Source organism: Lissotriton helveticus, chromosome 5_1 (assembly GCF_964261635.1).
Source record: "Lissotriton helveticus chromosome 5_1, aLisHel1.1, whole genome shotgun sequence".
Lineage (NCBI taxonomy): Eukaryota > Metazoa > Chordata > Amphibia > Caudata > Salamandridae > Lissotriton > Lissotriton helveticus.
The window spans coordinates 1,267,342,685-1,267,486,863 of record NC_136065.1 but is presented as its reverse complement, the minus strand read 5'-3'; the positions used below and the strand labels follow the sequence as shown (position 1 = coordinate 1,267,486,863).

At 45.6% G+C, this 144,179-nt stretch overlaps 1 protein-coding gene across 1 annotated transcript; it reads right to left on the bottom strand.

Moving 5' to 3' along the window:
• Positions 1-57,230: 57,230 nt before the first annotated feature.
• Positions 57,231-123,710, bottom strand: LOC144755283 (uncharacterized). Its single transcript, XM_078644060.1, has 3 exons — positions 123,549-123,710; positions 109,588-109,702; positions 57,231-58,687 (listed from the first exon to the last, which is right to left on the bottom strand). The coding sequence occupies exons 1-3, from the start codon at positions 123,570-123,572 to the stop codon at positions 58,092-58,094; spliced, it is 735 nt and encodes a 244-aa protein (XP_078500186.1). The 5' UTR covers positions 123,573-123,710; the 3' UTR covers positions 57,231-58,091.
• Positions 123,711-144,179: the final 20,469 nt, after the last annotated feature.

The window sequence follows — 144,179 nt, the reverse complement described above, 5'->3', positions numbered from 1 at the left end:
AGTGGGGCTTGGGGCCACTGCATAAGTGTTTGACTGTGTGTGTGAGTGGGTCTGTAAGTGGGCATGTAGGTGTGCGAGTGTCTCCATGTGTGTTAGAGACTCTGAGTGGGTTTGTGAGTGCCTCTCTGAATGTGTGAGACCGTCATTTAGTGAGTGAATGTGTGTCTGAGTGGGTCTGTAAGTGGGTGTGTGAGCCTGTGAGTGGGTTTGTGAGTAGGTGTGAGTGTCCTTGAGTGGGTCTGTGAGTGAATACATGAGTCTCTGAGTGGGTTTGTGAGTGCCTCTCTGAATGTGTGACACCGTCATTTAGTGAGTGCATGTGTGTCTGAGTGGGTCAGTAAGTGGGTGTGTGAGCCTGTGAGTGGGTTTGTGAGTGGGTGCATGAATCTCTTAGTGGGTCTGTGAGTGGGTGTATGAATGTCTCAGTGGGTCTGTGAGTGGGTGCATGCATCTCTGAGAAACGGAGTGCCCTCTGTTTAGCCCTTTCTGCTGTTTGCATCTCCTACTTATTTTTCTGCCCTCTGTTTTGCCTGTTCTGCTTGTTTTTCTGGCCTGTGTTTCCATCTTCTGTAATGGGGAGCGACCCCATTTCCTAGGGCTAGGCTAATACCTATTGGGGGAGAGGGATTGTGCGCCCCAAGGACCCCTTCCCCTGGAGCCTAGGCAATATTTAATGGGGGGCCCTTGATGCTCCTTCCCTGCGCCCAGTGTGTAATAATGGGAACCGCGGTGGAGCCTCAAGGTCTCCCCGGTCCCAACCGGGTCCCTGCCTTGTGCAGGAGGCGGTATTGCTTCTGCACACAAATAGCTCCTAGAAATGCAGCTCTGTGTATGCGGCAGCAATTGTTTCATCTGTCTCCTTGCCCTCATAACAGTGCACCAAGGGAGCTCTATTTCCCTTGTGCCTTCTTGCTCTTACGGGAGTCAGATTCCCGCTGGAGTAAGTGCTCTGATTGGCTGCCAGTAACATGAGAAAATTTTGCTGGCTGCCACTACAGGTCTCAGGAACTTAGTCCCCTGTCTTGAAACTAATAAAATAATATTGTAACGAGGCAGGGTATGGATACCCTGAGCCCCAAGGCTCCATGGGGGCCAAAAAAAAACCAAATTAGCAAACAATGCCATGACCATGTGGGACTCCAACAGGAGCGAAAATAAAGCGGCGGCTGGACCCGATTTATGTAGTTTATGCTCCAGGGGAGCCCACCCCCAGAGTTGTATTCATAAAGAAGAGGGGTGCTGCATAGTCTCCTCCTCAAGCCTCAGGACACCCCAGGGAGCCCACTCCCAGTGCTGAAATGTGTTTATATATGGAGGGGAGGTCGCACAGTCCCCCCCAGGCAGAGGCTTCAAGGCCCTCTGGAGACCAACCTTGGGCCCAAATTTGGAAAAAATGAGGAGGGGCCATGTGGACCCCCTCCTTGAGCCCCCAAAGAACCCGGTGAGCCCACCCCTATGGACGAAATGTGTTCATGTGGAGAGGGGGCAGATGGCCCACCTCCCCAAGCCTGCCAAGGCCCCAGTGAGCCCACCCCCCAGGGGCTGAAATTTGACAAAATGGTGAAGGGGGCCAAACAGAGCCTCCAAAGGACCCATGGATCCCACCCCTGAGGCTGAAATTTACCAATTGGGGAGGGGGGACAGCACGCCCCCCCATCAGTGCAATTAAGGGTCCTGGGATGCCCACTCCTGGGGCCAATTACTTTAAGGCAGTGCCGTCCCTCCTTCCTGAGCCAATAATGGCGCTAGGCCTGCTCAGTAGCTATGCCCTGAAGAGCCCGCACTGGTCCAGGAAGGGAAACCTGTGTTGGCTCTCGCTTGGCGGGATCATTTCGGAAGTTGCCACCAGCGGGAGCAACACCATGTCCACTCCCAGCAGGCAGGAGCTTTGAAAGTGCTGCAAACTGACATTTGATCTCTTTCCCTACCCGCACTGATGCACGCAGGGAGCAGCAGTTGTAGCTGCTCCCTGCGGATGGAAGCATTGCCGGTTCCCACTGCATGCAGGATAGGTTTGGTGGGTGCCTGGGATGGGCACCAAATGATTAAGCTTCAATGTGAGCCCTGGAGATGGGGTCCCCAGGGCCAGTAACGGCTCAGGGTGGCATCGGTGCAGCCCTACTTGCCTTTTACCATATGCACCAGGAGAGGGGGTCCCTATGACCTAACTAGACTTGGGGAGGGAGCCACACAACACCTCTCCCTTTAAATGAAAATAAACAGCCCTGAGGGATAGGGTCTCCAGGGCCTAATGAGGCTCAGGGAGGGGGGGGGGCACACGGCCTACCTCCTCCTAAATTTAAAAAAGCCCTGGGGGATGGGGTCCTCAGGCCCTAAGAAGTCTCAGGGAAGGGGTCTACATGGCCCCCCTTTAAAATAAATAAGGCCCTCTGGGATGGTGTGCCCAGGGCAAAATGAGGCTCGGGAGGGGGGCCAGGCGGCTTCCCTCCCCATTAAAAAACAAAAAAAGGCTAAGGGATGTGGTCCAAGGGCCAGGCCCTTCTACCAATCCCTCCCGAGGCTCAGTGGAAAGCTTCGCGCAGCATGGAGTTGTCTGCATGCTGACAGGCCCTTCAGCTAATCCCCCACCACAAACATATCCAGCAAGGGTAGGAGTAATGTATCATAATTAAATATCACTTTACATTAACAAAAACCTAGAAATTCACAGAAAAAAGAACAAAGGTTAAAGTAACGTTATAGTTAGGTGTGATAAAAAGATCTGTTTATTTGGGGGGAAAATGTAGAAATTCACTGAAAAAAAGCAAAGGTTGTAAATGTAAATATAAATGTATTTGTATTTATATAGAGCCTTCTACACAGACGTCTCGTAGCGCTGTATTCATACCGCTGTAGAACCCTTCCTGGCTTTCCTATGAGATGTCCACTCCTGGGCACCCCCAAGGTGGAGCCAGGCATCCAAGCGCTGCTGGGGCCGTTGTGGAGATTAAGCAAGCTATTGCCCAGAGTCACAGAGTGGGACCCCTGATCAGACTAGGCACAGAGGCGGGAATTGTCAGGTCCGGGGAGATTGAGTCCAAGAGCCGCCGAGGCGGGAATTGAACCCTGGTCCCGGGCCAGACCTCAGCATCAGGGTCTGCCGCTCTAACCATTGAGCCACAAATTAATGTTATAGTCAGGTGAATTTGTCAGTGACACAATTAATGTTTTGAACTAAAAAAACACAGAAATTCACAAGTTAGCATTGATAACTATAACTTGCGCCCCCACCATGCACTGCTTATGACCTCACATGTGGCATCACTCATGACATGTTCTATGCCATCATTTATGACATCACTGATGACATAATCCAAGCTTGTTTTGTACACATTGCTCTTTATACGGGTACACCATAAGAGCGGTGAAAGTAAGTGTAAGATAGCTCAGAACATTTGAGGAGTCTTTACTGCTATCACACATAGAACCCCAATAGGTAAAGCAAGAGTGTGTTATTTTTATTTGCAACATTAATCCTATACCATACACTTCATGGGCAGTCGAGTTCATGTTAACTGTGACCCACTAATGTAAGTCTAACCTATCCTGCAGAAGGTGTTCAATCTGCACACAACTGTTTATAGAAAACCAAGTTCCTCCAGATACTCAAGCCCCGTTACATAAATAATGTCCTACTACGCACACTCTTTACCTGTATCAAAGCCCTGACAGTCACTGAACCTACATTGAGAAATGAAGTGGATATGAGTATAAAAGTGGGTTCTGTTAACAGTGTTTATTCTATGGAGAGAGTTTACTCTGTACCACACTATTTGACGAAAGTCATACTCTCTTGAGACATACACCACTGGGCATGAAAAGTATCTACTAAACACAGAGCACACTCTAAGCAGAATATGCCCAACAAGTGACTAGTCACTTAAAATAACATATTTATGAAGGTGTTAAAGATCATACTATTTGCAGCATTAACACTGTAGTCAAATCTGTACAGCCCATCATCTGAAGCAAAACAAGCACATGTACATAGGTTAAAACCTGGTGCACATGGTCTTCTATGTTAAGTAGAGATTTTTGTGCTGACACGATTCTGCCTAATAACTGAATCTGCTTACAATACTCAGTATCAGTAAACAATAGGGTGACCCTGTCACTCATAACCTGGGTATTATATATAAGCAAAAACAATGGTTATGTTGGGTGCAAGCAACTCTTTCTTATCCTGTTAATTTAATTATTCAAATTATTCAATACAATTCTCAAATTTCGATATTAGGACAATTCAAGTGATAACAAACACATAAATAACACAAGTACAATGCTGCGTGATAAATTGATAAGAATACTGTCAACACACTGTGACATTTAAAGTGCTGCATGATTAGGTGACATATTGTGCTCAGTGAAAAAATAGGGTGAGTATTATATACAAAATGATAGCAATATGTACATGGGAGGCCAGAGTGTCTAACGGAGAAAACAATGGCTCTGCTACTATATCCAAATTAATCTTTTGCATGCAGAGTCTTGATCTGGACCAAGCCGTCCAGTACATAGAATCTGTGCCCTATAGGAAACTTTTCCAGTAGTATCAAATAACGTGTATGGAACGTAATGAAAATAAGCCAACTGTCACCTGCACATAGAGTTACTTTTCAACATAAAAATTTATAATCTATGGTTCATTAGGAGCACATGTGTTTTGAAAACACTTATACCAATTAGCTGGACACAGGCTGTACAAAATTAGGTAGAAATGTAATATGGTAGTTAACCTCCACTGTGCAAACTATAAAACAAACTAACACACTCATTGGAAGATGCCATCAGTGATGTCATAGAACATGTCATCAGTGAAGTTTAAAAAAAAAATAAAACAGATTTTTATCATACTTAACTATAACATTACTTTGACCCTTTCAGTGACAAGGACGTAATGGATAAGTCCTCGGCAGCGGTTCTGCTGTGCCGAGGATGTAACCATTATGTCTTGGCATTGCCCCACGAAGAAAGCGGTGGCGCTCCCCCAGTGGGGCACCCACCCGCATGACTCCACTGGGGATGGCAGTGGAAGGGCTTCTGCTGCCACCCCTGACCACCCGATCAGCAATCTGATGACATTGGAACGCTCATGGGGTGTTGAAACCCACTAGAAGACAGGAAGTTTGTGCATTATGTTTAAGGGGAGCGACTCCTTGGGCAAGGGTTGCTCCACCTTTTGGGGCATTGCAAATTTTGCCTTTTTTGCCCCCCTTGGAGGTAGATCAGCAATATAATTTTTAGGCCCATTTGTCCCAAAGCCCCGTGACCACCAGGGAGTATGATAATGTGACTGCTTCTGCCTCCTTGGGGGCAGATCGGCCTTCTATGTTTAGGCCTATCTGCCCCCAAGGAGGGCAAAGCCACTAGACCACCAGGGATTTTATTGTATATGGCACATAATGTATTGAGGAGCGGCTCCTTGGCCAAGGGTCACTCCCCTTTTTGGGGTGAATATTTTGACCATTTCTGCCACTGGGGCAGATTAGCCATGTATTTCAAGCCCCATCTGCCCTGAAGCCACTAGACCACGAGGGAAAGTTTGTGTGTGAACTGTAGTTTGACTGATGAGTGTTTTGGCGTTTGGCTAGCTGTGTGTGGACTGGCACTTGGTTGGTGATGTTTGAGGCTGGCATTTGAATGGTGATGGGCAGACTCAATAGTGTTTGATAATGTTAACTGTTACTTTTTGTCATCATTGTTGATTGTAATTTTTTTTTCCTTTTTATTCTAGTGCGAGGCTTTTATTTTCCTCGTGGTTGCAGTTTCGCCACTGGTAGATCTGCAGTTTGTGTGGTTGCGTTTTGTAAGAAAACTTTTTTTTTTCTTACTGTTTACTATAAATTAGTATCAGTGACCTGCATGAATGTGTTTTTTGGAAATGGTGTAATAATAGCAGCCTATTTAGCTTCTGATGGAATGTGTGTGAAATGTTGCTTCTATTTGTGCACAAAGTGTATTGTGTTTCCTTGTATGTAACTTCCTCTTGTTTTTCTTTTCTAGTTGGTTTTCTTGGTGCTCGCCGTGTGTGGGCAGAGTTGATGATGATGAGTCTAGCTGTCTTTAGCAAGTGAGTGGTATTGTTTTATAGTATACAGGTCTTTGCGTGCTTTGTCTTGATTGACTTTACCTTGCAATTGCTATATGCCAGTAGTTTTACTTTTTGCTTTATAAATCTACACTTCGTTTATCACTTATTTTACACAGTTTTGGGTATTGTTGACTTATTTGTCAAGTTACTTCTCTTGGTAAGGATTATGGCTAGCCGCAGGATGACCACTCAGCAGGTTGTTAGTATGCTTTTCGAGTCTTCTTCTGACCATGATTATGAGACCGACTCTTCATCTGAGGCAGAGGAGGAAGGCCAGGATTCTGGCAGTGAATTTTTATGTCAGAGAGGAATACTCTGATGATGAAGCTACTCTCAGTGTAGATGAAGCTACTCCCAGTGCAGACAAACTGCCTGTTTTAGAGGAGGACACTGATGTGCCAATAGTTAGTAGGAGGCATCTGGATTGCAGCCCGGGGCTGCAAGGATTCCCACTGAAAGTGCTAGCCTCTGGGTTGACCCAAACATGGTGCAGCCAGTGTTGCCTGTCTTTAGTGGTGTTGCAGTGAATTGAGTTTTGCCTATAGATTTCTTGCAGTTGTTTATGGGTGATGTATTTTTGGCTGAGATTGTTGAGCAGACTAATTTGTATGCTGCACAGTATTTGAGGGACAACAGTGCCAGACTTAAGCCCTACTCTAGAGCTACCCAGTGGAGTCCCACAAATCTGGATGAGCCGAAGAAGTTCTTGGGTTTAACTTTATGATGGGCCTGAGGAGGAAGCCATCACTGTCATCATATTGATCTACTAATCCCTTGATGACAACAGCTATATTTCCTGCTACCATGAGTAGTAATTGGTATTTTCCTCTTCTTTGATGTTGCATTTTGTTGATAATGCTTTAGCGTTGCCCCAAGATTTTCTCATTGTGACCATCTTTTTAAGGTTTGGCCTGTCCTTGATCACTTTGTAGATCGATTTTCAGAGATCTATGTACCAGGGGAAGAAATAGCTGTGGATGAGTCTTTGGTCCTGTTCAAGGGCCGATTGTTTTAGGCAGCACATTCCTAGCAAGAGGGCATGTTATGGAATAAAGATGCATATGCTGTCGGAGAGTAGTACTGGAGATGTATATCATTTCAGGGTCTACACTGTTAGGGATTCCAGTATTGACCCCCCTGGGTGTCCGTCGTAGATGACTTTTTAACAAAGGTCATCATGTATATGTAAATAACGTTTACACTGGTGTGCCATTGTTCAGGGAATTTTTCACAGTGGACACTTGCTTGTGGCACAATCTGCTCTAACCATAAAGGTTATCCAAAAGAGCTGGTTTGTAAAAAGCTTGTGATGGGACAGTGCTGTGCCGTGTGTAGTGATGAGCTTCTAGCTCAAAATATTTTTAAGACAGGAGAGATATCTATATGCTGATTCCCATCCATAATGGAAGTATTTCACCTGTGGCTGTTTGGAGTCAGTTTTCTGAAGTATGCTCACCTGTGTACATTTAAGACTGCAATAAGCGCATGGTGGTGTAGATAGAGTAGATCAGAGGTTGGAACGTTACACTGCTGTTCGTAAGGAGTACATTTGGTATAAGAAGTTGGCTATCCATTTATTTGTTTTAGCAAGCTACAATGCCTTTGTTGTATTTAGGGATTGCTCTCCAGAGTCAAAGATGACATTTGCTCATTTTCAGCAGTTTCTAATAGGTGGTTTTGTTTAAATGGAACAGGCACAAATTCCTAGAGAAGCAGTGGTGGAGGATGTGGCTAGATTGAAAGGTTGCCACTTTCCTGATTACCTTCCTCCCACAGCCAAAAAAGACTTTCCTGCTAGGAAACGTAGAGACTGTGCCCAAATAGGTGTAAGGATGGAGGGTAGTATGTACTGCCCTTATTGTCCTTCTAATCCTGGGCTGTGTGCGCCTACATGTTTTAAATTGTACCACACGCAATTGAGTATTTGGTTCCAACCATGAGCGTAAAATTAAACTGACTGGTCTGTATCATTTTATATTTTTTGTTCAGATTTCATGGTTGGCATAAGTGTGATGTATTTAGTTAGAGCTTTTGTGCTTGCAGTTATAGTTTTGTATCTATTGCCAATTGGTTTGTGTTTTTTTTGCATAATAATGAGATGGTGTGTATGGACTGGTGTTTGGCTGGTGGTGTGTTTGGACTGGCGCATGACTGGTGGTGTGTGTGGACTGGCACATGGCTGGCGGTGTGTGTGGACTAGCACTTGGCTGGTGGTGTGCGTGGACTGGCGGTGTGTGTGGACTGGTGTTTGGCTGGTGGTGTGTGTGGACTGGCACTTGGCTGGCAGTGTGTGTGGACTGTCACTTGGCTGGCAGTGTGTGTGGATTGGCACTTGGTTAGTGGTGTGCATGGACTGGCGCTTGGCTGGTGGTGTGCATTTCCTTTTTGCGAAACTCTTGTTACAAAAATGTTATACTCTCAACCTTCAATCACCCTTGTGCCAAATCCAACCAGTATGTGTGTGTACTTCATCAAGTTTTCTCATGCAAAATGCCCTGCAAACCTCTAAATGTGACTACAGTCACAAATTGTCCATGTATTACTGTCATATTCTTCCAGAATCAGAAAGAATTCACAAATTTCCTACTGCGCAGCGTTGCCCCAGGTCTCCCTATAAAAATGGTATCTCACTTGTGTGGGTGGGTCAAGTGTGCGCCACAGAAAAGAGCCCAAAGCGTATTGTGGAAGCATTAAAACTTATCAATCACAAAACGGCCTGGTTTTGCAAGGGGTCACCTGCGTTTTTTGTCCCGGGCTCGGCTGTCATATAGGGAAACCTACCTACCAAATCCAGATATTTCCGAAAACTAGGCACACAGGGGAGGCCAAGGATGTGTGGCATGCATGGATTCCCCAATGTTTTCTTACCCAGAATCCCCTGTAAACCTCAAATTTGTCCCAAAAAATCACTTTTTGGGCCTTTTCCTGTTGCGGGCACTAGGCCTACCCACACAAGTGAGGTAACATTTTTATCGGGAGACTTGGAGGAATGCTGGGTTGATGGAAGTTTGTGGCTCCCTACAGATTCCAGCCCTTTCCATCAAAGAATTGTGTTTTGTTTTTTACAAAGTCTGAAGTTTGCACCCATGTACAGACCCACTCAGAGACTCATGCACCTACTTTGAGACCCACTCATAAACTCATGTACACAGTCTCATACCCACTTAGAGATTTGTATACCCACTCACAGACTCACATGGGCACTCCTGCACCTACTCAAAGACCACTCAGATACTCATGCACCCACTTACAGACTAACTCAGAGAGACACACCCATGTACAGACCCACTCAGGGACTCACGTACCAACTTACAGACCCACTCATGTATGTAGGTGTCCAGCCTGACTCCAGTCAGAACTGGTCGCTCCTCTCGCAGCTCGCCCCAGCCATTTGGTACCAGCGACCTGCATCCCGCCCTGCCTTCCTGCCCTGCCATCTTGCACCCTGCCACTGTGCCTGGTACCGTTGCCTGCATTGTGCCTGCAACCGCATTTTGTGCCAGAGAATTGCGCCTGCGACCGCATTGAATTTAATTTAATTGTGATTGTGCGCCAGTGAATTTAATTTTAATTTTATTGTAATTGTGTGCCAGCTAATTTGTGCCTGCTACCGCATTGTGTGCCCCTGACGGTGCCAGCGATCGTGCCCACGACCTCCCAGCATTGTTGTTGTGCCTTGAGCCCGTCCACGCCGCCACTGCTCCCCCGTGGCCCCACCCCCGCTCCCTCCAGCTCCTACTGGCCATCCTACCCCGCCCCCCGCCTCCCAGCTGACCCTCCCTCGCCCCGCCCCCCACCTTTATCCATTTATGACAGATGGACCTACGCGCAGCGTCCACGCGCAGCGATCGCGCCCTAAGCGCGCCGAAGGTGTGCCAAAGGTAAGCCCGTCTATGCCCGTCCACGCCTGGACCGCGCCCAGTGCCAGACCCCCTGGTCCCCGTATCACCCACCCCTCCCGCATTACATACGAATCATCCACCCTCCTAGCACTTAACCCCGGCCGACTCCCTAACTGTGCCCAAGCCGCACCGGCACACACCCATGGACCCTTCACCTGCCACTCCTGCAAGTACAACTCCATCAAGACCCACACCAAATCCACAAACACCAAACAGAGATCCGACACCAACCACCTTAAATGCATCCTTCTCAACACCCGCTCGGTTCACAAACACGCCATCGACCTTTGGAACCTACTCGACCCCATTTCCCCGGACATCGCCTTCTTAACAGAAACCTGGATGAATGCCTCATCAGCTCCAGACATCACCATAGCCATCCCGGACGGCTACAAGATCATCCGTAAGGACCGCATCAAGCAAACAGGAGGAGGCATCGCCATCATCCATAAGAACACCATCCGCATCTCAACCAGCTCAGAGGACTACCTCGCTATCGCCGAACACCTCCACTTCCAGATCCACACCGACCCCAAGACCACACTCAGAGGCACCCTCCTCTACAGACCCCCAGGACCCCGTACACAATTCAGCGAAGACATCACTGACCTTATCATCCACACGCCCTCCCCTCAGAAGAATACATTCTACTGGGAGACCTCAATTTCCATCTGGAAAAGAACAACGACAGGAACACTACCACCCTCCTGGACAATCTCGCCAACCTCGGACTCAAACAACTTGTTAACACCCCCACCCACTACGCAGGACACACACTCGACCCTATCTTCACCTCCAGCAAGCATATCTCCTTCACTCACACCACAGCCCTCCACTGGACGGACCACAATTGCATCCACTTCATTTACAATAAGACCACGATCCACAACCACCCTCAACCAACTCTGCGAAGAAATTGGAACAAAATCACAATCGACCAGATCTCCACATCACTTCTTCAAAAACCCCCTGCCTATTCGACGAACCCTAACCAAGCCGCCATCAACCTCACACAATGGTTAACCCATACCGCCGACAAACTAGCACCCTTGAAAAAAAATCAAATCAAGCAAGGAAGCAAGAACGCCCCCTGGTTCAATGATGACCTTAAGAAATCCAAGAAACTCTGTCGCTCCCTTGAAAAAACTTGGAAAAAAGACCCAAACACTATCACCAAGCCACCTTCAAAAACGCCACCCGCAAACACCACTAACTAATCCGGACAGCCAAGAAATCAGCACTCAAAGACCGACTAGACAACAACGCCCACAACAGCAAGGAACTTTTCAACTTCATCAAAGAATTCACCAACCCCACCGCCAGCTCCAACGACATCACCCCCTCTCAAGTCCTCTGCGACTCCCTCGCCTCATTCTTCCATGACAAAATCACCGACATTCATAACAGCTTTGACAACCAACCCGAAAACCAGTCAACCCCTCTCACCTCCGAACCTGTACCTCCTCCGAATAACCTTCTCAACTGGAACCCAATCACCACAGAAGACACCATTCGCCTAATGAACTCCATCCACTCAGGATCCCCTACAGACCCATGCCCCCATCACATCTTCAACAAAGCAGACTCCATTATCGCACCCCATCTCCGAGACGTCATCAACTGCTCCCTCAACTCCGGCACATTCCCAGAAAAATGGAAACACGCTGAACTCAGTGCCCTTCTGAAGAAACCCACAGCTGACCCCACCGAACTCAAAAACTACCGCCCCATTTCGCTCCTCCCATTCCCTGCCAAAGTCATTGAGAAAGCCGTCAACAATCAGCTCGCCGCCTTCCTCGAAACCAACAAATCACTCGACTCCTCACAGTCTGGCTTCCGAGCAAAACACAGCACCGAGACCGCCCTCATCGCAGCAACAGACGACATTCGAACTCTACTGGACAACGGAGACACAGTCGCCCTCATCCTCCTCGACCTCTCCGCAGCCTTCGACACAGTCTGTCATAGCACCCTAATACAACGCCTCAGCAACATCGGAATTCAAGGAAAAGCATTGGACTGGATCATCTCGTTCCTCGCTGGAAGAACTCAGAGAGTCCGCCTCCCCCCTTTTAAGTCAGAGGCCACCGAAGTCATCTGCGGCGTTCCACAAGGATCTTCTCTCAGCCCTACCCTCTTCAATGTCTACATGAGCCCCCTCGCAACCATCGCACGTCAACACAACCTCAACATTATCTCCTACGCTGATGACACTCAGCTGATCCTCTCACTCACCAAAGACCCAATCACTGCCAAAACCAACCTACATGAAGGGATGAAAGAAGTAGCCGAGTGGATGAAGCACAGCCGTCTGAAACTGAACTCGGACAAAACGGAAGTCCTCATCTTAGGTGCATCCCCTTCCGCCTGGGATGACTCTTGGTGGCCAACGGCCCTAGGAAAAGCTCCCATACCGACGGACCACGCACGGAACCTGGGCATCATCCTGGACTCCTCTCTCTCGATGACCAGACAAGTCAACGCCGTCTCATCATCATGCTTCAACATCTTACGCATGCTCAAAAAAACTTTTCGCTGGATCCCCACCAAAACAAGAAAAACGGTCACCCACGCACTGGTTACAAGCCGTTTGGACTACGGAAACACCCTTTACGCCGGCACCACCGCAAAACTGCTGAAAAAACTCCAACGCATTCAAAACGCCTCAGCCAGACTCATACTAGACATCCCTCGCACAGACCACATTTCTGGTCACCTGAAAGACCTCCACTGGCTCCCCGTCAACAAAAGGATAACGTTCCGTCTCCTCACGCACGCACACAAAGCCCTCTACGAACTTGGACCTGACTGCCTCAACACGCGCCTTTCCTTCTACACTCCCACCCGCCAACTGCGTTCGTCCAACCAAGCCCTCGCCGCTGTTCCCCGCATCCACAAAGCCACCATGGGGGGAAGATCCTTCTCCTACTTAGCGGCCAAAACCTCGAATTCCCTTCCCATCCACCTCCGCCTTACCCAAAACCACCTAGCCTTCAGAAAACAGCTTAAAACCTGGATATTCGATAAGTAAACCCCCCCCCCCCCACCTCCCCAAGCGCCTTGAGACCCTCTGGGTATGTAGTGCGCTATATAAATTTTTAACTTGAACTTGTACTCACAGACCCACCGAGACACTCATAAAACGACTTACAGATCCACTCAGATACTCATAAACCCACTCACACCCCCAGTCACAGACCCTCTCAAAGACTTGTGGACTCAGTCAGTCACTCATATACTCATAAACTAACACACCCACTCACAAACTCATTCAGAAACACACGCATCCACTCAAGGCTCATGCATCCACTCACAGACCCACCCAGACACTCGCTCTCTCAGTCACAGACTCACTCAGACACTAATGCTTACACCCATCCACTCACCCACTCAGAGACTTAAGCTCTCACTCACAGACCAATTGAGACAATCATTCACCTACTCTCAGATCTACTCAGACACTTATACATCCACTCCAGGACACACTCAGACACTCACACACCCCTAAAGTCACTCACACTAACTAGGAGACTTATGCATCCAGTAAGTTATACCCTTAGCCACTAATGTACCCCCTCACAGTCACACTCAGAGACCCACACACTCATTGACAGAATCACACAGACATTGACGCTGACAGCGATTGACCAACTAAGAGTCTTACTAACTCACTCACAGACCTACTTAGACACCCGCTTAGACACTAGTGTATTCACTCATAGATCCAGTCAGATAGGTATATACTTACTTACAAATGCAGAAAGGAACTCATGCACCTACTCACAGATTAAGACATGCAACCAATCACAGAACCATGGCGACACTTATGCACTCACTCATAGATGCACGGAGGCAATCACGCAGTTCGTTACAGAAGCATTGATAGGCTGATGCACTGTCTTACAGATTCACTGAAATACTTATACAGTGAATGAGAGACTTACTGATACAGTGACGCATGCAGTTATAGATTACACCTTAAAAATTTTCACTGTGTTATAGAGATATTAAGGGCGTTGGACATGCTAATATACAGTCATTTAGATACTAATGTGTTTAGTTTGTTGTTTATAATCCATTTTGCAGTTATGTTTTGAATGTTATGGTGGCTATTGAATGTCTGCATTTTCTTTGCCATTTTACGGCGTACTCGCGGCGGTTGCGGCTACCAATATCATTGCAACGCCCAGTGTCACCGCAAAGAGAAGAAAACAATTAAAATGATTGGCTTTATACAAACTCCCTTCCAAAATATGACTTTAAACAGTGCAGTAATAAATCCCTAGTGTCTAAAATTGTGTAAAATGTGTGCATATATGTGTTTTAACCCCTTCGCTGCTAGGCCTTTTCCCCTCCTGTGCTAAGGCTTTTTTAGGCGTTTTGGAGTAGTGCGCGCTTAGGCCCTTGTAACTTTTTGACCACATAAGGTATCCACACCAAATTTGCGTCCTTTTCTTCCAACATCATGTGGATTCTAAAGGCGCCCAGGGTTTGTGGATTCCTTTGGAGGGGTCCCAGAAATTAACCAAAATATAGTGATTTTTTTGTTTTTTTCAGAAAAACGGGCTGCAAATGAAAGCCTCTGGGGTTTTCCCTGAAAATGTTATCAAAAAAGGGTTTGTGGGGCTGAAATCTCCATTTTCTCAGCTTTTAGGGAATGACAGTCTTTTGTCAGAGAACCGAAATTTTTCACTCAGTTTTGGCATTTTTCTTGGACATAGCCTATTTTTGCTATTTTTAGAGCTTTCCACCTCCTTCCAGTTAATGGTAGAAATGAGTTTGAAAGCAATAATGGATTCTGGACAGCTTTACATTTTCAAAAAGTAGACATAATTCTGAATTCAGAAAGGGGTCATGTGTCTAAATCCATGAAGGTTTCGTTATAGAAACTAACAGTTAGATATTGGAATACTTGAAAATTTGTTGAAAAAAACAGCCTTTTGTCTCAACGTTTTCACCTATAACTTTTTCTAATTTTGACAGCTCTTGGAAAGCAATATACCGTTACATCCGTTAGACCTTCCTGGTTGTGGGGATATATAGGACTTGTAGTTTCACCAAGAACCCGACGAACCCAGATCCAAAAACTGAGCAGCAACTTGCAATGGTATTTTTTCATTTACTGGGTATAGAGCACTTTGTCTTGGAAAATGTATACATGGAATAATCTGTATGAAAGCCACCTATGTATTTCTGAATTGGGTACAAATTATAGAGTTCAGAAACAGTATATAATTGCACATTTTCAAAATTGGGAATACTCATACTAGCATGAGAATTATTGGTCATTTTTCAAAAAGATTTTTTTTTTACACAATGTCTTTCATTGAAAGGGAGAAATGCATGAAAGCTCAATTGGTAATATCAATTGATTTACAAATCTGAATTACCCCAAGTGTCCCGATAAAAACGGTACTTCACTTGTGTGGGTCGGCCTTGTGCCTGCGACAGGAAACGGCGCAAAATGCAACGTGGTCACACCTACATTTTGCAGTTACAAATTGACCCTTTTTTGGCAAAGTGCCTACCTGTAGTTTTTGCACCCTAGCTCTGCCGGCACCTAGGGAAACCTAGCAAACCTATACATTTTTGAAAAGTAAACACCCAGGGGAATTCAGGATGGGGTGACTCGACTGCCTACCACCAGGTTTTGTTACCCAGAATCCCTTGCAAAACTAAGATTTTGTCAACAAAAACACATTTTCCTCACATTTCTGTTGTGGAAAGTTCTGGAATCTGTGTGGATCAACAAATTTCCACCCACCCAGCGTTCCCCCAGGTCTCCCGATAAAAACGGTACCTCACTTGTGTGGGTCGGCCTTGTGCCTACGACAGGAAACGGTGCAAAATGCAACGTGGTCGCACCTCAATTTCCCAGTGAAATCTTGCGCTCTTTGGACAAAGAGACTACCTTTTGTTTTTGAGCCCTAGCTCTGCCGGCACCTATGGAAACCTAGCAAACCTATATATTTCTGAAAAGTAGACACCCAGGGGAATTCAGGATTGGGTGACTCGACTGCCTATCACCAGGTTTTGTTACCCAGAATCCCTTGCAAAGCTAAGAATTTGACAAAAAAAACACATTTTCCTCACATTTCTGTGGTGGAAAGTTCTGGAATCTGCGTGGATCAACAAATTTCCACCCACCCATCGTTCCCCCAGGTCTCCCGATAAAAACGGTACCTCACTTGCGTAGGTAGGCATAGTGGCTCCGACACGAAACAGCGCAAAACGCAACATGGTCGCACCTCAATTTCCCAGTGAAATCTAGCACGTTTTGGACAAAAAGACTACCTTTTGTTTTTGCGCCATAGCTCTGCCAGCACCTAGGGAAACCTAGCACACCTATACATTTTTGAAAACTAGACACCCAGGGGAGTTCTGGATGGGGTGACTCATCTGCCACCCCCAGGTTTTGTTACCCAGAATCCCTTGCAAACCTAAAATGTGACAAAAAAAACACATTTTCCTCACATTTCTGTGGTGGAAAGTTCTGGAATCTGTGTGGATCAACAAATTTCCACCCACCCAGCGTGCCCCAAGGTCTCCCGAAACAAATGGTACCTCACTTGCGTGGGTAGGCATAGTGGCTGCGACATGAAACAGCGCAAAACGCAGCATGGTCGCACCTCAATTTCCCAGTGAAATCTAGCACGTTTTGGACAAAAAGACTACCTTTTGTTTTTGCGCCGTAGCTCTGCCAGCACCTAGGGAAACCTAGCAAACCTATACATTTTTGAAAACTAGACACCCAGGGGAATTTAGGATGGGGTGACTCGTCTGCCTATCCCCAGGTTTTGTTACCCAGAATCCCTTGCAAACCTAAACATTTGACAAAAAAAACACATTTTCCTCACATTTCTGTGGTGGAAAGTTCTGGAATCTGCGTGGTTCAACAAATTTCCACGCACCCAGCGTTCCCCCAGGTCTCCTGAAAAAAATGGTACCTCACTTGCGTGGGTAGGAATAGTGGCTGCGACATGAAACAGCGCAAAACGCAACATGGTCGCACCTCAATTTCCCAGTGAAATCTAGCACGTTTTGGACAAAAAGACTACCTTTTGTTTTTGCACCGTAGCTCTGCCAGCACCTAGGGAAACCTAGCAAACCTATACATTTTTTAAAACTAGATACCCAGGGGAATTTAGGATGGGGTGACTCGTCTGCCTACGCCCAGGTTTTGTTACCCAGAATCCCTTGCAAACCTAAAAAGTTGACAAAAAAAACAAATTTTCTTCACATTTCTGTGGTGGAAAGTTCTGGAATCTGCGTGGATCAACACATTTTCACCCACCCAGTGTTCCCCCAGGTCTCCCGAACAAAATGGTACCTCACTTGTGTGGGTAGGCATAGTGGCTGCGACATGAAACAGCGCAATACGCAACATGGCTGCACCTCAATTTCCCAGTGAAATCTAGCACATTTTGGCCAAAAAGACTACCTTTTGTTTTTGCGCCGTAGCTCTGCCAGCACCTAGGGAAACCTAGCAAACCTATACATTTTTGAAAATTAGACACCCAGGGAAATTCAGGATGGGGTGACTCGTCTGCCTACCCCCAGGTTTTGTTTCCCAGAATCCCTTGCAAACCTAAAAATTTGACCAAAAAAACACATTTTCCTCACATTTCTGTGGTGGAAAGTTCTGGAATCTGCGTGGATCAACAAATTTCCACCCACCCAGCGTTCCCCCAGGTCTCCCGAAAAAAATAGTACCTCACTTGTGTGGGTAGGCATAGTGGCTGCGACATGAAACAGCGCAAAACGCAACATGGTCGCACCTCAATTTCCCAGTGAAATCTAGCACGTTTTGGACAAAAAGACTACCTTTTGTTTTTGCGCCGTAGCTATGCCAGCACCTAGGAAAACCTAGCAAACCTATAAACTAAACACCCAGGGGAATTCAGGATGGGGTGACTCGTCTGCCTACCCCCAGGTTTTGTTACCCAGAATCCCTTGCAAACCTAAAAATTTGACAAACAAAACACATTTTCCTCACATTTCTGTGGTGGAAAGTTCTGGAATCTGCGTGGTTCAACAAATTTCTACGCACCCAGCGTTCCCCCAGGTCTCCCGAAAAAAATGGTACCTCACTTGCGTGGGTAGGCATAGTGGCTGCGACATGAAACAGCGCAAAACGCAACATGGTCGCACCTCAATTTCCCAGTGAAATCTAGCACGTTTTGGACAAAAAGACTACCTTTTGTTTTTGCACCGTAGCTCTGCCAGCACCTAGGGAAACCTAGCAAACCTATACATTTTTGAAAACTAGACACCCAGGGGAATTCAGGATGGGGTGACTCGTCTGCCTACCCCCAGGTTTTGTTACCCAGAATTCCTTGCAAACCTAAAAATTTGACAAAAAAAAAACACATTTTCCTCACATTTCTGTGGTGGAAAGTTCTGGAATCTGCGTGGATCAACAAATTTACACACACCCAGCGTTTCCTCAGGTCTCCCGAAAAAAATGGTACCTCACTTGCGTGGGTAGGCATAGTGGCTGCGACATGAAACAGCGCAATACGCAACATGGCTGCACCTCAATTTCCCAGTGAAATCTAGCACGTTTTGGACAAAAAGACTACCTTTTGTTTTTGCGCCGTAGCTCTGCCAGCACCTAGGGAAACCTAGCAAACCTATACATTTTTACAAACTGACACCCAGGGGAATTCAGGATGGGGTGACTCGTCTGCCTACCCCCAGGTTTTGTTTCCCAGAATCCCTTGCAAACCTAAAAATTTGACCAAAAAAACACATTTTACTCACATTTCTGTGGTGGAAAGTTCTGGAATCTGCCTGGATCAACAAATTTCTACCCACCCAGCATTCCCCCAGGTCTCCCGAAAACAATGGTACCTCACTTGCGTGGGTAGGCATAGTGGCTGCGACATGAAACAGCGCAAAACGCAACATGGTCGCACCTCAATTTCCCAGTGAAATCTAGCACGTTTTGGACAAAAAGACTACCTTTTGTTTTTGCGCCGTAGCTCTGCCAGCACCTAGGGAAACCTAGCAAACCTATACATTTTTGAAAACTAGACACCCAGGGGAATTCAGGATGGGGTGACTCAACTGCCTACCCCCAGGATTTGTTACCCAGAGTCCCTTGCAAACCTAAACATTTGACCAAAAAAAACACATTTTACTCACATTTCTGTGGTGGAAAGTTCTGGAATCTGCGTGGATCAACAAATTTCCACCCACCCAGCGTTCCCCTAGGTCTCCTGAAAAAAATGGTACCTCACTTGCGTGGATAGACATAGTGGCTGCAACAGGAAACGGTTCAAATCGTACGGTGGTGAATTTACAATACCCTATTGCAAAACTACCTTGATTTTGGGGGGGGGGCATCTGAGTTTGTGGCCCGGGGCTCGATGGTATTCTTTGCAAAGTAGCAACCCCAAACAGTTCTGAAATCTAGACACCCGGGAGAGTCCAGGGAGGTATGGCATGCTTGGTCCCCCAATGTTTTCCTACCCAGAACTCCTTGCAAACCTTAAAATTAGGTAAAAATAGCACTTTTCCAAACTTTTTGGCGTGGGATCGCCGTGACGGTAAAAATGTCCTACCACCCAGCGTTCCCCTTGTTCTCCCGAGTAAAGGGATACCTCACTTGTGTGGGTGCCCCAAAGCAGAACATGCCAAAAATGAATTTTGAAAAAAGTAGTATTTAGTAGTATTTAAGTTTTACAAATTAAGCCCCCCAGCCTGAGTCACATGCCTTGGGCCCACCCACACAAGTGAGGTATCATTTTACTCGGGAGAACAAGGGAAACGCTGGGTGGTAGGACATTTGTGCCGGCAGCGAGATCCCACCCAAAAAAGTACGGAAAAGTGGTTTTTTTTACCAAAATTTAAGGTTTGCAGGGGTTTCTGGGTAGGAAAACATTGGGGGACCCACGCATGACATATCTCCCTGGACTCCCCCGGGTGTCTAGTTCTGAGAACTGTTTGGGTTTGGCAGTTTCCAAAGATGCCCGCCAAGCCCCGGGCCAAAAGCTCAGGTGACCCCCTCAAAAATTAAGATTGTTTGGCTAAAGGTAATTTTTTGGTCTCCACAGTAAGAATTGGGCCTTTTCCTAAAGCAGCCACTATGCCTACCCACGGAAGTGAGGTACCATTTTTTATCGGGAGACCTTGGGGAACGCTGGGTGGGAGGTAATTTGTGTGAGCCCAGTGATGCCACGCTTTCCCACACTAAAACGTGTGAAAAAACTAATTTTTTCCAGCTAAAAATGAGGTTTGCAAGGGATTCTGGGTAAAGGAACGTTGGCGGATCCACGCAAGCCATACCTCCTTGGAAGCCCCCGGGTGTCTACTTTTCAGAAATATGTGGGTTTAGTAGGTTTCCCTAGATGGCTGTCTTGCACGGGGCCAAAAACCCAGGTAACCCCTCTTGCAAAAGCTGGTGGACTTGACATTGTCACCATTGTCAAATTCACCAGAAACAAAAACAAATTGCAAATTGATACAAATCTACTAACTCGACAACTAAATCTAAAAAGACTACACAAATACAAACTTTGAAACTGAACAATAAGTTTTACAGAATAAAGACCAACCAGTTCACTTTACCACTCATTGATACTCCCAAAAATTCTTTTGCGTGTGGTACAATGTAAAACAAGCAGGTACACACAGTCCGGGGTTTGAAGGGCAGTCGGGGCAGTACATGCGAACCTCCTTCCGCAAACCTCTTCGCCAACAGACTCTACATCTCCGACTGGGAAAGTCTTTTGAGGTTGTAGGAGAAATTGTATCAGGAAAGTGGCGATCTTTCAATCTGGCAACATCCTCCACCACTCCAACTCTAGGAACACTTGCCTGTTCCACTAAAACAAGGCTGCCTATATTACAGACTCCTAAAACTTTACAAAAGTCATCTTTGACTGGGGACAAGATTTCTGGAACACAACAAAAGCATTAAAGGTTGCCAAGTGGAAAAGATGGATAGCCAACTTCTTGTACCAAATGTAAGCCTTACGAAGAGCAGCATACGGTTCCAACCTCTGATCTACTCTGTCAACACCACCCATGTACTTATTGTAGTGCAGTATGCACACAGGTTTGCGAGCTTCTGCAACCTGACCCCAAACAGTCACCGGTTCAGTGCTTTCATCATGTATTGTAGTCAACATGTAGACATCTCTCCTGTCTGAAAACTTCACAGCTAGAAGCTCCTCACAACGCAATGCACTGCACTGTCCCCGAGCAAGCTTTCGACAAACAAGTTCTTTTGGGAAACCTTTACGGTTTGAGCGGATTGTGCCACAAGCAACAGTGTCCACTTTGGCCAATTCCCTGAACAACCGCACACCAGTGTAGAAGTTATCGACATACAAATGATGGCCTTTGTTAAACAATCCACGACCAAGTTCCCACACAATTTTCTCAGTCACTCCAAAAGTCGACGGACAACCAGGGGGGTTAATCCTGGATTCCTTACCAGTGTACACCCTGAAATTAGAGACATATCCAGTCTCACTGTCACACAGCATATACAGTTTGATTCCATAGCGTGCCCTCTTACTAGGAATGTATTGCCGAAATACCAAGCGGCCCTTGAACAACAGCAAAGACTCATCCACTGCAATTTCTTTCCCAGGATAAAAGATCTCAGAAAATCGATCAACCAAATGATCAATGACAGGCCGAATCTTGAAAAGACGGTCACAATCAGGGTGATCTCGTGGCAAAGCAAGACTATTGTCAACAAAATGCATCATCCGCAGCAGAAGCAAATACCTATCACGACTCATGACTGCCGGAAATATAGCTGTTGCCATCAAGGGACTAGTAGACCAATATGAAGCCATTGATGGTTTCCTAAGCAAGCCCATCAAAAAAGTTAAACCCAAAAACTTTTTCATCTCCTCCAAATTTGTGGGAGTCCACCGGGTAGCTCTAGCATGGGGCTTAAGGCTGGCACTGTTCACCCTCAAAAAATTTTCAGCATACAAATTAGTCTGCTCTACAATCTCTGCCAAAAACACATCATCCATAAACAACTTGAAAAAATCAATAGGCAAAAAGTTTTCAGTGTTCACCCCACACCCTGGAACACCAGTAAATTCAGGCAATGCCGGCTGCACCATGCCTGGTGCAACCCAGAGGTCAGAACTTTCATCATCAAGTCTTGCAGCCGCAGGCTGCCGCCCAGCTGCCTCTTGTCTCACTACACCAACTGGAAGTCTAGCAGCCCCAGGCTGCAGCCCAGATGTCTCTTGCCGCTATTGGCACAGCAATGTCCTCCGCAACCACAGGCACAGCAATGTCCTCCCCAACCACAAGCACAGCAATGTCCTCCCCAACCACAGGCACATCATCCACACCAAAAGTAGCTTCATCAACACTCAAAGTGTCTTCATCATCAGATGAAGCCATGTGTAGAGAAAACTCACTACCTGGATCTTCACCTCCCACCTCAGGCTCAGAATCAGAGTCAGACTCTGGACCATGGTCAGAGGAAGAATCAAAAAGCATTCCAACAACTTGCTGAGCAGTAATCCGGCGGCTAGCCATTATCCTTACAAATAAAGGAGTCTGCACAAACAACTCAACAACCCCAACACTGCGCAAAGTAAGATAAAAAAGTTAAGACTTTTTCACAAAAAACTATATTTAGAAAAAATATACAATTCACTTACAAGACACAACTACACTCACCAGCACCTACTCTGCAAAGACACAGCAAATAGGCAACGATATCCCACTAGAAAGAAGAAAAAAAACTTACATCTACAGAAGGACACATCAAAAACAAATGCAAAACATGTTTTACAATCACAACAAACAGAAACCAAACATACTCGTATTACTACACACTTTGCAAAATAAACAATTACATTACAATTGAACAAAAAAAAGGTCTCTTACCAAACACATGCAACTACAGAAACAGCAGAACAACAGAACCACCAGTAACGGAACCGCACACTGCAACAATCTAAAGAGAAAAAAAAAACAATACACATTAGAAGAAACAAAAACAACACACATTACAACAGGCTATGTCACAGGGTATGTCACAAATGGGGTGTCTGTCCCCAAGGTGGGAAGATTATAAATCATTATAAACGTGGGCCCCCTGGAAGCAACCCTACGGAGGGCAGAGAGGCCAAATAAAGACACGGCAGAACATACTGAAAACAAATGGGCCCAAGGAAGCAACCCTTGGCCAAGGGGTCGCTCCCTATAAAAAACAAAAACCTGGAGTATAGTGGGCTTTTCTATCCCCCCCTGGGACCAGAAACTGTAAAAAAAAACAGCCACTCCGCCCCCGGGGGGGGGGCAGAATAGTCTACAATATTTATAATGCCCCCTGGAAGCGACCCTTGCCCAAGGGGTCGCTTCCTTTATAAATATACTAAAATCCCTGGTGTCTAGTGGGCTTTTCTACCCCCCTGGGTCCAGATGTGGCTCAAACAATGGCTGATCTGCCCCCAGGGGGGGCAGACAAGTCTAAAAAAAATTATGGGCCACTAGGAAGCGACCCTTCCCCATGGGGTCGCTTCCTTTACAATTATAAACAAATCCCTGGTGTCTAGTGGGCTTTTCTGCCCCCCCTGGGTCCAGATCACGCGCTAACATGGGCGATCTGCCCCCAGGGGGGGCAGAAAAGTCTACACTACATTTTTATGGCCCTGGAAGCGACCCTTGCCCAAGGGGTTGCTTCCTTTACTAATAAAAACACAATCCCTGGTGTCTAGTGGGCTTTCCTGCCCCCCCTGGGTCCAGATTCCCGAATAAAATGGTCGATCTGCCCCCAGGGGGGGCAGAAAAGTCTAAACAAATAATAAATGTTCCAGGAAGCGACCCTTTCCCAAGGGGTCGCTTCCTTTTATCAAAAAAAATAATCCCTGGTGTCTAGTGGGCTTTTCTGCCCCCCCTGGGTCGAGATCGCTCGCTAAAACGAGCGATCTCGACCCAGGGTGGGCAGAAAAGTCTGACCTGCAATATTATGGTCCTAGGAAGCGACCCTTGCCCAAGGGTTCGCTTCCTTTTCAACAAAAAAACATCCCTGGTGTCTAGTGGGGAATTACTGGTGCAGGATCGCGACGCTGTGCGCGATCCTGAACCAGGAATGCCCTGCATTGGGACATCAGGGGAGAGGAAACAGTGTTTCCTCCCCCCTGATGCCTCAAGGCACCGAGTAATGGCCCCCCCACCCCACCGGAGAGCAGGAAACAGACCTACCTGCTCGACGCGCTGGAAGCAAATGGCTTCCAGCGCGTCTGGCCCTTCCTGATGACGTCGGCGTGCGCGACAGCGCGCTGACGTCACCAGGAAGTGCGGGGGGGGAGCAGCGCGAAGTCTTCCGCTTCCACCCCCACTACTGCCACCACGATCGGAGCCCCAGGGGGGGAGCGACAGCGCTCCCCCCGAGGGCTGTACTGATGACGGAGCGGTTCCGTCATCAGCACAGCCCAACCGATGCTGATGACGGAACCGCTCCGTCATCAGCATCGAAGGGGTTAACCTCTTAAAAAGGCGCAATCGTCGCGGTTACCTAAGTCATCATCAATGGTGTCATTGCGAAAACAGGAAGTAGGGTTCAAACACAGTTTTTTAAAGTTACTACAAATACATGTGTACAAACATGTTCTTTAAATTAGTAATATGTGTATAGTAATAGAATACTTTTTTAAAGTTATAATTTTGGAATGTGGTGGTGATAATTGAATGTTTGTATTTGTTTTGCGTTTTCGCATTTCAATCATTGCGACATCGGCACGGATTTCGAACAATTCCCCTCAAAATCATTTAACAGGAAAATGAACAAGATTTTTTTCACACTAGTGGGCAAGATGGCCGCTGAATAGGCTCACCGTAAGCAGCGCTGACCTCTCTCTCCTGTTCTGAGGCCCGAGAACACTGGATTCATGCAGGATTGACTCTCTCCTCCACCGCAGCTGATGTGAGTGTCCGACTCTGCTAAAATCGGGTCGGGGACTGGATGGATGTTGGACTTGCTACTCGCTCACTACATGCCAGGTTTTCGCTTGAACATCTTTGACCTCTGCCTCTGCCGGTGATGGCTTCTCTCGGGGGGTGCTCGGGCTGCCAGCGTGTATTGTTAACAGGATCGGCACACCTCAGGTCATACACTTGAGAGATTTTTGGTATCATCGCCTCACTGCCCCTGGCATCTTTTCGGCTGCTGTCTGCAAAGCGCTGCAGAGTTGGTGCATTTTCGGCCATTCACCGAGTTGCAGGGGAAAAAAACAACCAATTGAAATACCCACTGCCAGTTTTCAGTGAATTTAATGGATTACCGGATGAAAAGTAACTTTTTGTCGAAGTCGTTAGGCTTGGCAGCGGAGTCCTCCTTCCCGGTTTTTCAGATATGATCGTGGCAGAAGCTAAGAGGGGTAAGAAAATCGAAACTTGATGTTTTCATTTTTAAAGCTATAGGTACGCAGCCTTCACCAATTCGGCAAGCCAAGCTGAACTTTGCTCTAATTTGTCGGCGGTCGGAAACGTGTTGGACTCACCTTATGCTGGGGTTTGCTCGGACACTGCTGGCCTCTGTTGGTGTTGGCAACCCCTGGGGGGCACAGATAGCTGGTGTGTACTATTGACTGGCCAGCAGCACCTACGGAATTGGTGCACCTCCGGCCATTCACCCGAGGAGAACTTTGGCAGTTGGCACCACCGACTCCGGCTTCTGTTGGCTTTTCGCGGGATAACAGTGTCGGCAAAGCGCTGGTGGCTGTCTGCTATGGCGCCTAAAACAAGTAAGGCGCTGAAGGAACAGACTACTGGGAACGTCGTTTTGGATGGCAGAGATAAGGGAGACAAGGGAGACGCTAAGGAAGTAACTAAGGAGGCAGCCCAAGAGACCAGAGAAATACAGGAGAAACGAGAGAAAAAGGAGAAAAAAGACCTTCTGGGGGGCTCTGACTCCGGTGGGAACTTTGGACAGATACGGCACGGGGCCCTAAAAAAGAAAGGTGAGGAGATTAGGGGGTCTGAAGCTGGAGTGGCCGGTGGGACAAGAGAGCGTACGGCCGCTGCCGGGGAGTGTCTAATGCGCCAGATGTCAGTTGTAGAAGCATTTGGGGGCTTTAATGTTTCCGGTACCGTTATAACATCTATTCCAGCTAGTGGCTCTAGGAGTGCTCCTGAAACAGTTCCCCCCCGGACTTATCTGTTAGTTTAACTGCAACCACCGGGGCGCAAGAGCCCTCACACATAGAAAGTCCTGTAAGCACTGCTCAGGGGCCTGGTCCCTTCACAACAGAACTGCTGCATCTTGGGGCAGGTAGTCCAAGGCGTATGATGCTCTCCCAGGGAATTGAAAATTCTGAGGAGGGACCTGAATTGAGCGGAGGAAAAGACTGTCTGGAGGAAGAAGGGAAATGACCCTAATGATAAAAGAGTCGCCACAAAGAATGTTGGGGGGGACTCTATACCCGGAAAGGAGATGACACAGACTACCCCTCTACAGGTCATGGAAGGAAGAAGTATGGCTGATCATGATCGGGATTTGCCTGTTAACGATGATACGACAACAATAAATGCAGGAGAGGGACAGATAAACTTAACTGTTATGGTTTGCTCAAACACGGGGCTTGCAGGGCCCCAAATCGAGAATACAGGTACCATTTCCTCTGGGCAGGAGGACAGTGGGATAATTTCGACATGGCCAAGCGTTCCCCTGCTCTCTCCAGATACTGATAAATTATTTTCTGTAAATGAAGAAGGGGATACAACGCAATCTAGCGAAATTGAAAATGAACAAGATTTTGGGCTCTTGGGTGACTCTGACAAGGGCCTTTGTGTTGAGAGTATGTATAAGACAGCTACATATAAGGCTGCATGCAAAATTTCAGGTTGCCTAGAAACACCCTGTTCCCTTTGTCTGTAAAGTGAACTCCATCACCTCTATATATTCCATGCATGTCAAACACACAGATTGTTGTTGTAGATAGAGCCCATGTTATGGCCTAAGAGGAAAGCATAAACAGTTGTATTAATGTGTTTCCTGGCTTTGTCACTCTGTGGACAGATTTGAGTTGACCCCTTCCATTTTGGTCTTTGGCATTAATTAGAGTACACCAAGATAGTGTGAGGGAAAGGACACATCAGTTCAGCAAAGGTATCTTTCATTAGAATTCCCAGCCCTACCCCAGTCAGTGTGCGTAGGCTATTGCCACCAGTTTGCAATCATAAGGGGAGGAGCTTGGCAATCCTCATTGATTTTAACCAAAGGAAGCAACTGATTAAACTTTAGCCCTCTCTGGCCAAATCCAGTAATCTTCACATTTGGCAAACTCAAGTCACTGTCAATACCTCTCTTTTTTTGCAGCCTCCTTAGCCAAATAGACATGACTGCGGCGAACAATGCACATTCTAAGCATTTTGAAGTGAAGGAGCAATAGCAGTCAGGATAAGGCTGGTGCTGAATGAGGCAGTTTTCAAAATTAAAAGCAGTTCAAATGGAGGTGTTTTGAAAAGAAAAGTATATTACATTAAATGCTGTCAGTAAGTAAGTGAATAAAATTAGGTAGTACGTTGGATGCATTAGTCCTATTATTGGCTGTTGTTTAAAAAAATGGCAGACGGGCTCTTCTAGCCCATCGGGAGCCATTGGGAAAGCCCCTTTGGATTCCTTTCCGACCGACCCCATCATATTGGGTCGTTCGGAAAGGAATCTGAATGGGACATTTCGATGCGGTCAGTCGGAGCCGTTTCCGATGGCATCAAAATCGGCCCCTATGTAATAAACTGTTGTACTGTATCTAAATTAAATAACTGAAGCTAAATATAAGTTTTGACTACCATTTTTTTCGCGATTTTGCCGCACTCATCGTGAAAAAATAAAAACAAGTGGAGACAGGAACCTTGTTTTGAAAGAGAGGCAAAGCATTAACAGATGCCAACCATTCACAACTGGAGATAGAATAGTCTAAAATGAAATGCATGTTTTCATTTGCTACCTTTCTCACGATCATAGAGTGGAAAGTGGAAGAGGTTGCCATTTTATGGTTGCTTTGTATGAGAGGTGTACCGTTCTTGTGGTTAGTTTTCACAGATCCTAACTGTGTCAAAACTGTTTAAACAAGAGCTAAAACAACAATATAATTAGGGCTCCCGGTTTTCCATTTTTACGGATTTCTACATCTAAATACAGACGGAAATCTACATTTCCTTTGTCTGTATTTATATTTAGAAACATCAAAATACTAGCAAATGTTGCCACGCTACCTTGCTCCAAGTGCACAAGACCGTGTACATCACGCGTGTACATCTGCTGTTTCATTTCACTGGAAAGCTGCGCATTCTGCAACAACTCAATGAACAGCCATTTACCTCTGCCAAGGGTGGTAACAAAGCGCTGGCAGGACACTTGTTAGCCTCAACTTCGCCAAGTGCCTCTCCTGCCCACACAATGCTGTGAATCACTTAGGTGGTTCCAGAGCAGACGGCTGCTGGGGGGAGGCAGGTGTCTCTCCTGAGAGGGGTGTCGCGTTGGATGCAATCCCGGGTGACAGTCAACATGCCTGTAATGACGATCTCCCCTCACACAATGGAAAAGAGGTAGGGCGAGAGCTTCTAAGCAGAAAGGGGCGGCGGGAGCAGCTGCTTCTTTCGATTGCCGGATGTTGTTGGGAGATGTATTTATTCCCGCTGTTAGTGTAGCGGTATATGGCTGAGAACATTTCTATAAGTAATCTTAAACCACCTCTTGGGAGCGCGCGCCTGTATGTTGGTAACACTTCCAAATGAATCACAATTTGTAACCCCTCCTGCCAACTTTAAGAGCTTCTAGCAGCGCTAATTTACTTTCAGTACTCGGGGGACGGCGTGTGTAGCAATGCCCCCAAGATCAGACAGGTTGTCGTGGCTGGGTGAAAAGATATTTCAAGGCTAAAGTTTATTTAAGAAACCTTAAATAAAACTGGCAGAGCCAATGGCTAAAAAGTAACTGCCACAAACTACGTCCAAGCAGGAAGGGCTAGCTCGTGGCTCGTGACATTTTTTTTATTAAATATCTTTAATCGTGATTGCACATCCAGAACAAACATACAGTAGAAATTCTAGACATTCGAGCAATCCCGATTTTCTTTTTCACCCCAACTGTAGGTCACAGAATATCAACTCCCCAATGAGCGTGTGCAAGAACGGACAATTATACATCATCAGCAACAGGGTCCCGCCACAAATAAAAGAATAATTCCCCTATCCACCCACGTCCTCCCCAACTATCCCACCCCCCACCCTCCGGTCTCCTGGGTATCTCGGTCTCCTAGTGGTGTAAACCTCCGTTCCACACTGCTGACCACTCTATCCCAATGTAATGAAATATCATAGACAAAGCCTTTGATCTGTACTCACATCCATTATTCACAGCCATCTGCTCACTGCGTATGTTGTGCGGTCAATCTTCCTGGGACAGCGCTAAGTCTGGTCTATCTAACGCCAGCATCATTACCTCCCAGTCCATTGCCATAGGTGTTTTCCGCCTCCCTCTTTCCTCCTCCTTCCTAAGGGCAACACATTCCACTCGACCCCATCTCACCATTTCAGTCCGCCATGTCTCTGTGGCTCGTGACGTAAGCAACTAAACCCAGCACTGGTCTTGCTTCTAGCCTCCCTTCTCCCCATGGCTGCACAGTAAGATCTCCCAATCTCCCTCCAGCATCTTTACGTTTCAGTGATTAAACCACTGAGAACAGGGGGGTCCTGTAGACACTGCCAGCAGTCTATTAAGAAGGGGTGAATAAAACAACAAAGCCTCGTTAACGAGTGAATGGTCTTTTTAAAGACCTGTGAAGCACTCGGTGCGGCTGGCAGCTCAAAAACTGTCTGTTTGTGTGTGCGCGTGGACTGACACACAGGACAGGTGAGGGGGCGGGGGAGGAGAACAGAGGGGGGTAGGGTGGTGGCTGAAGCCCTTTGAGCCAAATGGGTGTTGCGTGACTGGTGGGAGAGATGGCCCTACTGTGCAACCTGGGAACCTGTAAATCTATGCTATGAGGTCTGATCACTTGGAAACCAGTCAGCGCAATTTGAGTGCTTGGAATGGATGTTTTGACTGGTTTGTGAAACAATGCAGGGGAGACAGCTACCTACAGATCTATACATTCATCCTCACAGCTCCACCAAATAGAACACTAATCCCCTCCAGCAGAGCCCTAGCCAAGCAATTGATTGAAATTCCTTAAAATGGATTCCCTCATCCTTGCAAGCAGCTATTGCCCTCCAAGGTCTCCCCTCTAGTACATTGATGGTGGCAGTGCCCTCATATAACAACCGAGCGCATGTCTGCATTGTTGATTTAAATAAATATGGAAAAATACTAGCTGTAGTGTCGTCTTTTGATTGTGGCAAAAATAAATGTAGATAAATACAGAAAAAATGCCCAAAAAATAAATATGGATAAATACAGACGGAAATGGCAAAAAAATAAATACCATAAAACCGGGAGCCCTAAATATAATCTACCAACTCAATTCACTGCTATGTACATAACCTTTTAGTTATCTAAAAAAAATTACATAAGAAATGAAGATGTATAAGGGTGTTTGATCAAAAAGAGTATCACAGTGATATTAAAAAAATATAGGAGTACCTATCAGACAGTAAGTGTTTAAGATGTTAGAACTAAATGTTTTGGGAAGTTAGAGAAAAATGAATTAGTACCCCTTTATTCCATTGTGTAGTTTATACAAAAACAACAGTATAATATTGTTGAAAGTTGTAATGGGTAATGTATTTGAAACTAAGAATGTTTTAAATGTATAAGCATCATGTGCAGAATAGATATATCTATGTTATTTACATTCTGGGAGTTGTAGTACGTTTAGTCACGTTATTAAACAGGAGTAGTGTAGTCACAAGTAAAACATAAGAAAATGTTCTGCGCCTGTATATGCATTATAAAGTACTAATATTTGTTAGGTATGTATTAGGAAGTGTTTGTCAATGTTTTTTTTACTTATATGAGTGGTTTCCATATGCTTAGATGGTGTGATTCTTTTTGTGGTTGCAGATAGTTATATGTACAGTGGGACTCTTGAGTTTATTTAAAGACGTACAGAACTATATATTTTTGGAAAGATGCTTGAAGGTGTATACTTATTACGGATCAAATATATGTTAAATTGGTGATCTATCTTCCTTAAAGCTAATGAAAATGTAATGTATGTGGTGAGGGTGGTGTATTTCTTTAAACAAGCTCTGTTTAAAACTGAGGAGAGTTTATGGTGCTGAATGTCTGTTGAGAGTTCTTGTGCTACCTTTATTTGGCGCGTAACGTTTCTTTGAGAAATGCTGAATATATGTTTTATACATACAAGACATTTTTGAGAAATGATGTAGGTATGCCATTCCGAAAAGGTTTTGTGTTTTGAAAAAGGGAAACTTGTTGTTTTCAGTTTTAGAAATTTACTGATGCATGTGCACGCTGAGTAACCGAATAATGCATGCTTGTAAAGAAGAAAGTATCCATTATATATATCTAGACTTTTCAGACACATAGGTCATTAGGACATTAGAAAAGGATAGATAACTAAAACAGATAGCCTGATACTGGCAGAGGGAGTTAAACAATGAGTTACAGATATAGTCACAACTGTTATTTATGTAACAGCAATGGAGATACTTTACAGTCACCCAAGCATTACTCAGGCACTCGTTCAATCACTCAGCCACTACTCAGGCAGTTATCAAATCACTCACGCACTATGTACGCACTCCATTACCCAGGTACTACCTATGCACTCTTCCAATCAAGGAGGCACTAATTATTTATTCATTGAACTAAGTAGGCAACACCCATGCATTCATCCAAACAGCCAGGCACACACCATTCAACATTGTCACCAAAGCTGTACCTATGCAGATATTCAAACACCTATGCAAAACCCATGCACTCATCCAGTCACTTATAACCCATGCACTAATCTAAATACTGAGGCACAACCCATGCACTCATCCAAACACTCAGGTACTAGTCATGCACTCATCCAATTACGCAGGAACAACCATTGAAGTGAACCTAACAGCCATCCAGTTTCTATGGTCTCATCCAATTACTGAGGCAATACTCTTGCACTAATATAATCACCACAGCTGCACACTTGCTTTTATCCAATCACTCAAACTTTAACAATGGACTTATACAATTACTCAGACATCAGTCGTGCACTCATGTAATTCAATTATCCAGGCAATGTAGTTTTTTAATCACCCAGGTACTCATCCAATCATCCAGGGAGTATTGTTGTACTCAACCATAAAAATATATTTACAAGTTTTAGTGAGGAATATGTACTCTTTTAGAATCATCTGGTGAATTATATATGTACCCTGTCACACACTGTTTGCATGTACTTGGAAGAAGGGAGCTACATGCGGTGATACAGATTAATGTGCAGATTTTTATATGCAGTGTTTCCCAAAATTTCAATCTGACACATCTAAGTAGAAAAGTACTGCAACACTTAATCTACTAGTGACACAGTGGTAGAGAGGCACTGAAATAGCTCTTATGTTGTGTTTTCGGATTTACAGTAAAGAGACACTGTATGTACTTTTACACTTTGATTATCATTTATTTTAAAATTTACTACAAAAGGGATAAAGTGATATTTTAGCGTGTATAAGAGAAAACTGAGATGATGCAGCAGTGTTATAGGAGAGAGTGCAATAATATTAAAAGGTAAACAATAGTTTTGTGTTTTGGTTTGATACATTGAAGTAAGTGCTTACAATTATGTAGCTAGGTTCATCTGTAGAGTAAAACCGCAACATTACATAAAAACTGTTTTTGTATTATGTGTAACCCAGTAGTAAAGTAGTTGGTGCATTGGCTAGAATAATAATTCAAATATACTTTTTTTTTTACAGAAGAATGTCTGCATAACTATAGACAAAATGCCTACAAAAGCTCGAAGGAAAAAGGAACAGAAGCAACTATATTATCTATGCAGAACTGAGACACAAAAGGGGCAAAATGAAGAAAAAGTGGTGAAAGAAAAAAGCTACTGATAAGAGGACACGGGGCCAAATGCATCAAGCTATTTTGCGATCGCAAACAGTGCGAATTGCTATAAGTGGGCCTTTATGATTGCAAAATACCAATAAGCAATGCATCAAGCAAAATCGTAGATTTACCCACGTATTTGCAATTTTTTGCAATTACCTAGTTTACAATTTCCAAAACTGCGAATCCTTATTTGCGAATCACAATTGCGGAGTCGCAAAGCTGTGCATGGATAATCGCAAATTGCGAATAAATAAGGAACAGCACTTTTGCATGCGCCAAATACCACCAAATCAAACTAGGTGGTAACCAGGTGAAATAATCAAATCAAGTGGGAAACATTCGGGAAAGTATTTAAACTGGCCCAGAAGGCCTCAGAATGTTTCACAATGGCAGTGCTCTACGTCATGGCGAGGAGGAAGAGGCTAAGAGCAGCAGCACAGAGGAGAAGGAGGATACAGCAGCGCATTTTCAGAGTGGGTGTTACTCTGTTGGGGCAGACAGAGGAGGAAATCTATGAGAAGTATAGATTAGATGCAGCAATGATACATGATCTGATTGCAGAATTAAACCCACTACTGCAGCGTCAATCTCACAGGACACAAGCCATCCCCATTAATGTGCAGGTCCGGTGTTCCTTGCACCTCCTAGCATCTGGTAGCTTCCAGGGGCTAATAGTAGCTGGCGGTGTTTCCAAAAGTTCAATATTGTGTTTCTTCAACGCGTTCCTGGACGCAATGTTGCTGAAGATGGCCAACATCCCCCATGTAATTGGTTGCATAGATGGGACACATGTAGCCATATGTCCACCCTCAGTTAATGAGTATATCTTCAGGACTAGGAAGTTATATAATTCACTGAACAAACAAGTGAAATGCAATGCGAAGTACAACATCACGGACATAGTGGCAAGATACCCAGGGAGTACGCATGATAACTATATCTTTAGATACATACACGTCTTTTTGGGGGTGAATTTGGAGAAGTATTCCTGCTTGGTAAACACATGTCACTCTCTTATGCAGATTTCTGTGAAACATAGCAGTGACTAATATATTGGCTGTTTCTCCATAGGTTACAGTGCATATGCTGTGCGCCCATTCATCTTGACACCATACCTGAATCCAAGCACACCAAGTGAACAACAGTTCAATGTAGCACACAGTACAACGCGCAATGTGATTGAGAGGACCTTTGGACTGCTGAAAAGTCGATTTCGCTGCATACATAAAACAGGCGGTGCTTTGCAGTACCGGCCAGACATCTGCTGTAAAATAGTTGCCACATGTGCCATGTTGCATAACATAGCAACTGCCAGAGACGTACCACTTGAAGCATCGGATAGTGACCCCGATGAGGACGAGGAGAACATACACCCACAACAAGCAGGAAGTGCAGCGAGTGCAGCTGAAGAGCTGAAGAAATTACCCAGAATTATTTTTGAGGTGGGCAGTTATCAAATCAAACACAACACTGTTACTTTGCCAACTACATTTATTCAACCCAACATACACAGTAGTGTTACTGCACACTTGCGAAACCTGAATATAATGAAGTGTAGACATAATGGTATGTCATGGTACTTTACATCAGTCCAGACAAATTTTGTTTCTGGTTGCTTCACCTAAAACGGATTCCTGTGGACATGGCCACACAATTTCCTGAGTCCTCGCACTCCCATTACCCATTCTGAGTGCTCAGACACATCCATTTGCTAGCTCTCTGATCCTGGCATATCACGTGTGCTGCGCCTCCTGCATTCAGTCACTGGTGCCAAGCTACTACTGCGGCTGGAGGCATCCTCATTATCCCCCACCATGACACTACCGGCAGCAACAGCATTGGTCTGCATCTGCTCCACAGCATTTGTGACTTGGATTAGTCCCCTGGCAACATCTCCGCAACAATGGCTCATTTCCAAATGCATGCCTATTGCATATCGGGATAGTTGTGCAGTTGGAGTGCTAAGCCGGTTGATGCCCCTAGTGTACCCATCCAAGCATCCAGGAAATTGGTGGTGTCTTTTGCGATGGGACGCCTGATCATCTTTTGAAACTTTGCATCGGTCCCTCATCTCACCAAATGTTTCCCTGCGACCTTCCCGCACAGCTGTTATTAGATTGATAATGTCACTCATGTCCTCCATTTTGCATGCAAAAGTGGAAAGGGTTGTCTGGATTGACCGCATCTGTTTCACTTGCAGGCACTGTACCCTTAACATGGCACTCTCTAGACCGTCGTAGGATGTGGAACTCTCGCCTTCGGCACCTGTCAGCGTTGCAGCCAGTGGTGGCTGGTGACATTTGAAAGTGGTGAGGTGTAAAATAATCGGCGCACAGTACTGTGGCGAGCAAGCATTGCGAGTGAGCCTGAAAATCCTATGGGGGATTCGGGGGGGGGGGGGAATTTTTGAAAAAAGAGTGGACAAATGGTGCATTTTCAAGCAAATTTGAGAAATTAAGATAATAATAATGCATTTAAATGACCTAACTGTCCCTCCTTGCCCCAGTCATCTTCACTACCTCCCGCAAACTCCCAGCAATTTAATACCTTCCCCCCCATTTCCATCACTGAATTTCACAGCCTCTTGCACAAAGTCAGTTCCGGGTCTCCCAACGACTGCTGCCCTCCTCACATTCTTAAAGAAATTTTTCTGACCTGCCCTGATCCTGCTTTGGCTCTTCTCAACACCTCATTAGCCACTGGAGTAGTCCCAGAATCCTTCAAGCAGGCTGTAGTGCTACCCATTTTAAAAAAGGCAAATGCAGACCCCTCAGTCTTGAGTAATTTCAGACCCATCTCTCTCCTTCCCTATTTGGGAAAGATTTTAGAGACTTATGTAACTCGGTGTCTGAGTACCTTCATCGAGAGCTCATCTTTCCTGGATCCCCTACAGGCTGGCTTCCGCCCCCTCCACTCCACTGAGGCGGTTATTGCGGCAGTCATGGACACCTTAAGAACAGGAGCGGACAATAACATCTCTCAAGCCCTCGTCCTGTTGGATTTGTTGGCGGCTTTTGACACGGTCGATCACACTATATTGATCGACCGTGTCACTAATGCCGGCATCCAGGGCGTTGCTCTTGACTGGGTCCGATCCTTTCTAGACGGTCGCTCTCAGGCAGTCCACCTTTCTATCTTTTCTGCTTCTCCTTCTTCCCTCTCTTGTGGTGTTCCTCAGGGTTCGGCTCTATCTCCACTTCTTTTTAATTTATATATGCAACCCCTTATGGTCTCTCTTCGTCACTCCCCTGCCACTATCTATAACTACGCAGACTATCTGCAGCTGATTTTTCCGTTGGACACTTCCTCCTCTTCCCGCACCAATTTTCAAACCACCATGTTATATATCTCTGATTGGATGGCCCACAGCCAGCTCAAGTTAAACCCATCCAAGACGGAACTCGTCCTGGTGGGTGGACCGACCAATCCGTGGGATGACAACTTTTGGCCCTCCTCTCTTGGCGCCCCTCCTTGCCCTGTCAGCTCTGTGAAAAGCCTCGGAGTTGTCATCTCTGGTGATCTATCTATGAAACCGCAGATCTCGGCAGTAACATCATCCTGCTTCTTCCATTTGCGCAGGATCCGCAAGATCTGTCGATTTCTCACCAGAGAGGCACTCATTCTAGTCATCTTGGCCTTAGTCATCTCCAGGGTTGACTTTGCAAATATCTTATATGTGGGGATTCCTGGCTACCAGCTCCAGAGACTCCAAATGATCCAGAATCAGGCTGCCCGTTTGGTGTTCCACTAGCCCAAACACCAGCATGTTTCACCTTTGCTGAGGAGCCTCCACTGGCTTCCAGTGGCCAAACGGTGCACCTTTAAACTCGGCTGCACCATCTTCAAAGCTCTCCACAATCGGGCGCCCGCCTTTATTTCTTCCAAGTTAAGGCGGTATTTACCAACTCGCCACTTGCGCTCCTCTGCCGACAATCTTCTGTGCATTCCCCACAACCATCGCAAGAAACATGGTGGTATGCGTTTTTCCTTTTTAGGCCCTTCTTTCTGGAATTCTCTCCCTGCCCCTTTTCGTCACTGCCCCTCTTATGAGTTCTTTCGTAAGTCATTAAAAACGTTCCTTTTTAAAGCTTCCTTTGAGTAACCACTTACCCTTGCCCGTTGTGTTTGTCATGAGCGCCAAGAAACCGTTTGGTGTACGTGCGCGTTATAAGACTTTTTAACATAACATTTAACATAACATAACACATGAAGTCAAGTTGGAATAAAGTAATTAGAAGTAGCAATGCGAAATAGACCCTAAAACATGTAAAATAAATAACAGCATGGGTTTTAGTGAAACTTAAGGTTTAATATGATGACTTTCTCAAGTAAATGTGCTGGAGATTAGACTCCAAAAAGTGTTGATCTCATTTAAATAAGTGCATGGCACACACCCTTAGGATTGCAAATATCCTGAACTGCAGATACAACCATGACACGGTACAAAATAACTCTACAGCAATACAAAACGTGGATGATACAATTACGTAATGTTGAAAATACACACCCAACGTACAGCAATAGTAGTCCAATTATGCTGCAAATGCCTCTATGCAAAAACACCCCACGCATGCACAACTAACCAACAGGTATGCTGGCAATATTCTGCAACACTATAAATGCATATTCTACATTCTCCAAACAAATGGCAACATACTGGAGATACCAATCGAAAATTTCCCATCACTGTAAATGCTCTGCTCTGAAAATACTCCCACACCACTCCTAAAGTGCAAATAAGACACTACAAATACCCCCAATGCAAGGACACTAGAGCAAAGACATGCAAAGCACTGCCAACACTCAAAAGGTGCAATTGTCTCAACATTGCAATTACCCCACCACTAAAATGCACAACCAGTCAAATGTCCGAGGCGCGGCAAATCAGCCAGGTCAGTAAATCCCTGCCCACTACTCACTACTGCGCATGGTCCATTACTAGAAATACCTGGCACATTGCATCAAGCCTTTGAAAGTAAAATACTTGTGTTTTTTACTAATATCTGAGGGGCAAAGAACAGTTTTCCTTCTAATACAACAGAACGCAGTGCTCTCATGCTTCCTGGAAGGCTGCTAGTTACGTTGTCTGATGAGCAGGTTTATCTTTCACCTAGAAAGAGGGGTGTCCAGACTTTCCTCCCTTCATATCTGCTGCAACACCTGGGTGGCCCCACAGCTGAATTCCTTGTTTCATGACGCTGCATTTAAGTACAGGTGCTCAGTGTTTCTGTTCCAGGAACAGGCGCTGATTAAGTCCAGGACAAAGAGGGCAAAGTGGCAGGTCCTGGTATCCCCTCAGAAACGGAGCGGAATGTTGAATTTAAGGGAGTGCCTGTTTGCAGTAAATTCAACCATTCACGGACTGCGCAGCACCAGCCCCGAGCTAGAGGGACTACTGGGTCCTGTGGTGGAAGGTTTTGGGAAAGAGGACTACCCATGGCACGTTTTTACCTGTGCACTAAGGTGAGGCCCAGTGTTAATATATTGTAAACCTTTTATCAACAAATACTGATCACGGAGGCGCTTTCTCTCGCTGAGGCACACGTACCATTGGTATGCGCTCGTGTATGTCCGGTATGCATTCATTAATTGCAATAAACAGTGCTTGGGCGGTTGACTCATGTGGACACTTGGCCCAGGTGAGGCGAGCGTCACCCCGCCCGGAACAGTGGCTCATCCGCAAGGCTCTCGAGACAGCCCCCGCTCGCACATCACAAAACAAGCATGTGACTCCGGTGCAGGGCAGGTCACTACACAGTCGCGGCCCGGCAAAACGGGCGGGCAGGCGGCGGGATGGTAAAAAATAAAAAAAAAATCTTACCTCCAGGTAACACGCCGGTGCAGCTTCCTCAGCTCCTGCTGTTCCTGGTCACGTTTCACCTAGGCAGCCTCCCTCTCCTTAGCAAATCACAACGCTGCAATGGCAGCGTTGTGATTGGTAAGTCGCAGCGGGGAGCGCCCAAGCCGGACACCTAACGGGAGGCCATTTTCTCTATGTAGGCTGCATGCAGCCTACATAGAGAAAATGTACAGTGCGCATGACTGCTTTGGTCGGCCCTGGGGCTGACCAAACAGTCAGGGCCCATAACATGGAGCAAGCCACTGACCCCCTGCTCTCGAGCAGGACTTCCCACCTGCACTTCTGCTTTCTCGCAATGCGAGAAGCAGAAACATAAAATGGTAGTTTTACCATTTTATGTTTCTGCTACTCGCACTGCGAAAAAGCAGTGAGGCGACGGCCTAATGGAGGAGCTACCATTGATTGAAGCTTCCCTGCTTCTCCTGAATCTTATGTTCTTACATTGCAGCTATACACGTGGTCTTGATGTGGGTGTATTCACAGGCTGTGCTGTTGTAGGCTCAGGTGGTCCCTCTTCCCCTGCTTCAAGTGCAGGCAATGGTGCCACTGTGATCCTGCGTTTGGAGCTGGTGAGACTATGTCTTCTCCTGACTGAGACTCACTCTCTGGTGGTGCATGGCCATCACTGTCCTCTGACTCTTGTTCACTTGCATCTGTGGTGTTGAACAGCGCATGATTAGTTGGCATATTTCGACCTGTTTTCACTTTTCTACATTGTTTTGTTCAATAAAAGTTATTTTGAAACACACAATGTGTGGAGACTGACTTGCCTGTCACAACAGATTTGAAGTGATCTGGTTTACTACCAACCAGCCTTCCCTTGTGGTTTTGCGGACTGCAATTCCCATAATGCAGTTGTGTGTTACAAGTAAAACATGGTCTGGAATACTATGTTCTGCACTACGCCAGATCTGAATTACGCTGTTTGTTTGCTAACTCTGAAATATGGATGTAAATTGTCATGCATCTTACCATGGAAGGTACTGGGTGGTGCTAAGGAATCTATTGTGGGTACTCCAACAACTGCCTCCGGCTGCAGGGTGGACTCCACACGGTCCTCCATGGCTGTGGGTGTTGTTTGGGTGAATGGGCCAGCTCCAGTTTTTTGGCTTCAGCAAGCCTTTCTGCAACCCTTTCTTTGGCATGACTATGCAGGTCATACCACCTTTTGCACAAATCTGCTATGCTGCACTGAACAACTCCCACTGCATTTATTTTTCTTTGCATTCCCAGCCACAATTTTCTTTTTTCATACTCTGGGACCTGCAGTGACTGTTTTCCAAACAATTTATCATGGCTCCTCACCACTTCTTCTGTTAGTATCTCCAACTCCTTTTCACTGAATTTCTTTTGCCTTTTTCGCTCCTTCTGTGGTGTTTCTGAAGCCATGCTGCTGGCTGCCCAAGTTTAAAAGTCCCCCACTTTTCAAATTTGCAGCTCTCCAACTGTCTGCATCTTCCTCCTCACTCTCAGCACCCAGGTAACAACATGGGCGTGGTCGCTTTCTGACATCATCATGTTGCATAGTATTATGGGAATTGCAATTTGGAGTCGCTAATAGCGATTTCGCAAAATTTGCGAGTCGGTATTTCAAAATTGCAAATAACGATTGCGAATTTTACCAAATCGCAATTAATTAGCAATTTTTTGTTGCATTCCATTTTGCGTTACACAAATTGCGATTCGGTAAAATTCGCAATTTTTGTAATCGCAAAATGCAATGTTGATGCATATGCCCCAAAGTAATTTCTTCAAAATATATGTGGTCATTTCCAAAGATTACAAAATAATGAAAATAAAATTCAACTATGAGAAAGAATAACAGAGGACAAAATCTATATAACAAGAATAGGAAAGAATGTAACAAAGATGGACACATCTTAATTAGAAGACAGAAGCAGTTTAAGGAAATCAGAGCCAGGATGTTTCGTAGTAGAGTACTGAGAATAATAAAAAAAAGTATTGAATTACAGAACGTAAAATCAAGACACGCATGAATGAGCACAAATCCAACATACGCCTCAAACACGAGAAATCTAACATCGCCATGCATTTTTTGGAAGGTCGCCATACCATCGCACAATTACAATTCATTATTCTGGAGACTGTCACTAAAAGAGATGGAATCGACAATCATAAATTACTTCTCAAAAGAGAACTTGAATGGATGTACCGTTTACAGACACTTAAACCGTACGGTCTTAACGATCGCATCGAATATAGTTGTTACCTGTAACTCACTGTGTATTTATGTCATACATTGCTCTTTTATGCACTTTTATGCTTTTCCAGGCTCTCACGCTTTCCCTTTTTCCATGACCCCATCTACCACTACGGCAACATTTAACCGATTCACCATTCCATCATGGCTCCCTCGCATCCCATTCATTCCTGTTCCCGCAGCACACCAGCCCGTCGTTTATTTCCATTATCATAAGTCACCACCACCCGCCCACCCTAGTTGACACCGCCATAGCGTTCCGCTATGTTCCCGAACCCTTGGAAAAGCGCTTCGCGCTACCACTGAGCAGAAGTAAGTCCTTAATCACACCCGCTAATCTCCCACGCCTTAGCACTCTTTCATCCTCAGTCACCTTCTCCCGATACTACGATATGTGCACCCCTTTCTTAGTTCACGCATCGGCACTACCTTATACACTTTCCCCGTTAGTATACAGTCACCGAGCTCCATTATTGATCGGCACTTAACGCATAACCTTGCCGCAGTTCGCTATCCCAACCCTCACCCTGATCTGTCTTCCTTACAGCACTCCTTGACAAAGGGCTCGCCGCCCGAAATGCATTGGAGCAGTTCGTTTTCACCTTTCTAATTTGAAGATATAAGTATTACATATTGGATTGATATGAAGTGAATATCAACATAATACTCACGATGAACTTTGTTTGAATAAACAACAACATTTGGATTATAACTTTTTGAATCATTGTTTGATCAACTGTGGAGTGCCTCACCTGGGGATGTATTAGCATTTTTATGCGTACACCACAAGTTCTTTTGATTTATGAGTGTTTTAACGGAAACACTACCCACGAGCAGCACCCAAAACCTTTAAAACTCTTCTAACGGTTCAGGAACCGCAATACAACCGGCAGTGCACTACCTACAACCTTTTCTAGTCATGAAATGAAGAATGGCACTCCTATAGCGAAAAAGGTGATAGTACCTAGAAATGGACAACAAGTTATTGGAGAAGAGGTGCAAGGATGGCACAGCCAGGCGCCTGTATACAAATGGAAGTGTAGTAGTGTTTGTAGTATTGGACAGTATTCCATTGATATATTAAGGAAGGTTCTATGTATCTATCCAAGGCGAAGTTTAAAACACAAAATAAGTACTTTGCATGGATTGGTTTAGAACGCAAATGCATTTGCAGGGACACTTACTAACTCAACAATGCAAACTGTAATTAGGAGGCTGTACTATGTGAAAACTCCAGTTTTAAGTTTAGGTGAAATGAATAGAGCACTTTTGCATAGTACTCTGGCAGACATAGAAAAGGTTTGCGATTATGTGCAGTTTTATTTCTTTGGTCCTAAGTCGCATTCTAGGGAAAGTGTAGAGTTTTTAAGAGGAGGAGTTGCAGAACAGGACACAGATATTACAGTTAAAAATTTCAAAGAAGATATTTAACACAGTGTGGTCTGCAAAACCAGGGTATGTTTGTATATGTTGTTGACATATTGACTACAAGATTCAAACATGGACTGTTCACTTGTATTTAAAAAGTGAAAAGAAAATAAAGATAACCGGCAAAACTTAGCTGGGTATTTATTTGTAGAGGAACGCTTTGGCTTTTCCATATGGCAAGTTATATGCCAGTACTGTTACAATAAATTAGAAGATAATAAAATGCCTGCTCATACAGAAAAACAATGAAGGACCAATTTTTAAAAAAAAAATCAACATTTATGATTCTTTGCAGGATTGCGAAGGGCTGTTATGGACTGCTCACTGGCACTTACCACATCTCCACAATCCATGCAGTATGAAGCCATCCGTGAAAACTCTGGAGCTCAATCTTGAAGATGAGATTGGACCTCTGAAGGGAGACTCTGCCTCGGTGTTGTTGCGGCTGCTATTGGAGCTGAGGGTCCTTCAGCCTAACGTAGCCTTCTAGGTGCTTTTAGACGATTGCCATGGTATGCTTTTAGATGGTTAAGTATGGAAGTAGTCCTGCAAGAATATTTTTAATTTGTACCCCTTGACAATTTCTTGTCACATAATGTGTATTGCACAAATTTGGCGACTGTTTCTGATTCTCCCGACGGAATCCTAAAGAAATCCCAGGCAATGCTTGATTTCTTCTAGGGAGGCCCCTCATCTCCAGAGTAACCAGAATCCACCTGTTGGACTTCCTCGTCCACCTGCTGTTTCACCTGATCTCCTTCTTCTGGCTGAGTTGCCAAAATGTCCAAAATAAATAATCCAACAAATGCTAGTCAGATGCTCACAATGAATTCCTCTTAAAGAATGTTCAATATAGATAGATAGGCGTGTTCTTCCTATTCTCATAATCCTTTATTTCTCGGTCACACGATCTTCGCAATGATTGACGTCTTCGCGAAGATCGGAAATTAAAGAAACTTATGTTATTTGAAAATAAGTACTCAAACATAAGTGTTAATTGACTTATATTAAACCCCAAATGTGGATCATGCAATGTAATATGTATAAATATGTGTTATACACTTCACCAAAAATATACTTGTTGCACCACATGAATATTTATTTGCTGTGCCCCAAGATAGGGCATGTCACATATGCTACACTTCACCAATTTAGCAGTAAAACTGTGTAAACCAATACATTTCCTTGGTTGGTTAGATATATTCTATTCGTGAGTTCCTATATTGGAAATTATTCTTTGAAACTTTTTTTTTTTTTAGAAAAGTGTTAAAATAAAGTTAAACCATTATGTTACTAAACAGCTAGACTCAAACTTTCTGTAAAATATGTCTATATAAGTGTTTTACACTTTGTGATTTGTATTCGTGACTACTGACGTAATTGCGACCTCCGGTGTTGCTGTGAAGAAGGAAAATGCATTTTTGATGTAGTTATTTGACAAATTAATACAAAGGCGAAAGCCTGGCGAGGCATAATCACATGTAAGTTAAAGTGAAAAAGAATCCTCGTAATGGGGGGTGTTAGGAACAAGATTTCGATTTTCAGTTTTGGGGATGCAATATTTCCAAATGGGATTAATTTGTACTTGCAACCCATCACACTATACGTTCTGTGTCTGTAACTCTGCTATCTTTACTTTCTCGATAAATGACAATTGCAAAGTTGAGATGATTGTAAATGTGCAGTAACTTTTCATTTTCCATTGATTGCAACGAGTATTTCTAGAGGCAATAGTGCACATTTTTTTTCCTGGGAAAAAGGCTTTGCCGAAACGCGTGGTCTTTGTGCACAATAAAGTATTGTGCTGTCCTGAGGTGTGCCACTTCGTTTCTTCTGGGATTTCCTAGAATTGCTTTTTAATTATACACAGACGGCAGTGGCTACCCTAGCTGGTACCGCCACAGTACGATGGTGAAACAGCAAGGTGCAGCAATAATATTTTTTATATATATATATATGTATATATATATATATATAAATAAATTCACACAGTATTAACATTTTGTTTCTGGGGAACTCCCGTAAACTCCCATGTTCTTAATTTACCCCTAACATTCATTTATTCCTACCTCCCCCTAAAATTACCTTTACCACTGCCCACCTCTGAACCCTAATATTACCCTTACCTCACCTTCCCACTACCCACCTCTTAACCCTAAATTTACCCTTACCTCCCTTTACCACTCCCCACTCCAGAACCCTAAAATTACCCTTACCTCCCTTTACTGCTACCTACCAATGAACCCTACACCTACCCTCATCTCAGTTTACCACTGCCAACCCCTACACCCTAAAGTTACTGTCACCTCTCCTCCCATTACAACTACCCACCTGTAAATTCTAAATGGACTCTTAACTCCCTTTACCACTGCCCACTTCAACATCCTATAAGTATTGTTAATTCCCTTTACCACTACCCACCCCTAGTCCATTTAAATTACCCTTAACTGGCTTTACTTCTCCTTACCATTAAATCCTAAAATTAACCTTACCTAACTCCCTTTACTACTCCACACCCTGAACCCTAAAATCACCCTTACTTCCCTTTAAACTCTAAAATTACCATTATCTACTTTGACTAGTGCCTAGCACTGAACCCTTAAAATTCTCCCAACTACATTTACAACTACCCATGCCTAAACCCTAAAATTACCCTTACCTTCCTTTACGACTACCCACCCCTGAACCTTAACTTTAGCATTACCTCCCTTTACCACTGCCCACTCCGGCACCCTAAAAGTATCCTTACGTCCTTTAATTAAGTGGTATTCGACTCTTTTTAACCGCTTCCGCGCTACCGCATTTTCCCGCTGTGCGCTGGAATTTCAAAAAAGCGCTGTTTATGACAAAGCCAGCTCGTCATCCGCGTAGCGCAGGTAACGCCCATGACGAGCTGGCTTTGTCATTAGCGCGGAAGGGGTTAACCCCTTCCATGCTCATGACGGAATGGTCCGTCATGAGCGTAAGTGCAAGTGTGCTCATGACGGAACCATTCAATCATGACCACACTTTAAAAAAAATCCCTCTGCTGTAAACAGCAGAGGGATTCCCCTTTTCTTTTTTGCTTTGGGAGGTGGGGAAGAGCTTCCCCAACCTCCCAAAGCATGGTTAGGGTTTGTCATCATTACAATGAAAACAAAATTAGTATCAGTTTCACAGTTTCGGTGCTTGTGAGGCTATCTCAGCCCCCCGAGCACCGAAAAGCATGGGAGAGGTATTGTTGGAAAGGGGAGAATATTCCCTTTCCAATGGTACCCTTCCCTAGTGTATCCCTGTTAGGGGATTGCCCCAGGAGGGCGATCCCGAAGCAGGGATCCACCTACAAGCTACCAAGGAGGGGGGAGCGGCCCGTCGGGCAAGGGCCTTTGCGCCCCCTATAAAATTATGCCAGACAGCCTTTCTGCCCCCCCAGGAGGCAGATGGGGGCATTAAACCCCCAAAAGCACCCTCGGCACCAGGGATTTATTTTTCCATGCCAGGGGTTGGGGCTGCTCAGAATAGGCATGCCAATGCCCCCACCCTACCCCCCAAAGAAGGCATAAGACTTTCTGCCCCCCCCACCCCAGGAATCAGATGGTGCAATAGCCCCTGATGTGCCCCCCGGGGGGCAGATGCCCACTAGGCTCCAGGGATTTTCTTTTTACATATACACGAAGGGGTGGGGACTGCACAGAAAGGGCATGCAAATGCACCCACCCGTATCTGCCCCCGGGGGGCAGAAAGCCACAAGGCACCAGAGATTTTTTTTAATATACTTAGGGGTGGGGCTTCCCAGAATTGGCATGCCAATGCCCCTATCCCCCCAAAAATGCTAGTCTTTCTGCCACCCCTGGGAGGTATATGGGGCTATTGCCCCCTAGGCACCAGGGATTTAATTTCCTCAAAGTTTGGGGTGGAGGCTGCCCAGAATGGGCATGCCAATGCCCATAAGGGACCAGGGATATTTTTTATATATATATGTAGTGGTGGGGGCTGCTTAGAATGGGCATGCCAATGCCCCATCCCCCCAAAATGGCGCAGATATGGGCAAAATCCCCTTATCTGCCTCCTGGTGGGGTCAGAAAGCCCAATAGGCATCAGGGAATATTATATTTTAATTTAGAGGTGTGGGCTGCCGAGAATGGGCATGCCAATGCCCCACCCAAAAGACATACCAGTCTTTATGCCCCCCGCAGGAGACAGATGGGGCAGTAGCCCCTGATCAGCTCCCCCAGGGGGCGTCAGAGAGCCCACTAGGCACCAGTGATTATGCTGGCTTTTTTATGCATGGGGTAGGTCAGCCCAAAATGGGCATACCAATGTCCCCAACCTCTAAACAAATAGCCATAGTCTTTTAGCCCCCCCTTGGGGGTATATCGAGGCCCCCCTCAACCCCGAATCCCCCTCAGGGCAGCAGAAAGCCTACTACGCACTGACTTGTTTTTAGTAATGTGTCTACCTGTGGATTTTGGGCCCCGGCTAGCACATAGGGAAACCTAGCAAACCTGTACATTTTTATAAACTAGACACCAAGGGGAATCCAGGATGGGTTGACTTGTGTGCCTCTCACCAGGTTGTGTTACCCATAATCCCTTGCAAACCTCCAACTCTGTTAACAAAAAACACATTTTCCGTGATGGAAAGTTCTGAAATCTGCGTGGATCCACAAAATTCCACCGACCGCCCATTTTGCAAGGGGGTCACCTGGGGTTTTGGCCCCGGGCTCGGCGGCCATCCTGGGAAAACTACAATACCCACACATTTCTGAAAATCAGACACCCGCGGGAGCCCAACGAGGTATGGCTTGCATGGACCCCCCAACGGTTTCCTACCCAGTATCCCCTGCAAACCTCACATTTAGCTGAAACAAATCGCATTTTTCTCAAATTTCTGTGTGGGACAATTCTAGAATCTGCATGGATCCACAAATTTCCTACCACCCAGCGTTCCCCCAGGTCTCCGGATAAAAATGGTACCCAACTCGCATGGCTGGGTCAAGTACCCGCATTTTACATTTTGGGCCCTTGCCTGTCACGGGTACTTGAGCCACCCACGCGAGTGAGGTACCATTTTTATTGGGAAACCTGGGGGGAACGCTGGGAGGTACGAAATTTGTGGATCCATGCAGATTCCAGTACTTTCCCACACAGAAATTTGACAATTTTTTTTTTCATTAAAATTGGAGGTTTGCATGGGATTCTGGGTAGGGAAATGTTGGGGGATTTGGGAAAGCCATATCTCCCTGGACTCCCCCAAGTCACTAGTTTTCAGAAATGTGCGGGTTTGGTAGGTTTCCCTAGATGGCTGCCGACCCCGGGACAAAACACAGATGCCTCTAAGTACCTGAAAATTACCTGGTTTTGCAAAAGGGGGTGGGGGGATCACATGAGTTTTTGGTCCCGGGCTTCGCGGCCATCCAGGAAAACCTACCAAACTCACATATTTCTGAAATCTAGAGACCAGGGGGAGTCCAGGGAGGTATAGTTGCATGGATCTGAACCAAACCTCACATTTTAATGAAAAAATCTAATTTCTTTCAAATTTCAGTGTGGGAAAGTTGTAGGATCACCAGGTTGACACAAATTTCCTACTACCAAGCGTCCCCCCCATGTCTCCCGATAAAAATGGCACCTCACTCTTGTGGGTGGGTCAGGTACCCCCCACAGGCAAGGGCCCAAAACGTATTGTGAAGACATCAAAATTACCTATCACAAAACGATCTGCTTTTACAAGAGGGTCCACATGAGTTTTTGGTCCAGGGCTTGGCGGCCATCTAGGGAAACCTACCAAACACACACATTTCTGAAAACTAGACACCTGGGGGGAGTCCAGCGAGGTATGGCTTGCATAGTTCCCCCAACATGTTCCTACCCAGAATCCCCTGTAAACCTCACCTTTAGCTGGAAAAAAATATTTCCATATATTTATGTGTGGATCTCTGTGCCGGCACAAATATCCTACACACAGCGTTCCCCTCAGCCTCCTGAGTAAAATGATACCTCACTTGTGTGGGTGGGGCAAGGGCCAGTGACTGGGAAGAGCCAAAAGCATAGGGATTAAGGGTATAGCACAGAGAATTCTAAGCGCTCCATTTTATTTTAAATACATTTTTAGCCAATTCTGCATTGGTTTTCAAAAATGTATGTTTGCTCGGTTTACCTAGGTGCCGGCAGAGCTAGAGTTCACAATCTATTGCTAGGCACTTTGCAAAAAAAGGGTCAGTTTTCACTATGAAAATGTGGTGTGTCCACGTTGTGTTTTGGGCCACTAACAGTCGTGGACACTAGGCCTACCCACACAAGTGAGGTACCATTTTTTCTGAAGACCTTGGGAAATTTGGGGTGGGTGGAATTTTTTGGATCTATGAAGATTCCATAACTTTCCACCATAGAAATGTGAGGAAAACGTTTTTTTTTTTTGTTTTTTTTTACAAAGTATGAGGTTTGCAAGGGATTGTGGGTAACAGAACCTGGTGAGAGCCAGACATTTCACCCCATCCTGGATTTCCCTGGGTGTCTAGTTTAAAAAATGTATAGGTTTGCTAGGTTCCCCTAGATGCCGGCAGAGATAGGGTTCAAAACCTACAGCTAGGCACTCAGCAAAAAAAGGGTCCGTTTTTACTGTGAAAATGTGGTGTGTCCACGTTGCGTTTTTGGCTGTTTCCTGTTGCAGGCACTAGGCCTACCCACACAAGTGAGGGAACATTTTTCTCTGAAGACTTTGGGGAACGCGGGGTGGGTGGAATTGCTGGATCCAAGCAGATTCCAGAACTTTCCACCACAGAAATGCGAGGATAATTTGTTGTTTGTTTTTTACAAAGTTTGAGATTTGCAAGGGATTCTGGGTAACAGAACCTGGTGGGAGCCAGACAAGTGACCCCATCCTGGTTTCTCCTGGGTGTCTTGTTTTATAAAATGTATAGGTTTGCTAGGTTTCCCTAGGTGCAGGCAGGGCTAGGGTTCAAAATCTAGAGCTAGGTACTTTGAAAAAAAGGGCCAGTTTTCACTGTAAAAATGAAGTGTGTCCACATTGCGTTTTGAGCAGTTTCAAGCTGCGGGCACTAGGCCTACCCACGCAAGTGAGGTACCATGTTTACCGGGAGACTTAGGGCAACACAGAATTGTAGACCAACTATTATTACCTATTGACTTTAGATGCATTTCTGCCTTCAAAATGAAAGACAATGTGTTTAAAAGTAGTCACTTTGAAAAATTTCCTATAATTCTCATGCTAGTATGGGTAATCACGATTTCGGAAAAGTACAAATAGCTACAGTTTCTAAACTCTATATTTTGTTCCAATTTCAGAAATACATAAGTGTCTTTTATCCCATTTTTCACTATATATAGTTTCCCAAATTAATTGCTATATATCCGGTACATAATGAAAAACCATTGCAAGACGCTGCTCAGTTATTGGCTCTGGGTTCGTCGGGTTCTAGGTGTACCTACAAGTCCTATATATCCCCACAATCAGAAAGGTCCAGCGGATGTAATGGTATATTGCTTTTAAACATCTGTCATAATTAGAAGAATTTACAGGTAATAAGGTTGGCACAAATGACTGTTTTTTTCAACTCATTTTCAATTTTTCCTATTTTCAACTGATAGTTTCTATAAGGAAACCTTGAAGGATCTACACAAATGACCCCTTGCTGAATTTAGAATTTTGTCTACTTTCCCAAAATGTATAGCTCTCCAGGATCCATTATTTTTTTCATACCTATTTCTACCATTAACTGGAAGAAGGTTAAAAACACAAAAAAATAGCAAAAATAGGCTATGTCCCAGTAAAATGCCAAAACTGTGTAAAAAAAGTGGGTTTTCTGACAAAAGTCTGATATTCCCTGAAAGCTGGAAATATTGCGATTTCAAACCCTTTGTTGATACCTTTTGCAGGGAAAAAAACCAGACACTTTCATTTCGGTACTTTTTCCCCATTATAATAAATTAAAAAAAATAGCAGCATTTTGGCTAATTTATGGGTCCCCTCCAGGGGAATCCACAAACCCTGGGTACCTTTAGAATACCCATGATTTTGGAAGAAAAGGGCGCAAATTTTACATGGATACCTTATGTGGTCAAAAAGTTACAGGGGCCTAAACGCGAACTACCCCAAATAGCCAAAAAAAGGTTTAGCAGGGGGGTGGGGGGGGGGGGGGAGGCCTAGCAGCAAAGGGGTAAAAATGAAGGACAACAAATAACATCTGAAAGCATTAAAGGCCTCATCACGATGTCGGTCTGCAAGCCTGCAGCTGCTCATAGGAGGCTAACCGACTGACAAGGTGTACAGTCTGACCGCCGAATTTCAATGTTGGTGAGAGTGTAAACCGGCCGCTCAATCAAGGAGCCCGTCGGCAGTCAGAAAAAGTCCATAATCCCTTAAAGACGGCATATTTGCCGTCGGGATTATGATGCTGGTTTCCCACAGCCTTTCCATGTTGGCCTACCCGACATGGAAAGATTGTCAGAAAGCGACTATAGCTACGCTACCTACAGTTGTGGCACTGGGGGGCACTTATGGTGCCCCCATGAAAAGATCTCCACTGTGTGGCAGGCACATTGAGGTGCCTGCCACACGGTGCAGTGATCTACACAAACTCCTATTTCTCAATGGGAGCTTGTGCAGTAGGAGGTTTCCGCACGCCAAACAAGTTCCCATAGAGAAATGGGAGTTTGCAACCACACCATGTGATAAGGTGTGTGCAACGGCCGGATCTCACACAGAAACGGTGTCTGTCGGAGACAACTCTGACCGATATCATAATAGGGGCTTCCATGTCAGAAATATGTGGACACTCCCGCTACTCAAAATTTGTTTGTGGCAAACAAAAATCACAGAAACTTTCTTTTTTTTTATTTTTTACATTTGAAGTGTATTGTGAAAACAAACAAAAAACGCAAACCTTTGACTAAAATTTGTGTTTTCGTTAAAACTTTTTGCTAAAACGTGTTTCAACATCTAAAAAAAGATTTTAATAAAAATGAATCTGCTTCTCAATCGCCTTGAAGCCGAGTGTTTTGGTAAAAGGACTTTGTTTTTCTTAAGTCACATCATCTATTTTTCCATAATTCTTGGAAATATAAAGGACTCACGACAAATAGTTTTAGTGTTTGAAATAAAGAAATCTCTTAAACGCATTCATTCAGAAATATGTCTAAAAGATGCGTGGAGATGGTGCATTTTATTATAACACACTAAACTGTGGCATAGTCCGGATTTCTGATATTTTTTGCAAACATTTTTCTTCATACACCAATACTGAAATGTAACCAGGATCTCGCACAATAATGACTTTTTGTAAGAGTTTCATTTTAAAATGTACTTTGAAACAATTAAATATTGTGTGACAATTTACAAACTTTACAGAAATCATAGTGGGGAATCAAGCTCTGTTTTGGCGTAAATCATTCACGTTTATTTAAAAAAAATAATTGCAATGCCAGATCACCTGTCACTGAAAGGAGGGTAAATGATAACATACATAAAATATACATTTTGCATGCAGATATCTACATTTACTTTTCGAGCAAACTTAATATATGAAAAGTCTATTTAAACACCTACGGTTACCATGGACTATTTTATTATTGAGCTTACCCTGTACTTAAATATCAGTGGTATTTGTTTTCCGTCCATTCATCTAGAGCATATGTTGACAAACATTTGTCACTGTGATGTTGTTTCCTCTGAGCTTATGAAACACACAGGCCTAACTTAAATACGGTAGAAAAAAGAAAATCCTTTCATTTTTGGAAAAGAGTATAAATACAAAATGTCCCCTACCTCAGGCAAAGTCTGCTGAAAGAAATTCTACCCATGCATTCTACTGTGTATTTACTTCTTCTTTTAAAGTTCTGATAATCAGTTCTACGTAGTAAGGCATGTGGTTGTTGTTTTAACTGACACAGTGAGGCTAGGATTAGTAGTAGTTGATGTCTGTAGCGTCTCAGTTATCAATCCAGACATTGCAGCATATTACAGAAATGCTTCCACTCCTATATTTTATATATTTGTAAGTGTGAAACAGCATCGTCCTATAATTTACCAAAATATATTTTCACACTGCAGGGGGATTCTAATATCAAAATGCACTTGTATTAAGAAAATGTCACATATTCCTCCTTGTATTAACTTATTACTAGAGAGTAGTAATGTCATACCACCACCTACTCTACAGCCATTATGGTTAAGGGCTCTTACTTTTGTTCCTTATGTTGCAGGAAGAGTGAGCTTTGTTAAGTGCCTTGAAGAAGATCAGGTAAATCAATCAGGCAATGAATATGCCCCTTTCCAGTCTGCAACCTGTCCCTATAATCCAGGGGTACTCATAGTACGGCCCGCGGGCCGCCAGCGGCCCGGCAAGCCTTCCTTGGCGGCCTGGGGACCTTGCAGACATGTACCAGTTTAAATAGGAAATGTTTTCCAGAGTGTCAGTAAACATCGCTGGTTGATGCAGCTTGGCCTCGGAGAGGCTCTGCTCTAGGGGGGCCGGGAGATACCAGCCAAAGAGTGGAGCTGCAGGGGCCTCAGAAGAGGTGAAACAGAACAAAGCCTCATTAACAATTTAATGGTCTTTTAAAGACCTGTGAAGCGGCTGTGTGCGCACCAGGCTACTGTGTGCGCACCAGGCTAGCTGTCTCATCCCGGGCTGCCACACAGGGAGAAGGGGAGGGGGGAATTGTTGGACAATTACAGTGACCAGGACAAATCCCGTGACTGATTGAACCGAGCCAAGCATGAACTTGGAGATCACTCTGCGCAGCTCTTGCTCCCCGAGTAGCATTTATTTTATCGACACTGAAGGGATGAAAGTCTGAATCAGCCCAGCCTTATTTGGAATCTCTGCCCTCCGGATTACACCTGATCTCTGCTGCAGCGCTCCAGCCAGCTCTCATGCACCCTCTACATTCGGGTGTCATTAATAATGTGCTGCAGATTTTGGGAAGGCTGGGGAAGGTGGTTCGATGTGTGCAGCAAATAGCTCTTGCTTTTCGTGATATTTCTAATAGAATTATTACACCTTGCCTAGACAGAGATAGGGAGACGGTGATGGAGAGAGAGGGAGAGAGTCAGGAGAGGGCGAGGGAGGAAGAGTCAGGAGAGGGCGAGGGAGGGAGAGTCAGGGGAGGACAAGGGAGTGAGAGAGTCAGGGGAGGGCGAGAGTCAGGGGAGGGAGAGAGTCAGGGGAGGGAGAGAGTCAGGGGAGGGAGAGACAGAGGGAGGGAGAGTCAGGGGAGGTTGAGGGAGGGAGAGAGTCGAGGAGGGCGAGGGAGGGAGAGACAGAAGGAGGGAGCGTGAGGGGAGAGAGAGGGAGGGATCGTAAGGGGAGGGTGAGGGAGCGAGAGAGTCAGGGGAGGGGGGAAGGAGGGAGAGAGAGGGAGGGAGAGAGTCAGGGGAGGGAGAGAGTCAGGGGAGGGTGAGGGAGGGAGGGAGAGGGAGAGTCAGGGGAGGGCGAGGGAGGGAGAGAGAGGGAGAGTCAGGGGAGTGCGAGGGAGGGAGAGAGAGGGAGGGAGAGAGGGAGAGTCAGGGAAGGGAGGGAGAGTCAGGGGAGGGGGAGGGAGGCGGAGGCAGAAGGAGGCAGGGAGACAGAGGGAGACGGCGGGAGGGAGACAAAGGGAGGGAGGGAGACGGAAGGTGAGAAGGAGGGAGAGAGAGAGGAAGACAGAGAGAGAGGGAGACAGAGAGAGAAAGAGGGAGGGAGGCAGAGAGGGAGGGAGAGAGAGAGAGGGAGGGAGATAGAGGGAGGGAGAGAGAGGGAGAAAGAGGGAGGGAGAGAGAGGGAGGGAGAGAAAGAGAGAGGGAGGGAGAGAAAGAGGGAGGGAGGGAGAGAAAGAGGGAGGGAGGGAGATGGAGAGAGGGAGGGAGAGAGAGAAAGAGAGAGGGAGGGAGACGGAGAGAGGGAGGGAGATGGAGAGAGACGGAGAGAGGGAGGGAGACAGAGAGGGAGGGAGAGATAGAGGGAGGGAGATAGAGGGAGGGAGCGAGAGAGAGGGAGAAAGAGGGAGGGAGAGAGAGGGAGGGAGACAGAGAGAGGGAGGGAGAGAAAGAGAGAGGGAGGGAGAGAAAGAGGGAGGGAGGGAGATGGAGAGAGGGAGGGAGAGAAAGAGAGAGGGAGGGAGACGGAGAGAGGGAGGGAGACGGAGAGAGGGAGGGAGATGGAGAGAGACGGAGAGAGGGAGGGAGACAGAGAGGGAGGGAGACAGAGAGGGAGGGAGACAGAGAGGGAGGGAGACGGAGAGAGGGAGGGAGACGGAGAGAGGCAGGGAGACGGAGAGAGGCAGGGAGACGGAGAGAGGCAGGGAGACGGAGAGAGGGAGGGAGACGGAGAGAGGGAGGGAGACAGAGAGGGAGGGAGACAGAGGGAGGGAGACAGAGAGGGAGGGAGACAAAGAGGGGGGGAGACAGAGAGGGAGGGAGACGGAGAGAGGGAGGGAGACAGAGAGAGGGAGGAAGACAGAGAGGGAGAGAGCGAGGGAGAGAGAGGGAGAGAGACAGAGAAAGGGATACGGAGGGAGGGAGGGAGAGGGAGGGAGACAGAGAGAGGGAGGGAGAGAAAGAGAGAGGGAGGGAGAGAAAGAGAGAGGGAGGAGACAGAGGGAGGGAGACAGAGGGAGGGAGACAGAGAGGGAGGGAGAGAAAGAGAGGGAGGGAGAGAAAGAGAGTGGGAGGGAGACAGAGAGAGGGGGAGGGAGAGAGAGGGAGGAAGGGAGACGAGGGAGGGAGGAAGGGAGACGAGGGAGGGAGGGAGGGAGACGATAGAGGGAGGGAGGGAGGGAGACAAGAGAGGGAGGGAGACGAGGGAGGGAGGGAGAGAAAGAGAGGGAGGGAGGGAGACAGAGAGATATGTGTGTATGCTGGGTCTGGTGGCTCAGTGGACGAAGACATCCGCTGCAGGGGCCTGTGTTCAACCTCATGGTCTCAGTTTTTTTTGTCTCTAGCCCCGCCCCCCTCTCTCACTGACCACGCCCCCACCGGTGCGGCCCTCGGCCACAAACTACACTGTAAATTTGGCCCCTGAGAGAAAGTTTGTGAGTACCCATGCTCTAATGTAATCTCTTGTCTTTTTTCAAGATCTACTGTCTCTCCTTTAAAGCCCTTAAAGGGGAAGGCCCCCGTTACTTGCAAAGCAAGCTGTATAAGCAGACGTCCGAATGTAATTTAAGTTCGAACTCATTAGCCCTCCTGAAGGTCCCACGCATCTGCTTGAGCCGCACAGGTGGTAGAGCTTTTTCATACATCGCCTCCAAATATTGGAACTCGCTACCTGAGGCTCTGCGTAAGTCAACATCTCTTCTGACCTTCAACAACTAAAAACCTTCCTTGACGTGTTACTTGAGAAATTACTTTCCTGACCCGCCCTATGTTATCCCCCAGGTTAAGCGCCGAGATGCCCCCGGGTGATTCACTCGCTATACAAACAAACGACTAACATAACATAATATCACTCCATCATCCTTTCTGCCACTTCTCCCACATGCCAGAAGATACACATTCAGGCGGGTCCACACTGCTGTGATCAGCTTCCAGGATGCAGCCAGTCCCATGGGAAGTGGCAAGCACCTCTCCATTTTCAGGCCCAATGAAGATTTGTCCTTGCTTCTTGCCAGCCTTGCAGCTGTACAAGTACCTAAGCACCCAATTACTCACAAGGGAAATGGGGAAGGCCTTCAGAGTAAAGAAGTTTAAAGTAGGATGCACTCCTATGAATTATTTCACTTCATTTATGAGAAGCGCATCAATAGCTTCATTAACCTTTCAGTGACTTCTAGTACTGCTTTTGGTAACAGAAAAACAAAACTGCAGGTCACAGAATGCAAAAGAATACCATGACTGAATAAGCTACTTACACCTGACATGGTCATACTTGTAAGCTTTTTGACAGGGTGAAACATCCACATTCTTATTACATGAAATAATGTACACCTACTGCACATCAAATCGTTGTTTCAAGTCATGTAGGTGTTCTGGTGCCATCATAAAGGCATTCACCTTGTGTCCCTAGATGGTCATGAAAATCCTTAACTCCTTGCTCACTTGCAGTAGCCTTATAATGCACCTCTGGGGCTGTATTGTATCATCAATATCTGAAGCAATAAGAAACCAGAAGCTCCTGTTCATAAAGAAAAGAGAGCGGACTGTAGCTCAGATATAGCTGGCGCAATGCAAAGAGCAGAAAGAAATTGCCTTTCACACGTAAAATATTTTTGTGCTGAGAGCTGACCCTCGTGCAGTGCCCAAAACTCTTTTGGCAAAACCCTGTGAATCTATGCAAGGAGGGCATGCCAGGGACATATAGGATTTGGAGCAAAGTAAAATGTACTAAATTAGCATATTTTAGTTTTGCTCCAACTCCTAATGCCTAGTGAAACAAGACAATAGCAAGGGTTCACAAGGTATATAGAATGATATATGTTTAACATGTTTTACACTAAAGTACACCACTTACACGTCTGACTCGTGAGCGGTGGCCGACATGTAGAAATTTGTCCTGGAGTATAAACCCCTAATACAAATCCTAGGATAGGCACAGCTGGCTTACCTTTATTTACTCCATAGGACAAGGCTGAGCGTCATGTAGAACAGCCATATTTTGTGCGAGCACTGACGAAGACGTAATAGCAGGCAACTTTTGCTAAATCTAAAATTGGGCTATTTTATACTCTTCCTGCAATATACCACTGCAACTTTACACACTTGTGCACTGTGCGAAGGGCAGTAAAACCCAGTCTTTGTATATCAGAACGCCTCCTGAATTTTGCTCACTTTTCTTTAATCTGAGAAAAGATCACACCTACCTCTACTCAATGTCCTGCAAAGCCTGGAGCTTAAACTGGCCTCATACTAAAATGGATATTCAGTAATCAATTTTACAAATAAGCCCATAATTGATGTCCAAAGTCAAGGAGCAAATAAAACGGATGAGTTATGGATGGTTGTATGACACAATATCAACTGCAGAATTCATCCTGCTACACAAGAACAGAGTAGCAAAAATACTGACAAAAAAAAACATTGTGACAGTAAGTATATTTGGATAAGCATCGATTTACTAATCTTAACTCCACATCTACGTACCTCGATAATATGTACATATGTCATCAAGGTGCACAGATGTGGAGTAAAGTAAACCTATACTTACCTATATATTCTTACCTTGTACATATTTTGGTTGTTGACAATTTCCCCAAGATTTTTTTTTGTACAGTATTTAAAATTTTAAATTATGGTACAATCCCCCCGAAATATATAAAAATGTAGATGCTCTATTATTAGCATTTTACTTTCAGATAAATAATATGCTTAAATGTGTTCATAGGTGTCCTCTTCTCAGCTTCTATTTAGTAAACGTTGACCTTTCTTTTGAGTGAAATAATGCCTACATGAGTACCACAAGGGATTATCTCCATTAGGGTTAATGTTTTTAAATGTATTTCCAGTTTTTACATAGTGTTTTGATTTGTCAGTCGGTTGATATTAGTGTAAAAATGTATTACTATTCTTGTAATATAATCTGCGAACAATCATTTCAGAGTCTGAAGGGTGTCAATCCTGTGCCTAAGAGTAACCTTGTAAACCAAGTATTCTATAAAGATAAAGCATCCCCGATGAGTTGTTTAAAATGTTACTGTGTGAGTTTTCTGATGCCTATTGAAATTTTTTTTCCAGCTAAACGTTTTCTTGCATTCAGTACATTGATAAGGTCTCTCTCCTGTGTGGATTCTTATGTGTTCGTTAAGATGGTACTTGCGACTAAATCTTTTTTCGCACGCTGAGCAATGATAAGGTCTTTCTCCTGAATGTGTCCTCTGGTGCCGAGAAAGATGCTGGTTTGTTTTGAAAAATATCCCACATTCAGGGCAGGCATGTCCTCTAACATTAATATGTGCATTTTGTTGACTTGAAGGAAGATGCACATTTGACAGATTACTTTCAAAATCATTGTGAGTGTTGGATCCCTCCATGTCAGTGATTCCACGGCAGAGTTCAAAAAATTCTGGGTCGATCAAACCACTTTCACATTGAGTAGCTATCTCTGTTCCCAGTTTCTGATTACTTTCAGGCCACAGATCAGTTCTAGAGTTTCCTCCATTTTCAATTCCCCTGATATCATTTAATTTGTCTTTGTCATGGAAAGCTTTGAATACGGTTGTGTTCTCCATACATACTCCACTGTAGCCAATGTTTTTTTTTCTGTTTCTGCTTTCATCACCTATTGGATTTCAAAAATAAGAGAAATGTTACCAAAAGTATACATTTAAAATTGGGAAGCACACACTAATTCAGGGCAGATTTGATTGCTCACAGATGCTTAAAAAAAATAAGTAAAAGTTGTTTGCAAAAAACAGTTTATATAAAAATCAGTATGTATAGCACACGAAGGGAATACTCCAGAAAGCAAGTAAAACAAAATGCATTTGTGTGAAAACTCTATCTACTCAAATATTATTGCACTAATTCCATATTTTGAGGAACTACCAGTTGGTAATACTGCTGAGGTAAATACAGATATCGTGAGTAAGAATCTGGGTTATTCATTGAATGGGGTGGAAGCCCCCTTCCCCCCAACAGGAAACAACCACAATTGTTGTCAGGGTGAACCACAAAAGTCACTAAATTAACCTGTGCTTAGCCCTCTGGTAGCTTGGCACGAAGCAGTCAGGCTTAACTTGAATGGCATTTGCAAAATATTTATGCTTCACACGAACAATTATAAAATAAAAACATACCACTAGTAAAATCTCAAACAATTTAGACAAATAGAGTAAATTCGAATAAATAAAATGGAACTGTAACAACACAAATCCAGCAAATAGAACCAGAGACACTGAATACCAATGTTTTAAGAGAAAATAGCTCATAAAAAAGCACAAAGTATCACTCATGGTCATTTGGTCATGCTAGAAAATCCACATGTTAAGGCCAATCGCCATGGCGTGCGGACAAGATACAGGGGTGAGGTTAGTCCTGCTAAAAAAGTTACCTTGTCAAAGTCTGGCGCAAAGAGTTCAGTTCGCGGTGGAGGATGCCACGAGGAGCAACAAGAGTGTTGTGGAAGGTTGTCAATGTGGCATGGCGAGCAGGCTGAGCGCTGTGGATGGTCTCGCTGTAGTGGGGAGATCCAGTCAGTCAACACAAACAGTTTCTACTGCAGCTGCGAATCAGCAGTCACTGTTTACAGTCATTGCTGTAGGACAAAGCGCAGATTCTGCCTGCCGGTCGCTACTGGTGGTTGTTGTTGCGTGAAGGGTCGGGTTCACTGAAGTTTCATGATGATGTTCGTCTCGGCTCAAAACGTCAGGATCGCTTCTTTCTTCTCAGGAGGAGTTCAACTGATGGCAGCCAAGGCTTCTGGACCTGGGAAGACACTTCTTGGGAATCAGGAACTCACTCCAGCCAATACCACCAGGACTCAGGCAGGTCCAGTTACAGGTCCAGTTTACTAGGTCAGCCGGGCAGTTGTAGGGAGGCCTCTGGAGATTGTTGTGGCACTGTTGCTCAAATAGGACGTCAGCCAACTAACCATGGGAGTACCTCAGTTTGGGATGAAGAAAGCAGGTCCTGTTTTCCTTCTCAGAGAGCAGGATATTCCTCTAATAGCAGCAGGGCAGTCTTTTTTCTATAAGGTCCAAGAGTGTACTGATGAATGGCTCAGGAAGTCCAATATTTACACCTGGTGCTACCCTTTGTGCGTGAAGGGCACCATACCCTACCCCATGTAGTATTTTATGTCATCCTGAACATGTTATCTGCAAATTTCCCTCTGAAAATTAGTGAAATGGTAGCTCTTTAGAGTACAGAAGTAACTGTCATAAAGATACCCATCATGGCCCCCCCACTAGAAAAGCCATATCTTGAGGAGTATCAAGTTTCTTACAGGAGTGGATAGTAAACTGTAGTTTATTCCAGTGCAAATGGGCCAAATATGAAAAGGAGTTGACTCTATCCTGACTCAAGAAATTCAATAAGAGGTCATCCGGCCCAAATCGGAGGATCTGAGAGCCCTAAGAGGCTAGTAAAAACTGACCCGGCTGTGAAGGAAGTTTGAGCCATTAGTTTAGAGTGCTCTGTGTAGGTGACAGAGTAATTTAAAGATAAGAAGCTTTCAAATAGGCAGCCAGGGAGACATTTCAAGAGAGGCCCAGAAGCTATCCTTAGTGTAAGATGACAGATCAAACTGGTTTGCCTGTTCTGAATGATTTAAAAATGCAACAGAAACAAAGGCCATCATAGGGAAGGGTCTTGGTGGGCAGGCAATTTACATCTCACAGTTAGGCCTGATAAATAAACGCAACAGGTATGTACAAATCAAGAAGTATGATACAGAATTATGCATGTGTTCATGTTGTTTCTGAGGTTCTTTGGTTACACTATTAATTGGAAAAAATCTCAAATATATGTTGTACTTAGCGGGGCAGTACCAGTATTGCGGGTCAATTGTGAAGCCCAGGTAGTTACAGGTGGATTTCGTTTCTTGGGGATTTTCATTACTGCAGAGCAGCAGGCTTTTACGTGCAAATTCTGGAGCCGCTTTGACTAGACTTAGGCTGGATGTTCAACATTGGAGGGCTTTGTCTCTGTCACTATTAAGAAGGGCTGCCCTTTTCAAAATGATGGCTCTGCCTCGATTTTTTATGCACTCCACAATACGCCATATCCTGTCCAAATGTCCTAACTCCAGGCGACTGACGGGCAAATACGCACCCTTCTCTGGGATGGAGGTCTCCCTCGAACATCCCTGCAGAAATTCACGCGAAGTTGGTTTGATGGAGGGATAGCGCTTCCCGAAATAAAACAGTGCTCCTAGGCAGCACAAATGACAGCTGTTAGCCATCGGGCCATCTCCCAGAGGGGGAGCTGCTGTATAGGATGGACGAACAAGTTACTTACCTTCGGTAACGCTTTTTCTGGTAGATACTATATCTGCCTGTGGATTCCTCACCTTGTGAATATCCCCCTTGCGCCAGCAACGTTCGGAAATTTTCTTCGTAGTACGCCGACGTGGGCGACGTCACAGGAGCACGGCATCGCGCGCGACTCCGTCTGACGTCACCGACCCTACATCAGGCCCACGCCGGCGTGATGACGTCAGTTCCGCCCTTTTTTCCGTGCCTTCGAGGCACACGGACGGACCAACGACAGCAAATATGCAAATATACAATGTACACAGTACAAATAGAACTAAATCAATAGTATAAACATATATACAGAAAGACCAGGTATAGCAGAGTGGACAACGGGGAGGCGGGTGGGTCAGTGAGGAATCCACAGGCAGATATAGTATCTACCAGAAAAAGCGTTACCGAAGGTAAGTAACTTGTTCTTCTGATAGATACATCTGCCGTGTGGATTCCTCACCTTGTGAATAGATTCCCACAGCAGTCCCCACTCCCGGAGGAGGGTGCCCACTCTGCTACACCAGGAAGTCTTGGAGGACAGAGCGCGCGAAGTGGCCATCCCTCCTCACCTCGGTATCCAAGCAGTAATGCTTCGCGAAAGTGTGGAGGGAGGCCCAAGTCGCGGCCTTGCAAATATCCTCAACAGGTACACCCCTAGACAAAGCAGATGTTGCAGACTTTGCTCTAGTAGAATGTGCTCTAATACCCTCAGGAGGGTCCTTACCAGCAAGAGAGTAGCAGATCTTGATGCACAGGATTATCCACCTGGAAAGTGTGCGCTTGTGCACCGCTCTGCCCTTCTTGCAGCCAGCAAAACCAACAAACAGCTGGTCATCCATCCGGAAGTCTTTAGTCCTGTCCAGATAGAACGACACCGCCCTCTTAGGGTCCAGACGGTGCAGTCTCTCTTCCTCCTTAGACGGGTGAGGGGGAGGATAGAAGGTAGGAAGGGTAATGGACTGCCCAAGATGGAAAGGAGTCACCACTTTAGGCAGAAAAGCAGCCCTGGTCCTGAGAACCATCCTTTCAGCATGAATGGTCAGGAATGGGGGTTTGGAACTTAGAGCTTGAAGCTCACTTACCCTCCTTGCCGAGGTGATTGCAACGAGGAAGATCGTTTTAAAAGATAGAAGCCTCAATGGACACTTGTGCAAGGGCTCGAAGGGAGAACCCATTAAGAAGGTCAGCACAAGATTCAAATCCCAATGAGGAACAACAAAAGGAGTAGGAGGGAACATATTTATGAGACCCTTCAAGAATCTCAAAACCACCGGAGACTTAAAGAGAGATGGCTGATCCGGCAAACATAGAAATGCCGATAAGGCAGAAAGATACCCCTTGACCGTGGCCACAGCCAAACCTTGCTGCGCCAGATAAAGGGCAAATTGTAAAATATTAGACAAATGAGCCTTCAAAGGGTCAACATCTCTCTCCCTGCACCAAGAAACAAATTTAGACCACCTATAGGAGTAAATGGACTTAGTGGTGTCACGCCTGGCAGAAAGAATGACATCCACTACCTCGTGAGGGAGAGAAAAAGAACTCAAGTTGCCCCGTTCAATCTCCAGGCATGAAGGTGTAATGTCTGGAGGTGGGGGTGTAAAACCTGCCCCTCCATCTGAGAGAGGAGGTCTGCCCTGTGAGGGAGACGGAGCGGCGGGTGAGAGGAGAGGCGGAGAAGGTCTGAGTACCACACCCTTCTTGGCCAATCCGGGGCGACCAATATGACTTGGGCCCGGTCTTGACGAATCTTCCTCAGAACCCGAGGAATCAAAGGTATGGGAGGAAACGCGTAAAGGAGTTGATCTCCCCAACTCAGCTGAAACGCGTCCCCCAATGCTCCTTGCATCGGATACTGGAGACTGCAGAACGAAAGGCAGTGAGCATTCTCGCGAGTGGCGAATAGATCCACCCGAGGAGTCCCCCACATCCGAAAGATGTCGTGAACAACCTCTGGGTGAAGCCTCCACTCGTGGTCGGCAGAGAACTGCCGACTGAGACTGTCTGCACGAACGTTCAGAACTCCGGCCAGGTGATTTGCCACCAGACAAATCTGATGGTCCTGAACCCAGGACCAGAGACGCAGAGCCTCTCTGCAGAGACACTGCGACCCTACTCCTCCCTGCTTGTTGATGTACCACATCGCAGTCGTGTTGTCCGTCAGGACTTGAACCGAACGACCGCGAAGGGAAGGGAGGAAGGCCTTGAGTGCCAAACGTATCGCCCTCAATTCCAGAAGGTTGATGTGAAACAACCTTTCTTCCGGAGACCAAAAACCTTTGACCTCCAGGTCTCCCAGATGAGCACCCCACCCGAGAGTGGACGCATCCGAAATCACTGTGGCCACTGATGGAGGTAGCTGAAAAGGCTTTCCTTGTGACAGATTGCCTTCCACGCTCCACCAAGACAGATCCGCTGCAGCTTCCCCGGAGATCTTCACTGACTCCCTGAGATCTCCGTTGTGCTGATACCACTGCCTGCGGAGGCACCACTGGAGTGCCCTCATGTGCCAGCGTGCATGACTGACCAACAGAATGCAAGAAGCCATCAGACCGAGCAGACGAAGGACCTTCAGGACCGGAACAACCGCTCCATTGTAGAATAAAGGAATCATCTCCTGAATGTCGTGAATTCTTTGAGGTGGAGGGAATGCACGACATACAGAAGTGTCCAGTACCGCACCTATGAACAGGTTGCGCTGGGAGGGCACCAGGTGAGACTTGGGTACATTTATCGAAAAACCCAACCTGTGTAACAACTGAGTTGTCTCCTGCAGATGATGGAGCACCATCTCCGGCGACTCTGCTTTGATCAGCCAGTCGTCTAGATAAGGGAATACAGGAATCCCCGACCTTCTGAGATGCGCAGCCACCACTGCCATCACCTTGGTGAAGACTCGAGGCGCAGTAGTAAGTCCAAAGGGAAGGACCGCAAACTGGTAGTGTTGCGATCCCACCGTAAAACGGAGATACCTCCTGTGCGACTTCAGGATTGGGATGTGAAAGTACGCATCCTGCAAGTCGATCGACACCATCCAGTCTTCTTCCATCAGCGCTAGAAGAACCTGAGCAAGGGTGAGCATTTTGAACTTCTCCTGTTTGAGATAGAGGTTCAAAATCCTGAGATCCAGGATAGGCCGAAGCCTGCCATCCTTCTTGGGAATCAAGAAATACCGGGAGTAGCACCCTTGACCCCTCTCCTGCTCTGGAACCACCTCTATCGCACCCTTTCGAAACAGTGCCAGGACTTCCTCCTGCAGGAGAAGCAGGTGGTCCTCCGAACAATAACCTTGGCAAGGAGGGTAATTGGGAGGGAATTCCTGAAAAGGAAGTGCATACCCATTCTCTACGAGATTGAGAACCCAAAGATCTGATGTAACCGATTCCCAATCTCGTAGAAAATGAGTAAGCCGACCCCCTACTGGCCCTACATGATCCAGAATGGTGGATCTAGGGCTGCTTTGCTGATGCGGGTGGGGGTTGGGCATTATTGGAGGAAGTGGAGGAAGAGGAGACTTGACGTCCACGTCCACGACCCCTCTGTTTACCTCTATAGGATCTATATAGAGGGTTTTGCTGCTGTTGCTGTTGTTGTTGTTGGCCCTGCTTGAAGGGACGAAAAGAAGATCTGCCAAATCCTTTGAACTTTTTAGTCGTCGATCCTCTCATCTGCAGACCCAAAGATCTAGCGGTGGCACGGCTGTCCTTAAACCTTTCCAAGGCTACATCAGCCTTCTTACCGAAAAGGCCAGTTCCATCAAAGGGTAAGTCCAGCAATGTAGATTGCACATCCGCAGAAAAATCTGAAGACTTTAGCCATGCGGCTCTCCTGGTCGCAATGGATGAACCCATAATTCTAGCAACAGAATCCACAGTGTCCATACCGCTTTGAATGACCATGCGGGCAGCAGCCTGAGTGTCAGAGACAACCTCATTAAAGTTCTTCTTATCATCCTCAGGAAGTTTTGATGATAATTGCTTCACTGAGTCCATTAGCGCATGCACGTATCTACCTAAAAGGCAAGTAGCATTTGATGATTTAAGAGCCATGCTCCCAGAAGAGAAAGTCTTCTTCGCAGACAGATCTAATTTTTTAGACTCTTTGTCAGCTGGCACTTGAGGGAAGGAGCCAGCAGCCCTATTAGAGCAAGCCGCCTGAACCACAAGACTTTCCGGAGATGGATGCGTAGAAAGAAATGCAGGGTCATCAGGAGCCACCCTATAGCGTCTTGCAATAACTCTTGAAACTGCAGGAGCAGATAAGGGCTTCTTCCAAATCTCCTTTATTGGATCCGTCAAGGCATCAGTAAATGGCAGTGTAGGTTCCACAATTGAAGAAGGAGAATGTAAGACTTCAGTGAGGATGTTGGGTTTGTACTCCACTGTGGGCAGCTTTAAAATAAGAAGGTCAGCAGCCTTCCTAATGACCACGTGATAGGGTGCCACGTCTCTAGATGGAGCATCAGAAGCTGAAGGCAGAACCCACTCAGGAGAGAGTTCTAGACCACTAGCATCCCGAAGTTCATCGAAATCATCGTCATGATCAGGAAGCTCGCCTTCTTCCACATCAGAACTCTCATCATCCTTTTGTTCTAGAAGGCGCTGAGCTCTTCGCCTCGACCACTCCAATCGAATCGACGTCGACGGATCCGGTAACGACTCCGACGGAGCCGGTTCCGACGTCGATCGAGGAGCCGGAGCAGGACGAGAGTCATGAACAGGTGTGGTACCTCGATCTCGACTGCGAGGTCGATCCGGAGCCGGCGAAGCCGCATGCGGAGTCGAAGACCTCGGTGGAGCCGTACGGAGCCATGGTGGAAGAGGCGCCGGCATGAATGGCATAAACGGAGCTGGGGCATACGACTGAGGAATACCCAGATTGTATGATAATGGACCCATGGGACCAACAGGTGCTCCAGTGGGGTACATTGCCCTGGAATATACTCCGAACATTGCATTTAAAAAATGCGAGGGATCCTGTCCAGGACCAGGAAAGGGAGGGTACAGACCTACCGGATCCAATGGAGGTCGCCCCGACACACCCTCACTCTGACCTTCCGGATCCGCAGGAGTCTCCGCTGGAGTCGGTTCTTGAGGAATCACTTCTTCTTCCTCTTCATGTTCCGAGGACATCGGATCCGGATCCGGCTCCGGTTCTGGCTCCGGGGCCGGAGAACCTTCTTTCGATAAAGCAGGAGAAGGAGAGATAAAGTCTTTACGATGTTTATGAGACCTTCTCTTCGAGTCAGAGGATTCCTTTTCTGAATGATGTTTCGAACTGTGTTTCCTCCTCTTATGCTTTCTCCTCGAGGAGCTCGAAGCGTGACCGGAAGCCGATTTAGATCTAGACCTCGATCTTTCCCTGGATTTCGATTTCTCTTTAGATCTCGTATCCTCACCAGATCTCGAACCCGCTCTGGATCTCGACGCCGACACCGACTTCGATCGAGACCTTTGCTTCGACTTCGACCTCCGTGACGTCGATCTTGAATAACGTCCAGAATCCTGTTTTACCTTAGCCAAAAGTAATTTAGCTTCACGTTCTCGAAGTGCCTTCGGATTCATCTTAAAACAGGAATTGCAGTTCTTGACGTCGTGACTCGAACCAAGACACCACAAACAGTCCTTATGTGGGTCAGTGATGGACATCGTGCGGGCACAAGACCTACACGGCTTAAAGCCTGTTTTCCTCGACGACATCTTCGGAGAAGAATCAAGTCGCAAGAGAGAAACAATGTCTATTAATAAACAGAAAGATACTAAGTATCGCAGTAAGATCCCGAAAACCGTTAGCGTCGAAGACGCGGAAAAAAGGGAACTGACGTCATCACGCCGGCGTGGGCCTGATGTAGGGTCGGTGACGTCAGACGGAGTCGCGCGCGATGCCGTGCTCCTGTGACGTCGCCCACGTCGGCGTACTACGAAGAAAATTTCCGAACGTTGCTGGCGCAAGGGGGATATTCACAAGGTGAGGAATCCACACGGCAGATGTATCTATCAGAAAGAGACAACATGCGACCAGTGGGTTGTCTTAGAGCCACCTATGGGGGTTGAAAGGCTGTACCTTCTCTCAGCCCTACCGTGACTACTGTAGCCCTCTGTCACACCACACTTCATGTAATGGTATGGAGGGACAAGATCACACAGGCCACCTCCTTATGGGTTATGGCAAAGTTGATCACCCTGGCGACACAAAGAGGTTTTGATAAGTGGGACTTAATTGGTCTGCCAAAGGTGAGTGATCTGTGGAAGCTGAAACACAGATTGGTGGATGCAGGCTGAGAGGGTTGTCTATGTGAGGAGGAGTTGTCCAAATAAATGGACCAAAATATGGGGAATATGAATGCTTATGAAGGGAGCTCTGGGAACCTCTGGTGGATATTAATTATGATGTGTTATAATGCTGAAGGTATGGATTTTACCATTGATCTGTGTAGTGTTGGCACAATGGTCCAATGTCAATGTGTCGCTATCATGATGAGACTTTGTCAGTGGATGAGGTTGTTTTTACATTGCGGTCAGAAATATTTGCAGTCACTGCAGTTGTCTTTGTTTAATCTTTTAATAAAACGAATTTAAAAAAAGAAGTATGATACACAAACCACACAGGAAGACTAGCTCACATAAATAGCAACCACCCCGATGTCTTGCAAGAAATGAGATGGAGAATTATCCAATGCTCTCTTCACCAGACCAACATCCGGATCCAAGAGATTATGTTTAATAGTCAAGTATAGAGACATCACAGTTAGAAAATATTTTTTTTTAAACTTAGTTTCCCAGTTGCACCAAAGAAAAATACCACACACTGGAGTCCGTCCATACAAAGGCCTGGATTTGCTTCACATTTGCTGTAGATTTACAAGGATTTGTAATTTTTTTTTAGTAAAAAACAAAATATGACATACATAAAATGTATAAAAAACACAGTTGATGGACAGAATGTAGAACAATGTCATACATTCACCCCAGTACAAGGATCTGGGCCTAAATCCATCGTTTGTTTTCACTCCACACCACCCTGGGTTAGACACTGGCTATATGCAAATCAGCTCTGACCCTGTGCCTCATGGGAAAAGTCCAGTCCGAACTACCAAGCCATGTCTTTCCCAGACCGGAATCAAGCATCCAAGGAGCGGTTTCTGGCTATCAGCCTTCATTCAGCCTGGATAGCTTGACTCCAGTGGTGTGGAGAGCCTGGGACTCACGTCTGAGCATACCCAGCCCACTTGGGGTGAAAATTACAAAAAACACAATTGATGGACAGAATGTAGAACAATGTCATACATTCACCCCAGTACAAGGATCTGGGCCTAAATCCATCGTTTTTTCACTCCACACCACCCTGGGTTAGACACTGGCTATATGCAAATCAGCTCTGACCCTTTGCCTCATGGGAAAAGTCCAGTCCGAACTACCAAGCCATGTCTTTCCCAGACCGGAATCAAGCATCCAAGGACCGGTTTCTGGCTATCAGCCTTCATTCAGCCTGGATAGCTTGACTCCAGTGGTGTGGAGAGCCTGGGACTCACGTCTGAGCATACCCAGCCCACTTGGGGTGAAAATTACAAAAAACACAGTTGATGGACAGAATGTAGAACAATGTCATACATTCACCCCAGTACAAGGATCTGGGCCTTAATCCATAGTTTTTTTCACTCCACACCACCCTGGGTTAGACACTGGCTATATTCAAATCAGCTCTGACCCTTTGCCTCATGGGAAAAGTCCAGTCCGAACTACCAAGCCATGTCTTTCCCAGACCGGAATCAAGCATCCAAGGACCGGTTTCTGGCTATCAGCCTTCATTCAGCCTGGATAGCTTGACTCCAGTGGTGTGGAGAGCCTGGGACTCACGTCTGAGCATACCCAGCCCACTTGGGGTGAAAATTACAAAAAACACAGTTGATGGACAGAATGTAGAACAATGTCATACATTCACCCCAGTACAAGGATCTGGGCCTAAATCCATAGTTTTTTTCACTCCACACCACCCTGGGTTAGACACTGGCTATATGCAAATCAGCTCTAACCCTTTGCCTCATGGGAAAAGTCCAGTCCGAACTACCAAGCCATGTCTTTCCCAGACCGGAATCAAGCATCCAAGGACCGGTTTCTGGCTATCAGCCTTCATTCAGCCTGGATAGCTTGACTCCAGTGGTGTGGAGAGCCTGGGACTCACGTCTGAGCATACCCAGCCCACTTGGGGTGAAAATTACAAAAAACACAGTTGATGGACAGAATGTAGAACAATGTCATACATTCACCCCAGTACAAGGATCTGGGCCTAAATCCATAGTTTTTTTCACTCCACACCACCCTGGGTTAGACACTGGCTATATGCAAATCAGCTCTGACCCTTTGCCTCATGGGAAAAGTCCAGTCCGAACTACCAAGCCATGTCTTTCCCAGACCGGAATCAAGCATCCAAGGACCGGTTTCTGGCTATCAGCCTTCATTCAGCCTGGATAGCTTGACTCCAGTGGTGTGGAGAGCCTGGGACTCACGTCTGAGCATACCCAGCCCACTTGGGGTGAAAATTACAAAAAACACAGTTGATGGACAGAATGTAGAACAATGTCATACATTCACCCCAGTACAAGGATCTGGGCCTAAATCCATCGTTTTTTTCACTCCACACCACCCTGGGTTAGACACTGGCTATATGCAAATCAGCTCTGACCCTTTGCCTCATGGGAAAAGTCCAGTCCGAACTACCAAGCCATGTCTTTCCCAGACCGGAATCAAGCATCCAAGGACCGGTTTCTGGCTATCAGCCTTCATTCAGCCTGGATAGCTTGACTCCAGTGGTGTGGAGAGCCTGGGACCCACGTCTGAGCATACCCAGCCCACTTGGGGTGAAAATTACAAAAAACACAGTTGATGGACAGAATGTAGAACAATGTCATACATTCACCCCAGTACAAGGATCTGGGCCTAAATCCATCGTTTTTTTCACTCCACACCACCCTGGGTTAGACACTGGCTATATGCAAATCAGCTCTAACCCTTTGCCTCATGGGAAAAGTCCAGTCCGAACTACCAAGCCATGTCTTTCCCAGACCGGAATCAAGCATCCAAGGACCGGTTTCTGGCTATCAGCCTTCATTCAGCCTGGATAGCTTGACTCCAGTGGTGTGGAGAGCCTGGGACTCACGTCTGAGCATACCCAGCCCACTTGGGGTGAAAATTACAAAAAACACAGTTGATGGACAGAATGTAGAACAATGTCATACATTCACCCCAGTACAAGGATCTGGGCCTAAATCCATCGTTTTTTTCACTCCACACCACCCTGGGTTAGACACTGGCTATATGCAAATCAGCTCTGACCCTTTGCCTCATGGGAAAAGTCCAGTCCGAACTACCAAGCCATGTCTTTCCCAGACCGGAATCAAGCATCCAAGGACCGGTTTCTGGCTATCAGCCTTCATTCAGCCTGGATAGCTTGACTCCATGTTATCCATGAGTAAGTGGCCATTTTAAAATGAGAATGAAAGTATGGAAACGCCTTCCTTTTCGTGCCATTAATAAACAATGCACTTAGTACCATTCGGTGTTAATTGTCTGTTTCATTCACTGGGAACTTACCAGTTTATTATTAAGAGTGTCATTTAGAAATTAACATTTAGATCAGTTTAAACCAGTGGAAGAAACATGGAGAAAGGGGGAAAGACATAGGTGATGAAATTCCACTGGGTGGGAACTGAGGATGACAAGTAACGGGGTCTTTCCCAGGTGTCAAACTAGAAGCAGGAGGCATATATCTATTAGTACATTCCATTCACTTAGGGTAGAATGTTTAAAATAAACATAGAGAAACAGAACGACAAGCTTGGAAATATTGGAGCAGAATGTAAGTACCAGCCATTATTGGCTCTCAGCCATTTCATTGTCTTTGATGGATCTCTCAACATTCCAAAGTTGTAATATAGCCAACTGCAGAAAGTTTATAACGGTTGTTAATGGCCCTGATCCCGAGTTATATGCCTGAGACGTAGGCAAGGGCCTATAAGGAGGAAGAGGGCCATTAACAACCGGAATAGCCTAAGTCAGAAGGACTATAAGGCTAATAGAACATTCCACCCAGTAAGGGTAGAATGTTGGTGGAATGTTCTAAATTTAAAAAGGGAGAAATATAAAGACAAAGATTGGCATGTTGGAGCAGAAAACGTATACTAGCCATTATAAGCCCGGAGCTACTACTTTGTCTTCAACGGAGCAGTCGACATTCGAATGTTCTAATATCGCATTATAGCTGACTGTAGCGTGCTATACCAGTAATTAAAGGCCCGCTCCAGCGTGATATGACAAGGAAGCAGGACTTTATAGGCTGGTAAAGCTGTTTTGGCAGGTTTTAAGGCAAGTAGAACATTTCACCCCATGAAAAAGGAAAGTCCTAAATATAACGGGGGATTAAAATCCCCACGGCTCAGAACATTCTGAGCCTTTACAAACTCCTGCTGTATATGTTTAATGGTTGCTGCGAACAGACTTTCATGGTAGCAAATTACTAATATCAAACAGAGACAAAGGAGCCGTGAAAAGATGCTGAAATAAGTCTGATTCTCCCTTAGCAATGATTAACAGCCCTTCTTCGTTTGGTAGCTCCATATGAGACACAGAAGCTCTGGAGAATCCCGCCTCCACAGCAGGAGGGAGAGAAGGCTTACTGTGAGCCTTCTCTCACAACCTCTCTCTTTCCCCTGTAAACAATATATCTTGGAGAGTTAGAGGCTAAAAAATTTACTTCTGTGGACCTGTCAAAATTGCAATGTTCTGAAAATATTTAATCCTTCTTCCTTCAATTATATTCTACATTACAGCAACTGTATATTTGATTTGCCACGCCAAAACATTGAAAAAATATATAATCAACAAATTTTCTTTTTGTCTTCCTCTACAAATTGTGGAAATACGTAATATTAAAAATGATTACTTCATACCAATTGGTATGCATTATGAGTAAATTCCAATTCATGACAGCTACCTTACATCCACGCATACATCCTGTTTCCACTCTAAGTTTGTCCTGTATTGGAGGACTAAAATCATTTTAGTTCCATCAATGCTCTTCTTTAATGATGCTTGTGCTTGCTGTTAATTCTGTTTCTGATCACGACTGTATAATTCCCAGACTGCCAGTATATGGATTTCATAGTATTCTTCTGCTTGGGGCTTACCTTTCATACCTCTATGGCTTTGTCTTTGTTATGTTACATTAATTTATAGAGAGCACATACACCAGTTGGTTTCTTGGCGCTGGTTTATAGGATCTGCTGTAGCCCTGTTAGTTAATTGTGTTGCCAAATTCAGACGTACGCTTGGGTAAATAGCCATGTCTTAAAGAGCTTTCTAAATCTCATAAGGTCTGTACAAGCTCTGATATCAGCTGGAAGGGAGTTCCAAAATCTCGGCGCCAGCACAGTGAACCTGCTGTCACCTTGAAGTTTCAATTTGTAAGGGGGTATGGCCAACGGATTCATGTGAAATGAACGCAGGTTGCGAGTGGGTACGTGCCTTTGGACGAGGCTGGAGATTAATTTTGAGCTTCAGGGCTCGAAAAATCCAAATAATGGTACTAGTCTAGCAGGACTAGTACCTTGAAAAATCTCCTCGACCTAACTGCAACCTACTTGACCTCCGACTCTGAAAGCAGAGCAAATGTGACAAGATAACAGGATTTAAAGGCATCTTTATTGCTCATTAACTTTGTGAGCAGTAAAAATGCCTTTAAATCTTGTTATCTTGTCACATTTGCTCCGTTTTCACAGACAGAGGACAAAAGCTAGACTTTGAATGCCGATCGTTGAGGAATGGGAAGCCAGTGCAGTTATCTCATAATGGGGGAGACATGCCACCATGTAGGCTGCTGAAAAATCAATCTTGCTGCCTGGTTCTGTACCAATTGCAGTCGTTTAATAAGGTATAATGGGATGCCAAAATAGAAAGAGTTAGCGTAATCTAAGCCTGATATGACCAGGGCTAGAACAGCCTGTATCAATGCCTCCCTGGTGAGGAGTCTGCTAATCTTCTTTATTTTTCTCAGCTGGAAGAAGCAGGTCGAAGTAACTGACCCAATTCAGGTTTTCATGGTCAGGTCACTGTTAATTATCACCCCAAGGCGATTATGATGGAACGGGGGAGCCCACCGCAATTGGCCAAATGGGAAATCCAATGGTTCTGAGTGCCTCCTATTGTGATGAGTTCGGTCTTGTCCAGATTGAGTTTTAGGTGGTTGCTGTTCATTCAATCACGGATGTACAGCATGGTAGCTTGAAACTCAGCCACAGAATTGGGAGTGTGATTGATGGTAAACATTAATTGCAGATCGTCTGCATAGTTGTACGTACACACCTTCCTTTCTTGTAGCGAGCGAATCAGTGGACTGAGATATAGGTTGAACAGATGAAGTGACAATAACAAACCCTTGGGTACTCAACAAGTTATAGTCATTTTAGCCCCTTCCGTGCTCCCGTCGGCCAACGGGAGCACTCCCTCCCTGGGGCTGCGAACGACCGTTGGCCGGCGCAGCCCGCCCACCCTTTAGAACGCCCGCACAGCGCCGGAATTGCGGCCGTGGTTAAGGCGTTAACTGCCGTGAACTGGGCTACGTGGACTGACTGGACACGATCCTCCAGAAACTACCTTATCCAGCCAAGAGCTGAACCTTGAAGGCCGGCGTCCTGGACACTGTTGATCAGGATAACATAGTCGACCGTGTCATATGCCGCAGAAAGAACCAGCAGCACCAGAACCTGGGGAGAACCTCTATCACGGTCCTTCCGAAGTGTGTCCAGCACGGTCAATATTACTGCCTCTGTAGAGTGATACCAAAGGGGATGATGGACGGAGCATTTGAGCAAATCAAACACTCACCTCCAGTCAACTGAACTGGGTTTAATACATCACCATTCTTTAGTTCACTCCACCACCCCAGTTCAGACATGGCCATATGCAAATCAGTCTGACCATGTGCCTCATGGGAACAGTCCAGCCAGAACTGCCAAGCCATGTCTTCCCTGGACCGGAAACAAGCATCCTGGGACGGGTTTCGAATTCATAATCCTCATCACCCAGGCTATCTTGAATCCAGCGTAGAGTGGGCTGGACGAAATCCTGCTTGATGGGGGTCGAGATATTCTGATTGTTCAATAAAGTCACAGAGGCATTTTGCCACGTAAGATTCCAGTACCGTGGCCAGATAGGGAAGCAGATAATTTGGACGATAATTAGTCAATGTCTGGGGATCAGCCCTTGACTTTTTTTTTTAAAAGGGGAACAATAATCGCTTCTTTGAAGTCACTTGGTACAAAGCCCTGAAACAGCAACTCATGGAGCAGAGAGAGGGCAGGCCTCGGGAGAGAAGAGAAAACTTCTCGTAGGATGTGAGGTGGGTAACTGTCATTGGGAGACCCAGATTTTACTTTAGACAGGAGGTCCAAGAGCATGAGACGGTCTATAGCCGGAAACTGGACAAGGGAAGAGACATTTTCCGTCACCAATGGGTGTGTCTTAAAGGTATTGCAGGTAGAGATGCTAGTTTTGATGGCACTGATTTTGTCTATGAAAAAGGTATTAAGAAAGTTACATAGTTCTTGAGATGGTGTTGGTTTTACTATAACTCTATTGGGGTTGGATAGTTCACTGATGATAGAAAATATTTCCTTTGACCTGTTGGAGGAATTAAGAATTTTCAAAGAAAAATAAGTGGCCTTGGCTGTGGAGATCGACTTTTTGTATAGTTTAAGTTGGACTGCGTAACTCTCTTTTTTGTCAGGGGAGTAGCTACGTCTCATCTCCTTTCCGATTGACGGAGGGCTAATTTTTGCAATTTTAAGTCTGTGGAGAACCATTGCTGGCTTTGTGGCGTCTCGCAGATCTTATCATCTTGAGAGGTGCATGTTTGTTGCTGGCTGCTGTTAGCCAGGTTGCAAGGGCTTCCTCATTGGAGGTAATAGATCTCTGGGTATCAGGGACACTGTTAATTAATATGTACAGCAAGAGATTTTTGTCAGCATTGTTCCAGTGCCTAGCCATAAGTCATTTAGCAGCTGTGGGCTTGGCCATAGTTATATTGGTCATGTCAAATTGTATTATATGGTGGTCGGACCAAATGCATGGGGAGCCTGTCAGTGCAGACAATGTGAGATTGGCTGTCCAAAAATGATCAAGGGATGCCCCTTAATATGGGTGGCAGAGGTTACCTGCTGATTGAAATTTAGACCATTAAGTAAATCAGTCAATTCTCTAGAATGGGCTCCACCCAATGAGTCTTTAGCCCAATAGTTAAAATCACCAATCAGCAATATTTTTGCATGATTCGTAATAAGGTGGGACATCTGTTCACTCGGAGAGTAGGGGAACAGAGGCATATTCTGGGAGGCCTATATAATAATACACATATTAGAGGAGCCTAAGGCGACACCAGTTTGATAACTAGATAGTCTACGGACGTTAAAGCCAGTGGGGTTAATGAGATGAATTTCAGTTCCTGACGTATAATGGCAGCAACTCCCCCACCAATCCTTCCTGTAGGGCGATTTGCATGCAGGATATAGTAGTTGTTGGGAAGTGCGGCCAAAACATCAGGGGCAGTTTCTTCTGATAGCCATGTTTCTGTTAAAAAGAGGACATCCGGTTGAGTTGAGTCCAGTAGATGGAAAACATCAAGCTAATGTTTAGGCAAAGTACAGGTATTTAAATAAAGGATAGATAACTCAGTTTGCCCGGTTTTAACACATTTCTTGTTGGATCCTATGTGAATAATAAGTGTCTCATGTTTTGGTTGCACCATTTCTGGGAAGGAGGTTCTTACTTCCATAATTCCCAGTCTAGTCCGTCTAGAGCCCATGGAGGCAATAAGTGACTGATCTGTGGTGTGTAGGCACTTTAAATTAGACGGGATATAGGGTAGAAATCGGGCATAATTGCAGGCCACTGGTGGCCGCGGACGGGCTTGCTTTTGGCGTGCCACCGGCGCATCTGCAGCGCTCTTGCGCTGCAGACGCCATTAAGTACGTGGTTGCCTCCTGATTCCTCCTACTTCCCGCTGCAGGAACACCCATTGTGGGTGTAGCCCAAAGATAGAACGCCAGTCTAGCAACAGCGCTAGAGCGATCGGAGTGCAGGTAAGAGTTTAGTTTTGGGACACAATTCAAATTTAATTGGCACAGTGCAGTTCAGATTAACAAATTTAAAAACGCATATCAAAGTTTAAAAGCACACACAACAAACAGGCAGCAGCGAGTACCTTAGAGCGCTTGCTCCTGCGCTGTGGGTGCCATTAAGTATGTGGTTGCCTCCTGATAACTCCTCCCTCCTCTGCAGGAACGCCCCTTGTGGGTGTAGCCCAAAGATAGAAGGACGGTCTAGTAACAGCGCTAGAGCGATCGGAGTGCAGGTAAGAGTTTCGTTTTGGTCTATGACAATGAGACTCTAGAAGAGATGGAGAAGCCCCAAAATTAACAACTTGTGTTAAGACTATCGGCTAGATCTTTCTTTTAACACTTTATCTGTTTGCTTCGGAAGCTGCATCTTATTGAGTCTATGCATATTCCTCTTTCTGCTCTCCCGTGAAGGCCTTGCACATTTTCATCAAATAACTTAGTGTTTGGGTTATATCCTTTACATACCCTTGTGGTTCTGCACATACCAATGAGGCTCTAGAAGGGAGGGAAAAAAAGTCCGAACATCAACAGTCCCTGCACTGTCCCTAGCACCTCTCCAGCTTTTTCGGGGATCTGAATCCTAATGAGCCCAAACAAACCCCCTCCTCTTGTACCCCCTTTGTGGCTTTGCACATTCAGAGGGTAGCTCATACGTGAAAATCAGCTCTTCTATACACTTTGTTGTAACAATTTTCACCTGTAGGAAGCTGCACTTTATTATGTGATTCTGAACAAAGCCCACTGGTTAGAGTCTCAAATTTTTTTTTATGCTTGCTGGGAAGTTGGTCATCATGGTGAGTCAATGGGTACTATTGGGAACTGTTGTTGAGGGCAGTAAAGAATTGTTGATCTGCTTAGAATGCACTTTAATGTTTCTATGTATTTTACCTACTCATTGCCACTCATTCTATTTTAGTCACACTTGCTGCAGTTGATATTGCAAATTGACGTACGGTGCTGTCTGATATTGAATATGTTTTTCATATTTAATCTATGCAATGGTTTTGATTAACAGAGCAATAACAATAAACTTGAACCTCTTTAACGACAGTACTACATGTTCTCTGTGTCTCCATTAATAGATCTCAACTATCATCTGTGAACTCAAAGTGTTGACTTGTTAGAAATGGAGGTCTATAGTTGGCAGGTTGTTACCCTGTCCAAGTAGGGACCTTTCTTCCTAGCCAGGATAAGGGAGTTACACTTCTAAAATAACCCCTGCTCACCCGATTGGTAGCTTGGCACGAGCAGTCAGGCTTATCTCAGAGGCAGTGTGTAAAGCATTAGCACATAACAAACAGTAATACAGTGAAAACACTACAAAAGGACACCACACCAGTTTTAGAAAAAAATAGCCAATATTTATCAGTGTAAACTAAGACCAAAACGATAAGAATCCAACATACAGTTACACAAAATACTCATAAAGCAAAAATAGTCATTAAAAACAATTCCTTGAAGTCAATAGTTCAGTCTGGGGTCTCAAGCATCATGAACAAACATATCCAACAGTTCTGGCTGACCGCGGCATTGCAGGCCAGCTACGGTGTCGGGAAGACCCACAAAACAGTACCTTTAGAAATGCAGGGCGTCAGGGACCTCGCGATGAGCCGGTGTCAGCAGGCGTTGGTTCCAGAGGTCGGCAAGCCCTTGAAGTCACATGTGTTACAGGTCAAACTGTCAAAGTCGGTAGTGCTGGCGGGCGTCGGGCTGCAGTACAAAGTGCATCAGTGCGGCATGCGGTGCCCTCAGGTCATGGTGCAGGCAGCTGACCTGTGATGTTGTTCAGTGGCGTGGTGAGACCAGGGCTGCGGTGCGAAGTGGGGCTGTGCTTGTTGCGGTGCTAGCCGGTCACGGTGCAGGCAGCGCTGTCGTCATTGCCGAAGCCTTGTTGTCAGGTGACGAACTGGAGTCGATGTCGGTGGGCCAAGGTTGAGGTGTGGGACGGGGCTGTTTGTTGTGTAACTTACAAGCCGTGCCCCTAAACCACAGTGCAGTCAGCAGCGTTGATGTCAGCTTGTAGCAGCGTTGTTAGTGAGACCAAGGCTCCAGTGCGAGGTGGGACGGTGCTCCATATTCTCCACAAGCGGTGTCCACAGGTCACGGTGCAGGCAGCGGTGTTGATGGCGGCGTCAGGGATACAGAGCAGCGGTGTGAAGCGAGGTGGTACGGAGTGCAGTGCAGTGCCCACAGGTCACGGTGCACGCAGCGGTTCGATGGTGGCGGCAAGACCGGGTTTGCGGTGCGAAGTGCGGTGGTGCCCTCTGCAGGGCACCTTCCCAGTGCTGGTAGTAGATGAGCTTGAAGTCTTTGTTGTTCCTGAGGCTTCTTTCAAAGGGGGCAAGCGCTTGGAGAACGTCAGCGAAAGCAGATGCAGAAAGTCTAGTCCAGTCCTTTCACTGCCCAAGACAGATGCAGCCACTGCAAGCTAACACAGCAATGCACACAGCAAAGTGGTAGTCTCTCCTCACAGCTTCTCCAGCTATTCTTCTTCTGAGGTTTCTTGATCCAAAAGGGTTCAGACCAGGTTCACTCAAGGAGGGGGGAGACAGCTTTGTGGAAGGCAGCCACTGTCATTCAGGTGCAAGTGACAACTCCTCCCACTATTCCAAATACAGCTAGGTCTTCTGAAACTGGCTTTGAGTCACCCAGGAAAGGCAGAGCACACCCCAACCCCCCCCTTGAGTCTGTCTAGTGTAAATGCACATACCTGCTCCTGTCACTCTGAACCCAGACAGTAAATACACAAATGGCAGAGGCACACAGGATGATTAAGCAAGAAAATGCCCACTTTCTAAAACCACGAGATGAGGAGTAATGGAGAAGAACAACACTGAATCGCGTGGATGCTGGAGACTTGCAGGCAGAGGATATATAACAAACACGCCCGAGTTTAAAGAAAAGTGAAAGCTTTGGAGTCACATTAATTGAAACAGAAAAATGGTGAAAGACCATTGAAATTTGATGATTGAATACACGTGGTTTTCAACAAGAAATTTCCACAGACTCCTGACAGCATGAGGAGATTTGAAGAACTGACCAGGTCCCGGTCCTGAGGAGAACCCCAATAATTACAGAGGGTTTGAAATGAGTTGACCCATCATCTGGAGGATGAATACTTGTACTTAACTGGCAATGGCAGGGAGACATAGCAGGGTGCCTACTCCCTTAGCATAATACCCAGTAGCTTACACTGGCAGGACATATTGCATTACCAACCCAATGACATTTCCACCGGGTGGCACTCTGTTTAAATGTAGGACTGGTCCATTTTTCATTTTGCTCTAAAATTGTAAAAAACTTTATTGTTCTTGTTTGTCATTATAGGTGGTCATATTGATTTTGATGTCAAAATGTGTTTTGAAATGTACAGTCTAACTGCAAAAAAAGTTTGCCCTTCAAAAAGACATGTGAAGAAATGTTCCAATTTTTTGGGGAGATTATTATTGAAGAAAAGTGAAATAAATCACAAGGGCCATTTAAAAGGAAATGTTTGGTCCTTTATGTTCGATTGTGGATATAGAATTTGGCGCCTAGACATTGTTTTTATTGATCAAATTTAGGGGGACTAGTCTAGGTTGCAACTTATCGGCCGAACCCCTTCTTTTTCTTGATACACTTTCTAATAGTGGCATTTTGAAACACACTACATAAAAATCATCTTTACTAAAAGAAGTATCTTTAAATTCTGTGTTCAGGAAGCCTAAACTCCACTTCTCCATCTTATCCCAATGGAAAGTCATGCTTGTGACATGTTACAAAGCAACTCTCATGTTAGCCTATGGGACAGATAGCCTTTCAAAAGTTAAAACAAAATTGGTAGTATTTCACTATCAGGACATGTCACACACATACACCAGTACATGTCCTACCTTTCACAGACACTGCACCGTGCCATGGTGGATAACCTGGGCCTACCTGAGGGGTGCCTTACATGTATACAAAGGGAAATTTGGCCTGGCAAGTGGGTGCACTTGCCAGGTTGGCATGGCAGTGAAAACTGCGATCAGACACTGCAGGTTACTTGTGTGGGTGGAACAACCAGTGCTGCAAGCCCACTAGTAGCCTTAATTTAGTGGCCCTGGGCACGCAGAGTGCACTGTACTAGGGACTTACTAGTAAATCAAATATCCCAATCATGGAAACACCAATCCATCAACACAATTTACAGTGGGAGCACTGGCACTTTAGTACTGATCAGCAGTGTTAAAGTGCACAGAAACATTAATCCAGCAAAAACAATATCCGGAGTACTAAAAAAATACAGTAGGTCAGAAGCAAAAAGACTGGGGAAACTTGCCAAAGGATGTCACGTTTAACACATCCCCTCCACCTCAAAGTAGGGAAAACCACCCACCCTCTTTGGAGTTCTCTTCACTAATGCGGAAGAACCTGGACAGACCATCAACGTTGGTGTGTTCTGTGCCAGGGCGGTGTGCAACAGTAAAGTCCATTCCCTATAGGGAGATGGACCACATCAACAGTTTTGGGTTCTCACGTCTCATTAGCATCAACCATTCGAGGGGCCCATGGTCTGTCTGAACTCGGAAGTGAGTCCAAACAAGTAGGGTATTAGCTTCTTCAGAGAACAGCTCACAGCTCAATTGCACTCCACCTCTGTACCCTGTGGACTAGCCTCCTGCTAAGGAAGACAACGGGCTGGTCTAGGCCCTCGTTGTTCAGTTGTGAGAACATCGCTCCCACACCATGCTCTGAAGCATCTGTCTGCACTAAGAATTCCTTGGAGAAGTCGGGTGCCTTGAGCACGGGTGCTGTGCACATGGCTGCCAGGGTATCAAATGGTCTGGCAGGCATCAGTTCAGATCACCTTCCTGGGCTACTTCTTAGAAGTGAGCTCAGTCAAGGGGGCAACAATGGTGCCTTAGCCCTTGACAAACCTCCTATATTAACCTGTGAGACCTGAGAAGGTCTTAACCTCAGTCTGGGTCTTGGGTGATTGGGGGACTCCAAAGCCAGAATGGTGTCAATCTTAGGTTGTAGGGGCGCCACCTGGCTGCTGCCTACCTGGTGCCCTAAATACACCACAAATCCCTGCCCGATCTGGCACTTACTGTCCTTGATCGTGAGGCCTGCCTTCTGCAGTGCCTTAAACACTTCACAGCGGTGCTGCAGGTATTACTCCCAAGTGGAACCAAAGATTGCAATGTCATCCAGGTAGGCAGCAATGAAAAACTCCAGTCCAGCCAAAATTTGGTTAACCAACCTCTGAAAAGTGGCAGGGGTATTTTTCAACGCAAAAGGCATAACCCAGAAATGAAAATGCCCTTCCGGGGTTGAAAATGTAGACCTCTCCTTGGTCCCATCAGACAAGGCTATCTGCCAGTACCCAGACGTCAAATCAAAAGTGCTGAATCACTTAGCACTTAGCAGGTCTCAAATGATCTATGAGCTCATCAACTCTGGGGATGAGGTGTGCATCAGTCCTGGTGATGGATTTGAGACCCCTATGATCCAGGACTGATGCAGGGCGCAATCACCCCTAGCTCCAGCATCTTAGAAACCTCTTCTTTGATGCTGGGCTTAACCTTGTCAGTCAACAAGTACATTTTGTGTTTTACAGGAGGACTATCCCTAGTGTCCACATCATGGACACACCAGTGAGTAACACCTGGGGTGAGGGAGAACAGGCTGGCAAACAGCCAGCGACAGTTGCCCTGTTGCTCTGTGGTCAGTGTAGGGGAGAGGATCACACCTTCTACTGACCCATCGTGCTGCTTCGGAGAAAGGAGGTCAGGGAGAGGGTCACTCTCCTCTTCCACCCCATCTTCTTTCGCCAGGAGCATGCTTACTTCAGACCTCTCAAAGTGAGGTTTGAGGCGGTTAATGTGGAGTACTCTTAGAGGGTTCCTTGGAGTTTGCAAGTCCACCAGATAGTTGACATCACTCTTGCGCTCCACCACTTCAAAAGACCCAGTCCATTTATCCTGGAGCCTCACAGCTCTACTGGGGCCATGACTCACACTTTCTAAAATTCAACCAGAGAGGTATTCTGGTCAGACCAGCATTTCATCTCTTCCTGGCTGGCTTCCAGGTTCGCCTGAGAGTTCCTGGAACGCACAGTCTGATTTCTAAAAAGCCAGCATGTAACTAAACATATTCTGGGGAGGTTTCCTGAGAGCTGTCTCTCAGTCTTCTTTCACCAGACTGAGAGGTCCTCTCACAGAGTGCCCATACAGCAATTAAAAGGGACTGAACCCTAATGACTTGTGCTGTACCTCCCTCTAAGCACAGACGAGGCATTTATACCTAATCGGTTCTGACAGACCTTTGATCATGTCTTTAAGGGTTTGGTTGAATCTCTCCACTAATCCATTACCTTGGGAACAGTACGGAGTGATGAATTTGTAGGTCGCCCACACTACTTACAAAGGGATGTCATATACTTCGATATGAAATTGGTGCCTAAGTCGGATATCACCAAGACCAGGATATACCTGTTGCCCATGGGTGTCTTGGGGTCCAGAAGACCCACAATGTCCATCCCCATCCTCTCAAAAGGGGTGCCTACAACCGGAAACGGTTGGAGAGGAGCCTTACACTTCGTTGTCTGGCAAGTTTGGCAAGACCTACAATGAGCATCAGGCTGCCTTCGCATTTGGGTCCAAAAGAAGTGGGTGGCAATCCTTTCAAAGGTTTTGTCGTGCCCCAAATGTCCTGCCAAAGGCACGTCGTGAGTCAGACTCAGTAGGAAGGTTTTGAAGCGCTGAGGTACCATGAGCACACGGGCTGACCCAGGCTCAGTGACGTTAGGCTCGCTGTTTAGGGGGCCTTTCTTCCAGTAGAGTTAATGTGATCAAAACTGATAACCACCTGCCTGATTTGTCACGTGTTGCCGCAAACCCTTTAAAGAAGGAAATTCTTCTGCTCCGTGCAGAACTCTTCCCTGGTGGGACCCCTGTCTTGCTGTCAATGGGTCAGCTCATATAAGTTTCCCAGTTCAGCCACTTGTTCCCCTGTAGGTTCCAGGGCATCACCTCAAGGTCAGCATCCTCCTGGACCGTAGAAACTTGAGGGGTGGGTTTCCTGCGTCCTTTGCCCTTTCACTTGGCAGGCACCTGGGCCACTGTTTCAGGCTCCAGGCTTTTCTGATCACCCTTTCTGGCTGCCATGGACCGAGGTGTCATGCATGCCCACTCTGGCAATCCAAGCATCTCCAAGTGAGACCTGTGAGCCACATTCTTCCACAAGGACTGCTCCAGGTCGTTACCTAGCTGACAATCTACAGGCATGATAGGACTCAAACCACCCTCAAGGGACCTGAGAGCCCCCCTCCCCCGCTCAAAGGGTACCTGTGCAACCTTACACTGGCAGTCTGAATTGTCTACAGCAATTATATGGTGGAATGTGCCAGGGACTACATGCTCCTCCAAGACCAGGGGACACTGGACTGAGGTCACATTGACTCTAGTATCTCTGAGAGCCTCTTCCCTTTTCATATTGATGGTCACCCAGGTGTTGTATTTTTTTAGTGTTTGCAGGCACCTGGCTTCCTGGGATCATCTCACTGTCCCCTAGTGAGACAAGGGTCATCTCTGGGGGGTCTCCAACCTTCTCTAGGTCCTCCTTCTCCCCAAGCACTACACTAGGCATCACCTTGGACTGCACAAGTTGGGAGGCTGTGCCCCCTTTGAGAATTTGGGATCACCCTTCAGGTGACCCACCTGGCCACATGTATAGACACATGGGGTCTAGTCTCTGCAGGCTTGCCTGAAGAAACCAATTGTTTCTTATCCCCTGGGGGAGAGGAAATCCTTACCCAGGGTACTAGTTTGGGGCCCTTAAGAGAACTCCCTTGCTTTACCCTTGTCCCCCCACTCTTCTGCTGGGGACCCTGCCTACCTTTGGCGGAGTCTCCTGCATACACCTTCTTGTGGACCATGATACTCACCTAGAGGTCCACCTCCATAACAAGCTTCCTGAGGTCAGTAAGCTTACTATCAATCAAGTAGTAGTGCAGCTCTGCTAAACATAGACTAGACCAGTGCCCTTAAACAATCAAATTGTAAGGTCCCTGAAAATCTGTCACATTGCTGCCCTTCACCAAACCATCCAGTCACCTGCACATAGAATCTACACATGCTAAGCATGTCTAGGAATCGGTCTCCCTACTGGTTCTAAACTGATCCCGGTAATTTTCAGGAGTGAGACCATACCTAGTGAGAAGTGCCCCCTTCATGTCAGTGTAGGTGAGATTGTACCTCTTACCCAAAACAGACAAGGTGTCCCTCCCCTCTTCTGAGAAATTAGTCTACAATCCTGCTCCTCAATTCTTTTCAGGTACACCATTCATGTGGATAGTTGCCTCATAGCCCTGAAACCAGCTCTGTAAGTCATCTCCCTTCTTGATCTCTTTTCCTACATTCTTGGGAATGCGTACTATTATAGCTGAGTGCACTGAGGAACTGCTCCAGCCATCTGTGCTGGACCTACTCCGTAGCTCCAGCTCCTTGACACCATGCCCATGATCTAAGATCATCTTCCTCTCTTCCATGACTATTCTTTTGTTTTCCCCTTCAGTCTCCAGCTGGAGTTTTTCCAGATCAAACTTTCTGGCGTCCTGCAAGTTCTCCAGCTCTTCTGGGGGATAGACCACTGCTGCCGGGCTTGGAGTGCCCCTCCCCTCCCAAAAGCACATCCACCCTTGGAATTGGCTCTTTGGCCTCCCCGGCAGAAACTTTAGATTGCCCACTGGACTTTCTGGGGGCTCCCCAGGCCCTCAGCACTTTTTGTAGCTCCTCTTTATTGGTGAGGCTCCTAATTTGGACTTTCACTTTTTTTGCACACAGCCTTCAACTCCCTCACGTTGTTGGCTTCCAACTTATCCTCCTAAAAAAACATATGGATGTAACTGATGATGCTCTTGATTCAGGCATGACGAAGCACGTAGTTCAAGTTCAAAAGAAATAGATGAAAATACAAAAATATACAAAGAAGAAAACAGCATGTGGTAAGTAGTGGTCTGTGAAATGGTAGTAGTGTACACCAATCACTTTAAGTCAAGTGCAAATAAAAGTCCTATCCTCACCACTGACAACCAATGTTAGAAATCGGGATCTCTAGTTGGCAGGTTGTTAACCTGTCTAAGTAGGGACCCTTGTTCCCAGTCTTGATAAGGGAGTTACACTTCTGAAACCCCCCTGCTCATGCCCTTGGTAGCTTGGCACGAGCAGTGTGGTTTGTCCCAGAGCATTTGCACAAAACAAACAGTAGTTTTAGAAAAAATAGCCAATATTTTTTTGTGTAAAACAAGACTAAAATAATAAGAATCCACTGAAAATACTCATAAAGCAACAGTACCTTTAGAAATGCAAGGAGTCAGTGACCTCACAGTGAGCTCCGAAGAGCCGGTGACGGCAGGTGTTGGTTCCAGAGGTCGGTGCAGGAGTTGTCGGGCCCTGGAAGTCACACGTGTTGCAGGTCGAACTCCATGCGGTTGAAGTCGGGAGCGCCAGCGTCGGGGCTGCGGAGCAAAGTGCAGCGATGCAGCATGCGGTACCCTCAGGTCGCGGTGCAGGCAGCAGAGTCTGTCAGATCAGGCCAGACCAGGACTGCAGTGCAAAGTGGGGTGGTGCTCGTTGTGGTGCTACCAGGTCGCGGTGCAGGCAGCATCGTCGTTGCTTTTTCCATTTGTCACCCAGAGTGGGACGGGTATGCTCAACTGTGGGTCCCGTGCTCTCCATGCCACTGGAGTCAAGCTATCCTGGCTGATGAGGACTAAAAGCCCGAAACCGGTCCTAGGATGCTTGTTTCCAGTCCAGGGAGGACCTGGCCTGGCAGTTCGGGCTGGACTGTTCCCATTGGGCGCAGGGTCAAGACTGATTTGCATATGGCTGGGTCCAAACTGGAATGGCATGGTGAGCAAAAAAATGATGGATTTAGGCCCAGATCTCTGTACTGTGGTGAATGTATGACATTGTTCTGCATTCAATCCATCAATTGTTCTTTTTGCACTTTCTAAAAGTGGCATTTTCAAACACACAACATAAAAATCATCTCTACTAAAAGATGCATCTTTAAATCCTGAGTTCAGGAAGCCTACACTGCACTTCTCTATTCTGCCCCAATGGAAAGTTATGCTTTTAAGATGTTACAAAGGATCTCCTATGTTAGACTATGGGACAGATAGCCTTGCAACAGTGAAAACCAAGATGGCAGTATTTCACAGTCAGGACATGTCACATACACCAGTACATGTCCTACCTTTCACATACACTGCGCCCTGGCCAGGGGGATACCTTGGGCCTACCCGAGGGGTGCCTTACATGTAAGAAAAGGGAAGCTTTGAGTCTGGCAAGTGGGTGCACGTTTGGGGACAAGCTTCACGAGAGACAGACCCTGATACTGTTTGTAAGAGGAGCGCCTGGCAAAGGGCTCCTACCACGTTACTTCAGAATCACTCATTTTTTTAAAAAATCATCAAACTCTTTTGTTTATTCTGCACTTGTTTTTAAAGCTGCACTGTACTTGTTTTTAAAAACTCACCGCCTCAATCCGCACAGTATCACTGGTCCACCACCGATTTTTCGGTTTGCGTGGAGGGAACGCTACGTGCTACAGGAAGTGATTGAGACTTCCGGTTAGCCCACCAATCAGCAGCTGATCTTTCACCCTCCTTAAAGCAGATGCCTCTCGCTTCGCAAGGCCGTCTGCGCCCGTCCGCGGCCGCCTGGGGCCAGAACTCCTGCCCAAATCCATAACGGCCAGCAAATTTATTCTCGCAAATCACTACAGGCCCTTCGGCCCAAGCCCGGACCTAACTGTTCACCTCTCATTCTTGACACAGTTCCCTCAAACTGCTCCTGTTGTGGATACACCTTTACGCCACAGTCCCACTCGAAATCTATATGTCGTAAATATAATTTGACGGCCCTTTCGACTAAGAAGGACAGTGCTACCCATACTGAATTTTTTTTTTTTAAGTCTCAACTGAAGGTCACTCCCAAAACATAAGGGAGATATCCATGATCTCCTGACTGACTCTCAACCTGATGCTATTTTCCAAACGGAGACCTGGCTAAATGAGGACCAGATATTGCTCATGCACTACCTCCAAACTACACATATCTTGGGAAGAATCGCGCAGATAAGATTGGAGGAGGCATAGCAATAATTTTTAAAACCTCCTACACATGCAAATGGGAAGACTTATGCTTCAAGGACTGTGAAGCCGGTCTGTTTAAACTTTCGCTTTCCCCTAATTTTACCCTTTCTGGGACCCTAATCTACAGCCCCCTGGGACCGGCTGGACCATGGGCAGCTGCATTCCCAGATCTTATTGCCCCCTTATTACTAGAAGCCACTAATTTCATGATTTTAGGCGAGCTTAATTTCCATTTTAATGAACCTTCTTTCATTACCTGCTCCACTCTCATTGCGGATTTGGCCGCAATGAATGTCTCGCTTCACAATTCATGCCCTACTCATAAGGCTGGACACTTATTAGACCCCATTATTTCTAACCTAACCACTGTCTTGTGCAACATCGCTATCCCTATTCCTTGGTCTGACTATTTTTTGGTGGAATTCAAGGTTAAACATGAAATGTGCCTTAACAATTCCTCTCTTCAATTAGAGTCTAAGAACTGTAGAAATTGGAAAAAAACAGATGTTAACAGTCTGAACCTCCATCTTAATAACACCATACCAGTTACCTTGATAACTCATCTAGATCACGATGAGGTCATCCATAACTGGCTAACTTCTTCAATTGACGCATGTCTCCCACTGTCCAACAGGAAATTGGATCACCATCGCCCTCCAGCCCCTTGGTTCTCAGAAAAACTTAAAAAAGAAAAACTAAATGTAAACTTTAGAAAGACGCTGGCGGAACAATGAGCCAGCACGAAAATCCACGTATAAGTTATCTTTAAATAGCTATCACTCAATGTGCAACGCTGCTCGGGCTGAGGACCGCCAATCACACTATTTTACATTCACAAAACTGCGATGATGTGGCGGAATGTTTTGTGGATAAAATCTACTCCGAATTCAATAATAATACTACTACAAGAAGTCAAGATAATCGTGACATCCTGCTCGATAAATGAACTCCACTTGACATCTCTTCCTTCTGTAGTATTCTTACTAGCATCAAATATGGTTCTCCCAAGGATCCAGTTCCCTCTACCGTGCTTCAAAAACTGGACCTCTCTATACTTACTTTCATCATGGAACTCCTCAACGCATCGCTATGCGAAGCAAGGGTTCCTGTGGCCTGGAAACATGCTATGGTCCTTTGCTTAAAAAAGCTAACTCTGACCCAGAGGTCCTATCAAACTTTCGCCCTATCTCCCTGCTTCCGGTTTTCTCCAAAATTCTGGAAAATCATATTAACCTTCAGTTGATGAAGTTTGTTGAGTCACAAAACTTTCTACAACCCTCTCAATCAGGTTTTAGAGCAGGTTTCTTCACAGAATCCACACTTCTGGAAGGTACTGAGACTATTTGTCAACATGTCGACAAAGGAGACACTGTGGCACTCATTTTATTGGACTCGACACTGTTTCCCATACGTCTCTTTTAAAAATCCTACAATCGAGGGGCATTGGCGGCCCAGCACTTAAGTGGCTGTCCAGCTTTCTGTCTAAGAGGACCTTTCAGGTCTTCTACTCAATTGCTCACTCCAAGACTCAGGTTTCCCTGTATGGAGTCCCTCAGGGCTCCATACTCAGTCCATTGCTTTTCAACATCTGCGTCAGCCCTTTGGCTACAATAGCAGAGGAAGCAGAGTTAACAATATAGTCTTACGCCGATGACACCCAGCTCATCTTTTCTCTTTCCACCAAAGAGACCTCGAGGTATCATCTCTCCAGTCGGGGCTAAAAAAGATAGCGGACTGGATATACGGAAATAAACTAAAACTAAATGGTGGGAAAACTGAACTCCTCATCTTTGGTGGAAACAAAACTCTCTGGGGCCCCCAACATTGGCCTCCGCAAATGGGCGCTCTTCCCCTCCTGTCACAATCGACCCACAATCTTGGCGGTATTATTGACGACCAACGGTCTATGAAGCAGCAAGTGGTTAAAGTTGCCTCTACCTGTTTTGTTATTCTAAGGTGGCTCAGAAAAATTCTCTGGATGCTTCCATCCTCTACGCAAAAAACTGTCATCCAGGTCTTGATCGTGTCCAGATTCGATTATGGAAACGTGCTTTATCTAGGTGCTAGTAAGGAAGTGCTTCGCAAGCTGCAAGTAGACCAGAACTCTGCGGCCAGACTGCTTTGCCAACTCCCCAGAATGCCCTCCACTACAGGTTCACTCTGTGAACTAAATTGGCTGAGGATTGTCAATCACGCTAAATTTAAATCCCACTGCTATATGCACAGGATAAACATGGGCTCAGCTCCAGATTTTCTAGGTGCTTTGGTGCACCATTACCGCCCTTCACGCCTACTTCGATCCTCTAATCAATTAAAATTCCAGGTTCCCAGGATCAAACGAGCCAGAATGGGCGGACACTCTTTTGCCTATCTGGCTCCTTCCCTGTGGTACTCTCTTCCACTTCATTTACGACTCGAAACAAGCTACTTTAAATTTCTCAAAGATCTGAAAACTTGGCTTTTTAATCAGTTGAGCTTTTAATCAGTAGAGCTTTAGGCCCTTGTCTCCTTGTACTGCATGTCCGTAGGCGCCGGGAAACCTCTGGGTAGCTGTGTGCCATATATAAATTTAATAATAATAATAAAATAATAGGCCGACATGGCAGTGAAAACAGTGCGCAGATACCTCTGAAAGGCTACTTGTGTGGGTGGCACAACCAGTGCTGCAATTCCACTAGTAACATTTGACTTACAGGCCTTGGGCACGCAGAATGCATTGTACTAGGGACTTACTAGTAAATAAAATATTCCAAACATGTAAAAGCCAATTCATCAACACAATTTACAGCAGGAGTAATTGCACTTTGGTACTGATCAGTAGTGTTAAATTGTACAGCAACACCAAACCAGCTAAAACAATATCCAGAAAACCACAAAAACCAAGAGGTCAGGAGCGAAAAGACAGGGGAAACATACCAGAAGATGCCAGGTTTTACATGACTATATTTTTGTGTCTTGCTCAGGATACATAGCAATTATGGGCACAAGTAAACAGCCTATTCCTTATTATAATTGTCTCTAAATCAGATTTATTGGAAGGGCACAATCAATTAAATGATTTCATTCTTATTAAAATAGCGTCAACGGTTAATGTCAGAGGCAATGTACATATTAGAATTCTCAAATGTCATCATTATCTTCACTAAATTTCTCATTTGTTAAGAGGAAAGTATTAGCTTGCTGTCATAAATTGATCCTTCTTTTTGGTAAAGCTCATGCTAAGTTCATTACCATACCATGGGACAAGACCATCTTAATTCTGTAAATCTTCTTATTTAGGCGTATATTCTTTTTTATCTCAGTTTATTACAGTGACATTTATTAACATTGTTTTTCCCAAGTAACAATGACATTGATTTTTAAATATAAAATCACCCATACAAATATGTTTTCAATATTAGTGTTCTTATTGAGTCTTGATTTTTTATTTTCGAAACCTATAAGATTATAATACATAAAAAAGTTCATTTACCGCTAAACTGTGCACCCATGATAAATCTTTTTAGTTGACAAAGAAGCCATAATTTATGTAGAGCAATATCTGAATATATAGATGCAGTTAGAACACATTACACGTTTGTTGCCTAAAAGATAAATAATTGCTTATTTTCAGGCTTTAATAAAAGAATATTGAAGCCATTAAATAAACTTTTCATTTAGAAAAAAAAAAGTGTCTCATCTGTGTTGCAGTCTTGTATGCCCAAAAGAGTGCCTATTTCAATTTCAGCTGGTTTAATCCAGGTTTCGATTCTAACCTTGACATTTTGAAGTTACTGATTCTCATGGGTCGTCAAAATTGACAAACATTTGTTTTCACTTTTTATGCTTCATCTCATTGTTACTGGTAAGAAAGTGAATTTTATGGCGAGACCGGAGGCTCCTATTATGCCTTTTTATCTTGCATTTATTATCACAGCATCCAAGATAAGTGTAAAACTACAGTTCCGAGGGGCCCAGGTAAACAAACTGGCCAATGGGAATGCAATAAAAACGAAACCTCATAACCAAACACATAGTAACCTATATAACGTCACATCTGACTGTGTAGCTTCCTCTTTTCTTGCTGCTTGCAGTCAGATAAGTGACCTATCTTTTTGCCCCCATTGTTTCTAAATATTGCTATGTGGCATTTGCTTACTGTGTTAAGTTATTTATATTGTTGGCTTACAGCGAGTTGTCTTCCCCTTTGGCATGAACGCAGCTTGTTTCCGCGACCACGCTGACCCGCTGTCCTCCCCCTCCCCCATACGGGTACAGGGTCCTTGGTTTGCCCCGTGGCGCAGTTGCCAGTTCGCGCTCCCACTCACGGAGCGTCTCTCTCTGCCGGTTCCTTTCTCGCATTGGTGTCTCAAAGGCTTCTGACCGGTATTTAAGCGCGCTGAACGGTTCTTTCCCCTCGTTTCAGCAGCGCTCTATGCCCACACCTCGCGCTTGTCTTTCTGAGCGTCCGTTTGGAGGCTGCGGCACGCCCCTTCTGGGAGTGGTTTGTCTGAAATCCCTCCCTCTTGTTCTCAGTTACCCCCTTCCTTCCTCCAAGTCTTGTTCCTTCGTTTAAAGCAAGGAGATTGATAGCTCTACAGAGAATATACAGATGAATGAGGAAGGCGAAGCCTTCTGACACGATTTAAATACATTTATAAATTCTTCTGTGGAAAATGCTGTGGAGGTGTCCATGAAGCGCATGTCTAAGGGCATGGAAAACTCCATGTTGAGTCTTTTGTCCAAAGCATTGGCTAAGTCTGTGGGGGATAGCAGAAAAAGAAAGGTGGTTGCCTCTGCTCATTTTCATGCTTACAGGACTCCTTCTAAGGAGGGGTTTGTTAGGTTTCGAGGGCAAACGCAAATGTAAATCGAAGCACGCAGAGCTACCAAAGAAATTGGTTATTTCCACCATAATGGACACTGATGACGACATGGATGACGCAGATGAAATTTCTGACCTTTTTGATGTTTCTGACCCTCCTTCCCACCCTTCCAAATAATCGAGGTCTGATTCTTTTTCTTTTGAGCCAGTTATAGATTCGGACGGCGTTCCTATGTTCGACCCTTCCTCTATACGTCATCCCAACCCCACTGAATGGTTTCCTGCTCCACGTGTTGGCGATTACATATCGGCCAGACTACACCTTCCCTTGGAGCCTTCAGTCAGGTCACGGTTAAAGTCTGAATGTCCTAAGCACTCCTTGACGGAGAGGATTGCCATGGTTCCTACTATAGATCAACCTTTGCTTACTTTTTTCTTCAAATTTGGAAAGGATCCTCGCAAGGGTCTGGACAAAGCTTGGGCCACTTGTCAAGATAAACTCATTGACCTGGTAGGCCCTTTAGCTCGTGTTTTTGATCTGGCAGTCTGCCTGTCTGGATGGTTCTGACCTTTCGGCGGAAGACGTTTCAATGTGGGTCCAATTAGCTTTTTGCCTGCTGGGCAACGCCAATGCCGCCATAACGCATGAACACCGTAAAGGGCTTCTTATTAAATTGGATCCCAAGTTGGCCAACTTAGTTCCTCAGGATCCTGGCAATAAGGCTAATGGCCTTCTCTTCGGAGACTCCCTGGTTAAAGACCTTAGCAGGTTCGTGTCCACCTTCGCTTCTCTGGATAAGGCACAGCAATCCATAAAGAAGGTTTTTTCGCCCTGGGTTTTTGGATGGGCAGGCCGCACCAACAACAACAACCAACAAGGTATGTCTTTCGCCCCTTCCCCCGTGAAAGGGCGTCTAAAGTTATTTCTTCCAAAATGGCAAACTATCAGTACAGATCCTTGGGTACTCAATACCGTTCAAGGCTATCTTATAGAGCTTTATTCGCCGCCTTCCCAGACTGTGTTTCCTCCTCTTCTGGTTTTTTCAAACAAGATGTCCCAATTGATCTCGTCGAAGGTCCTAGCCCTTCTCCGAAAACAGGCCATTCTAGTTGCCCCCTTCGATCCTTCAGGCTTCCTAAGTTCCATTTTTCTAGTTCAGAAAAAGAACAAAAAGTTGCGTCTGGTCATAAATCTAAAGTGGTTCAATCAATCCGTGGTGTATCGCTACTTCAACATGGAGACGATTCTCCATTTAAGAGATACTCTTGGTCCAAAGATTGGATGATCAGATTGGATTTACAGGACGCATACCTCACCGTTCCTATTCATCCTTCTCACTCCAAGTTCCTTCAGTTCCAGTGGTTGGGCGTAACTTATCGCTTCACCTCTCTCCCGTTCGGCCTCTCATCAGCACCTTGGTGCTTTACAAAACTCATGAAACCGGTGGTGGCTTTCCTGCGATCTCTCAGGATCAGGCTCATTATATACTTGGACGACATTTTGATCATGAACACAGTCAAACAGTTACTTCTGTCCGATATCAACACCACGCAATCCCTGCCCCTGGATTTCCTTCTCAATCACGAGAAATCAATGCTTCTTCCATCTCAGACCATCGAGTTCTTGGGATTCCTCGTGGACTCTTCCACGTCTTCCCTTCTTCTCCCTCAATCAAAGGTCTCGACCATCAAGTGGGAGATTTTGATCATTCTTCGGTCCGCTCAGATCTCTCTCTCTCTGCTTCTATTCAAGCCATTTTTCCGGGTCCCCTTCATTATCGGGCCCTTCAATGCCTAAAAATCAGGCATCTGCGTCAGGGCTTGGCCTACGCCAATCTTATTGCTTTGGATCAAGAATATTGCGTCGAACTGCAATGGTGGATCGACCATTTAGATGCGTGGAACAGCTGAACTATCTTCGCTTCTGCCCCAGATCGTGTATTAGAACCAGATGCAAGCCTGTTGGGTTGGGGCGCCCGCTGTGGACCAATATCGACTGGCGGTACATGGTCTTGCCAGGAGTCGAAATTGCACATCAATTGTTTAGAGATGCTTGCAGGTTCCTTTGCAATCCAAAGCCTTTCAAAAAAGAGTGTGATGTTCCATTCTCCTTCGTATGGACAATGTTTCTGCGGTCCGTTACATCAATCATCTCGGCGGTACCAAGTCCCAACCCCTGGCAGAGTTGGCAAAGAGTATTTGGGAGTATTGTCTGTCAAACAAACTTTCCCTGACAGCGGAATAACGTCCGGGAGATCTCAATGCAGTGGCGGATTGGCACTCTCGTTATCTTCGAGACTCCAGCGACTGGAAGCTGCTGCCATCCGTCTTCCAATCCCTCTCTCTAAAGTGGGGTCCCTTATATATCGATCTCTTTGCTTCCCGCCTCAACGCCCAGTTATTCCGTTACTTCAGGTGGCGTCCAGACCCTTCAGCCTTAGCGACGGATGGTTTCATTCAGGACTGGTCCCTCCATCTCAATTACGTGTTTCCTCCTTTTCTCATGATCAGCAGAGTGCTTTCCCAAGTTCGTCGTCAGGCAACTTCCCTGGTCATTGTGGCCCCCTTCTGGCAGTCTCAAGTCTGGTTTCCGTCCCTGTTGGAAATGGCAGTGGATTTCCCGGTTCTTCTGCAGGCTCACGAGGACTTGCTTCTGAATCCATTGGGATGTCCTCACAGCCTCATCCTGAACGACTCCCTGATGCTGTCGGCTTGGAAAGTTTCCAGCCTGTCTCTCCTCACTTCCTCCTTTCGCAAGAGGCTTCTCTCTTTATCAGCAAGGCCTGGGCCCCAGGGAACTCTAAAGCTTACAAGTCCGTCTGGTCTCTTTGGGGAAGCTGGTGTCTGGAAAGGCATATCGATCCCTTTCAGCCCCATTAAATTTCGTGGTCAACTTCCTAGCCTCTGAAGCTAGTGCAGGTAAGTCCTACAGGACTGCCAGTTTGTACAGGTCGGCCATTTCTCTTAATCATTCCCCTATCGACGGCAAGCCAGTGGGCGTCCATCCTTTAATCTGCCGTCTTCTGAGAGGAGTTTGTTTCTCCAAACCTCCGTTGGCGAAGTATTCAAGTTTATGGGATGTTTCTGTTGTTCTCAAACTGTTTTCTGATTGGCCAGATAATTCTGCACAAGATGTTGTCAGCTAAGCTTACCATACTTCTATGTTTGGTTTCCATTAAACGTGTTGCTGATGTTAAAGCTTTGGATATTTCTTCTCGTCAATTTCCTTCTACAGGTGTTGTGTTCCAAGTTCATAGGCGAACTAAGACTAATTTGTATACTGTGTTCTATCCCTATTTTCCCTCTCATCCTAAGTTATGACTAGGACATTGTTTAAAAGTGTATGAACAAAGGACTTCTGATCTCAGAACGTCCTCACATTCCCAACTCCTAATTTCTTTCCGTAAACCACATCTTCCTGTTTCTTCTGCTACCCTGGCCCGGTGGGTGCGTTGGGTCATGTCAGTTGAAGGCATTGACGTCTCCGCTTTCGGAGCTCATGCCACCAGAGGGGCCAAGGCTTCTTAAGGCCTTTTGGGCTGGCTCCCGTCTTGAGGACATTCTGAGATCAGCAGACTGGACTAACGAATGTTTTACTGCAAACATGTGATTCTGTGGCTTCTTTGGTGGTTGATATGCTTTGAACAAGCATAATAGAAGCCTCCGGTCTTGCCATAAAATGTAGATTTTCCTAGTTTTTATGACGGAAGGTCTTAATTTTATTAAAGACACGGAGGCGAGTATTATCCCACCTCTACACTACTAATCGGTGTTCTCCCACCCTTCAGCGAATCCGGCCTTGTCGCCTGCATCTTCGTAAAGGTCCTGTTCATCAGCGGATTTGGTCTCCTCCTCCTCAATCCATCTCTCCATCCGGATTGGAGTCATCTTCAATGAATCCTGCTGTTGGTTTCTCCTGGATGGATGTGGCTCAAGAAGTTTGTTCCTGGACTGTGGCTCTTTCTATTGTTTTGACTATTGTTCCATTGTTTTCTGACTTTATCTGACCTGCTAGTCAGCGAAAAGAGGAAGCTAAGCAGTCAGATGTGACGTTATATAGGTTACTATGTGTTGATTGGTTATGAGGTTTCATTTTTATTGCATTCCCATTGGCCAGTTTGTTTACCTGGGCCCCTGGGAACTGAAGTTTTACACTAATCTTGGCTGCTGTGATAATACCTGCAAGATAAGAAGGCATAATACTCGCCTCCGTGTCTTTAATAAAATGAAGACTTTCCGTCATAAAAACTAGGAAAATCTACATTGTTTATTGACGTGGATGGTAGTCCATCATAAGTATTAAAGCTATGGCACAGAGCAGATGGCTTGACTTCAAGAACATTTGTAAAGCATTTTGAAGTGCCAAAACTGTTAAAAAGAAGTCAAGTGAACAACACAATAAAAACCTCAAACCAATTTATGGTTCAAATCTTATATTCAAGTTTTAAAATGTATGCCAAATATAACATTACAAGAGCAGTGTAGCACTCAACAAAATGATTTCGAATAGATGTGGTCTACAAGATAACATAACATTTTATACCGAAAATATAACCCCTCCCAACCCCCATTGTACTCCAAATAAGACGAACAGTCGTCCATAATAGGAAGAACTCTGGTGTTAAGACTTTATGTTGTGGTTGTGGTCGAGGCCAAGGGGATCAACTGTGTATCTAGATGCAAATCAATTTTGTCTAGTATCTGGGTCCTATATTCAGTCAGTTTAGGACAATCTCATAAGATGTGAAGTAGTGTATTCTGTGAACCACACCCTCTCCAACAGTCTGGGTTGCCCCTATGCAGGCGTGCCGGGGTGAGGTACCAGTATGTGGCAATCTTAGTAGCGGTTTGGATACTAGCAGTGTTTCAGCCTGTGTGCTGCGCTCTATGATAAACATCCCTCCACTCTTCTGAGGACAGCCATCTTCTATTCTCTGCCTCCCAACGTCTCTGGCCAGTGTTCGGGGAGGAAAGTGTTGGGCTGGTTAAGGATGGTAAGGAATTCAGATACGAGGCCTTTGTTCGATGTTTTAAATAAGAGCCATTTCTCATAATGTATAAGTAATCTATGTATGCTGGGTTAGTTGGCCAGATGGAGAAGCCAGTGTCTCAATTGCAAGTAATGCATCCTTTCAAACTTTGAGAGGGCATAGTCAGACCGTATCTGCATAAAGGACAGCAGTCCATCTTTGTCAAATAGGTGATCTGCGATTGGCTTGGCACCTGACGCAACGCAAAAAAGGACCCAGGGCTTACCCCTGGGGCAAAGTCGGGATTGTCGAGTAGGGGGGTAAGAGAAGAGGGGAATGGCATGAGGGCCTGGCTTATTCTGATCTGATCCTACACCTCCAGGTTTGCCCAAGTAATGGGAGAGACAGAGACTTTTGGGGCAGTGTGCTTTTTTAAGAAAAGGGATCATCTACAGGTGTGTTCCTGCTATTGCTCAGTCTTGGAACAAACAGTGACGCTCTAATTCTGCTCTGTAAGGGGTAACCCAGTTGCGCCGCTTGGTAGTATTGTTGAAGGTTAGAGAGGCCGAGGCCAAGGGCCTTTGGGGGCAAATAACACAGGCTTCACTTTTCTTCATAAGGCGGTCCTTTACCAGAGCAGACCAATTGATTTATTTCAGTTTGTAGTGTGTGTAGCCTACCTAATAGAGGCTTTAGCGGTGAGGTCTGTAAAATGTACAACATTTTGTGTAGGATGGTCATCTGGAGTGCAGCTACACCACTGAGCCAGAATAATTGGGAGTTTCCGCATCAGGAAATATCTCCCCTGATCTGGCTGAGGACTGAATTGTAATTCGGGATGGATGTCTTCTGGGTTGAAGAGGCCAGCTGTATGCCCAGATACGGAATGGTAGTCAATGCCCATTGTATAGGATACATAGCCTGGAGTGGGGAAACCACGTGTGGGGGTACCGAAAGGTTAAGAGCCTCTGACTTATGCACATTGACCCGAAAGCCAGAAACCTGGCTGAAGGCCATCCAGTCGTACATAAAAGCTGGGAGGGCCAATGCCAGTTTATCTATAGACACAATGACGTCGTCAGTATATAAACTAATGGTGAGTTGCTCTCCCGAGAATACTACACCAGTGATAAGAGGGTTATCACAAACTCGCTGGGGTATAGGCTCCATATAGAGGGCGAACAACAGGGGTGATAGTGGCCACCCATGTCATGTGCCCCTACCTATGGAAAATGGAGCCGATGTGTAGCTATTTACTTTAACTGTTACCCACGGTTAGTGGTAGCAACTTAGGATCCAGGCTTTAAATCTCTTCCCCAATCTGAAGTGTGTACGGGTCGCTTCATGGTAAGGCCAGGGCATATGATTGAAAGCCTTCTCGATATCTATTGTCAATAGCATGATTTAATTTTGCATGCGCCAGTTCTTACTGATAATATGCAGTATTCTTTTAGTGCTATCGCTACACTGCTTCTGAGGGATAAACCCTGGTCTGGGTCACCGGTAAAGAGCTTAATATCAACGTTAAGGAGGGAAATGGGGTATAATCATGAGAGCATCGTGGTAGGGATAGTTCCAGGCCCTGTAAAATAGTTAAAAAGTATAGCGAGTATCAGTGCTAAGATCGGGCTGAAAGTTTTAAAGAAACTCAGGGCAAATCCGTCGGGCCTGGGGATTTCAAGGCTTGCAGACGGCCGATAACCAAAATTACTTCCTCTATACAAATAGGGCCTTCGAGGGATGTAGCTTTTTCTGGGGAGTCGTGTCGTGTTGGCCTCTTACAAGTAGTCCCTGTAACATGTGGGATCCAAGGTTTGCCCTATATGAAGTTCAGAGTAAAAATCTTTAAAGGCAGAGGAAATGGAGCTGTCGCTTGTTATAACGCTGTCGTCCACCACGCGTAGAGAGTGGACCCCAGACGCTTGTCTTTGGGCGTGCAGTTTGTTGGCTAAGAGGCTCCCACAAATGTACCCCTAGTGTTTAAGGCTGAGTGCTGCGTATTCAGCCCTATCAAGATCGATCCCTGCAAGCTGAGAGCGTGCGGCTATCAGCTGATGCCATAGTCTTGAGGGCCCTGTGCGTGTAAGAATCTGTTCTAGTTCTTTCACCCGACGGGACAGATGTTCCCTCCTGTCATTACGAACTTTGTTGTCTGCGGCCGAGAAAGCTATTAATTATCCTTGTATGCTTCCTCTATAAGTACCTCCCAAAGAGTTCTTATAGAAATGTCTGGTGTGTCATTGAGCTCTAAATATGTGGTTATGGCATTATGAATTTGGTTCACTACTGAGGAGCAGAGCATCAGGGTCTCCCGCATCCGCCATGACCAGGCAGGCTGCTCATCATGGGAGTGTTAAGGTAAGTGATAATGCTGCGTGGTCTGAAAGTGCTATGTGTTTGATTGCAGTCTCAGGCGCACAAATCTCTTTGGTCCCCAGGAAATATTCAGGATGGGCGTATTTTTGTGGGGATGTGAGAAGAATGTGTATTCTGAATTGCGTGGGTGAAGGTCCATCCCCATGTTCCGCAGGCCCATGCCTGCAGCCAGTGACAGCCCGCCTCTGACAAAGGCCCGGTCTGTCTATGTCATTGGGCAGCTCTATCCACTTCATTATTAAAAACTAAGTTAAGGTCCCCCGCATAAGGAAGTTGTGGTCACATATCGACATGGCCTCTGACAAAGCTCTGCGCAGAAAGGGTTCCGGGCCCTCGTTGGGGGCACAGAGAGAACCCCCAACTAGATCACGGCCTTCAATAGTCAAGGTGCATGCCAGGAATAAGGATGCAGGACTACCAAGGTTGTGCAGGTACAATGGAGGATGAGGCACTTTGATGAAAGTGTGACAACAGTGTCCACCCCCTCGGAGTATCCCAGGTAGCAAAAAAATACCACACTAAAAGATGAAACGTTGTAAGTACAAACCACATACACCGTTTCTTACATGCCATAGTGTGCATGCGATTTCTCTGATGGCTGAAACATGTAGACCACACCTAGGATAAGTGGGATCAACTAATAACCCACAGTGATTCACCATTACTTTTAACATTAACCAAGACTTCCACCAATAAATTAACAAATTGTGATAGGAAAACACAAGCCAATTTTAAACATCACCCTTCACTGACACACACACAGTAACAGATCATTCCCCAAAAAACCAGATCCACAGTAATCAGGTGTCGCAGCACACCCTGGAAGCATTCCGCAACCGGAGTGGGAATCCAACGATGAAGCATGTACCCTACCAGGTAGGTGAGTGAGGGTTCTTTTGAAAAACCCAGGGGGTTCCAAGTCACTGTAACCTTAAAGACTATGAGAAAGTGGTCTTTGGAACATTAGTTAGATAGGTAGGAGACTCGTTCTGATTTTGTTAATGCATTGATTACAGAGACATTGCCATACTGGTATTTTCTGGAAGTCTCAAGGACTGTCCGAATTAGCAAGCTCCCCGGGCAGCAAGTCCAACACAGCCTGTTGCCCAAGAGTGATCATAGTTAAGTCAGGTTTAGAGATTCTGCTGGACGATATGCGTTTATGCCACAGAGGTTGGGCTCGGCGAGGTTGCGGGTCCGCAGGTTGATCCTGTGTTCCTGGATTGTTGATGCATAATAGCCGGTATGTGTCCTCTAGAGATCGCATCTGGTGTATTGTGCCGTCCAGGATAAAAATGAGGCGAAATGGATGGCCGCATGAATAATTAATCCCCATGCTCCATAGGTGCGAGGCGACTGGGCGAAAAGCACGTCGCTTCTGCAGTCTGATTGCAGCCAGGTATTGATATAGTGTTGACAAGAAGTCTCGGAAGTGTACTGGTTGTTTCTCTTGGGTGCAGGACAGTCTCTTTCAACTGGAAATCATGGAGGCAAATGAGGATGTGCGCAGGCAGGGACGACTCAGCTCTCGGGAGGCCTGCTCTGACAGCCTGGTCTATCGTAATCGTGAAATCGGGAGGATCATCCAATATGGAAAGGAAGAGGCCATTAACAAACTATGTGATGTCTGAGCCTTCTGCTTTTGATGGCACGCCTTTTATGTGGATATTGTTCCCTCTTGACCTGTTCTCAAGGTCTTCGGTATGGCTTGCAGGTCGATTTGCTGCTCTCATAGCTGGACAATCTCCTGTTGGAGTGCTTCCAGTTCCTCCTCTGGGCTGTTTCCCTGGTCTTCTAAAGAGGCCACGCGGTCACCAACCGCGTCCCGATCGCTACAGATCTCTCTAATGTTGTTAGAAAGATCTTTCTTGGGTAGCAGGGCGAGATCAGGTAACTGTGGCCAGGGAAGGCCTCAGGTCCAGCCTGAGGTGCTGTGATGGGGGCACAGCCTTGGGAGAAGCAAGGGCCCTAGGAGGATCAGCCAGGGCCCTGGTAACAGGAAAGGCTCCCACCGTGTGGAGTCAGGTGTGGAGGCCCAAGGGTCTGGTAATGGCACCTTGTGGTCTGCGGAAAAAGAGGGCCCTCCGTGTGCCGATGTCTTTGCTGTAGCCCTGGGCGTCGGGAGGTGCCGGGCTACCCTCATTGCATGTATGTCCCCTGACTCGGGGCAGATGCCCAGGTGGCACCGCTGGAACCAGCGCTAGACAGGCGGCGTGTCATCTCTCCCAAGGGCAGTCCGGCCATAAACTGGGTGTCACAGGAGGCAAGCCTCCCCAAGTGCTGAAGCGCACCTTGGCTCAACTCACTCCTGGCCATGATGAGCATCTGGAACAGGATCACAGGCCGATTGGCCCCCTCGGGGGTGGCTGAGGAGTCTACGTTGCGTGCTCTTTTCACGCCGGGTGCCTGCGCTAGTGCAGGCGCAGTGTGGCGGTTGCCATCTTAGGCCCGCCTTGCACTCACGGGCAGCCAGATGCGGGCTTGGCTGGGGAGTAGAAGATCGCTGTCGTAAATGGCTGCGTCAAGGTCGCTCCACTCCGGGGAGCCGGTTGCTGTCAGCAGCCAGGATGACTAGGCAAGATTTAGGGCTCCAGTCTGTGGCGTGGGACAGAGCGACAAGGAAAAAATTCCTATTCGTCTCCCATCTTGGCCATGCGCCCCCAAACCAAGTTATAAAAACTGAGAAAAAAATCAATAAGTAAAATGACACACAAACAGCAAAATGCAATAGCTAGACCTGGAGACACGGGTTTTTAGAACAAAATGTGAGAGAAAAAGTGCCAATAAATAGAAAAACGTCAGTCAGTAATCACTGTTCGTGGGAGACCGGTACCTCAGTGTGATTTCAGGACTACCGAAATAGAGACCGGTTAGGATACGCCGAGCAGGTTTATACCGGTCAAAGATTTTACGTTAGGACTTAGTTTCTGAAATGGAAGTCAAAACCCATCAGTGGGTCAAGGTATATAAAGCACTCTGATACCTGATTCGGTTCGGGTCTAGTTCGCGCTATATAAAACTCTGCAAAAAAAAAAAAAGTGGCAGAAGGTTCCTAGGAAGTCCTCTCAAAGCCTGATAGCCGTTGGATGAAGTTCTCTTGAAACCACTGGTTTTGGTGTGAAAAGCTTCAAGGGTGGAAAATTAAATTTTGTATCCAGAGAGATCCGCTTGCCGGCTAGACACCTTTTGCACCTTCACCTGGTCAAGATTTCTTAGTTCGGATTTAGTCTTTTTTTGGAACTCAGATGCAGGATGTATACAGGAAGATCTCACCAAGGCCAGATAGGCTTGTAGCGAGGGTCTGTCGAATAAATTTTACAAGCAGCAAAAATCTGTGAGCAGGACCAAGTTGATTTTCTTGCCTGGAGAGCTTGCACCTTGGGCAGATTGACTTGGATGGCTGGCCCCAGTTCTCTGGAGGTCCAAAATAGTCATGCTGTTCAGTCATTGTTGGAGAAGTACAGCTAGACACAGCCAAGGGTCCCAGGACCTTGGGGACAGCACTTCTGAGCTTACTCAACCAGAGGTCACCAGCAGGTCCAGTTGCAACTGGTCAGGTGAACATTACAAGAAAGAAATATCTTGTAGCTTGTTGCATCCCTATAGCTACACAGGTTAGCCAACTGAGCCTTGGAGTCCACTTCTTTATTCGGAGTACTAGCGGGAGTAGATAAAGCCCTTCAGATACCACAAATGTCTCAAACAGCAGGAATAGACCTTCTTCTTTCTTCTGCAATTCCACAGGACCTAAACGTGTTCTAATGAGCTGTGGGTGAGTTAAATCTTTTTCGCTTGGGATTGAGTATTCATGCATAACTGGTTGCCGTTTCCCTTATAAATTGCCATTATCAAAGTAATGTTGCCCTGATCGTCACCACTTATGACGTCAAAACCCTCCTGGACCGAGGTGAAACAGCAGCTCTGATCCTCCTCGACCTCTTGTCCGCGTTCCGCACAGTATCCCACTACACCCTCATCAGAAGACTCCACCACCACGGCATCCAGGGTGACGCCCTCAAATGGATTGCATCCTTCCTCACATGGCGCACCCAGAGAATCCACCTGTCACTCTTCATCTCTGAGCCCAAGAACATCATCTGCTGCGTCCTCCAAGGCTCATCCCTCAGACCCACCCTGCTCAATTCCTACATGATGTCCTTCACCTAAATCATCAGAACAAATGGACTCAACATCCTATTCTATGCAGGCAACAGCCAACTCATCTACTCACTCACGGAAAGTCCCACCATCATCAGAACAAAGTTCTGCAACGCCATGATGAGCGTCGCCAACTAGATGAGGGCAAACTGCCTTGATCTCAACAAGGACAAGTTGGAATTGCGAATTTTTGGGAAAAACACCTCCCGTGGGACGACACCTGGTGGCCTCCCGAACTCAGACCCCCATGCATGCCAAGTGACCATGCACGCAACCTCTGGATCATCCTAGTAAGCAAACTCACCATAAAGCAACAGGTCAACACGGTCTCCTCCGCTTGCTTCCACACTCTCTGTATGCTCTGAAAAATCATCAGATGGATCCTCGTCAACACCAGGAACACCAACGCGCAAGGGCTCGTCACCAGCCGGCTGGGCTACGGAAATACGCTCTCCCCGAATGCAGTGGACAGACTCATTCTCAAACTCCCCAAATGGACACACATCACCCCCCACTTCAGCAACGTAAACTGGTGCCCCATCCAGAAGAGAAGCCATTTCAATATGCTGACACATGCCTACAAAGTTCCCCAAACCCAGGAATCAGCAGACATCACCCACGCCTGAACTTCCACCCGCCCGCCAGAGAACTCTGCTATGAGTCCCCTCCTCTCGCCTACACTCTCCACTTATGCTGAAACTAAAGTGGAGGACGGTCCTTCTCCTCTCTAGCCGCCGAGTCCCCGAACAACCTACTCCGCCAGATGCGACCACCACCCTCTCTTGCAGATTTCAGAAAGGGACTCAAGACCTGGCTTTTCAAATGAGACCTGCGAGACGTCAGCACCTGGATATCCTCAGGGGTGAATAGCCGTGCTCAATCAGTAATGATTGATTGATTGGGAATGTCTTTTCATGGCTTGTACATTACAAATTGAAGTTCTTTGATTCCCTTCATTTTCAGTACACCTCATCTCTTTTATTTTAAAGATGTGCTTCCCTTTTGATTACACATTCAATCATCTGGCGATACCTCTATCACAATGTTTCACAATATTGAGTTCACGTGCAATTAATAATAAATGTCAGAGCTAGTCATTTATTTTAATCAAATAGCAATTTACCATGCTCAATATTGAAATAATAAATCTAATCACAATCTTCTAATTCGTATATCATCAAATTCATACATTCCAGTATGAGATTTGTAGGCTCAACACCCACCATTTGTCATGTCGGATCTGTCCTACAAATCATAATTTCAAGATATCCTGTTCTCTTTGCAAACAATTGTGCAAAAATAATTTCATCTCTATGTAACCTTCTTATAGATGACTTTGTTATCCAGTGCTATTCTACACTCAGGCCCGTTTCACATTATTCAGTTAATAAATGTGCTTAATATGAGTAGCCTAATAATATAATCTTCCCTCCGATTTCTTTGATTTTCTATATTAGCAGTCAATGTATATAATCTTTTGTCTTTTTCTACAAATTGCCCCCCATGCTCTATAATTTGTGTTGCCTACTTCCTGCGTAGTCTGTCCATTATTGTCATTATTACAACGATAACGGTTTCCACAAAGCCCATTCTTAGTTTTGCAGGTTATGAATTTATACAATTCTCTTTTTCCATCTCCATATTTTAATTCAACAGACTTAATATATTGTTGGCAAACACTACCATTGCAACAAAATGTATTTCCACTTTTGTATCTCTGTCTGTTCGAGTCTGATGACTTTAGGATAAATATGTACCAATGTATCCCTCAAAGACGGACCTGGTTTGTATTCAAATAATAGCTTCTGTAATTCTTAAAATGTTTAGCCTGTATGTCATAAATTCCAATTTTGTAATCATGTTAAACCTCATCAATACCCTACATATGTTATTTTTTCAACCAATACCCAAGTATCATGCACACAGTGATGCACACTATTATATAAAGTCACATTTGCATATTACATCATGATCGAAAATATATCTCTGACGTAACAGCAGGCAATAGGAGGTCAATAGATGTGGGACAATACTTGGATATTGATCAATAAAAGCTAAAGAAAAGTGCATGATTTAGGTGCCGTCTACCACTCTACGTGCCAGGAAGAGTAGGGCCCCTTGAAAATGGTGCACAGGCCTAACTAATTGCAGGTGGGATGCTTCCTCTGCTCAAGTGAGTTCATTTGAGTGTGTAGCACTTTATAACACATGCCCAGCTGCCTTCACGCGTGAAAGATAAGCTATGAAAGGATTCTTCATGATCAACATTCTTGTCAATAAACAAAACTCTGTTTTAACAGTATCACCCTATCCAATATATATGAAGTCCGCTATAGATTTCCAGCACTTTGGAATGCAAAATGGCTTCTGAGCCCTAAGACTTTAGCTGGACATGACAAACCATATATTGTCTACTTCTGTGCCCTATCCTTTCTGTATCTAAAAGTGTGAAACAGTGTTACCTTTCCAGATATGCTGCTCTTTTATTTTTAAAGGCTATACCAACACTTGGCATTTCTCACACAAACATATGACAGTGGGGCAGGAGCACCTAGATACATTTCCAGTTGTTCTCATGATATTGGAAATTGAGGAAAAAGAAGGGCATTTCCGGCAGAGAAACCTCAACAGTGTACCCACAGTTCATGACAAATATCAAACTAGTGACTGAAAAAATAATATTACTACTCTTTATTTCCTGACTCTGCACATCCGAACGTATCCATTGGGGCAGGGTAGACCTCTCTCTTCACTGGCTAGGGCTGAGCCTCTTGCTTTTTTAACGCACCATTTTACAAAATATGGTCATTTGTACATACCTCAGTCACATCGATACATCTCAGGCTCAGTTTAGTAATAAGAGTCAAGTTGAGAGATTCATATGTTGAGACATGGCCTTAAATCTGGCATGCCCTATCTAGCATTCTGCCCTTCATCAGTGGCTCCCACAATGACAGCCCTATTCTCCCTCAACATTCCACTTGTCAGGTACCAATCCCTGTCCTTTACCTCTAACTCCCTACATCACAGACTGTCTACTACCACTCCCTGTCATGGATTTCAAACTGTCTCTCGCCACTCTTCTGCATTTCACAAAGTGCCAAAGCTTTCCGTTCCTCATTACCAACGTTCTCACAAACCTCACCTCTAACTTCGATGCAGCCTCTCTGCCCCCGACACTTGAAACACTGTTCAGTTTACATTCTTCTACGTACAGGAAAATACATCGCAGGATTGCCCTGGTATTATATGCCAATGTGCCCCTTGCTGTACTCATTATTTATGCTTAACCCCTTTCCACGCTCATGACGAGCTGGGCTCGTCATGAGGTAGCCTCCTCGCACGCTCATGACGAGCCCAGCTCGTCATGAAACATGGGAATCAACAAATCTCAGCACAGGAGGGGAATACCATCAGCATTGATGTGGTTAAAGAACCAATTCATTTAATCAACATTTAATCAACCTTCTGGTTACAAAAAGAGAGTAAACATGAACAAGCATGACTTGAAAAATCCACTGCTCGCATTGTTCAGCAACATTTATTCAGGAGGAGCTATTTTTAGGGACTAATCCCCCTTTCTTGTGAGTTGAAAATCCTCTAACTTCAGGGAAGACAAACTGACTTTTGACCTCTATCTCTGAAAGCAGAGCCATTGTGATAAGATAACAAGATTTAAAGGCATCTTTATTGCTCTCAAACTGAAAGAGCAATAAAAATGCCATTAAATCTTGCTATCTTGTCACATGTGCTGGTTTTCAGAGTCAAAGGTTAAAAATCAGCTTATCTTATTACATGTATTTTTCTTTCTGTGACTTAAGTTAAAAGATTTTGTAAAGTGAACTGTGTGACAATTGAACTGTGCAAAGCATGTTAATTGAAAGGCAGTAAGATGCAAGGCTTTTTTCTAACACAACACTGAAATAGCTAAGTGAACTGTTCAAACATTTCAAATATATTTCACAAGGTATGAAAACACAGTTTTGTAATTCTGTGGTGAAAAAAATATTTTTATAGGATCAAAACAAATTAAAACACTTTACTTGGTGATGTGGACATTTTTAATATTTTTGCTGAAACCCTATTCAAAAATTGTTTATGCGCTATTATCAGTAAAACTACAAGTTAGTGGGAACGTTTTGTTGCCATTTCAATGGAAAATATGCTATCTGTAATGACAGTGCACTACCACATCATGCTTTAGTAATATATTTATGAAAAGTAAATTTTTAAACATGAACTGGGAATTATTACTGCTTTTGCCCAGATGACAATATTATCAGTGAACTAAGAGGCAGGCAAGAGTTTTTGTGTACCAATATATGGGCTTGATTCTTGCTATACATTGAGCACACATTTAGTCTAGTAAATGAAAAGAGTTTTTTTGTACAGCAGAAATAGTGAACTTGCAGGTTTGAAAGGCGCTCTATTATTTGATAACAAAGAAAACGGCGGCTCCATAAGACAAAATATTTGCGTAGGATCACACAATTTGAGACTAGTTCACGGGACAAGTACATTACAGTTAGGTCAAGCAGATTATTAAAGTTACTAGAGCTGCAGGTCTAGTAACCTTTATATGATTTTGCGAGCCCTGACACGTCACTGAAATTAACAGAAACCCCTCACTTACAACCAGTAGATCAAAAACCACCATTAAAGGATATTAGTACAGTATACTAATATCACCAAAGGCATCAGTCTGCTATAGTGCATAACATTGTTTACCTTCAGTGGCCAGCTCACCCAAGGAGTCTTTGCCTATTGTCTGCTGTCCAGATGTGTTTTCCTTTGTTTATCTACCTGGTATCGGCGTTGGCCTGGGTGGGGGTGGGGGGCAGAAAGGGCATAACCAGGTTTTGTGCTGTGTGGAGCATGTGGGTTTGTGCGACGAGGATTGACAAAATGATGCATGAAGTAAATAAAGCTCCTTGATTTCCCATGTTATGTGAGATGTTCGTTAGCTGAGGAGGACAAACTAGTGATGCTTACACGTCTGCAACAACTGCAAAAATTAAAGCAGGTTTAGAAAATAAAGGAAAATGGCACAGAGCAAAGTGGTAGTGTAATATACTACTACTTCAGGTCTTTTGAGTGAAGGGAGGGTTTTTCGTCGACATCACTTTGTAATCTAAGACGTATAAGTGTGCACCAAATAATGTAAAAAGAATATATATCAGTAAAGGTATGATAACGCAAAACATTGCGAGCTACAATGAGAAAAAGGGCTGAGCTTAGCTGCGTATCTCACAAGGGAAATGGGACAACTCGAGACGTTTGTATGCTTCATATTATAAGTTGAGAGGATGGCACAAAACTACACAGTGATACGTTTAACACTTCTATCCCTGTCCGCTTCGTGTGATGTTCAACTGATCACCATTACAACACCTTTCTGTAGTATGATGCGCAACTCTGAACTTGATGAAGTTCGTGAAAGTTCAATATTAATGCCTGATCATCTTACACCACACCTTTGTTCTCTTCCAATGGCCACGGGCCAACGGCACTAAGAGGTGCCAGTGAAGATATTAAATCCTTTCTTTTATTCTTAGCTTATTTTGTCCACTACCTCTATTTCAAAATTGAGAACTATCAATAAAATTCATATTTACCCTGTGCCGCTGGATATCCAGAAGGTTCTCTTGGTTTTTCATAAAGGTGTAGTTGATACTCTTCTGCAAATACTCGCTCTTCATTGAGAGCAACTTCATGCAATATCTGGGACACCTATCAAAAAAGACGATAGCCTCTTATTCGCATTCAGAACAACAGTGATTTTGACACTTTCGGCATCCAAAGGCTTCTTACAGAGTATGGTTTTATGTTGTAATATCAACAAGAATAACTAAATAAAGTCCTCGATGCAAACCTGATTCTCAGCAAAATTTCGGTCCCTCTGCTCAATCTGAAAAGAGTACGGATGTTATCAAGTCTAGGCACTCCCGTCTGCTCCCACCTGATTCAAGGTACAGTGCTTGTGTCCTTCCAGCAAGTGTGTTCTTGCGATGCAAGCAATTGGTCTTTGAGGCCGTTATGGTGCAGAATGTGACCCAATGAATGGCCCGCAGTAAGAAAGTAAAGGCCTCTCTAACTTCGTGAACACATTTACCTTGCATGGAAATAAAGATCTTGCACATTCATTTATACCAAACCTACCATTCTGCTTCTCTCTCCCTTTACTTATCAAATCAACGCCATCTCCACCGCAACACATGTGCACACCTTTCTCTTTAACAGGAGCAAGGAGCTACGATTTTAATGTAGGAATCAAAAGATAATGAACTCGCGGTTTGCATACTTTCAGGCAGCAAAGAGCCACCTTGTGGGCGGTCCTGTCTTCAGGTACCAGGGATGATCTATCTTGATTAGCAAAAACATGATAGCAGTGTTTCAAGAATTCTTGAATACCTTGGCTAACAAAGTGAGGGAATATGGCATACATTTATTTAGAATAGTGGCAACGAATGAGAGTAGATGAGCCGGGCTACATATAAAAGAGATTTAAAGGCACAAATTAAGTTACGTGCTTCCATTTGGTATTAACATAATAGTGAAAGTGGTAGAGTACTTAACAGTCTATACATTGTTTAAGTAGTAGATGGAGTAAACAGAGCGACAAGCAATTCTGAATATATGGCTCAGTATTAAGCAGGGTCAGACAGTAGGCTGATGTGTCAGTGTGAGAGGCACCTAGGAACACAGTTTGAACTGGTAAATGGACACTGGTAGGACACTACAGGACATATGGAGAGCACAGTTTCTGGCAATGTTAACTGAGCTGTATGCTGGCAGGAGAGCCCAGAACGAATGCTGATTCACGTAGGGGACAGACCTGTGCCTTTAATAATTGTAATTAAGATAGTATTGCCAGAGTTGCAAAGAAAAGAGCCAAAATCAGCAGTTAGCTGGACATATGTGTAGCAGTGGAAGTTCTTGTAGGAGCTAAGATATTTTTAGCGAGAAAGCAAACAATTTGCATAATATTGGGCAATTTTCTAGATAGCACTCTATTAAGATGCTCATGAACGTCATTGGCAGTGTACATTTCACAAAACTGGGAATCTGTTTATCAAGTGGGGCAGCTTAACTCAGCATCATGTTACTCTGGGCAATAGCTCACGTAATTTCCAGAAGGCCGCTAGCGCCTGGATACCTCAGGGGTGATAAGTTGCGCTTTACAAATCTGGAATTATGATTATATGAAAAAAGGCAGTAAAAGAGTTTGTGGGGAAATACAAAAAAGTAGGGTATAGAACAATGAATGGTAAAATAACTAGGGAAGTATGACGTGGGGGTAGGGTAGAACCTGTCAACGAAGAGGGGGAAGGTTCAAGAATGCAAGGAACTGTTTCTTCAAATTTAACGTTATTAATGGTAGGGTACAAGGGGACATGGCTTGGTCTCGGACGTGTGAGCCAGTTTCTCCGCGCTGGCCCAACTTTAATCCTTAACCATCCGGGGGTGACGGCCGACCCTGGGGCTAACTCTGGAGCCTCAATTCATTCTACATCGCATATTGTTGAGTGGCGGCGGGCCCTGCGATATCTGGCCTGGATACCTAGATGGGCTAGAGCTGCGCCACGTGACACAGGCATACAGGAATATTGATCGGGCTGTGTGGTGCATGGCTGGGGGCTCCGGACCTGAGACTGGCACAGGGGAGTTGCTGGGAATGCCCGGAGTAGATTCCCCCACCTCTGAGACATTTTTCCCCCTCACCACCAGGCCCTCTAATGCACTTTTGGGCCGCGGATGCACTTCCTGGCTGCCTGCAAGCCTACCTGAAGGTGAGGAGGCTTGTGATCCAGAGTCTGGCGCACGGCAACGGTGGAGGCAGGGTAAGTGCCCAGTGCATTCCCCCTCACCTGAGAGAGAGCCTGCTGAGGAAGGACAAGATGCCTTGGACCCAGGCCTGGCACCTGCTCCTCTTGATGCGGGTGCCACAAAGCCTCTGACTGCTGGGTCCGGCCCCCCTCCCCCCTTGGAAGGAGAGTGCTAGACCGAGAGCTGTGGTGGCCTCAATGGCATTCCTGATTGAGGCAGCTGGGCCTATGCTATAGAGGATCTATACTCCCATGTAGTGGTAGGGTGTGTGCCACCCACTGGATGCTTCTGCGACGAGGCAACCGCTGCAGGGATTGGCCTCAGTTGTTGGGCCTGGATGTAGCCTTGCGATCTGTGCCTGCAGACAGTGACTGGTAAGCGTGGCGCCTGGCACGTGCTGACCTCACTGTGATTGCCCCTCCATTGCAGTATATCCCTGAAGCTGTGGGATGCTGCAGGCTGAACTAACTATAGCAATCCTGTGACTGCCTGGATCGGCCCTGGTGGGCCCGATGACAGGGTAGGTTGATGGCCTGGTCCCAGGGAAATCATTGATGTGACATGGGACATCGGGACTAGGTCAAGGCCCGATGAGAGCACCGTTGGGAGCATTGTGTGGAAGGGTCTTCAAAATAAATTAGAATGCAGACCAGCTAATTAAGGCCGGATACTAACTAAGTGAGTCAGCTGGAACTTGTTCCCCCTTGGGACCTGTGTAATATTGATCGTTATTATTGGCAAATCCAAACCTAAACACGGTGCCACACAGCTAGATAGGAGAGTCCTCACTCCCACCATTGGGGTCAAAGGAAGATGGGGAGCCACTGATGCTTCGATCTACTCTCACCTGGACAGGGTATTTTCCCCTACTGCGAACACTAAGGCCACACTCCAAGAGGACATTAGTGCAGTCTCTGTGGGGATGGGCCTCCTGCAGGCAGAAAAACACAAACTAGTGGATCGTGTTAAAAATGTAGAACAATCAGTAGTTTAACTTCTCCCCCCCAACAACAATCAATAGACCGTAAAGTGAAGGATCTCTCCGCTAGAGAGCTCACCCTGGAAGAAAGAGCTGAAGATGCGGCAAGGCGAAATCGCCAAAACAAAATTAGAGTGATAGGACTCCCTGAGGGGGTTGAAGGAACGGACATGGTGACCTTCCTAGAAAACTCCCACAGTACAATAGTTGCCCCAGACCACATCCCTAAATTCTTTGTCCTAGAAAGGGCTCATAGGGTGCTGGCTCGTCCACTGGCACCAGGGAGACCCCTTCAGCCAGTGAAGGAAAGATTACTTCATTATAGGTACAAGACATTATCTTACAGAGGGCTCGTGCCAATGGTCCATTTGCAACTGAAAATAGTAAGATGCTGGTGTTCCCCGATTTTACTGACAAAGTGTAGATGCAGCATGCGCCGTTTGGGAAAGTAAAGAAAGCTCTCTGTGAAGAGGGCATACAGTGCTCATTGATGGTCCCTGCCAAACTTTGCCTTATACTAGATGGTAAAACCTACTTTTGCAATACTCCAGATGCGGTATGGTCATAGTCGGAGGACTACAAAGCGGATGAGACTCTCTTGGGCCCCCAGGTGGTTCCCGGGGCCCTCAGAGATCTAAGAAATGGCTTAAACGACTCACCAAGTGGGCCTCACTGAGGAGGCCTTCCTCTTCACAAACGGATCACAAGTGCAGAGTGGCACTGTTTGCCGTAACAGAAATAGTATCATCAAAAAAGACTGAGGGTAGCACAGACACCTCTTTAGACAACAGATCAGCGGCCTCTGAATCGGAGAGCTCCGCCCTGGTGGAAAGGGCCTCCTGGTTGTAACTCCACAATCTGTAGATTACATAATTTGATGCCTCCACCAATCGTTTTATTTGCTCCTGATATACAGTTGTGGATACTGGACTGAGTTTGAGTATCCAGAGTCATTGCTAGGTCTGTCCATCTCTGGTGAAGACAAGGATTGGGTTCGCATATGAGATAAGCGCTATAGTTGTTTCCCTGGGGTTGGCTTGCTGCCAATGACCTCCATTCATTGTTAAGCTGGGTTCTGTGCCAGAGTCAGTGTGCCTGGGTTCTTAGTACTATTGTGTCCGCTCCCACCTAGACTGCTACTTCTCTGGAGTCGGAAGGTGGCTTTCTCTTATCAATTATGTTTTTTACAGGTTTGGACGCCGTTGCTGGACAGATCTTGGATGTGGGAGTTTTAAGCTGGGTTTTTGTTTCTTTATCCTGGGGTCACGGATAGCTTTGATATCACTGGGGGACCACATGGGGAGGTCGGGTGAGGAAGGAATGGGAGACCTGTACTATTGTGAGGCATGGAAGACCTTCATTGTACCATAAAACTATTGTCTTGGAATATTAGGTGAATGGGTCTGCCTCCCAACAACATAAAACTCACTGGTATCTGTTGCAGGAGACCCACCTTACAGCGCAGGTGGGGTGCCCAACACTATGCAACCTCCTACTCTGCTTATTCCTGGGGATATTGTTGTGGATCCAGGATGGGACCTCTTTAGAATCCACCCACACTATTTTTGATCCAGAGGGCCGCTACGTTCTGGTTAAGGGCAGGCTGCTGGGTAGGGAAGTCACGTTGCGTAGTGTATATGCCCCAAACCTAGACCAGGCCCCTTTCCTTTAGGCACAGTCAATCCCTTTGTCCTCCCTGGTAGAGGATGATCTAATTTTAGGAGGCAATTTTAACTGTGTGGTTGATGTTCATTAAGATAGGTCCACACCTCCCGTACCAGGGGCGCTGGAGGGCAGGACTTCGGAGGGCTTACGAGGCTGGGTGGGACATTGGTGCCTCTCAGATATTTGGAAAGTGCAGCGTGGACAGGATCGTGATTGCTCTTATTCACATATTTACAGACTACACACACAGTTGGCTATGTTTGCTTGACCTCTCTTAGTCCATGTGCAACTCACACTGAATATTTAGGGCGCACACTATCTGATTATAGCCTGTTGCTATTGCCGTTTCCCCCCATTGCCGAATGCCCGTTGACACAGACGTGGCGTCTTACTCCATCATTCCTTGAAGATGCATGCTTTAGGGAGACTCTGCAAACAGCCATCTCTGAGTATTTTCGGTTCAATCGGAATACCTCTACGGGTCCCCTTGTTGAATGGGACACTTTTAAAGTTGTGGTGAGAAGTCACGGCACAGGGCAAACTGCTGGGGTTTAGAAGGAGCTAAATAAAGAGCTCTCTTCTCTAGAACATTGCTTGCATGATTTGAGTAATAGGCTGGGTACTGATGACGCCATTCAGGTACAACTCACAGACGTTAAGGGTCAATATAATGCTGCACTGGACCGTCTCTGGCGCCTTGACTTGCGGGATTACTTTACTAGAATCCATGAGGCACATGGCCGATCGGGTAGGCTTTTGGCATGGTTGGTGCGCCCGAGTCGAGAGGAATGCCCATTACTCAGATCTTATCCCATGAAGGGACATTGCTTTACTCGCTATGGGCTATTAATGCAGCCTTTTGTGAATATTATGAAACCCTTTACGATGCCCAGAAGCGATTCTACCTGAGTCTCTAACTGAATTCTTGATGCCATTGCATACTCTTGATCTTGCTCTGACGGAGAATCTGAGGGGCCCAGTCACAGTACAGGAGATCCACTTAGTCATCAAAGACATGTCCACTAGGAAAATCCCTGGGCCGGATGGAATGACGGCTAAGTTTTAAACTACATTTGCTACTGCCTTGGTCCCTACATTAGAGACAATATATGCTGAATCGCTTCGCTTGGGCTCGCTGCCAGATAGAACTAAAGACGTGTTAGTGGTCACTCTTCCCACGACGAAGAAATTAGCCACACGTACATCAGAATTTCGCACTCTCTCCATGCTAAATGTGGACTAAAAGATTCTCAGTAAAATACTAGCAATGCAGTTGCTTTCCCCATGTCCTATCTCAGCCATGAAGTGCAGAATTGGTTTATTCCGCACAGGTCCACCTCTGGGAACCTCCGTTGGCTATATCATATCCTTTATCACCAGGATATTTGCCTCCATCCGGATGCCCTGGTTATGTCAGTAGACCTGGAGAACTTGTAGTTATGAATTGGATGGGGCTAGGAGATAGCTGAATAAAATGGGTGCGCCTATTCTACACCAACCCTACGGTGAGTGTCAGGACAGCTGGTGTCATCTCTGCTCCATATGGAGTACATTGGGGCAGAAAACAAGGGCGCCCGTTGTATCCCCTTTTGTTTGCGTTGGTTATTGAGCCCTTGGTAGAGCTGTTTCGACAGAAGGATGCAGGTCATGGGGAGGTCCTAGAAGGAAGAGAGCATATTATATATTTACATCCTGATGATTTATTGCTCTACCTAGCAGATAATCGACAGGGAGTTGCCAATACACTGACGATGTTAGATGAGTTTTTGGTGCTTGCAGGATTCAGGGTTAATAAGAACAAACACACCTGTTCCCTATGACAGCAGGGGTGGCACAGCCTCCTGATATGACATTGGGGCTCACCTGGTCACCTTGGTCTTTTCAATACTTGGGAATCCAAGTGTTTCATTCTTTGGATGTTCTTAAGAAAGGCAATCTGGGACCGGTGCTTCGGTCTCTTAGGGACTGGGAACAATTCTGGCGATCATTAAAATTACCAGCGATGGCTCACATCTCCCTATCCAAGATGATTATGCTCCCCAGACTCTTATTTTTCTTTTGTAAGTCTCCCTGTCATGATACCAAGCTCTTGGTTTAACGGCTTGGATGCCCTACTCTGAGAGTTGATATGGGATAGAGGGCGCAACATCCGGAGAGCCCTGGGAGACGGCGGATTGGGGGAACCAGATATTGAATTATACTATTTGGCCGCCCAACTTCAGTGGTTGGCCCAGTGGTTAGATGCTAAGGGCCTTGAGATGCTGGGTTTCATTGGGTTGGTAGGCAATAAAAGGCTTCTGCTAGCGAAACTACTTGATCTGAAAGTGGTAACTCCCCAATCAGGGGTGTTGCTGAGTGGCACTGCAGTACTGGAGGAGGTGTCTGAGGTGGACAGCTAGGACCCCCCACTATTCTCCACACTTGCTGTTGATAGGGTTAACACATGGGGATCCTCTTTCTCCATTTATGAGCTAATTGCTATCAGACTGGATGATGGTGGGCTTAATCAAGCTGAATGATTGCTTCGAGCTGGGAGAAATGATCCTCCTAGATGATTTGCTGACACAGAGCAAGTTGCCACCTGGCCAGTTCTTGAATTATTATGTTTTAGTGTGGACAATTAGGGATTTGTAGTCTGAGAGCCGGAAACCCACATCATCCTTCAGACACTAGTGACCATGGGCTCCAGACGCCACTTAGTGAAGTTGCTTCATAGGGCACAACTAGAGATGATCACAAAATATTGGTAAGGATTCAGGAGAGGTGGGGAACATTACTGGGCAGAGATCTTTCGGACTAGAAGTGAGGTAAGATTGTGGTGAGTCCTGAACGTAGTCCTAAGAATACTGAATTTAAATATGTCCAATTTAATTATATACATATGACCTATCTGATCCCCCACAGACTACATGTTATGAATGGAGGATACCTGTGGGCTTGTCACAAATGCATGGAGCCGGAGGCACATTTCAGCCACATGATGTGGAGTTGTCTGGGGTTGTGAGTATTCTGGAATACAGTATTTGCGCCGCACTTAATGGGGTACTAGATAGCTCGCTCCCTTACACGGCAGAGGTTTGCCTCTTGAGATTAGTCCCAAGACTCAAAGCCTGCAAAGTTGGCACTAGATTTGTGGACCTAGCATTGGTCTTGGCAAGAAGTTGCATAGCAATGCATTGGAGGGCAGAAACAGGCCCAGTAATGGTGACATGGGAAAGAGATGTTGACATGTGGGCCAGAGCAGAGTAGCGAGCGCTAATTGGAGAGGAAGCCCAGGGGGATAAGTGTTGGCACTCTGGCAGGTCTTTGGGCGGAGGTGCTTGGAGCTTAGGATAGCAGAAAAGATGGTAATGGGAGAGAATGGGAACCTGAGGATGGCCCTCCGCATGGTGAGGGTACAGCAGAATCCCCTTGAAGTGGTCTGGATGATTAACAGAAACCTGTTTGACTGTTAAGAACTGTCATTGTGATGCCTTCCTTTTCCTCCCATACCCCCAGCGTAAGGATGTATACGTTTTGTGACCCTTAGAATCATCCAAATTAAAGTAGGTCCCTGAATGCTTGTTTAGTGCTCAGACCCTCAGGATAGTTTTGCACTGATTTCTTTTTCCTTTACCTAGTTATTTTATTTTCATGTTGTTTCTATCACTTATGGCATTGATGGAACCACAATTACAACTCCCATTTGTCAATATATGCATAGAGTATTAAATGTCTGGGGTCCACAGAATTGTTATAAACACTATTTGTCTATGATAGTATTCAGCATTATGCAAAATTTGAGATTCACCAAGACCTGGGTACTTTGAGAAACTATTGTTGTGATGATATGGTCTTTGTTTACTTGGATGCTATAATATGTAATTATCTGTCCCATAATATCTGTTGATTCGAAGAGGCGTTAGAGATGTAATCTGATACATCAAATATGTGTCTCATGTACTGATTCCTGCTCTTATATACATGTTTGTATCACTTTAATTAAATGGCAATAAAACACAGAGACATTAAAGGAGGGATAGCAAGTCTTGGGATGCCAGATAACTTCACAGCAAATATGACATAAGAGGCGAAGAAAAAATAGAATAAAATGATAGGTGGGTCCACAAAATAAGGTGAAGTGCCAAAAAGTGATTACATTGGAAAAGGTGGATGGGGGAACAGAAGATCAAAAAGGTTGGGCAAATCAAGGTATGGGATTTGGGGATAGCTACTTTAACATAATACATGTGACAGGTTAAGCAGCGATACACCACCAATGTCACAGAAGCTGTAAAGTAAGACCTATCCTATTAAAGCAGCCTTTTACAGACAACAACAGCATCTATCATATTACCATGCTATCTCGACCTAAGGGCAATTCGATGAAAGACACATGCAGGCGACGAGGGGCAACGTTTCACTTGGAGTGTTTGTTTTCTGGTGTAATAGTTTGTCTTAATATGCTTCTGTATGATTATGAAAAGTTTAACATGGTCTAAAAGTGCAAAGGTGGTAGTAAAATTGGTGATGGCCGTGGGAAAAAGGTAACATTATGTTTGGTTAAGGGCATGGTGACAGTAGACGGAACAATTAATGTATTAGATGGTGATAGGTTTAGGTTTGTGTGGCAACAGTCTAGGAGAGGCAAAAGTAAACTTTCACTTATCACATTACAGTGTCCTGTTAAAGACAAACATTCATGGGATAGAATGGGAACCAACTGGATTCCAGTTCGGGCAGATATTCTAGAACCAGGATGCTGGCCAACCCCAATCGATTTTCCTGAATGTGTCCCGTTGCTGGTAGCCGACTTTGGGGACACATTCAGGAGGTCCGCACACATTGAATTCTAATGCAGCCCAACAGTAAATTACTCACTTTGCGGACCATCACTAATTTCTTTTGCCTAGATGTGTGTCCTGCGCAGAGAGGTTGCAGGTCACATGGAGCTTAAACTGGTGCAGCACAGCTGGAACCGTGCCTCAGATTCAGTAACAAACATGGTACACTCAGGTGTCACTTCACATTTCAAAGAAATAAAATGAGATGTACATGTATTTTTCATTCAAGCACTTTATAGATTTAACTATGTGCGCCTTGTAGAGTTTGACTGTTTATGTGTGTAGCAACGCGACCAGTCACTCATACAGCAAACAATACAAAGTGATTTCTTCGGACACAAAATAAGTATTTATACTAGTCAACCGGTCTCATTTTTTCAAAGTTAAATAGCAAAAGTTTGAATTAAAATCTGCAGTTTCACAATTTTGCGCTCTTGCTAAAATGCTGCTAGTTGCAGAGGGTATATAAAAGAAAAAAATGATTTCACCTCATTGTTACTCGTGACTGGAATGCTAATTATGGAGTCCTGCAACAACAGCATCGACCACCAAGTGCAACTGCTACCAACTGGAGAAGTGATGGTGCACCACAAAGAACCCCGCCGACAGAGCAACCCGCAAAACAGCCCTCAGTATGCATCAACAGCATATAAAGGTAGCTAAGAAAACAGCCATCACTGCCCAGATTGACACAGTGGTTAACCACACCAGGGAACTCTTCAAAATAATCAAAGAGTTCGCCAACCCAACAGCCATAGAGAACACTGTCCTCTCCTTCCAAGAACTCTGCGACATGCTCTTAGACTACATCCACAGCAAGATTGCTGTTATCTCCAACACCTCGTCGACCACTCCAACCCCCCACCCACACAAGCCAAACGATCAGCAGCTGGTCTCCGCTCACCACCCAGACCACCACAGCCATCATGTCTTCCATCTACTCCGGGCACCCACCAACCTCTGCCCTCACCACCTCTGCAACAAACCCAATCAGCACAGAACTCACCAGTATCATCAACACCTCCATCAACACAGCTACATTCCCAGACAGATGGAAATACACAGAAGTCAGATCCCTCCTAAAGAAACCCTCTGCCAACACCAGTCATCTCAAAAATGATCAAGCGATATCCCTGCTCTCCTACTGAGATAAAGTACTTGAGAAAGCCATCAACCAACAACTCACCGGATTCCTGGAACAAAACCACCTTCTGGGTGCATGACAATCAGGATTCTGTGTAAAATATCAAAGGGAGAGTGAGGATTGGAGAGCTAGTCCTTATCCCCTAGGTAATATGTTAAATCAATGAGAACTAGTCTGTCAAGACGTGATATCAGACTCAAAGCCCTGTGTTGTTAATGAAAAAGAAAGTAAAGGCGTCTTCTTTTTTATAAAGCCCTCAACCACCAACCTAGTTGGTGGCATGCTTCATCATCGGGCCCACCTGGTAACACAGTGTGTCCATGGTGTGCTACAACACCTGTATTACAGCGGAGCAGGTATGTTTACTGAGTGTGCATTGAAGGTGACGTGAAAGTGAAATTTAAAAACTGGATCCACGGAGATCTGATGCAGCAACATAGGTGTTCATGAAGGTTCTGAGCATTCACATATGCCAGAACCTCTGCCGAATCTCATGGGGCATTCATAGCTAATCGCTATTGTATGGTTTGAGAAGGAACTGCCTTCTCAAACATAGGGCACCTTAGCGTGTGCCACACATCTTTCAATCTACACACAATAGAGAGCATAGAGCGCACTTTTCACATTTTTAGGTCCTGGGGAAAGCCAGTTAACACTAAAGGCATGGCTGAAACATGTAGACCACCCACTGGATGCAGGAGTCTCCTAAATACCACTCCACCTACATCTGTTGCCTTGTTTTTACTATTGCAAGAGGCCCAAATATTAAAGTTAATCTCTTTGGGTAATGGGACCACTGGACAGTTTTTAAATTTCACTTTCACGTCACCTTCACTGCACACTCAGTAAACATACCTGCTCCGCTGTAATATAGGGGTAGTAGCACTAGTCACCAGGTGGGCCCTATGATGAAGCATGCCACCAACTAGGTTGGTGGGTGAGGGCTTCATAAAAAAGAAAGAAGACTTTACTTTCTTTTTCATTAACAACACACAGCTTTGAGTCTTATATCACATCTTGACAGACTAGTTCTCATTGATTAAACAATCAGAATTCTGTGCCAGCCACAGCACTGAGACCACGCTGATTGCTGCCACAGACGACATCAGAACTCAACTGCGGAAAAACTGGGGCCCTGATTCTCCTGGATCTCTCTACGGCATTCATCACTGTCTCCCACAACACCGTCATCAACAGGCTCTACAACATCGGAACATAGCAAGAAGCCCTTAAATGGATTGCCTCCTTCCTTACATGACGCACGTAGTGAGTCCGGCTACCTCCCTTCACCACCGCAACCAAGGAAATTATATAAGGCATACCCCAAGTATCATCACTCAGCCCCACCTTATTCAAAACCTACATGACCCCCTCGCAAACATCGCCTGATACCACAGACTCAACATAATATATATGCAGACAACACTCAACTTAAAATCTCGCTCACTGACAAGCTCACCAATGCTAAAATCAACTACACCAGCGCCATAACCAATGTAGCTAACTGGATGACATATAACTGCCTCAGACAAGACAGAAGTACTGATCTTCGGGAACAACACCTCTGTCTGGGACTACAGTTGGTAACCTGCTGAACGCAGACCTACTCCAACAACATACAGACTATGAACACAAACTAGGGATCATCCTTGACAGCCAACTGACAATGAGACATCGTCAACGCAGGTGCCTCTTCCTGCGTCAGATGGATCCCTATCAACACCAGAAAGACCGTCAATCGGGCCCTCATCACCAGCCGCCTCGACTACGGCATCACTCTCTATGCCGGCATCTCCACTCAGCTCCTCAGAGGAGTCCAGACCATACACAATGCGGCAGCCAAGCTCATCCTAGACCTTCCCAAACATTCACACATCACTCCCCACCTCAGAAACATTCACTGGCTCCTCATTCAGAAGAGATGCCAGCTCAAGATCCTCATGCATGCCTACATAGCCCTTTTGATTAAGGACCACCCTACATCAACCACGGACTGAAATTTCACCAACCCTCTAGACAACTGCGCTTGTCCTCAATCACCCTTGCTCACACCTCCCGCATCCTTCACAGCCGTAGCGGGGGACGCTCCTTCTCCTATGTTCCTCTCCGATCTGCCAACCTCGCACTGGCCGAAACCCCTCGCATGTACAGAGCCAGAGCAGGCGGAAGATCGCTCTCCCACATTGCAGCCAGGACCTGGAACGAGCTCCGGCAGACATCAGACGCTCCCCCTACCTGAACACCTTCAGAAAGACTCTCAAGACCTGGCTCTTCGGCTGAAAGGATCTGCCCCCCCCCTCCCACCCCGGCCCAGTGCCTTGAGACCCTCACGGGTGAGATGCGTGCTTACAATTCCCTGATTGATTGATTGATGACCTGGAACGGCCTTCCCCTCCACCTCCACCTCCGAACAGTACCCTGCCTTGCAGGCTTCAGGAAGAGACTCCAGACCTCGCTTTTTGACAGAGACACAGCATCCTCAGCACCCAGACACCCCTAGGGGTGACAGTGCTGAGCTATACAAATACAGATTGATTGATTGACGTACTGTGCTATCTAACATAAAATATAAACCTCTGACACACAGAGTACATGTAATTCTCAGCTTCCAACACATCACCCATCTGAGATACTGACGGACTCAAATGTATAGACAGAGATTACACATAGATCGCACCAGCAAGTATATTATTCATCTGAATTAACCCCGCTATCAACGCTCCACCTCTAAACCTGACAGCAGGTGAGCTGATATTCTGTTCAAATAGACTTTTCGAAAGCATCACTAGCTCACACCTGCAGGGATGCATTGTAAAAGTGATGTTTAAGCTCTCAAGGCCAGAAAATTAAACAGCTGGCTGGAATTTCAAATACTGTTGGAGTTTTCCAATAGGAACAAAAAGTGTTCGTTTAAGGCTCGTGTGTCTGTTTATAAAAACGATAATCAATACATGTTCATGTGTTTACAAACCTAAAACACAATAACTGTCCGTTTTCGAAAACGCGCCCGTAGTCATCTTTTAATACTCTGCACATAACACAACTATAAAAAGTTGGTTAAATCTTTTATTTACTGGACTTGCATGTTAATATCATGTGTGAGAAAAACACAAAAATCCTTCAGATAACGTTACTCACCTCATCTGAACCGTGCTGGAACATTTCTTTCCAATGATCCCGAAGTTATATACCTCTACTAATATATTCTAATTGCCACGATTAAAGTCCAGACTTTTTGACGCTATCGGGAAGGAAGGAGATAATTGGTAAGAAGAAGCCCCCCGAGGCAAACGGCTTCTAGTTGTGAACACAGTGCAGTTGTGCCAGCGAGTCAGTTTAATGCGCATGCTCAGAAACCCAGACACTAATCACCAAGGCAAGCTAACAGGCGCACAAGAACTCGAGAGCAAAGAGAGCACGTGGCTACGCACGTAGAGATCCGCGCCTCCAATGGGAGGCGGGTGGAAAATAGGACTCTACGAAGCGTGGTCTATTTTGCTAAGTGCGTGGTGTAATATATAGCCTAGGTTATTATGAATTCATATATCGATCTTTCATTTACAAATAGAATAACTGAATTCAGTGAGCAACAAGACAATTCGGGAACAGTTAATAGACCTAGTGGTTGAATTGCTTAAATAATGAGAACGGCGTGGCTTAGGGAGCACACTATTCCGTGACTGGTTTGTGTGCCTTCAGTAGGGGTGAATGATAGATAATTTGGCCCAACTATTCGACTGACTGATATTAAAAGTATTTTAAATTTTTGGAAGCAAATTAACCACCCTTCGGAGACTGTGAAATAATGCCAGCTCATTACTGGAACAAGCTATCCAGGGCTTTAAATCGGATGAAAAAACTGGGTGTGGGGGGAGGGGGGGGGGGGAGGATGAAGGAGGTCTCTCAAAGGGGCTTAACCGATATAATTAAGGGCGTGGCTTAAAAGCACCTAAGCTGAAAATCTATGCTTAGCTTAGTGTGCTACTTCTGTCATTAGATCCAGATATATAATACAGCAAGTAAAATAACACTTTCAACAAGCCAGTGGCGTAACCAAACTTGAGGGGGCCCCCCTGCAAAGCACATTGAGGCCCCCCCGCGGCGCGGCCCACCATGCCCCCCCCCCCCCCCCCCCCCCCCCCGGTGGCGCGGCCCACCATGTACCACTTTGCCCTACCACCCAGAAATCTAGCATATTTTGCTTTGAAACCTCCAACATTTAAATGAAATGCCTCTATATTATCTTTCTGTAAGTTCTAGTGAGAAAGTGGGAAGGCAGGCAGGGGCTGAGGGGGGGCAGCGCCGCAGCGCAAGGCTAGCCAGGTAGGTGCCGGGGCCGGGCAATTTAAATTATGGAAAATAAAGGAGGCGGCCATCCAGTCAGGTAGGAACCCTTCACTCGTACTAGTCAGCACCGTTCCCAAGGGCCGAGCATCTCCCACTCACCCACACAGGCAGCACCCGCCCCCAGTTAGGTAGCATCGGCTTCACTGCATAGAGAGTACCCCGCAAATGTGGACCTGCCAACAGCGCCCCCTCCAGCGACAGAGCCCCCCCTGCAGACCGGGCAGCACCCAATCTCCCAGGCAGCACCCTCCTCGGCTCACTCAGTCTGTGCTCGTCTCCCGGGGCTCCTTGTGCATACAGCTACTGCGCCGGAGCTGTCATTAATTGGCATCGCTCTATCTCCTCTCCTTGCTGTCAGCACCACCCCTGCTGCTTGGCATCCTATTCCAATCCTCAGCGCCCTTTGTCCAAGCCTTCCATTTTGCCCAAATATGCCAACCTTACGGAGTCGCCTGTCCTATTTTTACACCTTGTTGCAGTGTTATGTGACTGCACCCCTTCCTCTCTTGCGGGGTTCCTATGAGTAATAGAAGGCTGGTACCTCACGCTCTGCGATTAGTGCTCAGTAGCCTGATGTCATTTACATTGCAGTTCCAGGCCCTAGAAATGCATGCCAAAGTAGCTGAAGATTCAACCAGTGCGTGGCTCGCATCTCTCCCAGGATGCACACTCCTGGCACCTGCAGCTGACCCGTGATAATTCTTTATTTCCCTTATTTTAACATATCACTTGTAGTCAGCGTTTTCAGTAAATAGGCATGCATTAATTGGCCAGATATCCATATTGCGGGAAGGGCAATGACCAGAGTGCTTTTGACTCATAAACATGGCTTTCTACCAGCGCATTAACAGGTTTTGTGTGAAGCAGCTAGGTTTAAGTGTAGGTGTAGGAAGGTGGATACCTCACTATGGTTACCCCAGATTTTTTTTGCCTTGTGTTTAGCTGGTTTTCGACTTAGTTGGCCTGGGACCCTGCTAATCAGGGCCCCAGGCTATCTGCTCTCTCTTTAAATGGACTCCATGTACTATAGGTACATAACCAATTTGGTACTGGACACCTTATCAGCCCCTGTACAGTGCACTATAGGTGCCCAGGGCATAGGTGCATCCAAGGCCTACCAGGGGCTGCAGCATATCTTTTGCCACCCCTGGCTGGTACTTAAATCGACACAACTGCCTGTTCCCACAGCTGGGGCAAGGTGGTGTACTCACCCCTTGCTTAGATATAGTATACCTATGTCTAAACCTATATCTGGACACATATATCCCTATAAGTCACTCCTATGGCAGGCCTTTACAGTCCTGGAGGCAGAGTGCTTGGTTTTATGTGAGATGGTGCTCTAGCATGAGCTGAGCCTGTCTGCAGTGTTGGGACCAATTCCTTAATGCTGTTCCAGTGATACTGCCATACCATATACTCTTAAGTGTATTATAATCCTCGCGGTTATTGCAACTCTGGTTTGGCTTTATCAAAACATGTCGTGTTTGGTGTCATACACTTTGGGATACTACCCCTTCGCCAGTCCTGGTGATGGTGATAGCATTCCCCCCTTCTAGAGGGAAACGCGGTTAATCCTAACCAGAGCCCCAGCATCACAAAATGGATGCTGCTGCCACAGACACATGTCTGGCCTCCTGCTGCTGACCGAAACTTGGCAGAGGACGCCTGGACAAAGGGTTTCCTGTCACAGGGAGGTGTCACACCACCCCAGACAGGAGATAGTTGGATTGTAGCAGGGAGGGTTGAAAGAAACTAGACACTGCCTGGGGCGCACAAGGTGTCCCTGGGCAGATTCCAGTCAAACCGGTTCTGGGGCACTCCTGCCCCAGTCTTGGCACGAAGCTGGACAAAGGGAAAGGGGTGTAACCACCCCCTTCCCAGGTCCCACCCATAGGAGGGACCTAGCAGGTAATCCAGCCCCTTGATTTGACATAAAAGTAGGAGCTGTGCAGATGCACATCAGATGATCCTGACTGAAACTTATGAAACGAAACTCTGGACCCTTCGACATCCCACTCGACGTGGAAGACAGAAGAATCTCCCTTGTGGTCAAGGAGTGACCACCCTGTGCAAACAGGCACCATCCAGCACCTCGACGTTTGCTATGTTGCAGTTCCCGCCGGAACTCGAGCGACAGAGATCGACTAGACCCAGCGTGCCTGCCTTCTAACAGCCCGATCCACAGTCTATGCAGAGCTGAGACCCGTGGAGGCGACCTGAAGCGTGGGAGCGGCCATCTTGGAGAAACCACGAAGCGCTGACCGTGCAGCATTCGAGGCTCCCTCGAAGCTGTGCGTTGGAGTTTGAGAAGCTCCAGCCCGGAGCAAATTTTGCACCGAAGCTCACCCCTCCACACTCGACGAGTGCTGCGTGGGGCCCTTTTGCATTTTCCTGCTTGACGCATTGGTCCGGTCGCTTGCCCGTTGGCTAGTGGCCCCAGAACCGATGAACCTTTGAATTTGCTCTGCTAGTCTGGTTGCTCCAGATTGGGCCTCGCTCCCCTGAAAAAGAGCACCCGATCTGACCTTCCTGGTTCGATCAAGAAGCGATCTTCGAATCCTGCGTGGGTTGCCTTTGCCAAGGCTTGTTGACTCCGATCCGGAAGCCGACACCGCCGACAGCGAGAGCCTTCGTGGGACAGCTCGTGATCCACTCCTGGACATCCTCGGTGCCCCAGAGTCCACGTGGCAGCGGAGACAAGCTTCACGACATCGACCTGATTGCGCACAACATTGCCTGGTTCCTTCCTGGTTCCTTCCTGGTCACTGGCTAGTGACCCAGACTCTGTCCCCTCTGCTTTCAGGTACTCTACAACTTCGATCCACCCTTGGATCGCACCGGACACTTCTCTTCTGGACGCCTGCAGCATCTTCATCTCCAGGCACCCTAGATCTTCGTGATGAAACCCGACACATCTTTGCACCTGTGCACCCGCTTCCTGTGGGTGAGGTAACTCTTGAACGCCAGTGCTCCTGTAGTGGTTTACACCTCTAGTGTCTAGGTCTAAAGTTTTGTCCTTCTAGTCCAGTCGAAGACTCTTAAAACTGTAACCCGATAACTTTTACGCACCATTGACTTTGCATTGGTGCATGCTTGTGCTTTAGGCACTGCGCCCGAATCCCGCGGGCTACTCCCTTTCTAACTGCTGTTAGTCCCTTGTAGTCCAAGCGATTCCCAAGGCCCTAGGCCTTACCCCCGATCAATTAGTGATTGTTATACCACTTTTTTGATATATGGTTTGAGTGGCCACCGGCCTCATCCATAATTGTGCAACTTGTGTATGTTACACTGTGCTTTTATTTAAATGCTTGTGCTTCATTGCTCATAAAGAGTAGTGGGGACTATTCTAACAATAAATACATATATTTTGATAATATATAACTTGTGTGGTGTCCTTTCATTTGGTATTACAGGATTGCATATGGTAAAACAGCCGGCTTCACTCGCCCTCTGAAGTTAAAGCCTTTAAGGCTGCTTAGTCCATGCTACCCCTAGGATAGCTTGTCTATAAGGTTGACTTACAACCACCACCATAAGGGATTGTTTGGACTGATATAAGGTGCCCCCAGAATTGGAGACATCATACATCAGGCCAACTTCTCACAGTAGGTCATTGTGTTTCCGTAGTTTTGGCTCCCGGTTACCCGTCGCTTGTCTGTGGTTATATGCATATTTGGACTTGTTGTCTAAAGGGACCATTGTTTAGAAAATATTTATGAATGAATGTGGTGGTTGTATATCACATCACGATGTATCTACCTCCTCACTGCTTTAAATGAAACAGCAGTGCCAGACTCTATGGACAAAAGTTGCTTACCACGGTACGACATGTGGCTAGGAGGTCGTCTTTTTTGGTGAAAGCTTGGAGCACTATGATGTAAGTTATTGGGGTCATTTACTTTTAAGAGTCTGACAGCAGTGCAGGTATTTCCATATATTAAAGGGATGTTTGAATTTAGCTTAGTCATGGCATTATAAACTCCTCAGAGACTTACACTATCCTCATAATGTATGACACGTACTTTATCCCATTTATGCTAATTATAATGATAATAATAACATTTTAAGCCTTGTGACCGATGTTACTAATACGAATAATGATATTGAATTTACCAACCTTGGAAAGATGGAAAGTTGAGACCCTTTTGCCAGAGTTTGAGCTCATAATTCATGGAGATATCAGCAGCATAATCTCACTGATATATTTTGCCAGCTCTGGAGAATCATTCCTACCAGACTTTACAAACCTTTCCAGGTTCAATGTTATGTGGTAGATCTGAATTTCTTAGTAGGACACTTTCATGTTCAGCTATCAAAAGAGTCCACATTCTACCTTAGAATCTCATAAATCGACAGCGAAAATCTGACCGAAGACCAGTACATATAAGGAACTACAGGAACTACAATCAAAATATTTGCTCCTCGTTGTAATTGAAAATCAAGTCTCTCCATGCACCTATATTTCCATTCTTAGCAAAGTTAGAGAACATGAAAACAACTAGGGGAAACCAAGTAGATAAAATACAGAGCACCAGGCATCAAATCATTTAATGAGCAGGAGTATAGTGCAGCCATTTTACTCACAATTGCTTTAAACAACTTCAATAATGTCCTGATTTAAGTACATTTACGTGACTGATACCCCTCTGAATATGAAGAGCACACTACAACCAGGGTTGTTTAACCCTTAGGTCTAATGTCTCTAAGTCATCAACTACCAGATGAACAACACTCAGCTCCTGCTTAATGCTAAAGAAATGTAAGCAATTATTTTTGTTTAAAATGTGGAGCAGCTGTCTATGCTATTCATTCTGTTTTTGATAATGGCAATCTCTGCGAGGTGCACAAATTGCAAAAAATAAGTCAGCATTATTTACCCAGACATAGCGTTAGAACAACACGTATCAGAAGTAGTTAAATAATGTTTTCCCACTGCCATCAGTTCACAAAAATCATGCCATCTGTTTCCTCAAAGAATTGGTTTTTAGTAGGCAAAAGTGGCAACAATTATGTTTAGCAAAGGATCTTATACATGTTTTCCTAACTTTGGGCCTAATTGCGACAGAGCAACCTGTCCGACAAGCTCTAAATCAGGCCCTAAGCTTTCATAAGACCTGGAAGCCGCACAAAATGCAGGTGTGTAACTTGTTTATTATGGCAATAAGTCATAGTGGTCATTTTGTGGAAGAGTGTCTGGCATAGCAATGCCTTCCTGGCCTAGGCTCGCTACCATCTCATTCTGTACAGTCTGCAGACTTTGGCTTACGTGTGAAACAATTTGTATGGCACTAAAGGGTTGTTGACATCGATATATTACATGCCGAATATCTATGCAGAACATTGTAAGATCACAGTCCGTTACCCTTGTTTGTGTAATAGCACAATGCCAGGACAACAGTACTCTCATGATGAGGACTCCAAAGGCTACTGTGGGGAATCCTACTTTCAGACAATCAATTAGGAACGAGATAGAATACAATTTTAGGAAAATGATGAGTTGACCTGTGAGGTGCTATGGACAAGTCACTGAATCATACATTAATCATACATGCTACCCAAGTTTATGAATATCGAAAGCTAGTGCGCCAGTCCGTCATGATTTATGAAGTCAAAGTACTGTTATTTAGAATTCAACGCTGTTTGCCATAACTCTTAAACAAAGGGGATTTTTTTTAAATGCGTCTTATCCATTCTCATCAAAGCTGCAGTTTTGACACTAGGACATTTCTCTATTTTAAACATTTTTCCAGCTTAGCGTGTACCAAAAAGTTTTATCAAAACTTTCAAAGCGTCATTCCCAAGATTTCCCCAGTTCATTATTGCTGCTTCAGTTGCATGCATGCATGTCTCCCAAAATTGCCCTTCCTACTACCTGTATGTTTGTTGACACTGTAGAGGGCCAAGGGCAAAATACTTTGTTATACTGTTTGGAAGAGTGGACCCCCTGGAGGCCCCGTCGGTGACGGACTTACTTCGGAGTTCGGACAGTCCTGAGCTTGGGCGGGCCTGGCTTTGTCTTTGTTCTCTGTCTTCTGGACTATGGCTATGTGCCCCCCCGATGATGCCACACCTTACTAAAACTCATTGCGCCGCCGCATGTGTTGTACCCCTGGGGCTGCCTGGCATTGATCACCACTCACCAGACAGCCCTGCCCCCGCCCCCCACGCGCATACGCGGCTGCGTAAAGTGAAAGTCAGGACTCTCAGTCTCATGGGAGTAAACAAGTGTGTGCGCGCTGCGCCCACGCGCATCCACCCTGTCCGGCACCGCCATTTCATAGATTCGAGTGGACTGATAATAATAACTGCTCACACAAAAGTGCCTCACTCACTCAGACACTCACACGGGTCGGGGCCCCCGCACCATTTCAAAGACTCACAGGGGCCCCGGCCGGGCCCCCGCACCGTTTCAAAGACTCCCGCAGGGGCCCCGGCCGGGGCCCACGCTGCGCACCATTTTAGAGCCTACAGTGCATCACAGATGTATTGTGTTACGTGAGGAAGGGCCCGGCCGGGGCCCCCCGGAGCGCGGGGCCCCCCGCAACGCGTGGGCTGTGGGGGCTTGTGTTACGCCCCTGCAACAAGCTAGTACTATTGACTTTGTCAATGGTTGTTAGTTGCATAACATTAAGCAACAACCATGTCTTCATAGTATAGCATATTTGAAAAGCTTCAGTTCTGAAATTGTGGGACTGTGAAAGAACTATAATGAGTCTCTTTGAAGTTACATCAAATGCAGTGAAGTGTGGTACTGTTGCAGAGATAGGATATTTTTTTCACCCTGAGAGTGAGGGCTAAAATGGAGAGCCCGATAGTGACCTGTCTCAGCACCTGCTTTTTAGAACTACAGATACTGAGCCGTGGAACTCAGGAAGCGGCAGCCCGCTGAGAGTCTTGGTATTATGTCTCTCACCTGACAGTCCGACGGGGGAAGTTTTTTCAACTTTTAAACTTTCTGGGCTTAGAATTCCTCTCTTGCGATCCTCACTGTGGCCTTGACCCCGACAGCAGGGCTTTTAGCCCCTGCAACAGAGTTGCCCGGAGTGCTGTGCCGTGCAACTTGCTTCTGCCTCAGCTGCCTCCTTCCACCGTCACTGTGCCCGACCTGCTTGTGGAGGCGGGCAGGCAGAGGCACAACTAGAGCCAAGTTTCGGGGGTGGGGGTACTAAAAATTTCAGGGGGAGGCTACTAAAGATATTCGTGCAATAAGCAGAGTGGAGATGAATGGGTGAATGGGTGAAAAAACAATAAAGCCTTGTTAACACGTAAATGGTCTTTTAAAGACCTGTGAAGTACTCGGGTGCAGCAAAGCTTAGCTCAAAAATCTGTGTGTGTGTGCCCAGGAAGCTGTCTCAGCCCGAGCTGACACACACGATGAGGGGGGCTGAAGCCCTTTGAGCCCTATGGGCATCGCGCACCTGGGGGCAGGTACAGGTGTACGGCTGGGCAGCAGGCTGATGATCCAACTGGCGGTCGGTGTGTTTTCTTTAGTAGTACCAAAATGGGGGACAGAGGGCTTTTGAAAAGGTCCATCATAAAGGCCCCTGGAAACTATTCAACAAAAAGAAATGTGCTGTTCGTCTGAGAAGAGTCAATAAACAGGGAATATATAAAACAGGGAATATAAACCAACCTGACCGTCAGGGTTCAAAGTTGGGAATCCAATGTATTGGATTTTAATGCCCTCACACACCCTATCGGATGTCATGCTTCATCATTGGGCTGCTCCTCGTCGGGTCGGTGTGCAATACCCGACGGGCTCCCTATAGTAAGGGCACTTTATCGGAGATCTTTTCCAACAGCTGTATGGTGAAGTGAGGGTGAGGGGCCTGGTGTGTGTAGATGAGTGTGTAATGGTGTGTTTAGAAATTAATATAAAATAGGGTTGGGAGTACCTACGAAAATAACTTTAATCAAGGGGTCTCCTACCCTAAGTAAAAACAACAAGGTATGAGGCGTTGAGCTGAGGTTATGTCTCAGGTTGTGGTGCTGTCATACGTGGTCGGTCAACATGTTTCTCGCCAAGTGAATAGTCTGCGGGCAATTCGTCAGGACCAAAGCAAGGGGTATTCTATCTACAACTAAAACTAAGATGGTGTTGTGGCAGCACACTCACATCAACCATAATACTAACTCGTCGTATACCTGGTAGTACTGGAACTACCCAGAATTATGAACTAACCAGGCTTCACAGTCCCCTGTAGGTAAAAGACACGAGGGGTTCCTCATGTATTGGTGCAAGTGGATGTATGTCGTTACAACGCATGCTTTTTCCACGCATGCCTTTACAACGCAGGTTTTACAACGCAAGTCGTTACAACGACTTGCGTTGGGGGGCGCTGGATAGTGAATAGTTTAATTTACTATTCCAACTCCAGTCCCCTTGGATAGTAGGGAAGGTGTTTGATAGCAAATTAAACTATTACCTATCCTACAGCGCCCCCCAGCGCAATTCGTTGTAACGAATTGCGTTGTAAAAGTTGTGTGGTAAAGGTAGTGCGTGGTAAAAGTTGCGTTGTAAACGCTGTTTACCGGTGCAAGTTGCACGAAGACTGTCGACCTACCCTCTCCTACCGGGCCCGGGTGGTCGACCCGACGAGGAGCAGCCCAATGATGAAGCATGACATCTGATAGGGTGTGTGAGGGCATTATAATCCAATACATTGGATTCCCAACTTTGAACCCACGCGGTCAGGTTGGTTTTTATTCCCTGTTTATTGACTCTTCTCAGAGGAACAGAATATTTTTTTTTCTTTTTGTTGAGTGTTTTCTGTAGTGCCAAGACAGTCAGAGGGGGTGGCATAGTGCCCAGTAAAACATTTGAGCCACCTGCATGAGTTTACATTAATCTTCTGTGGCAGAGAGTAGCAGCCACAAAACTGCCTGTAGTAGCTACTGTAGCTATTGGATCTAGCTGTTGGGAGCTGTGGAAGAGACCAGACCAGACCAGACTGGGGCAATTCGAGCCTGTAGCTAAGGCTTCAACCCCACCATCGACCAAGTAAGCAAGTTGGGTAATAATCGAGTTGTTTGTAGCAGTGAAGGGTGTGAAGGAAATTACTCTACAACCAAGCTACCATTTTCATTTCCACTCCTGCAACCCTGACTTGTGTGTGTGTGTGGGTGGAGGAGGCAGCCAGCCAGCAAGAACAGGGGGGTGAGGTAAGTGACACTGTTTTTACTACTACCACAGTGCTATTCACAGAAACAAGCACAGGCAGGGAAAAGGTCTCAAATGGAGGTCCATAAGGGAGGCTTAAACTGGCGATGATACTTGAGCACTTTGGGCAACAAAATCCACAATACAGCGCAGCAGTACCAATGACAATAACAGTATTGCGATCGTGAAGGAACATGATGAGATCTCTGAGAAAATCTCTTGGAGGAATTCTCAGTAGATCTGCATAATCCAGTGCCAAGAGAATTACGTTTAAGGCTAGAAGGAAATGTAGATACATCACCCTCAAATCTGACCAGCCTAGACATATTCCACTTGCAACCACTTTGCATGGTTACAACATTTTTGTGAATGGAAGCTGATGGAGCAAGGATTCGCACGTAATGCGACTTGCTTGTATTCAGTCCTCTCGACATAACGTTAATCTACTAACTAACATGTTTGTCTTATTAATATTGCACTTCAAGACATGTTAGGTATCTAGAAGAAGCTTGCTTATGTGTTTCTACTAACAATAATCGTCTTTGAATTCAATAAATTCAATGGTGCTGTAAAAAATAAATAGCGTGGGTCAATTGTTGCCTCTTACGAGTTAAAGAAAAAAAGTTAAAGCATGTTAGAGTAAGACACGGGCGCGCCCGACTTACTGGAAAATGTTATCGGTATTCGTCTTAATCGGTTCAAACGCGTAGATAGGCTTCCGAATCTCCGGTGACGGTTTGGTGCGGTCTTGTGGAACTCAAGTAGTAGAATAAATGAGGGACTCATAGCTGGGGGATCGGTGATGGTGGAAATGGAAGACGGACTTCCACGCACCCAAAACGTTGTCGGCCATCTTAGGAAATAAACAAAGGACTCCTACCTGAGTGATCGGAGAAAGTAGAAATAAACGGTGGACTTGCGTACACCCAAAAAAGTTGTCGGCCATTTTAAAGAGGTGCTAAATGTGAATCTTGAAGGGATGTGGGACAATGTGGGTAATTGGGAAAGAGTGTGATGTGCAAGTTCAGATACGCAAAGTGACCATGTCTTGCGATGAATAGTGTGTGCGCAAAGGTATCATTAACATATCAATAACAGTCGTTTACAATTGAACAATGTGTCCATATGTACAATCAAGGGTACTCATAGGAAACAGCTTAATTCAATCCGGTCATTCAGCCCGGATGGCTTCATAGATTGCATACGGTATATCCAAGCTGTTTCTTTCTGCAACAGAATTTTGTTGTTGTCTCTGCCTTCCTTCTTTTCAATTATTTCAAGCACCATGAATTTTAGTTGTGCCACTGTATGCTTATGTTCTAAAAAATGCATGGCAATGTTGGATCTTTCTTGCTTGGTCCGTATATTAGACTTATGTTCATTTAGGCGGGTTTTTATTTTCCTCTCAGTTTTTCCAATATAAATCTTCCCGCATGGGCATTTCAGCAGGTAAATTAAATTGGAAGAATCACATGTTGCATTCACGTTGATTTTAATTTCCGTCCCTTTCATTGGATGGTTGATTTTATTGCCCTTGATGATATTATTGCAGTTGTTGCAACTAAGGCATGGTTTGGTTCCCTTATACACAATTTGTGGAGCGCTGTCTTTGGATAGAATTTCTTTGAAGTTGCTTGCCCTGGTGTATGCAAAGATAGGTGGGTGTTCAAACAAATTTTTGAAATCCTGTTCAGTTGCAAGGATCCGCCAATGGTTAAGTATGATTTTTTTGTATCGGCCACTTAGTGTAGAATGTTTTGACACTAGCACCATCCTGGTGTCTTCTTTTTTGGTCGATTGTGTTAACGCCTTCTCACGAGTGATCTTTGCGACTTTTTTAGTGGCATCATCAATGATGGCTTGGGGGTATCCTCTTTCCAAGAATCTAATGTGCATTTCATTAATGCGTTTATTGCAGAGTTCTTGATTTGAAACAATCCGTTTAACTCGCAACATTTGGCTGTAAGGCAAGTGTCGTTTTAACGAGTTTTGATGGAAGCTTGAATAATACAGTGTATTGTTCCTATACGTTTCTTTTCTGAATAAATCAGTTTCTAATCCATTTTCAGTTCTCTTAATTAATACATCCAGGAAACTTATCATGTCTATGCTCATGTTCCATGTGAGTTGAATCTGATTGTCTTTAGTGTTCGGCTCCAATAAAGCCGCCTCTAGATTCTCCTTGGTGCCTTTCCACATGAAGAAAAGGTCATCTATATATCAAACATATATATACAGATTTTCCATCCAATTTGGGTTGTCATAGATGTTCCTTGCTTCAAACTCAGCCATGTATAGGTTAGCGTATGTCGGTGCGGCGCAATTGCCCATTGACATTCCCGATAGCTGTTGGTACCATTGCTTCTCATAGTATGGCCCCTGGTTTAGAACACTATCATTGAAAGACCATGCATGAACACCAGTTTTGTGTACATTGCCACGTTATAAATGTTGATTTAATCGTTGCATATACTAAATCATGACCATGGGCTATGTAGGAGACTGATATCACTTTTAACATTACAGGGCTCCTTGAGAAAGGGCAAATATTGCCCGAAATGCATCGGAGCATCATTGTGGAAAAAATTTTGTGAAACAAAAATTTGCATTGTGAAATAACAATGGACAAAGACATTTGAATTGGATTGTGATGAATTTGAAATAAACACATTTCTGAATCTAGTGGAGTCTGTTTTATACGAACCTCAACGGAGTGCCCACCGCAGGGATGTTTGCATCATCTATGCACACACTCACCCTAAGATTCAAATTAGCGTAAACGGACGGTTACGCCACCTGCAGGAGCGCCTTTAAACCAAAACTCAAAAACCAACTTCATCATCAAAAGAACTTTATACCTAACTCAAAAGCTGTGCACCGCACCTATAATACTCATATTTATTTGTAATAATTACATTTCCTGATTCTAACATTGTAGGATAAAACACTACAGGTAATGTACATTTTGCTCTAATGATGTTTGAGGCTATAATGTGCCTAGGGAAATTAGGGTCAAAATTAATTGTCAATTCATGTTAATCATGTTTAGGATATCGCCATTAGTAATTTAACCACATTTAAGAAATGGAAGAATTTACTTTAAGGCCTTGATTAAGCCTTCCTGGAACAAGATTGGACACCACAGATCTGTTTTAGGTAACATTAGCTAAAGGAAATATTGCATATTCTGTTAGGAGCACATGGGGATATTACTATTTTCTTGAGAAATAATACAAGTGTAGGAGATATGCAGGTGGGGTTTATCCTATTGAATAACATTATCAAGGGATAGCAGCGTCTGTAGACCATATGCAGAGAATAGCTCTGCCATGCATACAGAAATACTGGTTTTCACTCATAATTGCTGTGCTAAGGCCAGTTCAAAAGGCTATGAAATAAAGTTTGCATCAATGTGCTATTTTTTTACACAGCTCGAGCCCAGTGGCCAAAAATGAGGGCAAATATTGTCAGCAGGAGGCCACCTGTTTCAGTTACCTACTGTTGCATGGGTCAGGAGATTAGGGAGATTAGCTCCTGGGCAAATTAAGGGTAAGCAAAATTAAATAACACATTGTCATTTTTCTTGATTCATGTGCTCTCTCTCTCTCTTTTTCTCACTCTCTCTTGAGCCTGTCTAAGCTGTCTAGGAATGGCTATGAGACATCTAATTGGCTATTCAGTAATACTGTTTTAAAATTGTTAAGATTAATAAAATGAATTAAAAAAATATGGCATGTTACTGCCCATCCTGTCTGATGAAGTTATGAAAGGATGAGTAGAATAGATTGATGTTCCCTTATTTGACCTTTAAGGGGAACCATATGTGGGTAGTTTTTGTTCTAAAATTCTCAGGTGATAACACCATTATTGTTAATGTTATTTTCATGCTATATACAGTTGTGCAAGGGCATTTGTAGTCTCCCATTAGTTAGTCTGTGTAATTGAGCTGACAGCCCTTATTAGAGCTAGTGAATAGGGTTTTTTCTTTGAAAAAGATTTTACCTAGTCCAGATTAGGAAAAGTGGAATGCACAAGTGTTCACAATGTTAGGAAAGATGCCCGTGTGATCCTCAGCAAACATTTTGAAGGAAAATATTGCTTTATAGGAGTTTGTTTGCCACAACAGGGTCTGCTGGAGAAATTCATGTACCCACTATGTTGAGTTTTTTTTTTAGTTATTTATGTAATAAGGATCCCTGTTAAATTAGCAGTTTTAGATTTTCCCTCTGTACCTATAACATGAAAGCATGGTCCTAAGTGTAAAATGTAGGTGTTTTTACATAAGAAGTGTGTACCCCTGCTACTGTCTTGGACGAAAGATGGGGTCACAAATCAGGATGGAGAAATCTTTGCGTGGATCCAGTTTTTGATGCCCAGCTGAGAGAGTCACAGACCAACTAGGACAGCAAGGAGGCTTTTGCCTGAGGTGACCCCCTTTGAAACAAGGGTTGCTTCAGATACTTCAGCATCAGGCCTCTGAGTCCTGGTCACCAAGTGAATGCAAGTCTGCACCTCTGTTTGTTGATCAAATGGTGGCTGGGCATACTGGGTACAATCTGTGGCCCGACAAAAGAGCAGTGCGCCAGCAGAGCAACACAGGAGTTAGGGAAGGACTTGATTTCAGGGTACAGGTGCTGTGCCTTTGGTGCCTGTTAGATTGAAGTGAAGAATACTTGTGCACTGCCTGAGACACTGGACAGGCTCACTGAGGGCATTTGCCCCAGAGGGTGGGTGCCCTATCCTGAAAGAAAAAGAAGAAACTTTGGGGCCTGATTTTCTGTTTGAGTTGCAAGCTGGACAGCTCCACCATTGGAAAATAACTTTTGATGAATGATAGGAGCCTGCCTGTGAGGCTCAGACGGACACAGGTAGAAGACTCCCCTCTGGCTGGTTGTACAGCGGCTTCTATTCTTCAAGTACTTTTTAGCAATGTAACCCTTTGGTCGTCCCATTTTTGAGGAGGCGCAGCCCTTTGTGGCTCCTCGTTCTAATTCCCATGGCCCCGTTTTATCCTCCTGGTCCCCAACACAAAGATTGTTTTTGTGACAGTATGTCTAGTTGCTTTAATATTTGCATTAGGGCTGTTTATTCTGCAAAGGAAACGTTTTGTGGACTGTTTGATAAATGCTACTCTACCCTCCTCTTGAGCATATCAAGTGATACCCCAGCCCTCATAAAAAAGAACACTGGAAAGGTCTATTAAAACATGTTTTTTTATTAAGATATTATATTAGACATGTGCTGTTGGCTATTCTGAAGTTGAAATAGATGGTCACTGAAATACATTGAAGCCCTGAAACTTAGAATTGAACTGGATGGTTTGGGGATTTACTTTCTGCTTGGGGTTGGAAAATATTGATTGTTCTGTTTGTAATAATAGCTATTATTTTCTCCTGCTATTTGTGTGTTCATTATGACCTAATGCTCTGTTCCCCATGTATTTCTACTTGTATCTCACCAGTTAAACGAAATGTTCAAAATGTAAATGCCCACCTAGCAATGGATCAGGATATTGATGGATTTATGAGAATAGATGTGCAGGATAACTTCCATGGTACTATTAATTCATAGCGGATGTCTTCAGCTAATGCTAAATTGGCCATCAGTGGAAACTAGCTGAAATCGCTGTTAGCATCAGCTGAAGCCATTTTGTTTGTGGGAGCCATTTTAGTTACAAACTAGAAAGGAGTGTGCAGTTCCTATATAGAAGAGTGGGGAAGACTGGTCTTTCTTCGTGATGCCCTCACACACCCCGAGAGGTGTCATGCTTCATCATTGGGCGATTGCCCCTTTTCAGGCTAGCGCTCAAATGCCTGTCGGGCTCCCGAAACCGTGGATCTTTGGCGGGGATCTTTTGAAGAAGAAGCCATAAGGTGCGTGCAGATGTGGTGGCTAGGTAGTGCACTTTGTTGACTAAGCGATTCTCTAATATCCTTATATGTAACTGGCTATTTGTGTTCACACTTGTACTGCCTCTTTTTGAGTTACCATGTTTACTCAGCAGTAAATAGGGTATAAAAGGCCGTTGGTTTCTGTACTTGGACTACCTCATACAGTGGCCTGAGGGTACCGTATTGATGCAGTCTCCCTCAAGTGAGGTTAATAAATGTATTCTCTTTAATATTACAGCTTCCGTGCCAATCTCTTCTTTTTTGGTTTAAGGACTGGCGCATAAGTGAGCCCCTACAAAAGGCTTTTTATTCCACAGTATCACCAGCACATGGGCTGACCCAGGCTCAGCAGCCTTAGGCTCGCTATACAGAAGGTCATTCTCCCAGTAGATCCAATGTGATCCAGACTGATCACCTGCTGCCTGGTTTGTGGACTGTTGCCGCAAACCCACAATAGAAGGGCACTTCTACTGCTTTTCACAAAATTCCTCCCTGCAGGGTCCTCCTTCTTGCTGCCAATGGGTCAGCTCAGGCAGGTACCCTAGTTCAGCAACTCGCTCCCCTGTAGGTTCCAGGGCATCCCCCTCAAGGTCTGCCTCCTACTGGACCATGGGAACAATGGGGGCTGGTTTCCCGTGCCCCCTACCTCTTCTCTTTATGGCAGGTACCTGTGCCATACTTCCAGGCTCCAGGACCTCTTGAACACCCTTACCGGCAGACATAGACCGCGTGGTCACACGCGCCCACTCAGGCAGACACAACATCTCTAAATGATACCTTCTCTCCACCTTAGCCCAAGTAGTGCTCTCCAAATCATCATTGCCCAACAGACAATCCACAGGCATGGCTGGCCTCAATGCTACTTGGAGAGTACCTGAGACCCCCCCCCCCACTCAAGGGGGACCTGAACCACCTCAAACTGGCTTTCTGAGTTGTCCTCTGCAACTACAGGGAAGAATGCATGGGGGATCACCTTCTCCTGAGACACCAGCTGACAACTGACCGCTGTCACACTGGCCCCGGTGTCTCTTAGAGCCTCCACCCTATGGCCATTGATGGTCACCCACTGCCTGTATTTTTTAGTGTTATAATTCAGCTGGGTCCTAGGGACCATCTCACAATCTCCTAAAGAGACAAGGGACATTTCTGCGGGACCCCACCTACTTTGGGCACCCACCTCCGTCCCCTCCCAGGGCTATACTTGCCATCTGACAGGGTGGTGCGTTGTGATCCTTCTGGGGACTCTGGGGATCATACCAGGGTTGACACACTTGCTTACACTGAAAGCATGTAGGGGGCCCCCTGTGAACAAGTTTATCTGTCGGTGGCTCTGACTTCTTCTCAGGGGGAGGCTGGGAACCCTTATGTTGATTCCCATGGGAATTACTTTGGGGCCCTTTCTGGAGCTCCCTCTGTTTACCCTTGTCCCCACCACTCTTCTGCTGGGGACCCGGCCAACCCTTGGCGAAGTCTCCCACATGAGCCTTGTCGACCTGGGTACTAACCCAGCGGTCTGCCTCCTCAGCAAGCTTCCTAGGGTTAGTTAGCTTGCTATCAATAAGGTAATGGCGTTGCTGTGGAAAACAATTACCAGACAAGTGTTCCCATGCAAACAAATCATAGAGCTCCTCAAAAGTACTCACTTTGCTACCCTTCACCCAACCATCCATAGCACTGCAAACGAAAGACACATATTCTACCCAGGTGGTTGCCGCCAGCTTTATACAATTCCTGAACCTCTGTCTATAGATTTCCGGGGTCAATCCATACCTAGTCATCAGGGCTTCCTTCATGTGGGCATAAAGCATCCTACTCTCACTGGGCAGGTCTAACAATGTATCCCTCCCATCACTAACAAAGCGGCCCCACTACCCCGCTCCCCAATCCTTCTCAGGGACCCGGTGGGCCAACATTTCCATTTCATAGGCTGCAAACTACTGCCCAATATCTTCCTGCTTATGGAAATCTTTGATGACATCCTTGGGGAAATATGCCCTGCCTTGTGCAGGCACAGATGGTGCGCTGCCACCAGAGGGACTCATTTCTAAACTTTTAGCCTTAAGTTTCAATTCCCTCAAAAATCTCTCATGTTCTAATTTCTCTTTTTACCCTTTCAAAAGCTATTCCTTTATTCTCAAGCTCCATCTTCTTACTCTCTAGGTTCTTTTGACCCTCCAACGTGAGATTCTATGCAATCTATTTCTCTCCCTGTCCTCCAGCTCTCCTGGGGACAGGCCCTTGGAAGAAACACTGCTGCCAATGGGGAAGACACTCTTTCCCTGGCTGGACCCAATGGCCCATCTAGCTGCCCTTCTGAATTCTCAGCCTCTTCTGCAGGCTCTTTCATATGCTCAGAGGCATTTCTTGCTTCCACCTAGGCCCTCAGCGCCTTTTGGAACTCATCCTGCTTGGTGAGGTCTGGAGTAACAACTTTAAATTTTCTACAGAAGGCTTTAAGCTGTTTCACATTGTAGGCCTCCGACCATTCTTCCTCAAAATCTAGATCCATAAATGTGTTGGATGCTGCTTTACCCATTTCAATAAGAACTAGCAGTCTTTAGCAAAAATAACAGTGCCAAGGAAAAAAACACAATTCTACCCAAAAATGTATGTGATTGCGTTTGGTCTGCACTCACTAGTAGTGTACACCAATCACTATATATGAGTCACAAATGCAAGTCCAAATCCTCACCGCTGAGCACCAATGTTAGAAATGGGGGTCTCTAGTTGGCAATGGCTTACACCTTTGTCCAAATAGGGACCCTTGCTTATAGTCACAGTAAGGGGGCTACACTCCTAAATAACTCCTGCTCAACCCTGTGGTAGCTTGGCACGAGCAGGAAGGCTTATCTCAGAGGCAGTGTGTAAAGCATTTCTGAACACCTACAGTAATAGAGTGAAAACTCTACAGATGGACACAACACAGGTTTGATAAAAATAAGTATTCTTTATATAGACTTAATACAAGACCCAAACGAAAAAAAATCCACAATACATTTTAAGAAAATGACTTTAAGATCGTGGAAATAGCTTAGTTCACTTTAGATGGTAAATGCGACACCTTTCTCACAAAGTACCTTTGGATGGTTCACGCAAGATAAACAAAAGGTTTGCAGGAAGAACGATGATTCAGTTCCTTGCTTCGGGGGAGGCGATGCGTCTGTTTCTCAGTACTTGCGCAAAGTAGGCGATGCGTCTGTTCCTTACTGGGGAGGAGGTGATGCGACGATCTCGTGGTGTGTCCCTGTTTCGATGTGACAAGATGGCGCCTCGATGCGATGCGACAACGTGAAGACGATGCGTGCACACCCGATGGCCGTGCGGCGACACTGTAACTTTGGAGGCGCGACAAGCACTGACACACACTTCTTGGGTGATGCAACCATTTCGGTGGTGACACACTTCTCCAGAGATGCGATGACAACGAAGACAAGCTTCACCGGTGATGCGACAGCGACCCTTGCGGTGGTGACACGCTTCTCCGAAGATGCAACAGCAACAGCTGCGATGCGACATGCTTCTTCTTGTTGAGTCGCGCTTCCAGCTCCCAACAGCATGCAGGCTTCTTCAGACAGAATTCCCATCAAGGAAATTCAAGGGGGAGCTGGTGGTGAAGTATTGTATCCCTGAGACTTCAGCAGGAGGCAAGCACAGGTCAAGCCCTTGGAGATTCTTCTTCAAGACGATGAAAGTTGCAAATAAAAAGTCTTTCTCCTTTCCTTGACAATAAAGAAACCACTGCAGACCAACCCCTTTTTAGGAACACACTGGCACAGGGGCAGTCCAACTCCTGCAGATTCTCTAGTTCTTCTCCTTGGCAAAAGGTTTATCTTAATGTCCATAAGTGATCTAAAATTCTGGGGTCTGGGTCCCCCTTTTCAAATACACAAATCATTTGTCTCTGAAGGCAGAGAGTTTCTGTACCTAGTCCAAACCAGTTCTGGGTGCATTCTGACAGTGCACAACTTCTTCCTTTGTCAGTGTGGGCCAGGGTCATCAGACGCACCACAGGAGGTGGAGCCAGCATTGTGGAAGGCAAGCCCCGCCCTATTCAGGCTCAGGTGCTACTTCTCCCACCACTCCCAGTGCAGATAGGTCTATTCAACCTAGTGCTGACTCACCCTGCCTCCTGGAGCCCCTCTGCCCCTGTCACTCACAAACCAGACATGCAATACACAACCTAGCAGAGGCAGGCTGGATGGGTTAGGCAAGAAAATGCCTGTTTCTAAAAGTGGTATTTTCAAACACAGAATGTTAAAACCAACTTTATAAAAGATGTATTTTATCATTCTGAGTTCAGGCATACTAAATTCGTTTTTCTACCATGTTCCCTGGGTCAGTTAGGATTATGTTATAATCAAACTGCCCATT

Coding starts and splice junctions, on each gene's coding strand:
- LOC144755283 (XM_078644060.1), bottom strand. CDS start 123,572: ATGTTCCAGCACGGTTCAGATGAG. Junction 109,703..123,548: donor TCCAGCACGGTTCAGATGAG/GTGAGTAACGTT, acceptor CTTTTTTGATAG/GTGTCCCAGATATTGCATGA. Junction 58,688..109,587: donor TGGATATCCAGCGGCACAGG/GTAAATATGAAT, acceptor GAAATCCAATAG/GTGATGAAAGCAGAAACAGA.